The sequence below is a fragment of the Erythranthe guttata genome, chromosome 6 (assembly GCF_056151865.1).
Source record: "Erythranthe guttata isolate IM_541 chromosome 6, IM_541, whole genome shotgun sequence".
NCBI classification, from domain to species: Eukaryota; Viridiplantae; Streptophyta; class Magnoliopsida; order Lamiales; family Phrymaceae; genus Erythranthe; species Erythranthe guttata.
In genome coordinates, this window is record NC_142538.1 from 16212057 (window position 1) to 16322251 (window position 110195).

At 34.8% G+C, this 110195-nt stretch overlaps 16 protein-coding genes, 2 long non-coding RNA genes and 1 other non-coding gene across 30 annotated transcripts in view; 9 read left to right on the forward strand and 10 right to left on the reverse strand.

Annotated features, from left to right (window-relative positions):
• LOC105963475 (anaerobic nitrite reductase HB2) overlaps positions 1-601 on the forward strand; it is a 2621-nt gene extending 2020 nt beyond the window's left edge. The window contains exon 4 of the mRNA XM_012987881.2: positions 303-601. Within this exon, the coding sequence (XP_012843335.1) occupies positions 303-434 (132 nt within the window). The 3' untranslated portion in view covers positions 435-601. The remainder of the gene's footprint in view (positions 1-302) is intronic.
• A 610-nt stretch (positions 602-1211) lies between these two features.
• Positions 1212-1316, reverse strand: LOC148770296 (small nucleolar RNA Z279/snoR105/snoR108). Its single transcript, XR_016031957.1, has one exon. It is a non-coding gene; the product is annotated as a small nucleolar RNA Z279/snoR105/snoR108 (small nucleolar RNA).
• Positions 1317-3606: 2290 nt separating this feature from the next.
• Positions 3607-8234, forward strand: LOC105963472 (uncharacterized). The gene is made up of 8 exons (XM_012987878.2): positions 3607-3921; positions 4893-5102; positions 5197-5322; positions 5470-5507; positions 5613-5739; positions 5819-7627; positions 7724-7860; positions 7972-8234. Exons 1-8 carry the CDS (start codon positions 3787-3789, stop codon positions 8096-8098), a joined length of 2709 nt encoding a protein of 902 aa, XP_012843332.2. The 5' UTR covers positions 3607-3786; the 3' UTR covers positions 8099-8234.
• Positions 8235-8428: 194 nt separating this feature from the next.
• On the reverse strand, positions 8429-15536 carry LOC105963474 (RING/U-box superfamily protein). Of its 2 annotated transcripts, none has more exons than XM_012987880.2 (8): positions 15199-15536; positions 13558-15007; positions 12798-12916; positions 10333-10899; positions 9950-10256; positions 9556-9721; positions 9346-9445; positions 8429-8819 (listed from the first exon to the last, which is right to left on the reverse strand). In XM_012987880.2, the coding sequence occupies exons 2-8, from the start codon at positions 14728-14730 to the stop codon at positions 8702-8704; spliced, it is 2550 nt and encodes an 849-aa protein (XP_012843334.1). In that variant the 5' UTR covers positions 14731-15007; positions 15199-15536; the 3' UTR covers positions 8429-8701. The 2 variants fall into 2 exon arrangements, with proteins under 2 accessions (XP_012843334.1, XP_012843333.1); XM_012987879.2 differs by having other exon boundaries at positions 9556-9724; positions 15199-15504.
• Positions 15537-22598: 7062 nt separating this feature from the next.
• Positions 22599-26317, reverse strand: LOC105963471 (RAP release 2, galactose-binding-like domain protein, putative (DUF1997)). The gene is made up of 6 exons (XM_012987877.2): positions 25851-26317; positions 25556-25746; positions 25317-25362; positions 23411-23493; positions 23193-23309; positions 22599-22804 (listed from the first exon to the last, which is right to left on the reverse strand). Exons 1-6 carry the CDS (start codon positions 26077-26079, stop codon positions 22733-22735), a joined length of 738 nt encoding a protein of 245 aa, XP_012843331.2. The 5' UTR covers positions 26080-26317; the 3' UTR covers positions 22599-22732.
• A 4690-nt stretch (positions 26318-31007) lies between these two features.
• On the forward strand, positions 31008-34633 carry LOC105963470 (uncharacterized). 3 transcript variants are annotated; one of them, XR_016031880.1, is made up of 4 exons: positions 31008-31184; positions 31281-31387; positions 31795-31895; positions 33064-33203. It is a non-coding gene; the product is annotated as an uncharacterized LOC105963470 (long non-coding RNA). The 3 variants fall into 3 exon arrangements; XR_001173279.2 differs by having other exon boundaries at positions 31031-31184; positions 31806-31895; XR_016031881.1 differs by lacking the exons at positions 31008-31184; positions 31281-31387; positions 31795-31895 and adding exons at positions 31922-32515; positions 33924-33999; positions 34370-34633 and having other exon boundaries at positions 33064-33839.
• A 2815-nt stretch (positions 34634-37448) lies between these two features.
• Positions 37449-38102, forward strand: LOC148770297 (putative histone H2B.3). The gene has a single exon (XM_088819962.1). The coding sequence runs from the start codon at positions 37503-37505 to the stop codon at positions 37923-37925; it is 423 nt and encodes a 140-aa protein (XP_088676088.1). The 5' UTR covers positions 37449-37502; the 3' UTR covers positions 37926-38102.
• Positions 38103-41665: 3563 nt separating this feature from the next.
• Positions 41666-42357, forward strand: LOC105963469 (histone H2B). Its single transcript, XM_088819961.1, has one exon. The coding sequence runs from the start codon at positions 41762-41764 to the stop codon at positions 42206-42208; it is 447 nt and encodes a 148-aa protein (XP_088676087.1). The 5' UTR covers positions 41666-41761; the 3' UTR covers positions 42209-42357.
• A 458-nt stretch (positions 42358-42815) lies between these two features.
• Positions 42816-47462, forward strand: LOC105963468 (prohibitin-1, mitochondrial). Of its 2 annotated transcripts, XM_088819963.1 has the most exons (7): positions 42816-43153; positions 43888-43917; positions 44428-44615; positions 45557-45673; positions 45954-46124; positions 46675-46887; positions 47005-47462. In XM_088819963.1, exons 3-7 carry the CDS (start codon positions 44439-44441, stop codon positions 47194-47196), a joined length of 870 nt encoding a protein of 289 aa, XP_088676089.1. In that variant the 5' UTR covers positions 42816-43153; positions 43888-43917; positions 44428-44438; the 3' UTR covers positions 47197-47462. The 2 variants fall into 2 exon arrangements, with proteins under 2 accessions (XP_088676089.1, XP_012843329.2); XM_012987875.2 differs by lacking the exon at positions 42816-43153 and having other exon boundaries at positions 43762-43917.
• Positions 47463-47868: 406 nt separating this feature from the next.
• Positions 47869-51133, reverse strand: LOC105961616 (uncharacterized). 2 transcript variants are annotated; one of them, XR_016031882.1, is made up of 5 exons: positions 49671-51133; positions 48839-49535; positions 48440-48615; positions 48276-48351; positions 47869-48125 (listed from the first exon to the last, which is right to left on the reverse strand). XR_016031882.1 is itself a non-coding variant. In XM_088819964.1 (5 exons), exons 2-5 carry the CDS (start codon positions 48894-48896, stop codon positions 48040-48042), a joined length of 303 nt encoding a protein of 100 aa, XP_088676090.1. In that variant the 5' UTR covers positions 48897-49535; positions 49671-51132; the 3' UTR covers positions 47869-48039. The 2 variants fall into 2 exon arrangements, 1 of the variants encoding a protein (XP_088676090.1); XM_088819964.1 differs by having other exon boundaries at positions 48440-48522; positions 49671-51132.
• Positions 51134-57217: 6084 nt separating this feature from the next.
• On the reverse strand, positions 57218-60357 carry LOC148770298 (uncharacterized). 6 transcript variants are annotated; one of them, XM_088819970.1, is made up of 4 exons: positions 60215-60346; positions 59440-59619; positions 58248-58392; positions 58025-58164 (listed from the first exon to the last, which is right to left on the reverse strand). In XM_088819970.1, exons 1-4 carry the CDS (start codon positions 60218-60220, stop codon positions 58145-58147), a joined length of 351 nt encoding a protein of 116 aa, XP_088676096.1. In that variant the 5' UTR covers positions 60221-60346; the 3' UTR covers positions 58025-58144. The 6 variants fall into 6 exon arrangements, with proteins under 6 accessions (XP_088676091.1, XP_088676092.1, XP_088676093.1 ...); XM_088819965.1 differs by having other exon boundaries at positions 57218-58164; positions 58248-59619; positions 60219-60357; XM_088819966.1 differs by having other exon boundaries at positions 57218-58164; positions 58248-59619; positions 60215-60352.
• A 3-nt stretch (positions 60358-60360) lies between these two features.
• On the reverse strand, positions 60361-61040 carry LOC105963491 (histone H2B.3-like). The gene has a single exon (XM_012987898.2). It carries the CDS (start codon positions 60958-60960, stop codon positions 60538-60540), a length of 423 nt encoding a protein of 140 aa, XP_012843352.2. The 5' UTR covers positions 60961-61040; the 3' UTR covers positions 60361-60537.
• Positions 61041-65763: 4723 nt separating this feature from the next.
• On the forward strand, positions 65764-67349 carry LOC148770299 (uncharacterized). The gene is made up of 3 exons (XR_016031883.1): positions 65764-66082; positions 66539-66943; positions 67058-67349. It is a non-coding gene; the product is annotated as an uncharacterized LOC148770299 (long non-coding RNA).
• A 62-nt stretch (positions 67350-67411) lies between these two features.
• LOC148770300 (uncharacterized) lies at positions 67412-68482 on the reverse strand. The gene has a single exon (XM_088819971.1). The coding sequence runs from the start codon at positions 68205-68207 to the stop codon at positions 67575-67577; it is 633 nt and encodes a 210-aa protein (XP_088676097.1). The 5' UTR covers positions 68208-68482; the 3' UTR covers positions 67412-67574.
• A 3971-nt stretch (positions 68483-72453) lies between these two features.
• On the forward strand, positions 72454-79631 carry LOC105963465 (Galactose oxidase/kelch repeat superfamily protein). Of its 2 annotated transcripts, none has more exons than XM_012987873.2 (14): positions 72454-72642; positions 74035-74147; positions 74380-74457; positions 74536-74655; positions 74823-74889; positions 75039-75100; positions 75282-75421; positions 75502-75628; positions 76361-76475; positions 76590-76678; positions 77248-77331; positions 78468-78788; positions 78868-78927; positions 79017-79631. In XM_012987873.2, the coding sequence occupies exons 2-14, from the start codon at positions 74052-74054 to the stop codon at positions 79179-79181; spliced, it is 1524 nt and encodes a 507-aa protein (XP_012843327.2). In that variant the 5' UTR covers positions 72454-72642; positions 74035-74051; the 3' UTR covers positions 79182-79631. The 2 variants fall into 2 exon arrangements, with proteins under 2 accessions (XP_012843327.2, XP_012843325.2); XM_012987871.2 differs by having other exon boundaries at positions 74040-74147.
• Positions 79632-79700: 69 nt separating this feature from the next.
• LOC105963466 (beta-phenylalanine coenzyme A ligase) lies at positions 79701-82691 on the reverse strand. The gene is made up of 4 exons (XM_012987874.2): positions 81166-82691; positions 81022-81089; positions 80164-80266; positions 79701-80068 (listed from the first exon to the last, which is right to left on the reverse strand). The coding sequence occupies exons 1-4, from the start codon at positions 82558-82560 to the stop codon at positions 79943-79945; spliced, it is 1692 nt and encodes a 563-aa protein (XP_012843328.2). The 5' UTR covers positions 82561-82691; the 3' UTR covers positions 79701-79942.
• A 4544-nt stretch (positions 82692-87235) lies between these two features.
• On the forward strand, positions 87236-91161 carry LOC105963464 (lactate/malate dehydrogenase family protein). The gene is made up of 14 exons (XM_012987870.2): positions 87236-87767; positions 88354-88447; positions 88546-88632; positions 88922-89006; positions 89143-89324; positions 89406-89476; positions 89573-89663; positions 89767-89841; positions 89948-90049; positions 90136-90258; positions 90379-90447; positions 90554-90622; positions 90710-90763; positions 90856-91161. Exons 1-14 carry the CDS (start codon positions 87601-87603, stop codon positions 90907-90909), a joined length of 1323 nt encoding a protein of 440 aa, XP_012843324.2. The 5' UTR covers positions 87236-87600; the 3' UTR covers positions 90910-91161.
• A 420-nt stretch (positions 91162-91581) lies between these two features.
• Positions 91582-95834, reverse strand: LOC105963463 (NAC domain-containing protein 53). Its single transcript, XM_012987869.2, has 6 exons — positions 95440-95834; positions 94499-94776; positions 93722-93910; positions 92415-92897; positions 92215-92329; positions 91582-92106 (listed from the first exon to the last, which is right to left on the reverse strand). The coding sequence occupies exons 1-6, from the start codon at positions 95618-95620 to the stop codon at positions 91790-91792; spliced, it is 1563 nt and encodes a 520-aa protein (XP_012843323.2). The 5' UTR covers positions 95621-95834; the 3' UTR covers positions 91582-91789.
• Positions 95835-102835: 7001 nt separating this feature from the next.
• On the reverse strand, positions 102836-106302 carry LOC105963462 (NAC domain containing protein 50). The gene is made up of 4 exons (XM_012987868.2): positions 105657-106302; positions 104498-104775; positions 104214-104399; positions 102836-103519 (listed from the first exon to the last, which is right to left on the reverse strand). Exons 1-4 carry the CDS (start codon positions 105880-105882, stop codon positions 103034-103036), a joined length of 1176 nt encoding a protein of 391 aa, XP_012843322.2. The 5' UTR covers positions 105883-106302; the 3' UTR covers positions 102836-103033.
• Positions 106303-110195: the final 3893 nt, after the last annotated feature.

Below are 110195 nucleotides of genomic sequence, written 5' to 3' on the forward strand. Positions count from 1 at the left end.
AGTAGAATCTTATAATAGTAACTGAACGAGCACCGAAAGAAAAAATAAAGCTCGTTAATTGTAAATATCATTAATCGAGCTCTTTTTAGGGGTTGGGCGTAAGAAATTTACAAACTACAGGGGTTGGATGTAATTTCTCAAAATAAGGGGTTCTTTTTTTCGTAATTACATTTATACCTCAGGGAGGTTGTTGTAGTTTACCCTATTAACAGTTAGACAAAAACAGGGTTGTCTTTTGCAATAAACCTAAATAAATACACATGATGTATGAGTTTATGAATGTATATATATATATATAATAGGTGGTGAAAGAAGCATTGTTGAGAACAGTACAGGAGGGAACTGGAGACAAGTGGAGTGAGGAGATGAATGGTGCTTGGGCAGAAGCATATGATCACTTAGCAACAGCCATCAAGAATGAGATGAAAATATAGTCTGCTCTTTCATTATTTATTTATTTTATCTCCCTTTATTTTTTAGTTTTTTGCTATAACTAAATAAATAAACTTGCCTCTCTCAAATAATTCGAACCGGTGTGTTGATGGATTATACTATGCTACATCAGGTTAAATACATTGGGTAGATCTTTATCATTCATTAATCATAAGCACACAAACACACGCATACCTATTGAATTTCTTTCTCAAAAAAAAAAACATACTCTATTAAATTTTTTGCCATATTAAAATTCGAGGACTTTCGACTAATAAAAAAAATGGGAAAATTACCACCACCCGTGAAGTAAGGTCTAATTAAAAAAAAAAAAAAAACTCTTATGTTTGGGTAATTACAACTATTCATCAACTATAAATCTTCTTACACGTCCACCCCTTACGGATTACGGTGTCAAATTCAACATAATCTTCTAGATTATGTGGAATGTTCTCTAATTTGTACTCGTTTTATGAAAAAATACAGTTTCTGATGCACCACAATTTAATATATGCAAAAGCCAAAAAATACATCTTATAACTATTCATATAATCCAGAAGATTCCACTAAATTTGATACCACAAGGATGGATATGTTACAAGTTTCATACTGAGAGTTAATTGTAATTACCGAAATAGGAAGGAATTTTTCGTAATTTAACTTCACCTCAGTTCTGAAGTGATCTTAATTTACCATAAAAAAATATAATAAAAAATTAGACAAAATATAAAACTTCGTACTATTATCAACCCTATTGGACAATAATGGTTGGAATTTAAAGGATCAGATAGGTAAAGAAGGGGAGTGCCCAGTTGTCGTAACAGGCTAGGCAGGCACCCATCTCGCATTTTTTAATTGCGAGCATTTACCACTCATCACTTCCCGTTAAAACTTGCCTGAAGGATCATACTTTTTAACTGCAGATACACACCCTTTTTTTATTCTACCTCCCATCACCGCATATCTCCTTAAACATTCGATGTGGGATACTTACTACTTGGCTGCATTTCGAATTTCATATCCTATACCATATCAACTTGTACCAAAATTAATGGCTATGCATAAATTATTTTGGCTATGATGTCAATTTTCTCTTTCCTCGTTTGACTAGGTCTAATTTGTCTTAATGAAAATGATTCTTTTTCGAAAAGGTTGTTTCCATTCGTCCGATTTTCATCCACTATTTGGTAGATATTGTATTGTACCGATTTCTTTGTCGTTCCAACCTAAGCCCCATGAGTTTTGTACGATGTCGTAAACGAAATCGTAGAAAACTCTTGGGGTCGGGTTGGCTCGACAAAGGGTTTAGGAAAGTATCATCCCACACCTGAAGATTATTTCGTTTTCGAGATAGGTTTTGTGGATGGAATTTTGTATTCGATACTGTTAAAAATAAAATTTATATTTGAGAGAATTTATATTCGTTTTATAGTGTGTTTTAGGAATGAAATAATTGAATTTTGAGGATTTTTCTAGGCTTTTCTATAAGGGAAAATTAGCACGAATACCCCCATCTAGGAAATGTAGTTAAGGAAAATCTCCCTCCCAAAAGTAATTAGAGAAAACTCCTTCCCCTTTAAAATAACCCTCCTAATAAATTGAAATTGTCTTATATACCCTTGAAGAACCCTAATTTCATTTATCATTTCTCTATTCTTCTTTTCACACATCTTCTCTCTATTCTTCTCTACTATTTTTTTCTCTTTCAATTTTCCACCCAAATCTCTGTTTTTTTTCTCTCTCGATCCGGAGGCGAAAAACAAGAGTCGTCGATTAAGGTTACTCGATTTCAATTTTTAATTTATTTTTGGATTTTTGTGTATTGATTCTGATTTGTATATACATCAATTACAATTGATGTATATTATTTATTTTGTAAAAAAAATGTTGACTTTTATTTTTACGTAGTTGTGTTTTTTTTAGTATTCAGTTCATCAATCGAGTATACTTCACCATTGTCTATTAATATGCTTCATTGTCGATTAAAAAAAAAAAAAAAACTGATACTCATAGCAGATGATAGTGCTGATGATGAAGTGATAGAAGCATAATTTAAGAAATGGCTAACTGAAATTAGGAATGTGTTTTCTCAAATAATACAAAATAGTTTGGACATCTCCTTATTAAAGAAGTTGGGTATTGTATCAAAGAACCCCTTTCCATAATTCTTCTTATTGACAAAATTTCATAATTTTTAGGGCATGATTTGGATATTTTTCTCACTTAACCACCAAATACGTTAAATGATTTTTTTTTTTTTTTGTTTTGATAAGCTGCATTAAATGATGTGACTATGATATCTCAATTCTTTTCATTTGACTATGACTAATTCAGTCATTTGTCTTAATGAAGATGAAATTTTACTTCAAAGTCCAATAAAAGGGGGCCGTGACCTCTTCAACCGACTACCATTTCTATCTTTTTATTTATAATGAATAAATCAAAATATTTAAAATTTTATACTTCTTCAAATATATATATATATATATATATATATATATATATATATATATATATATATATATATATATATATATATATATTAATTAGACCCACTGAAACCACATTCGAATTATATATAAAATCTTAAAATTTGATAAATACTCAACAAATACTCACACATTTAATAAAATATTCAATTCATACAAATTTGATCAACTAATTCTCAAAACCAAAAGCAAACCGAAACAATAAAGAAATAACAGGATAAATTACACCTACACCCCTGAAGTATGTTAAAATAACTTTAAGGTCCCTGTAGTATTGATAATTTACAGTCATACCCCTGAAACAATCACCGGAGCCAAGATTTCATGTTTTGGGGACCGATATTCACTATATTTGTTTCTTGCGGTGTCGTTAATGCTACCATAGACGAATTTTTTTAAATCTTATATAAAATAATCAGGATATAAGAAATATTAGAAGAGTCATGTCACCCACTAGCTTTATGTTGTCTCGACCACTGCACGAAACTAACAGTCCGTTAGAATCTAACGGAATAACTTATCCGTTGCATTATTACGTTAGGGTCTCTTACAATGTTTCAGGAGGGTGATTGTAATTACCGATACTATATGGACCTTAAAATTATTTTAACAGACCTCAGGGGTGTGAGTGTAATTTACCCTAAATAATAAATAAAGTTGACAAATTCAAAAAAAAAAAAAACCCAACTGTAATAACTCCAACACAGACCCCACCCCACCAGCTATACTACTGTATTATGCATCATACCCTCTCCTCCATTCTTCTTCTTCTTCTTCTACTTAATGTATTGTTTGCCCACATTTTCTCTCTGTGTTTTTTTCTTTACAGAAGTTATACACACACATATAGATACAGAATTTGGAGATGATGAAAGAAAAGATTTTCAAACTACATAGGCACAAGTCATCATCATCATCATCATCATCATCGTTTACAGCTGGGAGTGATTTATCTGGACAGAAATTTGATTTCACTTTCTCCAATATTCAGGCTCTCCAGGTATATATGTGTGTAATAGTGTGTGTGTGTGTGTGTGTGTGTGTGTATGTATATATCTGTATCTATATTTTCTTGAAATTAAATATATATTATGATTGGGCAAGTTAATTTAATTTGTGTGTGTCATATTGGAAATTATGTTCACATGTCATATTATCAAGAACTGCTGCTAGCTCTGTAGTAACATGGGTTTGGTTTGATTTTTTCCGAGTTGTCTTTTTTTTTGTATTTATGTGGGGCTATTATTATATTTTATTCTATTATTTCTTGACAACAAAATCAAAATAGTGGGTGAAGAAGGGTTCAACCAAATTGTGAAAAGTAACAAGAAAATTGACTCTTAATAATCATAAAAAAGGGTAAATTACGGCCACTCTTGATGTGAGGTCAAATTACGAAAAAAAACCTGTATGTTTGGATAACTACAATTAGCTCCTAATTATGAATCTTCAATTTTTATACGTCCACCATTGTGGTGTCAAATTCAATAGAATCTTCTAAATTATGTGAAATGTTTTCTAGTTTGTATTCGTTTTGTGCAAAAATGCAGTTTATGATGCACCACAATCTGATATTTACAAGCCAAAGAAAACATCTTGTTTCAAAATGTGGAGCTCGAATGGGGGTAAAACAGTTACAAACTGGAGAATATTTCACGTCATCTAGAAAATTTCACTAAATCTGACACCGCAAGGGTGAACGTGTAAGAAGATTCATAGTTGAGGGGGGGCTGATTGTAATTACACAAACGTGAGAGATTTTTTCGTAATTTCACCTCACCTCATGGGGTGACAGTAAACGAAAATGATTTCAATAGTGTTAGTTGAATGTAGAAAAAGGAAATGTTAATTATAGCCAAGAAATAATATTTTAATTTCTTGTTACTGCATTTGATGATCATGAGATGAGCCTAATTTCTATGTAATAAATCATTAAGCATAGCAAACATATATATTATACCCCTTTTGCAGGTACCTAAAGGATGGGACAAAATCTTTCTATCTCTCGTTTCTTACGAATCGGGAAAAACGGTTCGTAAATCGCAAAAAATGCCGGTGAAAAACGGAACTTGTCGATGGACAGAAACTCTTTCCGAATCAATATGGATTTCAGATCACAATAATAATATTGATAGCTCTAAAGATGTAGAAGAATTTCTTCTCAAATTTCTCGTCTCGACGGTGAGACAATATTTTGTATTTGTAATGTATGATTTATTCGAATTTCTTTTTTTATGCAAAAACATCAACTCGAAATTATTTGAATTTATTACAGGGGTCTTCGAGAAATGGCTCTACACTTGGAGAGACTACATTAAATCTTTCGGCCTTTCTAAGTTCGGAATCTCCGATTTTAGTTTCGTTACCTCTTCAAAAGTGCAATTATGGGACAATTCTACAGGTTTAAATTATTTATGTTAACAAGATTCTCCGCAACGTCGATTATTGCAAATTTGCCGTTTTCTTACATTATCGGAACTTGATATTAGTCTATTCCACTTGTTCGAAGATAACTTCATTTTTCCGATTTTCTTTGTTACTTTCGTAGGTTGAAGTTAGAAGCCTCACGCCGAAGAAGAATCTCAGGCTAGTCTCTATATAATAAATATCGATTGTGTTCGTATTCGTAAATAAATTATTTGCCTCCGTTTCGTATCTTGTTACACTCTGCTTATGAATATTTTTAAACAGGGACGAAAAATGGAACAACATGCATGCACGTAAAGACGAGCATGCAGAATTCATCGAAGATCGATCCGAAATATCCGATAGTAACAACTTCGACAATCCATCTCGTCCCGTCGAACTTAGTAGCAGGGTAAGATTACTCTCTCGTTTTTCGAAATTGTTCAAAATTAAATATATGAAGGTACTTACGAATCTCGTTTTTTCATCAGGAAACGAGTTTCTCGGCCTCGATTTCGCGTTACAGCTTCGACTCCGTTGAATCATCGAACGACACCGCATCTTATAGCTCGTATTCTTCTCCGCACCGTCCAATCAAATCATACCATTCGCTTCAAAACGGAAAACCGTTACATCAAAACGGTTATTCCCCCAAAGCGTTTAAAGAAGCCAACGAGGCGGAAGCAAGAATGTGGGAACAAAACGCGAGAAAATTATCCGTTGATTTGGAGATTTTAAGGAAAGAGTTGTCTGATCAAAAGGAGACGAACGAAAACTTGTCTTCGCAACTGAATAAAACTCAAGAATCGAATATCGAGTTGATTTCACTTCTTCAAGAAATGGAGAACAACTGCACAAGTGTAGAGCTCGAGGGTGAAATCTCGGTTCTCGAAAGTAAACTCGACGAAAAAATCATCGAGGCAGAAATCGAAAACGATGTAAGGAATCGGATTCTAAAGGAGTTTGTACTTGAATGTAACGCTTACGTGTTAGCTGCAAAATCGGATTCGAAACGAGTTGATCAGTTGCAGGAAAAAGTTACGGAACTCGAGAAAGATTGTGAAGAGCTCACGCAGGAAAATCTAGAGCTCGTATTCGAGCTCAAAGAATTGCGTAACAGTAATAATGCGTCGGAAGATAGCAACGTAGCATCTCGTGAAAAGCTAGAGCTTCTTCAGTCGCAAAGCTTTTCGTTTATCGATTTCAATCTCGATTTTCATGTCGAGAAAAGTCGTGAAAAATCAGAAATCGTCGGATTTCGGGATGAGAAAATGGATAGTGATGAAAAGGCAGAGATCGCGTTGTCTGATTGTTCGAGTACTTCAGTAAGCGATATGATTCGTCGAAGTGGAAGCATCGATTCGCATGTTTCGGACGATAATAATAATTATAATAATAAACACGGTGTAATGAAATTGACGGAGGCGGAAAGTAACGAAACCGAGCTAGCGGAGCACTTACGCGACATGCAGGAAGAGAATATCTACTTGTCGGAAAGAGTGTCCGGTTTGGAAGCTCAATTAAGATATCTAACCGACAAAACGGAGTCGAATCGAACGGAGCTGCAGAATTCGGGATATCAAGTGAAGTTTCTCCATAGTCAAATCGAAAAATTGGAAGGAGAAATCGAGTCCCGAACGATCGACACGAAGAATAAATTGGAGGAGGTTGAGAAAAGGTTGTTTGAAGCTCAAGAAGAGTGTATATCTCTGAGCAAAATAAATACGAGGCTCGAGTCCACAACCGAACGCCTTATCGAAGAATACAACTCGATGCACAAGTTCAACGAAGAATTAAGGGAGCGAAAATCGAAGCTGCAAGACAGAGAATGCAGTGGTGAAGAAAACTCTATCCTACACATGCAAGTGCAGAAAGTAGTGGAGCTGCAAAACGAGGTTTTGGATTTACGGACGTCGGTTAAAGAAACGAACTTTCGGAATCAGTTTCTGAAAGCTTCGTTCGAGTCCGTGTCGAGAGAGAATGAAGAGCTTAAACGCGGAAGGGTTTCTATTCTCGGAAAGGTTTCTAGATTGGAGAAAGAATTATTACAAGCGCAGATTTGCGTGAGTAAGAAAAACGCAGTGGAAGAGAAGCTTCTAAGGCTAGAGGGAGATATGTTCGCGAGAGACGCCTTATCTGTCGATTACGCCGAGACGAAAAACGAGCTTAATCGGATTAAAATAGCGAATAGTCAATTCTTGATGAGAGTGAAAAGTCTCGAGAATGTGAGAGAAGATTTACAGAGGAGGATACAAATATTGGAAGAGGAAAACGAAAGCCTTGTTATGCAGCAAGTTCAGGTTAGTTTCGTCTTTTTCTTTCGCCTATGTGAAAAGCAATGTGTATTTATTCGATTTTTCGACAATTTTTTATTAACCTTCTTTTCTTTTTTTAAGGTTTGTAATGAAAACGATTGTTGCAACAGAAGATCTCTTGTGGCTGCAATTGATTACGGGTCGAGAATTCAAGTTCTTGAGAATGAACTCGTCGAAGCTTTGCAGGCTAACGACATGTATAAAGCACAGCTTGAGAGGTAATGTATAAAATGACACATATTTTCTTTTTCCGCTCGTATTTAAACGACCAAGTTTAATTATCCGCCTACGTATATAATGTTGATAAGTTTGATTTAATTGTCTGGCAGCTGCGCAAAAAACGAAGGTGAGCTACAGGAAATTCGGGAGCGGTACCTAGAAATAAGCATGAAATACGCAGAGGTGGAGTCTCAAAGAGAACAGCTTGTGATGAAACTGAAAGCTCTCAATTGTTAGAATCTTGCTCAAAAACAGCTTCTGATATCAGCTTTTTTTTTTTTTACGACATTTTTTTAGTAACTCGGAAAGTTTAAGGAAGAAGCAAAAAGCTCAAAGTTGATGTTTGTAATACAAAGGATTAATCTTTGCCAAAGTGTGTGTGTATATATATATATATGTGTGATGTGATTCTTTATAATCTAATGTAAAGAGATTTTTTTTTAAGAGCAGTACTAACCATTAAACACGCGACTTTTGTAACTAAAACACCGTTCGAACTATGAGAAACACTGTGAATATCGGACAGCAACATACAATCGATACAAAGAAGGGCGATCTTTTGCTATATTTCCTCTTGAAAAGAATTGATGTATATATATCGGAAGCAATTAGTGATGAATCGTTGTCCGATTAATACAATGCAATGTGTCCCCATATATATATTATATTTAATATATAACCATGAAAATAACGATAGACTAAACAAATCTACAGATAAGACGGAGGGAGATTCAGACGAGACAGAAAGTCGACAGCTCCACCCTATCTTACCTCGACAGTAGTTTTAAACTGCGTTTACTTATTTTTATCTTCTTCTTCTTCTCTACATATCTTCTTTTTTCACAGTATGGAATATGCTCTAATCACCTCAACAATGGGCGCCCGGCACAATGGACACTTTCCCCCTCCACGTACCAACTCATTTGCACATTTTGAACATGTGCACATATGCCCACATCTAGAGAGAGAAAGGCAGATAGAGAGAGAGAGAGAGAGATCAGAACAAACGAAATTAAAAAAGATAAACCACACTTGCAAATAGGGTGGACATCAGACGGATTCGATTCGAAGTAGCCATTTCGGAAAAAAAAAACGATTTTTTTCAGAAGTAGAAAACTAATTCCAATTATGTTCTAAAATAAACTCAGGAAAATCGGAAATCAGAATATCGAAAATTGGAACGAAAAACTTGTTCCGAAAATTGGAAATTCTCGGATCGGAATTAGCGGAATTCGGAAAATTCCATTTTTTTAGTCACCTTAAAATATAAAATACATCATAATATTTCATATTATAAGTTTTAACTTTCGGAAATCGGAATCTCATATATCTTCCCATTCCAATCCAAAAAATTCGTAAAATTCAGAAATCGGATTTTCAAAATTCGGAATGGTAAATATTGTTCCAAAAACGGATCGGAGTCGGTGGAAATCGGAAATTCCATTCCAATTTCCACCCCTACTCGCAAAAATTAGCAATCGTACCTGTACAAAAGGGCATCAATTTGATTATCACAACAAACACAGCAGGTTCCTTTTCTAACATGACCCCATTTAGACCCATCTTCCGATGTCTCAGCTACAACTGCATGTACAAATATGAATATTATCGAAGGCCAGAGGTATAACAACGGTATACTTATCTGCCAAAAAGCTCAAATAAGATTTTTGCACGAGTGCCAAAAAAATAAATACCTTGTCCACCAGTTGATCGATTGAGAGCAGCAGAAACTTCCTGTCTAACAGATCGTTGGAGTTCGAGTTGCATGTCCATGCAGGCTTCTAGCATTCTCTGCATGTGATTCATACCTTGCTGAAGTTTCGCCACATCTGCTCGGAGATCGCTAACCATCTCCCAATCCTGCTGATTATCATTATCAATAAACCATTCAGTTAAATACATAATTGTACCACAATTCACGCACACTTCTAGAAGAGACGAAAATACCCTCAAAGAATCTAAGTGAAGAATATCTATAACGAAATAAAACAAGCAGTGCCATGTCATAGCTATATCAAAGTAGTAATATAAAAGTGTTTTTTAACACACACACACACACATGGAGAGAGGGAGAGAGAGTTGACTTACAAGTTCCGAGCGATGTCCACTGTGACGTGACCACCCAGAGTGGTGCAGATCCTGATGCCAAAGGGGTTGTGGTGGAGGTACTGGAGGAGTAGGCAACACTAACGAAGGTCTACCATTAGCATTACGTTGTTCCTCATTCTGCTCATCGTTCTGTTGGTCCTGTTCCCTCCCAGGTGACGGTGGAATAGGCAAGTTCCTGTGGAGATCCCAATCAATAGAATCCCTCCCTCGCCTCTCCACATACGATTGAATCAAGTGATCCAGGCTTTCACGGAAACCACTACGAAGAAGATTCGAAACGCTCCTCCTATAATAAATAATACAATATGTCTAAGTAAGTCGATAAAAAAAAAATATAATACAAACACAGTGAGACGACTAACCTGCTCAATAGCTCCCTGAGTTCCATGCTGTACACATTATCGTCATCTGGTGGGTGGAATCGGGTGGCTCTCCTATGAGGAACTGATCGACGCATTCTTGGAGGGTCTGAAGGCCCTTCAGACCAATTGTCAACAGCTTCTCGTGAGCCATCCTCGTGCCAAACCTCATGGGCTTGTTGTTGTAGACGATGTTGCGGTGCATCCTCGATAACCACTGTTTCTGAGGGCCAAGCAGGTGCTACATTTTCCTGCCAAGTCTGTTCTGTGCCATCTGGTGACTGTTGTAGGTCTGCTCTCTCATCTTCAGTAACTTGTCCCTGCCAATTGCTTTCTTGATCAGGTGCAACGTATTGATTTGAACTTTGGGTAGCCATGGTTTCGTCTATATTCGCCGTGCGATCTGGTAATTGAACACCGATTTCATGATTCCCATGTTGCACCTCTTGCGAAGCATTTGTATTACTCTGATCATTGCTAGGACCACTGTTGCCACTGTTGGATGAGTTCTCAGGGTGGCTGCTTACCTGGCCACGAACGATAGTTTCCAATCTGAAGCGGAAGCCTTCCCTGAATGGAAGTAAACGGACACGCTTCATAATAAAATCACATAATATTTCCATAGATACTATATGGACACCAACCAAAAAGTCATTGTTGGTCGCTGTATTACTTGTTAAGGGGCAAACGCGAGGGGAACATTCAAAATGCAAGACTGAAATTCTTGTCATGGCATCCCTTTTTCCAAATTTATAGTTCTTATTTTCTCTACGTCATGCATGTTCCGAAATATAATCTTTCCTAAAATGGAAACTTTATTTCTTCAAAAGCACACCTTAAAGCAGTTCTGTAACACCAATTACTTCCAACCAGAATTTTCAGAGGCACAATTGTAAAGAAATTCATGCCGAGTCGACGAAAATATACAATTTTGAAATGAAGAGGGTATTTGAATGGGGCAACAAGTATGAGATTGTTCCTAGATAAAAGTCTCACATAATTTCAATGTCAAATAGTAATAATACCAGGATATTCTAAAGAAGAGAGAAGCAGAAAACCAAATATGCAACTTTTTATCTATGAACATCCCCTCCAGTATTTAAAAATTCTAATCAACTATTTCAGAGGGAACTTCAATTTGGATTCCAAAGAAACAAAACAGAATTAAATAGAGAACAATAGGTTTGACAGATTTATCTGACTTTTTTTTTTAAAACACTTTTCTGGAAGGATGATAAGATGATTCTTTTTTAATCATCCAGGGTTCCAAGGTTCGTTTGACTGATCTTAAGAGAGGACGGTCATCTCCCCTAGTGCATCCTCCAAGAAAATCCAAATGAGATCACAAGCACACTTGAAAGACATTTGGGCTTTTATAGGTTAAAAAATGTGAAATACAATAATAATAGAAACCATTCTGCAACATAACTCTAAGCGTATTTAGTCTAAAAGGTAACAAGATTAACTGTAGCTGGAACAGAAAGTTTATCAATCCTTAAAATGGGTATATTCTTAAATGTTAAACCTATTTGGTCATTTAAACAAATCAGCTCGGTAGTAAAAAAAAAATCTATTTTGGCAGGGAGATCATGGTAAGAGTGTGAAAAACATCTTGGCTTAATAGTGGTATGGTTACTTTCTTGTAGTGCCAGAGTGCAATGCAATTGGTGTACCATTGTTTGTATGCCACAAGTGCAAACTAAACATCAGTTCTTCTATTTGAGAGTAAAGTAACTAATACGTGTAAGAGGATACTCCATATGCAAGGAGTTTGAGTGACAGAGAAATTGGAAATCAAACATGCAGTGGGATCAAGTAACACGCATATATTCATAAAAGATTGATAAACCTCATTCTGCACAAAACTAGGTTACGGGTAGAAATTATGTATTGACAATATAAAAATTTATTGCAGTACATCATGTAAAACTAGAGCAGTGAATCTTGTGCATTTAGCAAAAAACCAAGTACATACTTTCATAAATGATGGTCAATACATTCGCCAGCTTAAACATAACCATGAGTTATCCTGTTATATTTCTGATTTTCATCCCACTAACCTTTAAATTGTGCCAAACTTTCGAGGAATGAAGAGGACAAAAATAGTTTGTGCACTCAACTGTAAGCCATATACTATAAATTTCATATTGTCATAAACGTAAGTATACCTTACACCGGCAGGCAACAACTTATTGAATTCCAATCATATAAACTAGGAGTTTTCCTCGTATTTATTTGCTTGGCTCTTTAAGATGAATATCTCAAATCAATTAATTATCCTTATACGAATAAAGAAATGCGACTCGCATAAATAATCTCATTCCATCACTAGAATGGCTCATTAAAGCAAAAGACACTAGAACTGCGACGCGGAAAGACAAAAAATGAGAGAAAGGCAAATGGAAAAATGAAAGATAAAGTCTGCAGTAAAATACAGTTGCCATGTAGGACTGGGGAAATAGGCGTACCTCAAACCAGAGACCGTGTGACGCTGTCTTAACTGATTTAACTCACCAGCTGCCACTGATGGTGGTCTCTCTTCCTCAACAGGCCTCTCATTTCTTAGGAACCGGCCTCTAAGTAGTGACTGAAATATCAAAGATAAGTAAAATACCAATCTTCAGCAACAACAACAAATTAGAAGGCATTAGAATACAAAGAACCTACTAAATCATGTACCACGACTAAAAGTTCAATCTAACAAAATTAGCATAGCAATGAAGTATTTATTGAAAATTAAGATACAAGTCAACAAAGAAGAATATAATGAAATTTATTGACATCAAAACAAATTTAATGATAGTCAAAATGCATTACGTGGATATATCAAATATCAAGTTCCAAAATAAAATGGAAATGTGGAAAAACAAGAACCAAAAAGGTAACCTTTTTCATAAAACGAGAAAATTAATCTACACAGGTGAGTCGAACCTTCTCCTAATATAACCTATGGCTGGGGACTAAGAACTGTTTAGCATTATATGAACCATAATACCACAACCTTCGCTGAAATTTATCCAACAAAAACCATCAGTACCTTCCCATCTTCAAATTGTGAGCAACACACATTATATCTTGGTATTTGTAACTCTCAGATATGATCCATAACAATTTAAATATTATGTTCAGATACTTTACAAACCAGATTGAAGTTCAAGCATTCAAAAAATTTAGCACTCCTTAATGAATGATGGTATATGTTAAGATAAATAAACTTAAAAAAATTACCTGAATGCGGTTGCGATGTGCAAAATCAGAAACGGCACGGTGTTCCAGCAAACCCTGAAGTTCTCCTTGCCTTTCCCTTTCAGCCCTTACGAGCAAGTCAAGCAGAGCTTGTCGTCCTCGTAACCTCAACATGTCCCTGCGTATATGCTCTGGCTGAGCTTCATCATGGTCAGTGGGCGACCCTTCACGAGCACGGTCAACTTGAACCTCAGGTTCATTATTCTGCTCTCCCCTCCGTGCAGCACGAGACCCTCTTTGCTGACTTGTCATTTGCATCCACTCCCTCACAATCCTTACCCTCTCACGCTCAGTTTCCCCAAGCCATTCAGCTCTAGGACTCTCATTCCTCTGCATAACATTAGATGAAGTATCACTAATACCACTCTCCATCCACCCACGAACAATCTGCCTCACCCTTTCCCTTTCAACATCTCCAAGGTCAGGTGATTGCTCCCGACTGGAATTTTCATGGTCTCTATTCTCATTTTGTGGGCTCAACCGATCATGGGACCAAGTAGCATAGTCATTCTCACTCTCGGCATCACCCAAGCTACCATGATTCTCGCCCTCCCTGCCTTCGGACATATTTACTGACGCGTTTGTATTAGAATCCACGCTTCTCCGATGCCTCAATCTCACCCTTACCCTCTCACGAGCACGGTTCAGTGCATGGTCATCCTCCAGCTCCCGCCACATCTGCAAAATGGATGAGGCCCTGGTGCTGGGCCTCTCGACATTCCCTTGATGCCTCGAAGTTGGGGACTGTGACGACTCCCTCAAGAAGGATGAATCGAGCATCGAAACAGTGTGCAAGCCAGCAAGTGCCATCAACTCCGACTCGCGGTTCCTTCTCTCGATCGTGGTAATCATCTCCTGTGCCTGACGGGCGGCCCACCTGCTCAGAATACGCGAGTGGCGCCTCCTAGCAGCAGAGGACTCCGCCAGGTCATCACCGTCGAGATCCGACCTCCTCCTCCTTCTGATGAGCTGTTCCCCTTCGTCCTCCTCTTCCTCGGTAGTAGTTGTTCTTGGCGAACTGCAGGAAGCAAAGGACATGTACTCGTCATAATGCCCGTGCATCAACTCTTCTAAGCCCCTCTCAAACTCCGAATGGGTGTCGTTGTTCTCCGTGCTCTCGGGTTTCTGCTGCAACTGTTGACGAACATCATCCATGTCTTACTGACCCCTAGAAAACCTATCACTTCCACGAACAAACTCAGTCCCCACGACAAAAAGTCCTAAAAATTCGAACTTTGTCCAAAAAGAGACACACAATCCATTTTCCCCCAAAATTATCAACAGCGCAAAACAATAACACGCGAAATCCAAATTCTACACTCGGAAAAGAAATCAAACCCTAGGGAAAAACACCAGAGTTTGGGATCGAAATATCTCAAAGAATAGTACTCTTCTAATCGATTGAAACCACCTGGTCGATGCATAATATCACCTGATTAAAAAAAAAAAAAAAGTGATTTTACCACAATTTCAGGGAAACACCACGCCGGATGAAGAAATACTGGAATGAAATTAAGATCCGAGAAACATAATTATACGAAATGAGGAAGGATCGTAGAAAGATAACGGCGATGTAAGACGGAATTCACAAAAATTGACTGGAGAAAAAAAAGGGAAACGTACCTCTGAAGCTGTATGCTCCTCGATTGCAGAGTGGGAATTGAGAACATAAAAGAAAACCTAACTTTTGACGTTATGATTATACATATGCATATGTATGTGTGTGTGTGTGTGTGTGTGTATTTATAGTGTACAAATATCTGTGTTGTGTGTGTGTTGTTAATGTATTGAGAATTGAGATAGAGAGAGAGAGAGAGAGAGAGAGAAATGAAAACTAAAACTGTTAGAAAAATGAATTCAGGAGAGAGGAGAGAGAAGGGATGAAGAAGAAAAGGGAGGATGCATCAAAAGGTTAAAATATCATGCTCCATCATTTTTTCGTCATTTTTCTTATTTTTTTTTATTTTTTTATCTTTATTTTTTTATATTTTTTATTTATTTCAGAAAAAGAGGGAGCGTGCGTGAGGAGCGCCAAATGTCATATTCTTTAATAATTTGGGTAAAATAGCACTTAAGCCCCGTATTGTTACAAGCTTTTGCAGATTACTCCATTGTGCTCGTAATGTAATATCCTCGTGGTTAAGAGGGGTAGTGTCTGTTACTTTTTCTGTCAAAAGTAACTGCATTTTTGCAAATGACCCATTGTGCTTACATTTTTCCTTTAATTTTTGCAGATGATCGACCTCCTTGAAGTTTGACTGTGCAGCTATGTTTGACAAAAACACTAACGGATGATATCTCCATTAACCACAAGAGGGTTATGAACTGATATTACAAATACAAGGAGGTCATCTGCAAGCTTGTAACCACATGGGGAGTTAAGTGCTATTTACTCAAAATCAGAAAGTCATCTGCAAAATCTTGTAATAACAAAGGGGTGAAGTGCTATTTACCGTAATAGTTTTACTATAAGGGTAAATTACAATCACCTCTGAGATATTATCAATTTACGAAAAAAAAACCCTTTGTTTGGATAATTATATCTACCCATTAACTATATTTTTCTTACACCTCCACCCTTATGGTGTCAAATACAACATAATCATCTAGATTTCATGGAATGTGCTCTAGTTTGTACTCGTTTTGTTTAAAAATACAATTTCTGATGCACCACAATCTGATATATACAAACCAAAAAAAACATATTATGATCATCTTGCCTCAAAATGTGGAGTTTGAATGGGATAAAAAGAGTATAAAAGTGATAATATGCCATATAATCTCGAAAATTCCGTTAAATTTACTCTTACTATAATTATATCAATCTGAACGTACAAAATATGAAAATATTCATATAAACAATTGAAACTTGAGAATTGAGATTAATTTGGAGATCATACTTTCTTACTTTAAGGCAAATTTATTTACCATTTTAGTCAATCGTTAAAAAAATTATTAATATAGTTTACGTATTATATTTTTCAATTTAAATTATTTTATCTTGTCCTCAAATTTAATAAGAGATTGATTGTATAATGGTATTTCTTTAGAGTACAACATAAAATTTGATATGCAATATTTATCATTATATCTACATGTATTTGATTAGAAATGTTTTCACATAAATAAATGCAAACATTCGATCTACAATATATATTATATCATAATAATCATCAGTGTTTATATAATTGTTGGGAAATTACAAGAAACCGTTTGGTGTTAGTTGTTGACATTGGAATGCCACGTGTCATTTTACATAATTTTATCTATAAGAAATAAAAAATGATTGGTCGAACGAAAATGAAATAAAATAATATTGTAGTACTTTTCAACAACCACATCAATAAAAATACTTCGATTTAATTATGGTATATTATATGTGATTATTTGATGGTTGTTAGTCACAAGAATAGAAAGTGAAACCCCAAAATATCGATTATTACTTGGCTATAAAATAGGTAGAGTTATTTATGTCAGTAGTGAATAGTAATTAAACAAAAAATATTGTATTACAGTTAAATAAATTTCTATAAATTAGTACAGTTGGGATCAACAAAATTATATTAATTTAGCAAAATATTAAATTATTGATAAATTAATAATTATTTATTTATATATTCATATATTTATTAATAATTTATTAGTACTTTATGAAATTATTATTGATATTATTATTTTTAATAAACTCAATAGAACTCCTAAAGATAATGAAATTGAACATGATAGTTTACTACATCGTTTCTCTGACTGAAGCTCTTAAAACAACAATAATATTTAATATTCTTTTTGTTGAGTTCTGACAAAACAAAAGCGGAAGTTCTTAATATTAAGAAAAGTGAAGAATGAAATTCAAGACGATGTCAACTTCAACGAAAAAAAAGAAAAAAAACATATTTTGTTGTCTATTATAGAATTCAGAAATATATATTATCTTATAAATTTAGCGAATTGTTAATTTAGTACATTGTACCTGAGTCGGGACCGAATTAATTAATTATTTAAGCAATGTTATTGATTTATCGATGTTCTAATGTATTTGTTAATAGTTCAAAATAATTATCCATTGCATGCTCCAATCATCATTTCTTTTCATGGTTATAAATTATCTAGTATCATTTAGCTGGTAAAGACAAGTATGCTAAATTAAATAAATAGACAAGTTTGGTTATTCCATTAATTTTGCAGACCAGTTGTTATTTTTACTTTTTACTCGAATCAGATTTTATCTTGATGTATCAACGAATTGTGTATTTAATCCCCTCCAATTGTACAATTAAAGTATCATAAAATTGTATAATATTATCTTGATTAATCTTATAATTTTAAAAATCGAACAATGGTATTTTAGTCCAACAATATTTATTCTCCTAAAATCAAAACATACTTATTGAATTTCTCAAGATTTGTGTAATAGTGAAAAACGACAACTATTTAAGAACGGAGGGAATATTACATTTGGTTATAATCATAATTAAAAATAAAAGAGAATTATAGTTCCTAGAAGAGAATGAATATTTGAATATTGTTTACTCTTACACAAAAATGGGAGTTGCACTATAATCAAACATGGTGTTATGCCCTTTTCTGATTTTGATATATGCCCCCCATAAAATATATATATTCTTTTTTTAGCCCACCACCAATCTCCACATAAATATCATGATATTAGAGCAACTTCATAGAGAAATCAAATGTGGAGTATTAAAATTTTATCAAACAAAAAGAAATTATTAAATAATAATAAAACTAATCATTTTAATCTAAAAAACACAAAATTCCTCGTTTTATTCGTTACATTACATAACAATAATATATCAATAGGAATTAGATACAACACTTGGTTATTTACACATAGTGAATTTCACTCGTAGATCTATATATAATCACACACTTATGTGTATGTTTATTTAATTAGCAAGTAGTGTTTTAAACAGATTTATAACGATGTAAATAACAAAGGTGTAGCATCGATTAATATAAATGGTCGTTAATAAATGTTTCATAAATAATAAAAAAAGAGGTTCACATTATCCACAACATCATCATATATACATTTAACTGAATGTACGATAAATAAATTTGTCAGAAAACTCGTGTGTAGTCATACTCTGCCATCTCTATTATATACCTAATCAATTAACTGTCATCTTTGATATGTCTTTAACCTCAAATTCATTAATGCCCATGAATTATCAGCTCAAGGTTCATGGTTATTAATTCTAGCTCAAATACCTACTTTACTTTATATTATAATACTTTCATTAATAATAATAATAGTAATTATTATTATTATTATTAGACAGCATATATATATATATATATATATATATATATATATATATATAATTATATATAGCACTTCACGCCTATGGGTACAAACATTTTTGTGCTCGTAATATCAACACATGCATAACCCCTTGTGGTTTATTGGGTAGCTTCCGTTAGTTTTTCCGTCAAACTTAACCGCGTATGTCAAACTTCAAAGGGGGGTCATCTGCGAAAAAACGAAAGCACAAGGAGATCGATCATCTGTAAAAAAATTGCTTTGACGTTTGAGATTGATGGTTAAGTTTGATGGGAAAACTAACGGAAGCTACCCCTTCAATCACGAGGGGGTTGTGTGCTGATATTAAAAGTATAAGAGATTATCTGCAAAAGCTTGTAACCACAAGGGGTTAAGTGATATTTACCCTATTTATAATTAGGCATGAACAATCTATCGACATGTCATATGCAAAAAAGCTTACAATTATATATTTATATGCATGTCCATGAGCATGAAGACAAAGGCTTAGGGTGTACAATAAAAAAATTAAAAAAATAAAATAAAAATAAAAATAAAAAGATTAGGTTAAGTTATATATAGTATAGAACTTTCATTATTCACCTGCATGCATGCATATGCCTTAAATCCAATGATATATAACTCACATGCATTTGCTTTGCAAGAAACTAATTAGCAAAACTCCATCTCTAAAGAATACAAGAAACATCTACTCACTTAAGTCAGAAGAAAAATTATATGGTAGCTTCTTTCTGAAACACAAATCACTTTTCCATGAATTAAGATTTTAGGGTTTCTACGAGATGGGTAATAAGATTGTATTCGAATCCTAAGTTGTTGATATGGTTTGTTCTTTCGAAGATAGGGCTCGAAAACGAGCGATGCTCGAATATTATACGATTGGTGGGGTCGGGTTATATATTAATGTTTAACGAACGATGTATTTTAGCCACATCTATATGTATGATTTTGTGTTTTCCCTTTTGAATATTTGTTGTGATGTTCTTGTTGTTTTGTATTTGAACCAATCCATAGACTAAATGACATTTATTTTATCTTTATTTTATTTTATTTTATTTTTTGACTAAATGACATTTACTTCATTAAATTACTCAAATTATGGCTTTTTTTTTTAAAAAAATTACTACTTTATAAATTTCTAGCAAAAAAAAAGAGACAATTTTAACCTTGATTTGGTAGGAATGACTAGAAAAGAAAAGATAATTTTAACCTTGATTTTGTAGGAATGACTAGAAAAGAAAAGATAATTTTAACCTTAATTTTGTCGAATATATTATCCGCTACACCTAGGGATAAAAGTCGGAACGAAGTTTTCAATTTTCGCAGGTTTGGATACGAGAAGTTCCAATTTTGGAACAATTTTTTTCACTCCAATTTCTGAATATTCTGTATTTTTTCGGATTGGAATTATATAAGAAAAAATAGAGAAAAATTGTTGGATTCAGTTTCTGAAAATTCCGATGTTTTCTTTCAAACTATACACATCACTTAATATATGTTAGCATATAATTTATTTTACTTAGGTGGTGTTTGTAAAAACTTATTTGAAAGAAGAAATTATGGATTGTAAGTTAAGTTGTTCTTAAGTGCTTATTTTTAAAAGTTGTGAGTGTTTGCAAATTTAATAGGATCATGGGTGCTTAACAAATTATAGCTTAAAGTTGCTTATTCTAAGAGAACTTAAAGTTGCTTATTCTAAGAGAAGCAAAAGCTAAAGTTCATTTTATAAACACTTAAAAATAGATTATGAGTTAAAAAAAAACTTATAATCTATTTACAAAAGCTTTTAAAAACACCACCTTAACGCAAAATAAATTAAATATTTAATTATATATTTACTTTATGGGCCATGTTCGCGAGTCAATCTTTCATTTGCTAGCACAATCGAAAAACTAACCGACGTCGATGCTAAACATGTGGAGGCCTCAAACCAAAATTACAATATCTTTGACCGAAATCCAAACTTCCAATTGTGGTAATCTTTCGTTAGTCAAAATTCGCGCAACCATATCTGCAATTGTGGTAATCTTTCGTAATATTCTCGAATCAAAATAATGAATTAACGACGTACTCTTTGTGAATCAATTCCATTACCCGAAATCTAAATCTAACTATCTTATAAGAACCCTATAAAAACGATCATTTGTGCATAAAAGTGACGTAACCGCAAGAACAAGGAAAAGAAAGAGAGAGAAAAGGATGAGTCTTGTTGTAGCTAAAAACTGCATTTCGTTTATTATATTATCGTGTGTATTCTTTCTCCAAGCTACGGCCATAGAAGAACAGAATTGTTTCCTTACCACAAAATACGAGGTCCGCATCACGAATTATCTTCCCATATGGTCAAATATCCCGATGAAAGTGCATTGTGCATCTGGGGATGACGATCTCGGTTACCATAAGCTGTATGTATCTAACGGTTTCAGTTGGAACTTCTGCGATAATATTTGGGGGACTACTCTCTACTTTTGCCATTTCTGGTGGAACTCGAGACTCGGTCCGAAGGAGAAAAAGTTTGATGCTTTCACGGAAAAAATGTCTTCGAGATGCACAAATGGCGTGTGCAATTGGGAGGCAAGGCAAAACGGTATATACTTTAGTGGTTCCGGTAATCCAACGAGCTGGCAAAAAATGTATGATTGGGACAATATAACTAGAGTTTAGTTTATAAAGGAACACTGTTCGGGGGAAGAACATAATCCTTCTCAAAGACCTTGTAACGAAATAAAAATCTAGTAATGTGAATTTTACTCCAAAATAAATTCTCGTTCTTAACTTCGAACATATACAAATAGCAGTAATAAAAGTCGTATGTTTGAATATTTATATAACTTACCACAAGTTCCATGAATTTCGAAGTTAGGTGAACTTATCTGATTTAATGCAGTGTGTCCAAAATCAGTTCTAAATACACTTAAACCTTTATAAATTAATACAATTGGGACTGACAAAATCCTATTAGTTTAACGAAATATTAAATTATCGAGCTAATAATTTAGTATTTTTTCACGAGTCCGGACCCTAAGAAATTATTATTTAAACGAGGTTATTAATTTATGGATGTTTTACTGAGTTGTTTCTCTTGCCTCGTACCAAAGAAGACAATGGCTTTGCTACCAACTTTTTCAACACTCAAACAATTGTATTCCAGATTCCAAAAGATTTGGTTTTATTCCATATTATTTTCTTTATTTTGCTTTTTCTAAAGTCAACTCTCTCTATTTCATTGGTCAAAAGTTTATGTAATCATATATGCAAACCTGAGTCAACACCTATTGCATAAATTTAATTTATTACCCTAAATAAAACATAATTCTTTTTTTGTAGTACCCTTCATATTAATAATCAATTTCACTAGTTTTTAAGGAATACAATATTCTCAAAACAATGTGTCCTATTCATTATACATGTGCTTCAGTTTTGTGTATGGCCAAGCACAATACTAAGTACTAAGCAGCTCGACACAACGATACAGTAAAGGCCGTTTTTCGTTCTCAAATTTTTAACAAATATTTCAGTGAACGTACAATTTCTGAGAAGCACTAAAATAGCAATTCTAGTTCATATTTAACGTTTTTACGTACCTATATCCCAAATTCAACTAACATATCTCCGCAGCTTTCAGAGCCGCAACACGTGCCAGAAGGAGTTCTAAAAACTTACCAACAGAGCAAATTCTTAATCGTAATTTTATTTTCGAAATAGCAAAAAAGCGAAATAAAATAAAATAAATACTTACAAGATGATGTCGCCTTACATTTGTTGGTTTTCCCAGTTTAACTAAAAGTTGCGTTACACATAATCCAACAGATAATATTACAAACGACTAGCTTTAAAGTAGATCGTTATATCTTAGATCTCACCTGTCCCAAGAGGCTGCCTAGAGGTGTCGCCAGAAGCCCAAGCTTCGTAATCTTTCATTAACTGAAAAATAGCATTTAAATTAGACGATTATAAAAATGTTACAGGATCCCAAAAAGACACAAATAGAAAAACTCATTCCGTTATTCCTACTTCCTAGCCATGCAAGTTCGTAAATGCACAAATCTTCAACGAGAAAAAAATATTGTTATATACCCGACTGGTTTCAAATATCTACGTTCACAAGTGCCTAAAGCTTTTAAGAACACATTCATTCACTTCATACGAAACACAACGACGGAAATGTACTCAGTATGTTGAGAGGATTTATTGCAAATTATTTATTAAAATAAGAATCAAAAGTCTAGAAAATGGCAAAGATGGTAGGACTGGAGAATGTAAATAAAGAATTTATTACAAACAGATGACGAGCTGCCAATACTTTACAGACCTGAGACATAAACCGCGGAAGCATGGCCTTCAGTATCTGTTCTAGCACTTGGGAGCCAGTTGATTCAATGGCCTGTGTTGGAATAGCACGAAATGCGAATGGAATTTCAATGTTGACCTGAACATGACATAGTAACAGTATTAAGTGATTTGAGTCGAATTATATGAATGTATGTCACTACTAAAGAACTGAATAAGAGGTATTAATAAATGAACTACCTCAATGACAGCATCTGAAGTCAACTTCTGAACCAACGAGTCACCTCTCGTGCTATCGCAGGATATCTTATTCTCCATCGAAGCTGCATGCCCATACCAAATCAGTGTCAAAGGACTCCTGAAAAGAATTATATAGTAAAATTCAGAAACAAACGGCGCTAACTAGATGAACAGATCATGTTCTACGAACAAGAAAGAAACACATATCCATTACGTAGTAAAGGAATAACTGAAAGCATATGTCATTATTTATGCCACCTAACGTAATCATAAGTGTCGAGTTCTGTCATTAAAGAGCAAAAACCATTAAATCGGTCCGCGTGAATCTATGCGGGAGAGTTAACTGATCATAGTGCACGAATCATATTAGACAAGTGTGCATTTGGTTCCACACACCTTAATATCTGAAAATGTTCATTACTGGAGAATCAAAGTATTACTTAAAAAAAAATCCACAGTCCTCCTAACACGTGTGTATAGATCGAGCGTATCAATTGAGTGAGAATTCAGTTACCAAACTGGTAAAGAGCACACATGTGCACTAGTAGTGCAACAGCAATGCTAGAGAAGCTATAGATTTGGTGTGAGGATTCTGATAGCAAGTAGCTTTCCCGGACGTGTACTTGGTGAAGGAGAAACAAAGGAATCATGCACGAGACCGAGAAGAAAAAAGAAGATAGCAGGAGGATTGCATGTTAGGCGAACTCAGTAGGATGAGAGAGGAGGTTTGGGAAGGCAGATGACAACATGAGTTTTCATATATCAAAGTTTCTTGTAAGAAGCATCTTAATAACATAGTCCTTTCAGGGTAAAGAATTAACATTTCAGTTACAGTATAAATATAATTCTGTAAAACATAGGCACTCAGGTGTGTAAAATAGGGGTGTAAATTGTAATCGAGCTAGAAATCAAGACGAGCTCACTCTAGCTCAAGTATATAGATGAGCATGAGCTCGATCTTGATTGTTAAATTACCACACACATATACATCGTATTCATCATTCTATACTGCTTATATTGTATGTATAAAAAGAAAATTTAAAACGCTCACTAGCTAGCTTGTGAGCTTTGAACAATTGGAAATTAGCTCGAGCTCATGAGCACGAGTTCGAGCTTTTGTTGAGGGCTTACGAGGCCCATGAGTCAGCTCAACTCATTACACCCCTAGTGGAAAATGACTAGATAAGAGAAAAATCAAGAACCCCTGGAGCAACTTGCATGGAAAGTATAACCTATAAGACTCCCGTATAAGTTATTTAAAGCCAAGAATATTTGCCTTGCATTCAATTTTGACAAGACCATACAAAGTTCTAACCAAGGACAGTAAAATTTGCACTTTAAACTCATAAATTCAAAGGGCTTAATGAAATCAGGCAGTATATTGAGTGGTGAAAATTGATGCTATAGACGAATCAAGTGATAAAATTGAGAAATCATATGTAATACTCAACAGTACAAAAAGTCAAGGAACCAAATAGAGGGGTCTCCGTAGCCGAATGAGAATAAATTTAAAGGCTAGAGTAATCTTAAAAAATATCAATCAACATGTGAGGTTAGGAAGTAAAATTATCTTTAGAAAAAGACCATGGTTATTCTATTGCGTCTCTGAAAACAAGCTTTATCTTTTGTTATTGTTGCAGTTGTTGTGAGCACATGTGTTTTGTTTTATTTCATTTCTTTATTCTTTTACTATTTTTTGAAGCAATAGTTCTATATAGAGCTATAAGATTCTAGAATCTGGAAAATTGGCATATAGGAACCTTGTTTAAGCTATTCTGATGAAAACCTAAATAACTTACAATATAACATCATAGAATATGCAATTAAAAACTAAAACGTTCTTAGCAAAGATCATAAAGTAAATTCACTAGAAGTTACGAAATACAATACAAGGGAAGATGCTAACCATCAAATTTGTCATTCTGAGCAACGACAATCGGGGAGCCCTCGAGCTGCAATTAGAAAAAAACATAATAATCTTCATTTTAGCATCGTCTATTTGTTTATCCGTTTACAGTGCATTGGGAAAAAAAACGATTGCTTCTATGCTACTCTACAATCACAGTTCGCATAATTCAATACCGCGTACGGACAAACAAGGTCTCTAAATAAGCAGCGCAAAAACGAGGCGAGAGTGATCCATACCTTACAAGACAAGAGCTTAATGCAGCAACCATTCGGCTGCTCCTCGACTCTCACCAACAAAACCGGACAAACTTCAAAAGCGAAAAACTTGAACCTATACACATAACACCTGAACGTGCTGTCATCAATTCGTTCTATCCTCTCCGCATCCAACACCGAGTACTGACTCGCCGGCAAACTCATATACTCAACTGAAACCAAAAAAACAAAAAACAAAAAAAAAGACGAATCAATACCACCAGAAAAAAGTTCACACACCAAAATAAAATTCGGTTACAATGAAACAATATATTACTCAGGGGGCGTTGGAGCTGACGGACGGAGACGGATTCAGTTCGCCGGGCAACGAATCGGGCTTTGGGGGAGGAATCGGCGGAGATGCGGCGGGCGGACTTGGCGGAGTCGTCTGAGGAGGAGGCTAAGTTCGACAATAAAACGATGTAGGGAGACCTCCTCGAATTTCTGAACGGTGTTCTAGGGTTTCTGAAGTGGAGTGTAGTTGGATTGGAGCTCAACGACGCCATTGTTGCTCTGTATAATTAAAAATAATAAAAATAAAAATAAAAAACTGTTGTAATTATATTTATTTTAATTGAATAAATTGGAAATTGTGTGCGGGAGGAGGTTGTGGTGTATGATAAGTCCACGAGTGCGGGATGCGACGTTCAGGCGCAGGTTAGTGGAAACTCCATAAAGGTGGCTAAAAGGCGCTGGGATGATGAGGGTTTGTTTTGAGTTTTGGGTAATGAGAATTTTGTGGGCAACCTAAAAAAAATCAAGATTATCACCTAGATAATATATATAGGCCAGGTATTTTATTTATGTGGTTGAAAATGGAACTCTTTAACATTACATTTTATGGGAGGTTCTTGCAAAAACCACCCCTGCGTTATCTCTAATTGCCGGAAAACCACATGTGATAAAATTATTAGCAAATACCCCCTATGAAATTTAGTCAAGGTCACAAAAACCCCTAAGAGCTTTTCGTGTAGTACACGCGCAAATTATGCGAATGGTTGTGTATTTGCGTCAAAAAATACCCTTAAATTCATCAAAGAACTGAACGACGTCGTTTTATATCATCTTTACCATATAATGGGGTTTTGCTGGTCTTCTTCCCCCAATTTCTTCTGTTCATATTCTGCAATCCCCAGCAAATTAGAGAAATAATGTCTTCTCACACCTCAAGCAACGCAACGAAGAGAAAAAAATGCAAGCCATATATGGATCTGAGGTACCCATTTAATTTAACCTATTTTGTTTCTGCAATTTGAAATCTTGTATAAGGGTGGTCGAAACTGCAACAAAACCATGAAAAGGAAGATTGTATTATTCTTGTCAGTTTCGTCAATGCCAATTTTTCTGTTGGTGTGACCCGTATCGAGCAACTTGGGAACCCATTGGGGTGACTGTACAATAACCAGGTTGGGAATATGCTGAGCAAGCTGTGCCAGATGATATCGAAAAGTTAGATGAACTTATTTCAAAAGCTAGCGTAGAAGAGAAAAAAGAAAACCATCGGCATGATCGAATCTTGTTGAAAATTTCATGGGTTATATGCATAGCATTGTTCGCCATTGTTCTGGTGTTGTTAATGAAGATTTGAAACCTTTAATCAATTTAATATGTTTTATTCAATGCAAGATATAATGCAGTTCAGTTGTTTATCAATGTAATATTGACAATGTTATTTATTCAAGTATTATTGAGTATTTGAGATGTTATTTGTTCATAATTTGTTCAACTTTACAATGGTAGAATTCTGTAAAATTATTTAATTTCCCAGTATTTGGTTACCAAATTAGCAAACAACTCCATATATAAACAAATATCAGCAACCACCCCCCTATGATTTGAAATTAATTAGCAAATATCCCCTTATGTTAATGAAAATTGACAAGTATCTCCACTGTATTTTCAATTTTCCTGTATTTGCCAGCAACAGCCAATTCATATATCAACAATAACCAACAAGCAACATCTAAAAATAAACAATAACATAAAATTCAACTGCAAATAACCAATCCATAAAAAAACATCAAAATATCTCAAACAAACAACAGTATTTTTCAGAAACAACCAACAAAAAAAATAATGTTCAATAGACATTACAGGCTGTTACAATTGCATAAAAAATAATGTACAATAGACAACCAACATTTCATCAAGAAACTATCACAGGCTGTTACAATTGCATCAAAAACCCAAAAAAACCAACGAAAGCCATCAAAAAACATGCTCAACTTTCAACACATGTAAGTCAAACTTTCCAAATGCGCTTATTCTTGGAAGTCTCCCTAATATTATGAAGGACTTCGGGTATTTGAGGCTTCCTTTTGCGCACTGGAGGGTTGCTGGAATTTGGAACATTTGGAGGAACATTAGTTGTTGCCATTGGAGAAACAGTTGCTTGTGAAGTTGGAGGAACCGTTGGTACAACATCAGACACTTTTTGTGTTTGATTTGTTGCCTGCGGTTTTTTCATTTTCTTACTTCTTCCTAGTAAACCCTCATTTCTTCTTTCCACATATACCTACAAGTAGTCCAAGCAAATCTTTCCAGCCACTACCTTTCTCCCTCCAACATAACACAATTCAGGATTATATACGAAAACCCCATCCAACCATATAGATACTTTGCACAACAGGTTCATCTGCATAAATAATAAAGCTTTAAGTTAAAAAACTCTGAAATGGTTAAAAAAAAAAAAAAAAAACAAACAAACAAACAAACAGAAAACAAAAAACAAAAAACAAAAAACCCTAAAAATCTGAACAGTAAAAAAAGAAATGCGGACAATGTCTGGACAAAATTCATAAACAAAAATTTGAATAAAAAATTTAAAAAACAGAAAACCTAAAAAAATAAGACCCCACATGTCCCTTGAAGATATAGACAAGATATACCCTACATAAAACAATAATATCAAAAAATGGACCACAATTCCACAATCCCCAAAAGATCTAGACAATGTCTGGACAACAACCCACATTCTCGAAAAAATACATAAGGTTTGGACTCAACCTACAACTCCCCCCAAAAAATGAAAACCTCAAAAACATAAATCCTATTATCTTAATACAAATGTTCGGACTACAACCCACAACTCCCCAAGAACTTCCTACCTCTTTAATCGAACTTTCACAGTCGTCTTCATGTCTTTCTTCGAGAATCTTTAAATAGAAGGCATTTGGGAGAGTATTTCGATCGAAATTGAGTTTGGAGTTTAGGGGTTTTTTTTCTCTTCGATTTGGGATTGAATTTGGGAGAGGAGCATACATATATTTTTTTTTGGGAACACGTAGCAAGGGTTTTAAGTTTTGGGGTATTTTTATTTTTTTATATTAGGGGTAATATAGTCATTTTACTTTAGTCAACATCCAAATGATGAATAGGTGGCGGTGTGCAATGCCAAACACAATACAGAGGGCTCTGTGCTAATATTTATAACATAGGGGGGTTTTCGCCAATTATAAATAACACATCGAGGTCATTGCTATTAGCTCCATTTTATAGTTGAGAATCACTTTTAATATAGCCTTTATTTACTAAGGCCTCGTTTCTCTACCTATATCGGATTATATTGTATTAGGCGAGATTGGATTAATATCTCACTCACTAATTAATTGTTTAGGGCTCGTTCGGTTACCTATATTGGATTAGATTGGATTACATGAGATTGGATTAACTCCCTACTGATTAATTAATTATTTAGTAAATAGCATGTACGGTTTCTTATATTAGATTTTCTATTAAATTTGTTAAAATCAGTTATTACATATGAATACTCTATAAAACCACTTAGCTTACAATAATAAAATATAATTTTAAGGATAAAATTGTATTTTTCCTTTTTAGTCACCCCCTATTAAATTAATCTCAGTGAGAGGGATGCTACTAATTTAATGAAATAGTAGCATTTAATAGCGGGCTTTGAATTTAGTAGCGGGTTTGAAAAAGTGTGAATTTGACCAACCGGACATGCTATTAGCCCTACTATTTAGTCAGTAGAACATTATAGTGGTAACCGAACGAGCCCTTAGTCAGTAAAATTTTTGATTCGTAAGATTAAATCTTGTATTAAATTTGTTATTTTTTTGTATTAAATGTGAATTGTCCTAAAAAAATTAATTAACAAAATTATATATTGTTTTAAGAATGAGATTGTATTTTCCTCTTTTAATCACCCTTATAAAATTAATCGCGGGAGAGATGCTACTAATTTAACCAAATAATAGCATTTAATTGAGGACTTTAAGACCTCGTTTGCTTAGTGATATTAAGCTCTATTAACTAAATAGTAGGAGTTAGTAGGATGTTTGGTTGATAAGATTCGTATTTAGTCAACTCCACTACTACACTTAAAGCCCGCAATTAAATGTTATTATTTGGTTAAATTAGTAGCACCCCTTCCCCATGCGATTAATTTTGTATGATATAATAAAAAAGAGTAAAATACAATTTTGTCCTTAAACAATATCTTAGTTTTGTTAATTAAAAGACTTTATAGACAATTCACATTTAATACCAAAATTTAATAAATTTAATATAAAATTTAATCTAACGAATCAAACATCTTACTGACTAAATAATTAATTAGTCAGTGGGATATTAATCCAATCTCACCTAATTCAATGTGATCCGATATAAGTAAGCAAACGAGGCCCAAGAGTAGTAGCATACTTGACTAAATACGAATTTCATTAACCAAACATTTTACTAACCCCTATTGTTTAGTTAATAGAGCTTAATAGCACTAAGCAAATGAGACCGTAACAAAAATTAAATGTAAATAATTATATAAAAAATCCAGTTGAACAAGTCCAACCATGACACAATAGGTTATCCGGATCAATAGCCTGTCCAATTTTCAAAACATTACAAAAAAATTCATAATCATATCCTAAAAATATCCTCCTAATTTGACTTGTCACAAGTCCATTTAAAAGAGTACAAAAGAAAATATATTAAAAAAGACTATATAAGAATCATCTGCGCAACAACAACCATAAAAGTTCAGTCAACTGATCGGAATCGACGTAAAAAAAGAGTCAACTAATCTGAGGCGCCACAACTTTTAAAAGTTTATCAATTAAATCAAGTCAACTAATTAGAATTCCGATGAATCATCAACTAAATCAAATCATAATCGAAGTTCCGATGACTAGTCACTTACAGCTAGTGGCAAAAGGCCATTGGTTGCACATAACATTTTATTAACTAAATCAAGTCAATTAATCAAAAGTTACTGATGGGAGTCAATTAGTCATCTAAATTCTAACCGTATTTGGAATTAAAAGGGTAAAAGAAAAAAGAAAAAAGGAGGTGGAATTTCCCCATATACAGTGAGGGGCTAATATGCAATAATCTCTTTCTTTAAGAGCGTATTCACCAAATATAATATTTTCAGGGTCTAAAATGCTATTTATCCCGTTTTAGTTTTTGAATAAATATAAGTTGAGAATTTATTACTATGTCCAACGCGCAGAAGTCAGATGACGGAGCCCTAATGTGATATTATACAGTGCGCCGCCCCAATTCATGGTGCGCCGACGGCGGCGGCGGCGGCCACGAAATGAGCTTTTATTCCCGATCTAGCCGTTAGCTCATTCAATCGATTCACCTATAGGTTTTTTTCTTTTTGACTATATTTCATCCTCGGTTTCAATTTCTGCCCTTTATATGCAAAATTAGTAATGAAGATTCTTTTTTCCTCCGTCGATAGATCGGAGGTCCAAGCGGCGCGTGACGATTGAAGATTGAGTGCCGTTTCCGCTGACATTCTTCGTTTCTTTTTCCCACACATCATCCAGGACAAAGCATAATCTTTTGGTATAGTTTTTTGTTTGACTATGGATCTAGGTTATGAGTTCTTCTTAATTTAGTTTCGGTAGTATTTTTTTCAAAAAAAAATTCTATGTGTTTATCAGTTTACCCTTTCATCGTCTTCAGAAAAAAAAAAGTGAATAATTGTAGTGAGATAGTTGAGAAAATGAGGTTATAATAGCTGTGGCCTATCTATCGAATCGGATTATTTGTTGTTTCTATTGCAAATGAATACGCCGCACTTAAACATTGCCGATTTAATGGTATCCGTACTTCAAATATCGAGTAGTATTTCACAGTTAACAAACTGTTAATAGAAAAGATAGGTTCTTTGTTAGAAATTTCGGAATCTTTAATTTCTCGTGCTATTTTGAATATTTGACTGTGCAAATTTCACGTTGGACTTACGAAAGCTGACCGAAAGGTGTATGCTAATATGTCCTTGGTGGTGTGTGGAAGAAGACGCGAAGAAGATGGACGATTGGGTTGAAGTCAAGATGGCAGTGGATATCAGGTTAATTTTGTCCCGACTTTTTTGGTAATTAAAAGGGAAAGTGCGTAGTTAAACTTCTTATTTCAGCGTGGAACATTCTAGATTAATTCACAACGGTTTCTTGGTTAAAATCATATTGATATCTTAGTTAATTATATCCCGATTGGCTAAGCTTATTTTGGACATATGATAAACTGAGCTGATAAGTTGTTACGTCTTATTTTTTAAATTAATTTCTGAAGTGTATGGACAATAAGCTTATAAGCTATTTTTAATATTTTAAAGATCTTAAATAAAAATGTGGGGTATAGGTACTTTAAAAAGAAAAAGACTCTAGCAGCTCGTTCTTTGAATTTTTAAGATCGTTTTAACTTTTTTTACCAAATACTTATGAAGAACTTATAAGCTTAGCCAAATACCCTCTTAATCTTGTTTTCAAGACATTCATTTGCGTTATCTTGGTCTTTTTCATTTGTGACGTATCTCTCTGGATGCGTGTTGTGTACATCATCAAATACTTCATGAGGAAAACAGTATGGCGGATCCTTTTGCCCGTTTGGACTGCCCAGCTTTATAGCTGCTGGTGGTCCAAATTTACGGCTCGGACATGAATTTTGCCTTGCTCATCTGAAGCTAATAACGTAAGCAATACATATGATGTATTTTTTTCGATTTGTTAAATCTTTTTCGTATAGTGAGTTCAATCAAATGAAGGAAAAACGGATTTCAAGTGATGGAACTTTAGTACACTAAATTCGTTAAGTAGTGTAATGTACAGACGGGGGAAAGGAAAATGATGAATTTCGACAGGTACTGATGATGGGCTTGAAACGTCGTCTTAGGTGTTTCTCTAGGTGCTGCCGATTTTTTTTTTGAAATTGTGCTTGTGCCGAACATCTAAGATATGAATAGTCAGTCCCTTGATTGCAATACGGATTGTTGGCTGATTCCTCTCCACCCAAATTTTAGATTGATGTATTAACTTACTTTTTAAAGATTTTTGTAACTTTTAATTGCTACTTAATAGCTTCCGAAATTTTTGTCACTGCTGTTACTTATTCGAACTTGCTTTGACGAAAAAAAAATAAAATTAAAAACCCTTCCGTTCTGTTTCCATATGATACTTTTGCTTGTGATCGACTGATCGTATTTGTATTGATTTGTTTATGGATATGAACATGTGGAGCAGGTTGTGAAAAATTATTTTGTTTCACATTTAAAGCAACGAGGTAAGTGCAGCTGCATGAAGGAATTTGTAAGAACTTAACTCTCTAATGAAGACGACTGTAAATCGTAGGGCAAATTGCGGCCACCCCTGGTAACCCCAAATTACGGAAAGTGAGTAGTTAAACTTCTTATTTCAGGTTGAAATATTCTAGTTTAAATTTGTAACGATTTCTTGGTAGAATCACACTGACGTCATAGTTCACCGAGTTTTGGATTGTAATTAGAGCCTGTTTGGCTAAGCTTGTTTTAAACAGATGATAAACGGATAAGTTATTTTAAGAGATGATAAGTTGTTAGGTCTTATTTTTAGAATTAATTTCTGAAGTTTTTGGGTAATAAGCTTATAAGCTATTTTTAATGTTTTTAAGATCTTAAATAAAAATGTGGGGTATTTTTTCTTTAAAAAAGAAAAAGACTCTAGCAACTTGTTTTTTGAATTTTTAAGATCATGTTGATTTTTTTATTTACCAAATTCTTATGAAGAACTTATAAGTTATAAGCTTAGCCAAACACCCTCTTAATCTTGTTTTCTAGACATTCATTTGTGTTATCTTGGTCCTTTTCATTTGTGACGTATCTCACTGGATGCGTGTTGTGTACATGAAATACTTCATGAGGAAAACAGTATGGCGGATCCTTTTGCCCATTTGGACTGCCCAGCTTTATATAGCTGCTGGTGGTCCAAATTTATGGCTCGGACATGAATTTTGCCTTGCTCATCTGAAGCTAAATCATCATGTAAGCAATACACATGATGTATTTTTTTTCGATTTGTTAAAACTTTTTCGTATAGTGAGTTCAATCGAATGGCAGAAAAAACAGATTTCAAGTGATGGAACTTTAGTACACTAAATTCGTTAACTAAGACGGGAGAAAGGAAAATGATGAATTTCGACAGGTACTGATGATGGGCTTGAAACGTTGTCTTAGGTGTTTCTGTAGGTGCTGCCAATTTTTTTATTATTATTGTGCTTGTGCCGAACATCTAAGATATGAATAGTCAGTCCCTTGATTGCAATACGGATTGTTGGCTGATTCCTCTCCACCCAAATTTTAGATTGATGTATTAATTTACGATTTTGTAACTTTTAATTGCTGCTTAATAGGTTCTGAAATTTTGGTCACTGCTGTTATTCGAACTTGCTTTGAAAAAAAATAAAAAATAATTATTTTTACCATATTAGCTTTTTTCTCTGTTTTCCATAGGCTACTTTTGCGTGCGATCTTATTCTTAATAATTTGTTTATGGATTTGCACATGTGGAGCAGGTTGTGATAACTTATTTTGTTGCACGTTTAAAGCAAGGAGGCAAAGTGCAGCTGCATGAACGAATTCGGAGATGACAGTAGAATTGTGGGGGTATCGAGAGTTGTAAATTGTAATAGGGTGGTATTTATATAATGACAATGATGCCCTTTGCAATTTTACACTCCTTCTGTCCCATTTTATATGTCGTTGGAAAAAAGAAAATATATTCGACTAAATTGTAATACAAAACTTATCTTGTTTTTAGCAATTATATTTTATGTTCATATTTTTTTTGCATTTTTTTGAAGTACTTGCCATATCTTTGTTTTCATGGTAGTTGCACATTTCAATAAGCATTTTTTTCTGCATATAGTATATTATTAAGGGTTAACTGCAAAAAACCCCCTAAACTTTGGACGTTTTTGCGCTTTACCCCCTGAATGGAAAAAAGTTGCACGGGCATACCTGAACTTGTCAAATTGTTGCACCGACGAATAAAAAGTCTATTTATAGCCAAATTTCTGCATGAATTGTGCACGTGCAACTCACACGTGAAAATAGGGGGGCAATTTCGCCAACTCACACAATTTTTATTAAAAAAAATGGAAAAGAATGAAGAAATTGGCACCCATCATCTTCTTCCTCTTTTCCTCTTGCTTCACCACGGGAGAAAAAAAAAACTACCCAAGAAAAGACAATCTACAGCTAATCTGTGACTGAGTAAATCCAATTTCAATTCAACACAATTGACACTTGGCTAATTATATCCTCATCGCTCTCTGATTTCATCATCAACAAAATCGGTTCTTGATAAGTGGGTGGCCTAATTCTCAGTTCAAGATTCAAATCGGGGCACCGTTCTTTAATCATAATATTAACCGGGATGCTAATCATTTTCTCTTCTTTTCCGACAGCCGCTCATATATTTCCGATCTTCTTCCTTAGAACTTACAGTACCGGAAAATGAAATATTATGATTAATAATTGCGGGATTATGATTGATTGGTCTGTGAGTAGTGGGGTCAATACCCCAGCTCAAAAGCTTTCTTCTGATAATGAGTTCGTCTTCTTCTTCGGTGAAGCTGCCACGTTTGAGGTCCGGCCTGAGGCAGCAACTCTTACCGCAGCGGAGGAGTCCGGCGGATTTGGGCAGCGACCGCCAGCATCCCTCGCTAGTCCACGCGCCTTTGTTTGTGTAAGCTTTCTCACAGCAAGGAAATCTTCCCATTCTCGAACGATTGAACGATGCGGCGGCTGAGGGAGGCGGGCTCGGTGATTTTAAAGAGGCGGACGTCAGCGAAGGCGTAGAGGTGGTGGTGGTGCGGCGGAGCAGAGGAGGTGTTGGTGGTGCTGTACAAAATCCCCCCTGATCTGTTCCGCAGTAACAGCACGAGAGGAGGAAGAAGGTGGGTTAGCAGTCCAGTTTTTCTATTTTTTCTGTTTTTTTTTTCTTTTCTTTTTTCTTTTTCTTTGTTCTTTTATTATTTTTTTTTTCCTAAAAATATTGTGAATCGACAAAATAGCCCTTCCACTATCACGTGTGAGTTGCACGTGTGCAATTCAGGCAAAAATTTGGCTATAAATGGACATTTTATTCGTCGGTGCAACAATTTGACAAGTTCAGGTATGCCCGTGCAACTTTTTTCCGTTCAGAGGATAAAGCGCAAAAACGTCCAAAGTTTAGGGGATTTTTTGCAGTTAACTCTATTATTAACGAATAGCACCAAACATATTAATGAAAAAGGATTAATAACACATTGATCATTATCAGATAATATTTCCTCCTCTTTTCCTGTTTTACCCATATGTATTCAAGTATTCAACTCTAATATTAATTCTTTTTATCCCACCATTAGTTGATCAAATGTTATTCGAGTGTTTGTAAGGCACTTTTCCTAAAATTTAGAAACATTTATTGAAATTATTAATATTTGTGTAAAACTGAAAAACGACTATTATTTAGGAACAATGAGAGCTTTTAAGGCCGCGGCTACTCAAAATACTCGTTCCACTAAGTGTAAGACCAATTAAAAGGAAGACAACAAAACACACACCATAAAATGGCTAATATACCCATCACTTATTTTCCCTTTTTTCCTTTCAAGACCAAAAAACAAGATTTAAATTTGCAAAACACACCAAAAAAGAAAACGGAATAAGAAAACAGATTAGAGCAAAACGTGCAGATCAAACACCTTCAACACCACCACCACCACCACCACCGCTTGAGTCCGCTGCCGCCACCACCCAATCCTTCACCGTAGGACGATGAGTGCTCCAACACAAACGCAATCCAACACCAAAGACCAAGCCCAAGCGCCTTTAAAAGGGCGAAAAATTGAATGGGTTTTGTGAGAATCAAAACTTTTTCATTGTTTTTTTTTTTTTTTGTGTTAAAATTATTTAGAATTCTTCATGAGCACGTAGTTGTGAGATCATACTTAATAGTCATGATTTTGGGTTATATTTGATTTTCTTTTAACATTGTAGATCTACTACGGAACTCGACCTGCAAATGTCATTTTGTGTATATTTGCTCGACATTTACAGGTCGACTAATGTTAATGTTTTTCGACATCAACCAGACGTCAATTTTTGTACAGAGGACACGACATTCAAGCGTCAAATTTTGTGCGAAACGATCGACTAATTGGAGAAATATGTTCCTCCAACATTTTAAAATCATTTTGTAGACATTAAATTCAAAATATGGCATATTTATACACACAATTTGATTACAATTTTTCCCCCAAAAAACTATTACATTTTTTTTTTTTTTTTTGAAAATCCCAAAAAACTATTACATAATGAAACCAAAAATATTCTCAACAAGTTTATTTACAATTTTACCCCCAAAATAATCGTATTGGGCCCATTGGCGCGTAGGGTCCAAAACTATAACTGCCCGCCGAAAGTGGGGGACAAAGAAGAAATCCTCAAAATTTAAAATCAAACGTCACGTGCCGTGTATCAATCTGAACCGTACATCCTCATCCATCCAACGGCTGAAAATTTCAATCCACGTCATTCCAAATTGACCAATCACAAGCCACCTCAAATCTATATAAACGCTGCCCCAGTAGAAAATTTCTCCATTCTCTCAAAATTCCCCACCCTTCACTCTCACATCACAACCGATTACAGAGAAAAAAAATGGCACCCACGAAAGGAGAGAAGAAGCCAGCGGAGAAGAAGCCGGCCTCGCCGACGGAGACGAAGCCCAAGGCCGGGAAGAAGCTCCCCAAGGACGGCGGCTCCGCCGTCGCCGGAGACAAGAAGAAGAAGCGCGTGAAGAAGAGCGTGGAGACGTACAAGATCTACATCTTCAAAGTGCTGAAGCAGGTCCACCCAGACATCGGGATCTCGAGCAAAGCCATGGGAATAATGAACAGCTTCATCAACGATATATTCGAGAAGCTGGCGCAGGAATCGGCTCGGCTGGCTCGGTACAACAAGAAGCCGACCATCACTTCTCGCGAGATCCAGACCGCCGTGAGGCTGGTGTTGCCCGGCGAGTTGGCCAAACACGCCGTCTCTGAAGGAACAAAGGCCGTCACCAAATTCACCAGCTCCTAATTTTTTTCCCCCATTCCTAGGGTTTCGTTTCGTTTCATTTCATTTCATTTTATTTCCATTTAAATGACGATTTTGCCATCGCGTTTTTTAATTGGTTGAAATTTTTGCTTGATTTTCTGATTGTATAAAAAAAATTGGTTTTATAAGATTCTTCCTGATTGGAGATTTTGAAGTTAATCGGTATCGAATATATCTGCATTTCGTTTCATATATGTTTATGAAATTTATTTATTTTTCTATAAATTTATACGTCGAACGTACGATCTCGCATGCATTTGACTTGTCGACATCGATGCTTCCCTTACAATGTCATAGCTTATCGAAAAAGTCTCGGTTTTTATAATTAGTCTGAACATTTTGTAGGATATTTTTATTGCCTGCATGTTAAATATGTCGAATTATTTGATGCAAAATCGAAAAAAAAAAGGCACGATAAGGTTTTCGGTTTCTCGTGATTCGAGTTTTCGGGTTGTCTGTATGCATAGTGCATTTCTGAACTTCCTCTGCCAATACTTTGCTTGTATAGTATTCGAATGTTAAAACATTATTGACAGTACAAGTTCGACTCTGCGATTCGATTTGAAGTTGTTGTGTCGTGTCGTTTTTGTTTTGGTCCACTACTGAAATGCCTATTTACACGGAAGCATATTATATATTCGTTATTTTCGATAGCATTACCGGTTTTTGCTGGAAGCATGTAAGAATTTTTTGGTTTGTGTTACTTCGATTTGTAATCCTTTGAAATTTTATTGTCGAGACAACTCTTTTTATGTGTGTTTCGACGGAGTAATAGAGTTTAAGAACTCAGTTTAATGTAAATATGCTCCTACATGATTTCAATTGTACTATTGGGAACTTTTCTTTTTTCCAACGACTCGAATATTACACAAGTAAACGAATGATGGGTTTATTTCGTTGTTATGCAGTCTTTTGTTTGATACTATTTTTGTTTCTTTTTGTGGTTAATGATTACTAGACTGATTCTTTTCTTTTCCTCGAAGATTGGCAAGTTCATCGTCTCTGTTTTGAGCCGGCTTTCGTTGATTTAGGCCCTCGTTATCAAACACATATCCGTGCATAATGTTCGAATTTGTTTGACTTTTACATAACTTTTTACAAGTGTGTTCAAGTTTGATTTGATTATTGGTTGAGTCGAGCTGGGAGGAGTTTTGATCAGAATGAACACGAACTGAGTTATACGCACACAGACTGATATGGAGCTAAGTTTTATATCTTTTCGAATAAAAATGTAGGTGACGAAACCCTTTCATGCATTTTTTCAAAAGCTACGGTTTTTTTTTTTTTTTTAAGTTAATTTTATCAGCATAAACTCCTATGTATTTCATCGTTTAGTTCACTGTTGTAGAACTCATTCTGTGCATTGACCAAATAAAAATGGAGGTTAAATAAAACTTACATCCATGAACTATTTGCTCCGTGCATCAAGTATCCAATGGATGGGCTCCGTTCGGCGACAATGGACCGGACCCTCCTCTACCTAAAATTATTGGGCCATGGCCCAATGACCGATTAGAATTAAGCATGTTAGTGATGGATAGCAAATATCGAGATGGGTTAAAGGATTCGCCATAAGAACACTTAAAACATAAAAGAGGTCGCCGGCAAACACCTGGCAGGTAAAGCCCATCAAACGTTCATCGGATCGTACTAAAGGAGGAATAACAGGTGGTCGATTTCGAGTTCGTAGATAGTCGTTGGAGAAGAAGATATTGGGATAATTTCAATAAAATAAATAAGGAAAGTGTATAAGGATTGTTGATTAGCTAATTGATGTAAGTCCTGGACAAATGAATAGGTTACAAAATCGGAAAGTCTTATATAACTCTCCATAATATAGGGTAAATTACAAACACCTCCCTGAGGTATGGTCAAATTACAAAAACCCCCCTCTTATTTGGATAATTACATCTACCCCCCTCAACTATGATTTTTTCTTACACCTCCACCCTTATGGTGCCAAATTCAACATAATCATCTAGATTCCGTGAAATTTGCTCTAGTTTGTACTCGTTTTGTGTAAAAATACAGTTTCCTATACACCAAAAACTGATATATACAAACTAAAAATCACATATTATGATCATCTTGCTTCATAATGTAGAGTTTGAATGAGATAAAACGGGTACAAAAGTGATAATATTCCATATAATCTCGAAGATTTCACTAAATTTGAGGAGTTGAGGGGGTGGTTGTAATTTTCCAAACAAGAGGGGTGTTTTTGTAATTTGACCATACATCAGGGGGTGTTTGTAATTTACCCCCATAATATATAAACAAGTATGTAAAACCCGACTAGGATTACGAATCATTATCAGTATAACACACTTTTTGCACTCTCTTCTCACATTCTCTCTTCTATTATTATTTTCCATCCTACGTCGCCGTCGGCCCTAGGTCCGGCGTTCGGTTAAATTCTTCAACGGTCAAAGGGAGTAGAGTTTGAAAGGGAGGTCTTGAGGGTACAAAATTAGTACCATCGAATGGCACCGTTAGAGGGAAGAAGGATCGAGTTAAGGCGAAAGGCCGATTTCCTGAAGCAATCGAGAGAAGCGTCCTATTACTCATTTTCTAATTCCTATGTTTTTATCTCATATCCACTATATTTAAATTCAATACCCGAGAGAAGCGTCAATTGACCCAAGTTCGAATCCCCTTGCCAACGGTCGCTAGGTCGAGCTTGTCACACATGGTTAGCCTAGTGTGGTTTACATCTCTCGTATGGTTTGCAAGCTATTATACGAGAGTGTAGGTTTACCCAGTGCACCTATATGGTTGGCTGCGGGTTCCTGCATTACCAAAAAAAATAAATAAAAAAATACCCGTAATAGTATTAAAGTTTCGCGAATAGGTTAAATCAGGTGGGATGGGAATCGAGGAGATCAAATGAAAGTTGGAATCAGAACTGGGAACGAAAACTCCCTCGAAAGATCCGAAGGAAGTCATGAACCCGAACTTAGAGGAATCGTCCGAAGTAGGTTCCAAAACAACCTCAATTTTTTCCACCAGACTCCACCACTTCGTTCGACCAATTCGACCTTGCGCTTATGCGGAATTTCTACAGTTCGCGCAAATAACAAAAAACTAATACGACACTTATTTTCAAATCTCCGGGGAAGCGTAGAGCGTCCAGTTTGATAAATCACTTCTTATTTTCAAAAGCATCTCCAATTTCCTAATTTTTTGTTTTTTGAACGGGGTATCAATGATAAATTTTATCATACTCAAAGTTAGATAATAATAATAATAATAATAATAATAATAATAATAATAATAATAATAATAATAATAATAATAATAATAATAATAATAATAATAATAATAATAATAAATTTAGCTATATCAATACAAATTTACTGATACAAGCTATATATGAATATTTTTTTGGTATTGATATAGCACATATAATTGATTTTACTGAATTAAAAATAAATATTTTAGAGCAAGAATAGTAATTAATAAATGAAATGCACATATTAAATTGAAAAAAAAAGCTATTTTAATTAATTAAAATATGAACTAGATTTGTTTCCGCGGGCGCCAAAATGAAATTATTGAAACAGTTTCAAAACCCGGAACTCAAATCCATATCGTCTAAAAGGGCAAAATGAGATCCAATCTCCACCGCTCAATCAAAAAACCCTAATCAACGGACGAAATCCTTTATCCGCGCACTCAAACTTAAACCAATCACCTCTTATTCCAAACTCAATATAAACTCCACCTCCCTCACCGCCTAAAATCAACCAATTCATCACTCATCCAAAATTCCCCCAATTTCCTCAATCTAAAGCAACCTTTACTTTCTCTCTCTAGAAATGGCACCAAAGGCAGATAAGAAGCCAGCGGAGAAGAAGCCCGCGGCCGAGAAAGCGCCGGCGGCGGAGAAGTCTCCGGCGGAGAAGAAGCCCAAGGCCGGGAAGAAGCTACCGAAGGACGCCGGCGGCGCCGCCGCCGGAGAGAAGAAGAAGAAGCGGACGAAGAAGAGCGTGGAGACGTACAAGATCTACATATTCAAGGTGCTGAAGCAGGTCCACCCAGACATCGGCGTTTCCAGCAAGGCCATGGGAATAATGAATAGCTTCATCAACGATATTTTCGAGAAATTGGCGCAGGAGGCGGCGCGTCTGGCGAGGTACAACAAGAAGCCGACCATCACTTCCCGTGAAATTCAGACCGCCGTGAGGCTGGTGCTCCCCGGCGAGTTGGCCAAGCACGCCGTCTCTGAAGGAACCAAGGCCGTCACCAAATTCACCAGTTCTTAAATTGCTTTTTTTTTTTTTTTTTTTTGTAGATCTGAAATTAGGGTTTATGATTTTATTTTATTTTTGGTACTTTTTTGATTTACCCGTGGATGTAAAAAAATTATGCTGATTTACTTGTTTTGAATCAAATCATTGGTAGTTTTTCTTAATTTTCTGAAATTTTGGTATCTGCAGTGTAAATCTCATATTTAATCATTCGAAAATTATAAAAAAATTAAAAATTACTGTGAATGCGTCATTAGCTAGGGGTGGAAAAAATTCCGATTTCCGCCGAATCTGATCCGAAATATTTTGATTTTGGAACGACTTTTTCAATTCCGAATTCCGAAATTCCGATTTTTGAAAATTCCGAAAAAAATCGGATCGGAATTGGAAATATATAATAGAATTTTGGAATTTCCGATTTCCGATCCGAAATTATTCCGATTTTCCGATTTATTCCCATTTTTCCAATTATTATTAATATTTATTACGATATATAATATATACTATACGTTTGTATCTATCCCCAGTCTGTACTAATTACTAGTAATATATATTAGTATATTACTAATATTTTTTTTCCAATTATTTTTTATATATATATTTGGACATATTATTATTTTTTAATTTTCTAAAACATACAAAAGTCAAAACTCAAAATTTATTAGAATTACTTCCAAACCCCTAATTTCCCGACTATCTCTCTCAGCAATCTGCGTCCTTTCTTTCTCCCCACCACCACCAGCGCCTTCTCCGACGACCACCACCGCTAGCACATCTCGGCTCTCCGACGACCACCACCACCACCAGCGCCTCCCAATTCTCCGACGACCACCACCACTTGCGCCTCCCGATTCTCCAACCACCACCATCGCCACCAGGTCTCCCGGCTCTCCGAAGACCACCACCACCAGCGCCTCCCGGCTCTCCGACGACCACCACCAAAGCCACTCTCACTATCGGGTATTTTTTTTTCTTTTTTGGGAAAATTCCGAAAATTTCCGAAAATTCCGAAAATGAAGAGTTCCGAAAAATCCCGATTTTCCAAAAAAATCGGAATCGGAATCAATTTTTGAATTCCGAAAAAATCGGAATTGGATCGGAAGGCGTTTTGGACTTCCGAAAAGAATATTTGCCTACAAATAAAAAATAATTTTCAGTTAAATTCTTAAATATATTCTCGCTATTTTTTGTGGACCAAAGATTTTTTTTCCATACAAATGAAAAATAAAAAACTTTTAAAAAATCCCCCAACATCTTCAAAATTATAAATGTGGTAAAATTTCTGAAAATTTATAAAGAATTTGTGGTTTTTCGAATTACAAAAATAATTCTTGATATCAAAACATTTATAATCGAAATTGGAAGGCATTTTTCGAGGTCCCCAATTTTGATCCGTTTTATCCGATTTTCTCCGAACATACAATAATTAAAAAAATTATAAAGAAAGTCTTAATACAATTAATTTCTTATATTTTGAAATTTATAAAATGGATTCATCATAGAATAGTATTTTTCTAATTTCTTTCTTTCTTTAATCTTAATTTTAATTTCATTTTATTTTGAATTAGGTTTTGAATTTACCCAAATCCGAAACTGAGGAAAGAAAAACCCCTTCTCCAAGACACTCACCTCACTAAAAACCCTTCTCATTTCTCTCTCTTAGGTTCCATTTTCATTTTCATTTTCTTTTGCAGACTCAGTGTCAAGCATTTTCTCTCTCTAAGGTATGGGAATAAACTTCTCTCTCTTCTTCAATTGTTCTCATTTCCTTTTTTTCCCTTCCGATTGTGTTTTTTGTTGATTTTTTTTTTCTGATTTCACGTTTATAGATAGAGTAGCATCTCTGCCATTTGCGATTGTCCTACGATTTTTCAGAGCTTTCATTTTTAGTTGAGATGATCTTCTTAAACACGAATTATTCTCTGATGATTTCCGTTTTTTTATAATTTTTTTTTGATTTTTTTTCATGGTATAATTGCTGAAAATACTATTTCATTATTTCTTCTTCTTCTCCTTATATGTGTTAGATGTATTTGTTGATTCGGTGAAGTATTTTGTTCAATCGTTGAAGATTTTGAGATGTGTCGGTTAACGCGCTTTAAATTTCATGACAATGTTTATATATTTTACTGTGTATAGAAGCATGAAAGATGTGTTGCAGTCGCTATTATCTTGTTTCGTATTTTTTCTTTTTTTTTTACCTAATTATTAAATTGTGATTTCATTGTGTGCAGTGTTGTAGAAGATGAATCTGAACAAGGTGAAGATGCCAAATATGCCCGGTGGGGGTGCAGCTTCTGCCTTAATCAAGCTGGGAGTTGTTGCAGGGCTTGGCATTTATGGAGTTGCTAACAGTCTCTACAATGTTGAAGGAGGCCACCGCGCCATTGTTTTCAACCGAATTGGGGGAATTAAGGATGAGGTTTCGTCTTCGTCTTGTACTTTATATTGTGATTCATTTTTCGAATATATTTTGCTTTCTTTATGATTTTATAATTATCCTAGTGTATCCAACTAACTCCAAATAGTGTTTGTTGTTTCTGGAATAATTGGCATATGTGTTGGTAAAATCCGAGGGGGTTTTAAATCTCGGAATGTAGATGTGTTGTATTTTCATTTTCTGTTTGTGAAAGCCGTAAATTAAATATAAAATGCTGCACGATTACCGACTGATGAGAAAAATTACTTTGCGTATTGTTTTTTGTTCTTGCCCTAGTTGACCTGATATTTTAATTGATTTTCTGATGTGTTTGTTGCTCTGGCGACTCGTGTATTAGTTTCCGCAATTCAATTCTGAATATTGGTAATTAGTTGAATTTGAGGAAGAGTTAAAGCTCAATATATGTAGATCGGCAATTCAATTCTGAAGATTGGTAATTAGTTAAATTTGAGGAAGAGTTAAAGCTCTATATATGTAGATCGCTGTATTCTCGTTTTTTTCTTGTGTAACAACTAATCCTAAATTAAGTGTGAAGTGCCGCACAATTTCTTGCTGTTGAGGTAGTTGCTTGCTATTTGTTACGGTTGTTGCTTAATAAAAATTCAGGTACTTCATTTCATTTAGGAGGATTTATATGCTGTTATGCGGTGTACTGTGTACGTCTTGCTAATGCACTAAGGCAGCAGCTTTGGTAGAAAATTCTCAAGGGCTGAAAATTGTTTTGACCTGCTCGATTTTTTCTACGATTTCCAGTTGATAGTTCGTAAACAACTTGACTGACTATTTATTACATGGTTGAATGACATGTATAGAAACTGTAGTGTCACTTTCACTGGTATACACACTACACTTGTGCTCAAGTATGTACGTCTTTTCGAGATACGTTGACACAGTTTTTTTGTTCGTATATGCTGAATATGCAGGTGTATCCCGAAGGAACGCATTTTATGATCCCATGGTTTGAAAGGCCAGTCATTTATGATGTTCGTGCACGACCCCATTTGGTCGAGAGTACTTCAGGAAGTCGTGACCTTCAGATGGTAAATCTTACATCCCTCTCACTTTCTTGTAAGGGGCCTGTGTTAGCTAACGCCGAATGATGTCAACTCATAAAGAGTTCGATATCTTCTGGTTTTTTTCTTTGAATTTTTTTACGATATTTTCTCGTAAGGGGTCTTTTTTTTTTTTAATACGCCTTCTTTTTGTCCTTTGTATCTGATTCCAGACATGTTTGCCATTTTTGCTAAAAATAATTTTGTTTGTCTTCATGCTCTGCTGTAAGCTTGACAACGAAATTTTCTAATTAATTGATTTTTGCAGGTAAAAATTGGTCTTCGGGTTCTCACTCGTCCTATTCCGGACCAGTTGCCAACTGTTTATAGAACTCTTGGTGAAAATTACAACGAGAGAGTACTGCCTTCTATTATTCACGAGACTCTCAAAGCTGTGGTCGCCCAGTTCAACGCTAGCCAACTTCTCACCCAGAGAGAGGTACGTTTGGAACGCATTGAAACGTTTTTTTTGGAAGCATTTATCTGTACATGTATGCATTGTTTATGCAGTTGTTACATTTCCAACATGTTACATACATTTTTGCTCGAGTAATTTATTTTTATTTGAGGTGGATCTTGAATTTCACCATACTTGAGCATACATGAATGTTTGGTTTGGATATATGTTGATCGTTATAGAATGAGGACCTGACAAATGATTTCACCTTGTAACTAAATAAAGTTTGGTCTAAAGAATGTCGAGTAAGAAATTATGTGTCAACTGCACAAGAATACATACACGCAAAGTTCATATGTGACAAGTGCTGATTAAAGAAGTGCACTTACGGGTCATATGACATTGATTTGGACTTATTGAATGATTAGTCAAATGCATCAGTTAGGACAACGGCACTAGCTTTCTTGAAGTCAGGTTGAATGAAAATTAAATGTTTAATATACTTCACCGTGATAATTCACATATTGTTCAAAGGAGTTTAATAGTTTATTTAGGTTGAAATATCATTGACCACTATTTTTTCTTGATACAGAATGTGAGTAGGGAAATACGGAAAATACTCACAGAAAGAGCTGCCTCCTTCAACATTGCATTGGATGACGTGTCAATCACCAGCTTGACCTTCGGTAGGGAATTCACCGCTGCAATTGAAGCCAAACAGGTGGCGGCACAAGAAGCTGAGAGGGCCAAGTTTGTGGTCGAAAAGGCTGAGCAAGACAAACAAAGTGCCATAATTCGAGCACAGGTACAATAACTAATGCTTATTGTTCTTTTTTTTTTCGATATATCATTTTTCATCTTTATAAACTTATGGTCGATTTTACTCGACTAAATTCAATAAATTTTTTTTTTTTGCCACTAGGGAGAGGCTAAGAGTGCACAGCTGATCGGAGAAGCAATTGCGAACAATCCAGCATTTATCACACTTAGGAAAATCGAAGCATCGAAGGACATTGCACACATTCTTGCATCTTCAACCAACAAGGTGTATCTCAAGTCCGACGAGTTGCTGCTGAACCTTCACGATCTCACCTCCTTGGCAGCTCAGAAGTAGTAAATGGCTAAATTGCCCTCCATATTGGATCGTTGACTTTTCCTTATTGAAATCTTAATTTTGACTTTGGCCGTTTGAGTAATTAGTGACATAAAAAACGGTATTTCTCTGTTTCTCCCCCCCACCTCGGAAATAGAGGAATTCGACATTGCATCGGAGACTAAATTTAGTATTTGTTTTCTGATGATGTTTTTTTGTTTGGTCGAACAAAAGTTAACTGCTTGTTCTTGGGTTCAACTTTATGCCTTATTATGATTTGATGCCAATTCTTTCTTTTTGTTCTCATGATATTTTCATATACAATCTATAATGTATTATTTAAGCCAGGTTATTAATTAATTGAGTATTAATTTATCGAGGGTTTACTGTATGGCGTATGTCAATTGGCTTAACTATAACCACTCCCGCTTTTTTTTTTTTTTTTTTTTTTTTTTACTGTTCAATTGTTTTCTTAAAATTACGAAATTAGACTAAAAATAATTGTCGCTTAAAATTTCGGTACACGTATTAAGAAAACTATTTATATGTATTGATTACATGAAAAAATGTATTAACAATACTAAATTACTATTGCAACTAATTCTCTTTTTATTGATTACTAGTATATTGTACCCGTGCGATGCACGGGACAACAAATTGCATGTTTTGATGTTGTAAGTATATACACAAACATTTGATGTATTCGTATGATGAATTTTTTTATTAGAATCATTCATTGATAATTCATCAGTGGAACATAGTAAACTAAGTATACTTACTACACAAAACAAAAAATAGAAAATAAGCAAATTTTATCGACGAACATATCTTCAGAAAATGCTATCTCTGCATCGTGCATCGTAACTAAGCCCTTCTCCTAACCTTCCATATATTTGTGTCAAGATCAACTTCATGCTTCCCCGACATATCGATTGCATCGACGCTTAGAACTGAAAAGATTCACACATAGTAATATAAGACGTGGAAAATGTGACTACACTAAGAATATAAGAGTTTCACGGAAGCACATAAAACCAATGATTTGACATAAGGAGTGGTATAGGAGAAGATAATGAAAAACAGAGGTTAAAAAGACTAACCATCACAAGGCAAAGAGGGGAATGTAATATTTATATGGATTGGAAGCGTTTCTCCACGTTTTGAATCAACTGACATCTGCCAAGTTTTTATATCCCGTATTAAGAACCATAATGACAAGCTAAGGTAAGAATAAAGAAAAACTATGTAAACGAACAAAACGAACCTGATGTACAGTGTATGTCGAAATATAATATGTCAGCTCGTGCAGGAACAAAAATGCCATGATTGCAAGTCCAACGATAGAAACTATTATGAAACACGAAAAAGTTTTGAAGTCAGTACTGCATCCCTTCCACCAATTGATTACCATCACATGTATTGCATTGAGTGTTCATACAACTGCATACATGATATACATAGTAATACACTTAGATACTTAATAACCACAATCAAGAGACATTATAGTTCTTACCAAACTTATGATTAATACCACAGCACAAATAATTTGAAATACTAAAGCACATACATTATGTTCACGTCAGATAAAGTCAAGATAGCAAGTTTTATATCTAATTGCAAGGAAACTGAAGATTAACAACAATAAAGTTAAAAACTATTATACCTTGCTTGATAATAGCAGTGGATTTCCATGATAGGGTCGTCAACAACTGGTTTCCCATTTGCCACAGTAAATAGAAAGCAATACATTATTCATATATTTTTTTATATTAATTATTGAAGAAACTCCTGCCAGTTTACGAAAGTTCCGAAAATTGTATCATAGCCACAATGGATGTCAAACTGTAATTATTGATTAAACACTTCCCTGCTAAAATTTCTAATATGAAAATATCTAAATAGTCTATGGGTTTCAACCCCATCTTTCTCTCACTTAGCAGAAAAACCCTCTAAACGGGGGTCAATATGTAATTATTGAAAAAACTCCTACCTGACTGAGAAACTTCCGGAAATTGCATCATAGCCACAACGGGGTCAATCTGTAATTATTGAAAAAAACTCCTACCTGACTGAGAAACTTCCGGAAATTGCATTATAGCCAAAACGGGGGTCAAGCTGTAATTATTGAAAAAACTCTTCCCTGCTGTTAGAACTTTCGTAAATTGCAGCAACACCCACAATCTTTATCTATCTTCACATCCGACCGCCTGCAGCTTAAAATTCTTAATTTTACGAAGCTTCTTACCTTGTTTCATTTATTATTTGTGAATCCACCAATTGAAGCATTATGAAAAGGAAAGCCTGTGCTAAATTGGGTATTAAGTCTTTCGATATCGACCTTCCAGAGGACGTCTCCGAACCTGACTTGATTACCAAAGTCCACGAATTGATAAAAAAAAATGAAAGGGTGCAATACAAACACATGAGAGAAAAATACAAATGCAAATAAAATGTACAGAGGGAGTGAAAAAAAAGGTGAAAGGGAGAATCCTTACCCTATCTTCTGGTTTCACTTTGCAAAATAGCTAAATATGAATGGGTTGAGAAGTTGAGAGGTCGGATATAAATATGAAGAGAAAATATAAACGTGTTGAAGTGGGAGAGAGAAGTTGAAAGTGTTGGAAGTCTTTGGGAATCTGGAAAATCGGACCAAAAAAATTGAGATGGAAAATAAATAAAAAATTACAAAAATTATGTTGGAGATAAAATAATATTAAAAATGTGATAAAAATCGAAAACAAATAAAAAATAAAAAAATATGCTGGAGATAAAATAATACAAAAAATATATTGGAGATAAAATAAAAAAATTACAAAAAAACAAAAAACGAGATTTTAATATTCAGAAGATTTAATTAGTTGTGCATTAGAGATTTTATGGCTGAAAATTAGGAGCGAAAGTTACAAAAAAAAAACGAAAAAGAGATTTTAATAATTAGAAGATTTAATTAGTTGTGCATTTGAAATTTTAGGGCTGAAAATTAGGAGCGATGGAAATTAAAAAACAAAATTACAAATAATATGGAGGATAATTAGGAGTGAAAGTTTAAAAAAAAAAGAAAAAGAGATTTTAATAATTAGAAGATTTAATTAATAATGTACTGATGACCTAATCTACCAGCATGAATCAAGTATGACCAATCATTGTCGCGCATCTGAACTTTGTAGCAATAATATATGTACCCTGATCTTCCAGTCGAAGTAATTCACCAGCAGATTGTACGGTATCTGCCGCAGCTCTGTCATGGCCACGACATACTGGCCGATGTGTAGTTGCAGACATCTTTTGCACACGTGTCAATTTCTCAATGCCAGCATGCTACCCGGGCTCGCTGTTAAGTGTATATTTTTACACTTTATCATATCTTTTTATTTGAGTTTTTGGTGTGATTTAATGATAATTGGTGCTTAAAAAGTTGATTTATTGCATTTTAGGTATAAATTGAAGAATTGGAAAAGTTTGGGGTCAAAACTGCAAATTTGGAGAAAATATGGGCCAAAAGTGAAATAATCAAAAATATGCTGAAAATTGGCTGAAAACAGGCCCGCACGGCCGTGCCAAATGCTGAATTTGGGCAGAAGGTTTGGCGATTCTCGCGCGGCCGTGCGAGAATTGCACTGATTTTCGCGCGGCCGTGCCAAATCACGCTGGAGACAATTTTGGACTTTTAAACACACAAGGAAACCTAAAATCATCTACCAAGTTGGGACATCTATTTAAGCCCAAACCAAGCACGAATCAAAGGACTTTCGACACAACCTTGGAGCGAGAGGAGCGAGAGAACGAAGAATCGAAAACGGAGAATTGACAACTCTTCATCATAATTCTTCTTTCACATATCTTTTCTTAATCTATGACTTTTATTACTTTTATTATGTTTTTCATTATGCGTAGCTAAATTTTTAATCTAGGATTTTGTTGGAACCCTATGTAGGGATTGCGAACCCTTTTTCTTGAGATTATGCAATTATGATTTTATGATTATTTCTTCTACTTGTTATGATTGTTAGTGCATGAACTTGATCAATTTATGTGCTTTATCTGTGATTATTGAGATTGACTCGACAGAGCTATTTTGATAATTAGACGGTAATTAGAAGAACCTTCGAGTAGTTTTCACCGGATGAGTGTGTCAATTGCATGTGGTGTCGTAGACATATAGATATCACCTTAGGTAGCCATTTACGAGACTTGTTAGTTAATGCTTTATTCATAATTTGTTTGCATAGACATATAGTGAACCGTTTATGAATAATAGGCTCATAATACACGCGACAGCGGGTTATGAGTAAATTAGTGTCTCGGGTTAATAATCATGAATCATATATTTCATAATTGAGGGGTTTTGGGTGAGCAATTCTTGCATAGGGGGAAGATAAAATCCTAGGTCCGTTTATTTTGATATCTTCTCGTGTTTATTTGCTTTCGTAATTAGTTTAATTATTTAGTTGATTAAATTTGACAACTTTGCGTAGGCTGGATAAAAATCATAATTGTTAGAATTTGGTACTTATGATTAAATAATTTGCGTATTCCCTGTGGGATCGACATCCGACTCTCACGAGTCTACTTTACTACTTGTTTGCGATACGTGCACTTGCGTGTGGGTATTTAGCACCCAACAAGTTTTTGGCGCCGTTGCCGGGGAATACGGCTAAATTATCTATTTATCCTAATATTAAATTTGAGCAATTTTTCTTACTTCAGCCGTTTTATTTATTTTATTTAATTATTTTCTTTGCTTATTTTATTTTTATTATTTTTGTTTAGGTACTTTTTATGCGAATGGAAGAAGAGAATAATCGTAGGGGAGAGGACCAATGGCGCCTACCGAATGCGGCAGGAAATATCGTCAACGAGCAAGAGCAACAACAACTCATTAATCCACCACCTCGTCAACGAGCATTACATGAGTACACCGTTCCAACACTCAATGGGTTTCAATCAAGCATCCAGCAGCCCCCCATTGAAGCCAACAATTTCGAAATTCGAGCGGGACTCCTTACTATGCTCCAAAATAATGGGTTGTTCAGCGGATTAGCTCACGAAGATCCACATCTCCACTTGGTCAATTTTCTCGAGACGTGCGACTTGCACAAGATGAACGGAGTATCGCCCGAAGCACTGCAACTCCGCCTGTTCAAGCACTCTTTACAAGGAGCAGCCCGAGAATGGTTACAAACTCGCGCACCGCACTCCATCTCGTCTTGGCCCCAATTAGCACAAATCTTCATGAACACCTACAACTCCCCAACAAAAACTGAGAGAATCCGGAGAGAAATACAAAATTTCATGCAAGAAGCCGGTGAAGCGCTATTCGAGACGTGGGAGCGGTTCAAACAATTAATTCGGAGGTGCCCGAATCACGGACTTCAAGAGTGGCGGCAACTTCAAATATTTTATGATGGATTGCAAGATAATTCGAGAACGGTGCTCGATTCAGCAGCTGGCGGTATGTACATGAGCTTGACGTATGACGAAGCTTACGAACTTTTGGAGCGGATCGCAAGGAACAAATACATGCGGGCATCGGACCGGTCAAATAGCGGAGCCAATAAGACGGGAGGAATTTTAGAGTTAGACGGGGTCACCGCAATCACCGCCCAGTTAGAAAAGCTATCAAAGCAAGTAGCAGCTTTGCAGACTCAGCAAGTCCACGCAATCAACGGTCCTAAGCAGTGCTTAGAAAAAACGGAGTCTCTAAATTACGTGAATGACACCAACCGACAACAGAGGAACCCGTACTCCAACACTTATAATCCGGGATGGAAAGATCACCCCAACTTTGGATGGGGAGGAAATCAGCAAGGACAAAGGCCAGCTCCCGGATTCCAAAATCCGCCTCAAGCTCAACCTCAAGGTGGAGATCTCGCAAATATCTTGGCGCAATTTATGACAACCACTCAAGCCGCCATCCGAAATTTGGAAACACAGATGGGTCAACTTGCAACCCAACTAAACGCGAGACCATTGGGAGCACTGCCGTCGAATACGGAAGATCCTCGAAAGAGCAACATCGAGCAGTGCAATGCAGTAAGTTTGCGAAATGGGAGGCAATTAGAGGAAGGTCATAAAAAGTCCGTAGCATCACCGTCTATTGCAGAGGAGCCCAAGTAAAAAACCGAGGTCGGGCCAAGCCACACAAAGATCACAGTAAGTGAACCTACTCCCGAGGTACCCTTCCCTCAACGTCTTAAAAACTCTAAGCTTGATATGCAATTTCAGTTATTTTTGGATTATCTTAAAAAGTTGTATGTTAATATTCCTTTTGTTGAGGCACTTAAGAATATGCCAAATTGGGTTAAGTTTATAAAAGAACTTGTATCGAAGAAGATGAGGCTTCCGGAGTGTGCAACAATAATAGACTTAAATGAGCAAAGTAGTGCTATCCTTGCAAATAAAATTCCACCGAAACTTAGAGATCCGGGGAGTTGTACCATTCCATGCACAATAGGTACTAGGTATTTTGGGCGGGCATTGTGTGATCAAGGGGCGAGCGTAAATTTAATGCCTTTATCAATTTATGAGAAATTGAATTTAGGAGAAATTAAGCCCACTTCCGTGACCTTGCAGCTAGCCGATAGATCTTTTACTCACCCTTTAGGTATAGTGGAGGATGTATTGGTCAAGGTAGATAAGTTTATACTCCCGGCCGATTTTCTAGTACTAGACATAGAGGAAGATGAAAATATTCCCCTTATCTTAGGACGCCCCTTCTTAGCAACCGGTAGGTCAATTATTGATGTAGGAAAGAGAGAGCTAAGAATGAGTGTGGGGGAAGAAACAGTGATCTTCAAGGTGTACCGGGTGGATGAAAAGCCTATTACGGCTAATGGATGTTATCTTCTTGATGAGGTAAGTGATTCTAAACTTTTTCCTGTTAAATTACATGATTTAAATTGTTTTGTGGATACTAATGTGCATGTAGGAGAACAAAAGAAAAAGGTTGAGTTGGTTACAACACCTACTCAAAACAACGTGATAAAAGACGATGATGGCACGCCTCATGACATCAAGAAGAATAAATTAAAGGGAATTCCTAAGCGAACCAGTCGAAAGAGGAATCGAATCAACCCATTTATTCAAGACTTTCTCCAAAAGGAAGTAAGGAGATGGGTTCAAAAGCTAAGGAATTGAAGAGCATGAACAAAGTCTGGCTGAAGACTATAAACTTAGCGCTTCTCGGGAGGCAACCCGAGATTTTCGTTTTTTTTATTATTTATTTTTCTTGTTTTATTTTGTTTATTTATTTTATAAGCATGCAAGCTAATAAATTAAACATGTTTTTAATTTTTAGGACCAAAAATCGCAAATTTGCAGCGCATACGGCCGTCCCAAAACAAGGCTTAATTTCACACGGCCGTGTGAAAAATCTGGAAGCTACTGCCCAATTTTAGCAAATCGCACGGCCGTGCGGAAAATAGTTCAAAATCTCATACGGCCGTGTGAAACTCAACAGAAGCGTAATAAAGGCGAGGGTGGAGAGAAAACCGGAGACGGCCAAGACGACTTATTCAGGTGTATTCTATCCTTAAACTTCGTGTTAATTACATTGAGGGCAATGTAAATTTTAAGTTTGGGGGTGGAAAATTACTTGTTTTTATGTGCTTTAATTTTTTAGTTTGCATGCCTTAAGTTTGTCTTATTTGAGTTATTTTATTTTTGTTATTTCTTTCGAAAAAAAAAAAAAAATTGCTTGAGATAAATGCTTCGATGAATCATGATGATGAAAGATGGTCGATGTTTAATGATGAAATTGCTTGTTTTATCTTGATTTTCATCGAATTTTGGTGAGCTTTTGATTCAAAGTGTCGTAAGAAGGAGTCATTGTTAGGAATCTCGAATTATGCGTTGCTTTGGTTGAAAGTTTTGTGTTTTAAAATTTGAGTTAATTTATGTTGTATCATATGCTATTCGGTTTTAGAACTTGTCTTATGAATTTACAAAGTGAAATATTAAATTGTTGAGCAATTTGGGAAGTGATTTGGGCCATCTTTGAACCGTTTGAGCCTTTCAAGCCTACCTTTAAATATTTATCATTCGAACCTTGATTGAGCCTTGGAGAAACGGTGTTCTTTCTTTTAGCCAATGTGTATAAGGTAGAATAAGTGGAGATTTTTGAAAAATTAACCCTTGGAGTTCGGTCGAATTTTTTTTAAGGTCCTTCTTCTTCTTCGAAAAAAAAAAAAAAAAAGAAATATAAAAAAAAATAATAATAATAAAAAAAAAAAAAAAAGAGAAAGAAGAAGGAGGGACTAGAAGGGGAAGTAAGGACTAGTTGTTGAATTGTTTTGAAAGCTCGATCCATTGTCTTAAGAGCAAAAGTGGAGACTTTTGAACTCTTAAGAGTCGAGTTTATTAAAGTCCTTAGAGGTGAATTCATTGTTTCAAACGCCTATCTATCAAAATTTGGCGTAATCATCTCAATTCAAGAAGCATAGCCACCTATACCCATATCTCCTACCTCGAACCAAAAAGCCCAACATTTGAAAGCCAAAAAGTCCCAATAATCCCAATAGCTCAATTATTTGATAATAGCCGAGTAAAGAAATTTGGTGAGTATTTGGAGTTGAATATTAATATGTAAGTATAAATTTTCTCAATTTTTAATGTACAAATATGGGATACTTGAAGCGATAGCATGGTTTGTGGTTTTTAGCAATGGTGAGTGAATACGCATCTTTGAATTACGAGCTTGTAAATTTTTGAGAATTTTCATGATAATTGCAAGTTCTGAAAAAAATGAAAGTTGACCATTAATCTATGTGATGAGAGGCATTTGTTGAGAGTGTTGCTGTGAAAGTTGCTAGTTTTTGCTTGAGGACAACCAAAAGATCAAGTTTGGGGGTGTGTTAAGTGTATATTTTTACACTTTATCATATCTTTTTATTTGAGTTTTTGGTGTGATTTAATGATAATTGGTGCTTAAAAAGTTGATTTATTGCATTTTAGGTATAAATTGAAGAATTGGAAAAGTTTGGGGTCAAAACTGCAAATTTGGAGAAAATATGGGCCAAAAGTGAAATAATCAAAAATATGCTGAAAATTGGCTGAAAACAGGCCCGCACGGCCGTGCCAAAATTAGCCTATTTTTGGCACGGCCGTGCCAAATGCTGAATTTGGGCAGAAGGTTTGGCGATTCTCGCGCGACCGTGCGAGAATTGCACTGATTTTCGCGCGGCCGTGCCAAATCACGCTGGAGACAATTTTGGACTTTTAAACACACAAGGAAACCTAAAATCATCTACCAAGTTGGGACATCTATTTAAGCCCAAACCAAGCACGAATCAAAGGACTTTCGACACAACCTTGGAGCGAGAGGAGCGAGAGAACGAAGAATCGAAGACGGAGAATTGACAACTCTTCATCATAATTCTTCTTTCACATATCTTTTCTTAATCTATGACTTTTATTACTTTTATTATGTTTTTCATTATGCGTAGCTAAGTTTTTAATCTAGGATTTTGTTGGAACCCTATGTAGGGATTGCGAACCCTTTTTCTTGAGATTATGCAATTATGATTTTATGATTATTTCTTCTACTTGTTATGATTGTTAGTGCATGAACTTGATCAATTTATGTGCTTTATCTGTGATTATTGGGATTGACTCGACAGAGCTATTTTGATAATTAGACGGTAATTAGAAGAACCTTCGAGTAGTTTTCACCGGATGAGTGTGTCAATTGCATGTGGTGTCGTAGACATATAGATATCACCTTAGGTAGCCATTTACGAGACTTGTTAGTTAATGCTTTATTCATAATTTGTTTGCATAGACATATAGTGAACCGTTTATGAATAATAGGCTCATAATACACGCGACAGCGGGTTATGAGTAAATTAGTGTCTCGGGTTAATAATCATGAATCATATATTTCATAATTGAGGGGTTTTGGGTGAGCAATTCTTGCATAGGGGGAAGATAAAATCCTAGGTCCGTTTATTTTGATATCTTCTCGTGTTTATTTGCTTTCGTAATTAGTTTAATTATTTAGTTGATTAAATTTGACAACTTTGCGTAGGCTGGATAAAAATCATAATTGTTAGAATTTGGTACTTAGGATTAAATAATTTGCGTATTCCCTGTGGGATCGACATCCGACTCTCACGAGTCTACTTTACTACTTGTTTGCGATACGTGCACTTGCGTGTGGGTATTTAGCACCCAACACTCGCCATGAGTAAACAAAAGGGGATATTGCAATGGATCGTACAAACCGTAATAGTAGCTAATTTTACGACTCTGACCTGCATGTGTAAAAACCCGAATATCCCGCTCCAACCCAGTGGAATCGCCTCCATCCTTCCACACAGCAGCAACCTGATCAGCAGTAGGAATATTGCAATTTATTTGATCTAAAACGGAGTTGGATCTTAAAACAATATAAGCATCCGAAATATCTTCCCAAGAGCCAAGTCGCTTAAAAAAGGTTGCGTATGGATTATTCGCTAGAACCTCAATAATTAGTGCCATTATATCACGACGAAAATCCTTCTTCTTCAGCATGTCAATAGATAAATTTTCTGCTGTATCTAGGAAAAACAGCTGTAGCATATCCGTTAGATTCGCAGAACCGTCAATTGCATTAAGAATATGTGAGACCTGACCATGAACCTTGAAGGCATATATTCCAGCCCTTGCCAACCAAGAACCTTCGTCAACCTTCATGCCAGCGGATGTAAAAGCAAAAGCATTATTGTACGATCTAACCCTCCGCCTGAACTCTATCGCAATGTCATCATGCACATCAGTGAATAAGAACCACATCAAAGGACAATGTAACGTCCTGGGGAGAGAAATTTGACCACTGGCACAACAAAAACCAGCCACCTCTCGATAGAAACGAAAGGCACCACAAAACTCACACACCTGCTGCCTAGGCAAATACCAAGGGGAATGAGAAAGTGATTGAAGTGAACGAAACTGGTCAACAACAACATGAACAGTGGAGGTTGTTGAGCAACCATCAACCAAAGACACAGACAGCTGCAAAAAATCAAATAAATAACACAAGTAAGCGAACATTATATGTAAAAAACTTTTTGTCAGAGACATACAAATGAAAGCACCTGGGGAAACAGAAGAACTCGAGTATGATGTCTCCCCCACAGTAGCAGTACAATATTGTGAACGAAGAACAGCATGGGTGTCTGAATTCCTAGCGACAATACCAGCCTTTTTGCGCATATCCATAGTTGCATATCGTGCACGAGCCTTTTTGCGCATATCCATAGTAAACCCCATATGGCAACAGATAAAGAATGTAATGGTTGTTGCAGCAGGATGCAGGTACGAAAGCCACGTATGTATAGGTTAAAGAAGATGCTCACAGCAAGGAAACTATAACACATGTAAAAAAAATTAACACGAAAATATAGCGTGAAATATTTATTGTGAGATCTACCTAATTCATTGTATATGACAAATATCTATAGTAATATAGGGTATAAATAAGTAATCAGTTGGAAAGAAAAACCATCTATTTGTTGAAAAATTTGTAAAAATATGAAAAATATTGGAAAATAAATTTACTCTGTCAAATATGAAATAATAAAATAAATCATTTCGTATTATTAATTTATCAAGAATTTGCTGTATATTTGTGCCGAAGAAGCCCTTTTACTGGATTTTCGAAAAGAACTTTATTATGGAGTAGATAGCTGTCGACTCGTTTGGCAAGGATTTACTGAAATACCTAATGCCCATTGATGATTTTTTGGTGATGACGAATTATCTTTATGTAATTCAAGTGCAATGGAGACATAGTAAATGAAAATTGGTTCGAGCAAACAAAGAGAAAGATGCAGAGCAGCACGCAAAAATAGAACAATACAAAAGGTAACTAAAAAATAAGCAAAATATGTATACACATATATATAAACAATATATAGATAAATCAGGAAAAAGTATCCAAAAAAAAATATTGAACGAGCAGACATGAGGAAACATATATAGCACGACATCTAATAAAGCACCACGACTCTCCGAAAGAAGAATAAAATAACGAAGTCATAATGAACGGAACCGTACAAGCACCGACACATGAAAAGAAGAGGCAAAAAAAAAAACCACAGACAAAGCGGGGCAGAAATTCCAACAACGAAACCAACGACCAAGGAATAGAATAGTAATGGACAAACAAACAACACAGATCATTACAAAAAATAAAGAATCGGCAACGAAAAAAAGAAAAAAAGTCAAGAACCTTTTTTTAGTGTGCCAGAATAATAAAGCAGGAATGCACAACGATGGTAAATGTACCGGGAAAAGCAGCAGGACGAGTGAAACCAACAGATGACTCTGAAAGGTCTGCAGATGATGGAGACAACCTCTTTTTACCAACTTTGGAGGCATAGCGAGCACGTGCGCTTGCATTTCTAAGCAACCTTTTGTTTTCCACGGAATCCATACCGCTTTTTGCCCACGTATTGAGAACGGCACCTACTTAAGAAGAATACAAGTGAATCAATAACAACACAAAGGCGGACATAAAGAGAAAATGCACCAACGACGACAAACAACAACATTAATAATTAATACACATCGAATACAAAGACATTCAACCAAAAAATTCAAAATCTTAAGCAATTTTCAAAAGAATGGATGGAGAAAAAAAAGGCTAATGAAAAGTGACGCAAAAAAAAAAAAAAAGCAACAAGGGGACCGACAGCCCATGCAATGCAACTTACTGATCGGCAACCACTCAAACTCTGCTCCAACACAACAAAATAATTAGAAGTGGGAAATGAAAGACAAAGCCTGAATGAGCCGAGATTCGAAATAATGTTGCAAACCCCACGACAGAAACAGCCATCTCAAAGAGAATGAATGATGTTGCAAAACAATATTCATAATAGAGCATGCCTAAGTAAGTGAATAATAGGTAAAAATAAATATCCAAGGAGAGCTGAAATTCAAAAACACACATAAAAGAGTATTAAATTTTAGAAATTCAACAACCAATCGTGAAATTTTATTTTCTAATAAAGAGCAATAGCGTGAAATTAGTTGAATAAATAGCACCCGTTTGGCTTACACACATTACTTTTCCATCCCCAAGTTCTAAACAAAAAGAAGAGAATGGCCGCTGTGGATTGGAGGGGAGTAAAGGAACGTCGCCGTTCGGACAATAAATGGGCTGGAAGAAAAGGAGAAAGAAAATAAAATGAATTTTGAAACAGATTAAAATGAATGAAAAGCAATTTTAAGGTTGATAATTGTCTAGCAAACAGAGTTCTTTACATTCAAAAGGTAAACAAAATAAGAAACTAAATTTCAGATCAAAAAGAAAAAAACAAAAAACAATAACCTTCCCTCTAAACAAAAACCCTAATTTCAGATCTAAAGACATCAGCAATTTCAAGAGCTGGTGAATTTGGTGACGGCCTTTGTTCCTTCAGAGACGGCGTGCTTCGCCAACTCGCCGGGCAACACCAGCCTCACGGCGGTCTGGATCTCGCGAGAAGTGATGGTCGGCTTCTTGTTGTACCTAGCCAGCCGAGCCGACTCCTGCGCCAGCTTCTCGAATATATCGTTGATGAAACTGTTCATTATCCCCATGGCTTTGCTCGAGACGCCGATGTCTGGGTGGACCTGCTTCAGCACCTTGAATATATAGATCTTGTATGTCTCAACGCTCTTCTTCGTCCGCTTCTTCTTCTTCTCTCCGGCGGCGGCGCCGCCGGCTTCCTTCGGTAGCTTCTTCCCGGCCTTGGGCTTCTCCGCCGGCGCTTTCTCGGCCGCGGGCTTCTTCTCCGCTGGCTTTTTATCTGCCTTCACCATTGAATCTGATAAATTTAGAAAGGTATTTGGATTTTTGATTTTTGATTTTTGGAATTGAGTTTTCAGCGAGGAAGAGGAATAAATTGTGTGAGAGGAAGAGTGTGTTTATATAGCAAATTAGGGGTGATTTCTGATTGGTCAGTTTCTCGTGTCTCGGATCGTGCTTTATGACCGTTGATATGAATTAAAAGTTTTGACGGTCGGGATTTGTTTATACTGTATTTGAATTTGATTGGTGGATTTTTCTGGCGCTGGGATTATGGACTTGGATAAAGATTTTAGATGGATAATCAAGGGTGCAGATTCAACATTGTGAAAAGCATACTAATTAAGTATTCTCTTATTATTTGTGAAATTAAATTAAAATACTAATTAAGACCAAATAAATTAGGGCATATTACAAATAAGCCCATCAATGGGTACTTATTCATAAAGAGATCCAGACAATAATCTCTTTTACCAATAAGTCCACACATGATCTAGATTTTTGTAAAGGATTTAAATAACCCCTCTTACTTTAATATGCTCCAATTTCATCATTAACTTAATTTAACTTCAATTTGACCCCAAATTTCACAAATTATTCAATTTTGACCCAAAACTTTTTTTTTTTCACAAAATTTTTTTTTTTCAAAAACTTTTTTTTTCCCGCCGGTCTCCGGCGTTGACTTTTTAATTTTTTTTTATTTCTTCCGGATTCCGGCGTTGACTTTTTTAATTTTTTTAATTTTTTTTCTTTCTTCCGGATTTTTTTTCCGGATTCCGGCGTTGACCGGCGGTCAACGCCGGTCTCCGGCGTTGACTTTTTAAATTTTTTTTTTTTCTGTAACTTTTTTTTCCGTTTAAACAGCAGTGATATTGATATATTAATCTATAGCACATTAATATTAACACAACAAAACTCATTATTATTGTATAATAAAGTAATATTACTATGTTGTCCGTTCAACAAATGTAAACATAATAAAAAAAACCAAAAGAATTAATATTACTGTGAGTGACAGTAATATTACTATAGCAACAGTAATATTACAATAGTAGACAGTAATATTATTACGTTACTCCGTGAATAACTCAAACAAACAAAAAATCCAAACAAAATAATAATATTGAGGTGGTTGACAGGATATTACTATAACAACAGTAATATTACCGTCAACCACAATAATATTATTGTGTTTACAATAATATTACAATAATAGACAGTAATATTAATACGTTACTCCGTGAATAACTCAAACAAAACAAAAACCCCAAAAAAATAATAATATTGATGTTGTTGACAGTAATATTATTGTGTTTACAGTTATTTTACTGTCAACGACAGTAATATAATTACGTTGACTTGTCAACAAATCAAAAAAAATAAAAAAAAATAATAATAAATAAAAAATAATAATATTGCATTAATTTACTGTCAACGGCAGCACAATTACATAAATGTAATGTCAACGGCAGTACAATTACGTTAATTAACTATCATTGACAGTATAATTACGTTAATTTACTGTCAGTGACAGTACAATTACGGTCAACGTTTAGCGGCGGACGTGGAAAAACAAAACAAACCAAAAAAAAAAAAAAAAACTTAAAAAAACACTAAAAAAAGTCAACGCCGGAAACCGGCGAAAAAATCCGGAAGAAAAGAAAAGAAAAAAAAAAGTCAACGCTGGAAACCAGCGAAAAAATCCGGAAGAAAGAAAAAAAAAAAAAAAAAAAAAAAAAAAAAAAAAAAAAAAAAAGTCAACGACGGAATCCGGCGACAAAACAAATATTTTTGGGTCAAAATTTAATAATTTGTGAAATTTGGGGTCAAATTGAGATTAAACTAAGTTAAGGATGAAATTGGAGCATATTAAATTATACTCCAAAGAAAAGTCAAAATTGAATTTTTGTGGTCAAAATTGGACTTTATGGACAAAATTGATAAATTGGGGTTACAATTAAGAATTTGGTATAAATGGTTGAGGGTAATATTGGGATATACATGAATGTTTCTTTTAGTTATAATAAATATTAAAGGGATGGGCTTATTGGTGAAAGAGATATGTCCCCTAAACCTAGAATAATACACATGCTTGGTTGGGGACTTTTGCATAAAAATCCCAATAAATTATGAGACTTGCTATTTCCACTCTTAAAATATCTTATTTCTCCACCAAATTAAATATATTTTCCACTTTACTCCTTTATTATTTTTTCACCTATACTTTTTACAAATTTATAAACCGTCCACAGCTAAACTAATTAAAATATTTATAAAAAAAAGTCCCACCATTTTCACTGGAATCTTTACCGCAAAATGTCACCCTCTCCACCTTAAGCGAATAATACTTTCGTGGGAGAAAAACATTTCCCAAAGTTAACAGAAGAAGAATTTATGTTCTTGGAGAAATAGATTAAGAGTGTTAGTATGGAAGGTTCTGAACTTTCTCCAGAATTGGCCAATTTGACTTAATATTATTTCGTGTCCTATTAAAAAATTACATAATCTGTAGGTTATATGGAAGTTTAAATATATTGTAATAAATATTTCATTGCAAAAAAAAAATAAAAAAAAAAATTAAAAAATAAAAATATTAATAAAATTAAAAAATAAAATAGAAATAGAAATAACTTAGACCACATGATGATTAAGCGAATGGTAGATTATAAATTTGAGGAGTATTTAAGACATTTTATATATATTTGGTGGTGAATTGAGATATCTTTGAGGTGGAAATAGCACCACTCTAAATTATTTGGATCAATCCAAGCTAAAAGTGGGTAAAATTGGATCAAGCTCATATTAAAATGGATTCAAATTATATCAACAATTGTTATTTAAAAAAAAAAAAAAAACTAACTGTCCAAACTTCGTCCGACTAAGTCTGAGAGCATAAGAAATTTCGTTTGGTTCGTTTACGAAGTAAATATGATGCAGTCACAATCTATACATACTATGAGCAAACTTTTGTGGCTAAAACAACTAGGACGATTTGTCATACATGATAAATCATATATTCCAGAATGCCGAGTAGGTTCGAACATACGATACTCCACTTTGCACAATTGTAATTATTGTTAAGGTTTCCTAATTTGCTATGTCGGAGTTCTCTTTGACATTAACTTTTCTTTCTTTCGTAATTATGCGTGTTTGACATTTTTTTAATAAGAAAAATGATGAAGACCATTAAACGAAAGAAACGGAACAAGAGTCAACGAGTGGGTAACCACCGTCACAAAAACAAGCAATAAATATTAAATTGGATGTGTTTGTTGTTTCCTATTCTTGGTAATGTTAGAAATTATAAGAATTCGTAGCACGAAAATCGAATTTCAGTTCCGCCCATCAGATTGTACTACACTGTGTCCTTAAATCAACTAATCATTTTTAGTGAGACTCGTTAATTTAATTACTACTCTTGTACTACATCCGTCCCATATTATATGATGTTTTTGTTGTTGCTTACATATTAAAGAACTCAATAAATATTCATAGATTGTATTGGGAAATTACTAATTTACCCTTTTCATTAATCATTGATCACCTAACTAATTAAGGAATTAGTAATTGATACATGGCAAAATTGAAATTAATACTTCATTGAAATATAAAACGACAAATAATTTGGGGAAAAAAAAACTCATTAAAAAGCTCAACTCGGGGCATGCGATGCTACACTCGGTGATTTTCACAGGGTAGCCTCTTTTCCTGACATGTGTCTTTAATTCATTCTATAATTATATTTCTAAAATCCCATGGACTATAACTGAATCCGAAGTGAGAATCTTATCAATTAGGGTGTCTGGTTATAGTAAACCCGGTGTAGCATCGTCATTTCCAGCTCTCAACTGCTCAAGCCTTCCCAAACAGCTTAGCACTCTTCAAACCACCTCCTCCATTTTCAGTTATGCGTAGCCTCTCTCTACATATACATACACTGGAATGTATCTATTTTGCCAATGCATGTTGGAATTTTTGAGTGTTAGATTCAATTTTGGTTGATTATTTAAGTGGATTAAATTTAGTTTACCAAAATTAATTTTAATGAATGAGAAATTAATAAAATCACTTACTCCCTCTGTTCCATAATAACTGTCTCTTTTTAAAAAATATTTTGTTTCATATTATCTGTCACTTTAGATTTTCAATACTGCATTAATTACTTAATTTTCAGTTTATGCCCTTATTAACTCTTTCTAATACCCTTTTTTAATTCATTTATCTCTCTTATTAATTATAAAATAAGGTGATATTAGTCTATACGTATATATTTTTCATAAAATCAAGACACATTTAATGGAATCCTTAATCCATGTGCAAAGCTAAAAACGACTATTGGGAACGGAGGGAGTAATATAATATATGGAAAATGAATAAGTGAAATGACACTATTGAAAAAAATGAGGGTGTTTGAGCACCTATCAAATGAATAGATGTTTAATTAATGAAAAAAAGTGCAATACATTTTCATGAAATTATTTTCCTCAGTTGTGACTTATGGTCAAACCTTTGAAGATCTATAAATAGATTTCAAAATCCACCATTTGAATAAATCATTAATTCATTTTATCACGTTAAATTCAATACATAAATTGAATTCACTTTTCATAGCATCTCATTGCATATTGTTACAACTATCAAGTCCAATTCTTTGTGTCCAGAAAATCCAAAGTTCTCATTTAGTTCGGCTGTACTTCGAGCCTTGTTGTGCTACAAACTCGAATACCCACAAGTCATTGTATCTTTGGGACAATTGAGCTAGAACCATTAGCACTTATAGGCACCAATAATATCTACCAGAAAAATAATCTAACTCTTGCCTCGACTTCTTTTTCCATTCATAAAACTTATCCAAATTGCATTTCGCAATATACCTCACATATAACAATACATACATAAAAATCACACCAAATTTTCTTCTACTTCAACTTCAGTCTCTCTCCCTCTAAAATTTTCAAATGCTCCGACATTCTCTCTCTCTCTCTCTGACATTCTCTAGATTTGTATATGTAAGCTAAAAATACAAACGTACACTAAACATGGCAGCGGAAGGAAGTGAATCTGTGCCCCGCACACCGCCACCGCCTGAGGTTCAGCGCAACCAATCGTTGCCTCGCAAATCTGCTTTGCCGCCAGGTATTTCCGTTTTTTTCTCGACGCATTTGTGGAACCGTGGGTATGTTTTGGCGCTGGATTCTGCTTTGTTGGCAAACAAAGTTCAAATGTGACATTACAACTTTTTTCCGTGGTTAAACCCTGTTGATTCTTATACTTGTGATAGAGAGAGAGAATTTTGTTGTGCGTTTTCACTATTATCGCTGTTTGTTTTTTGTGTAAAATCGAGAGCTTGTCTGTCCTAATCTTGATTATGACACTTGTGAAGTCGATACGAGAAAATTTGGAACAGGAATTGGAATTCCTTGAGTTTTTGTTCTCGTAAATTATATGTCGAATATCATGTCGATTCGAAACTTGTTTGAGTGGCAATTGAGTATACATGAAAAAAACTGTCCACTCCTTTGATACCTTGTGTGTGTGTATATATATGTATATTTCTTTCTATTTGTAAAAGTTTCTCTTTGTTTTCGATAGGCGATGAAGAGAAAGACACTCGCCTCAGATTCCTTTTACCAAGGAATGAAGCCCGTTTTATAATAGGAAAAAAAACGGCTCAACAATAAACAAAATCAAGTCACAATGAGGAGCGCACGTTCTGTTGTCTTGCCCCTCTAAGTATTTTCCCGGCACGGAAGATAGGATTGTATTGGTCGGAGGAACAATCGATCAAATAATAGATGCAGCTGATTCTATTCTCTCCCTACATTGCTGGATGAGCTAACTAAAAATGTTTTTTTTTTTTTTTTAATAATCTTTTTCGAGATAATTTGAAACCATTAATTAAGACGACCTGCTGTTTATCCGTTATTATTAGTTTTATCGAGGTCAATACTATTCCGGTTGTGGTTCAATACTTGGCAAGGGTGGAGTCGTCGTTAGGTACGTACGCCTACTTATCTATACTAGAAATCTACAATAAGATTTTTCGTTTTGTGATCATATAGGGAAAAACCATTTTATTTAATTTCCTTAACACACTGCATCTTATTGTAGGATATCGCGTAAAGTTTCTATAGTTAGTAGTCCCCGTACTTGTTACAATCGTTCGATCGGCATAATTGGTAACTGCTCTTGAAAATTAGTCCACTTCTTTTTTTTTTTTTTTTTGGTTTTACGACTTACGGTGGAACTATTATATGCCAGATTTGAGTTTCGCTGAATGTATAGTAGTTTTGATTGTGTAAAGTTTAGGCATGAAAAAACGTAGAGATCGATATAGGATCGATACGCAAGTGTTTTCGACAACTCAATGTTTGTGACAAAAAAAAATCATTGATGTATACAATAGCAATCTATTTTACACACGTGTGAAATAATTCTCATGATCTCATCATACAAAACAGGGAATAACTAATATTTATTATTTCATATAATATGTGGAAAATGATACATGTAAAAGTTACATGGGTGAATTCATTATGTAATTTTATTGCAAGTATATATATATGTGCAAACAAAATTCAAAAGTTTCATGTCCATATATATATATATATATATCTCCATCACCTCATCATGGATTGTCCCACCCCCCATATCCACCACCATATCCTGACCCATACCCGGATCCACTTCCATAACCGGACCCATTTCCCGAACCACCTCCTCCTCCACCTCCACCACCACCACCACCACCGCCGCCACCACCACCACCTCCACCCTTTCCACCTCCACTTCCGTATCCGGACCCACTACCACTTCCATATCCCGAACCGCTTCCCGACCCATTTGCCGTGCCACCGCCACCACCTCCTCCTCTACCACCTCCACCCTGTCCTCCACCTCCACCGGAACCGTACCCCGACCCATATCCCGACCCATATCCGGACCCGTATCCTGACCCAGAACCACTAGCAGAACCTCCTCCACCACCACCACCTCCCCCACTCCCTCCCCCTCCACCACCATTCTCATAATAACCCCCCTCATCAGAAGCTCCATACCCGGACCCACTCCCAGACCCATAACCCGACCCTGAACCCGAACCAAGCGCCGAACCTCCACCGCCACCGCCACCGCCACCACCACCACCACCACCTCCTCCTCCTTTAGCAACCTTGTTACCGGCGAGCAGCCTAGCACCCAAGGCAAGGTCCACAAACAACATAATTACCAAGAATAATGTTGCACCCACAACCTTCGCCATTTTCGAAATCTCCGAAAACAACAAATTAAAATAAAATTATTATGATCAAAACACACCTAATTGTTTTTGATATTAATATATAAAGTGTTACTTATTATAAGTCATGAAGAACATCACTAAACTATGAGCCCTATTTATAGGAGTGGAAAACCTTTAATTTGCCAAAAGTTGCATGGCTTTCTAGATGCTTCTTGATTGAAAGTACAATACAATTATACAATTATACAATTATATTATTAATCATTATAAATTGTGCAAATTTGTGAACGTGTCTAATGGGATAGAATTATTAGATAGTGGTTTTGTAGGTGGTGGTGCTGCTGCTATAATTGCCTAATTCGTATATATCATATATATATATTATGACTTTGGTGTTTTTATTAAAAAAAAATTTCATGCAAGAAAAAAAAAATAAAAAAAATAAAGTTTTTCTCCCACTTAATAGTTTTGACTTGAGGCTGTCAGCAACTCAGGGCCAAATGGACCAATCAATGCTTCTACATCAGCATCATCTCCCCACTCACTTTCTTTTCACATTTGATTTTGACTAATTGTAGGATAGGAAAAATAAAATAAAATATTATAATGGCTTTATAAATAATTACCAAATATATATATATATATATATATATATATATATATATATATATATATATATATATATATATATATATATTTTGAGTAAATTCAAGTTGGAGAAGGGAACTCAAACCCTAGACCATTATCTTATTGGTAAATGCTAGGTACCGACTCTCCTAATGAGGGTTGACAAAATATATATATTATATATGATATATGTAATTTTAATTCGCGGTGTACACTTCAATTCTTTTCTTGCTAGCACATGTATGGGGAAGTTGGTGAAATTGCCTCAACATAGAAATATATTGCTATAAATATGTTTTTTTTTAATTGCAAAAAGTCCTTGTAAAACACGGGGTTGCAGTTTCTGCTAACTAAACCCTCAAAATCGGAGCTTAGTTTGAGAGGTCCGCTATCTAAGCTCTCAAAATGGAAGCTCCATTAGTTATATAATTAAATTTGAGAGCTTAGTTGGGGAGTTAGATGCTACACCTGGTTATATACGCTGAATGTATTTCAACCGTAGATTAGATTAAATAATTATCCATTAAGTACACATACAATATTAGTGTATGTGATTATATGTAGATCTACTGTTGAAATTCACCCAATGTTACATCTAATTACTCGAGTTTAGTTTGCTTTGTGATGCGGTCATTGCTCTTTTTTGCACATATTGAGACTAATAAGTGCATACCGTGTCGCGAAAATTGCATGAAATGAAAAAAAAAGTATATAAGTATCCTTATATGTACAAATTTTAGTGTTGAGAAACTTCTCAAAAATTACCCATATTATGCCAATTCAATTAATGTAATTTGTTAGTACCAATGAATGTGAAATTACCATAATAGAATAGGATGTCTAAAAAGGTAGAAACCCACAAGTTTGATTAAAGGAAGTAGAGATTAAATTCTGAGGGATCAGCCGATATTTAATATAAATCGGGTTTCACTTATTTTTGACATGTGGTACTTTTAGGTCTCAACTCTTAATAAATCACGCTAATTATAATTAGAGTAAGAGGGGTTATGGACTATGCTGGTTTTTTTTTTTGTTTTTTTTTTCAATTATTAGAATCTTAATTATATTTTTATTTAAATTATCCACGTATCAATCATCATATGACATCCGATTTTCCTATTAAAACATGCCATCCAGTCTAAATTTGCCCACAAAAAAGTAATATAACATTTTGGTATACTAACGAGTCTAAAATGCTTGCATTAATAAAAGGTAATAATTATACTACATGATCATTACATAGACTCAACCAATTAACAAAGTAATAAAAACAACTAATAAACTTATTTATTTATTTTCACACCGAAATTATGTTGGAATTTCCCAAAATAACCCCATAGGAGTGCGTGGTCTTTTCAATGTATTGAATGGGGGGCAAATTGTACTAGTTCATACATTCCACCACTAATTGATCACCAACCTAAAAGACAAAGTCCACGGTCCAAATCTAACTAGGTTAGTGGGTTTTCATTTGTATTCTCTTTTGATGTAAAGTTAATAATATTTGATGAATGAGTGACAAATGTCCTCTTCAATTTCAATTTTGTTTTGTGGCCACTTTTAAACCCCTTATTTGTGTGTTTTTTTTTTTTTTTTTTTTTTTTAATAATTTAAAATGTAATGCTTTATAATATTTGAAATTAAAAGTTTGGTTTTGTAAAGTATTAGTAAATCACAACACTTTTTACTTTGTTTATACAACGAAAAAATTAAGTTTGTACGGTTCGTCTACTTTTAAACAAACATAATGAGAATTTTCGTAATTCGAGTATACCTTAATTACGGGTGATTATAAACAAAAAGGGTAATTTTGTAATTCATACACACTTTCGGGATTATCTATAATTTATAATATTTTTTTAATTTAAGGATAATTTAGACATTTTACGATTTCGATTGGGATTTCCCGACGAACAATTAGTTTGAGGGGAAAGTGTAATTTTTCATTAAGATTTTAATTTGTAATACATTACAAGAAAAAAAAAATGTTCATCAAAATTTATATTTATTTTGGTCACTTGAGTTGACGGACTTTTGAAATCTAAGATTAGTTCATAAGACATATTCTTCTTAGTGATGCTATAATGGATTCCTTCATCGCCATTGAAGTCCTTATTGGAGAAAACAATGTCAAAATCGACAATAATTAGTACTTTACTCCTGCGATGCATGAAGATATTTATCGTAAATATAATATTTGATTAGAAAAAAATTCTCGAATTAGTAAGATCAGAAGTTGATGTGCAATACAAAGTAGTTGAAAGTATACAAATAAAAAAAAATGATTCCGTTTGGCGGAAGTAATTAATTAAGCCAAAATAAGTGAAAAAAGATAAATATCGAAGAATAAAATTTTGTATATGATGATGCTCTAGATAGATCATCTTAGATAGTTGAGATATGATGAGCTGGAAGAGCAGAGTGGATCACTGGCTCACGAGCTTGATGACCTTGAGATACCAGCGATCATAGAACACGTGAACTAGGCCGGGGTTGATTCGGCGGAAACCCCTCTGACGCTCAAGTCAGATGTGCTAATAGTGGAAATAGTCCAGAGAATACATTTGATAGTATTACTCTGTTAATATGACGTATGACTTGAGCGTCGGAGGGGTTTCCGCCGGATCAACCCCCGGTCTAGTTCACGTGTTATATGATCGCAGGTATCTCAAGGTCATCAAGCTCGTGAGCCAGTGATCCACTTTGTTCTTCCAGCTCATCCTATCTCAACTGTCTAAGATGATCTATCTAGAGCATCATTAGTATACAAAAAGAGAGTACATATGTGGAGTCCTGAGTCCTGACGTGTACAACTATAATTAGGGTTGTGACTTAGTTGGATCGGTCGATTACCGACTTAAAAACGACCTATCCGAAGAACCAGTTTTGGTCAAATTTGAAAACCATTGTCAATCCAACCTTTGTGGGCCGTCCATAGTTCAGAACTGATTATTTAGTTCCGAAATGAGTTGGTTGAAGGGTATACCCACCACCTAGTTCACTTAAAAAAATTCAAATTTTGAACTAAAAATATGCACATTACATCTAGTGCCACTGTGCTATCATTGTTAATCAGTTCAAAATAACTAATAGCAATTCCAAAAAAAAAAAAAAAAACTACTACTACTACTACTACTAACAACAACAACAACAACAACAAAACAAGAAGGGTAAATTACGCCTACAACCCTGATGTATGCTAAAATATATAATGTTAAGACCACTGTGGTATTTGGTAATTACAGCCACACCCTTGGAACAATTACCGGAGTTTCATATCCTAGGCACATATATGCTCTATATTTGTTTCCAGCGAGGTCGTTAATGCTACCATAGAAAAAAAAATTATAAATCTTATATAAAATAATAAGAACTTAAGAAATGTAGGAGAGCCATGTCACCCCTAAGCTGTATCTTGTCTCCACCACTACCTGAAACTAATAGTTCGTTAGAACCCTGACAAAATAACTTATCCAATGTGTTATTCCGTTTAGGGCTTCTAATAATGTTTCAGGGGTGTAATTGTAACTATTGATACTACAGGGACCTTAAAGTTATTTTAGTATACCTCAGAGGTGTAGGTGTAATTTACACAAAGAGTAATGAGGCAAAAGACCATTATACCCCTTTGACTTGCTTCAAGTTTCAACTGAGCAACTGCTAAAACCCCACATCCGTTGGGACGAGAAAGCAACGGCCTCGTGCTTTCCGGTTTCTCTGTTGTCGGTGCACCGCACGGATCTGCTCCGTTTCCCCCCATCACGAGATCGGGCGTTCTCCACCGTCCGATCTCCCGCCATTGCTCCGATCCGATTTTCTCAATTCTCCTGTAAGATCCATCCGCGTTATTCAATTTTGTCAATTTCTCGATTGCGAATCAAAATTGTTGTTTCCGATGACTCGTATCATTTCATTGTTTTTTTTTTTTTTCTTTTTCCGATTTCATCTTCTTAGTTTCTGTCGGCATTGATGATTAGGTGAGTTCTGCATTTGTGATTTTGGTGAAAAATAGAGCAGATCATGAGAATTTTGAGTCGTGGCTCTTGATTAGCATTGTGAAGTCATCTGTTTAATCCATTAATCGCACGTTTAAGTCTAATTTAGAGCGTGAAACCGCGTAATACGTTTGAATCATCTCGGCTGCGATTGGGTTGAGTTCGGCTGAACGGGGTCTGGACTGGAATTTCCTGATTAAGATTTAGTATATCGATTTATGTTTACAATTCTGTGGTTGGGTCGATAAATAGAATCATGTTGAGAATTTTGGGGTTGTGATGTAGAGTGAAGTTGGTTCAATTTGAATTTAGAACTTATTTAACTTTGGACTGTGTTAAAGTTTGAATTTTTTTTCATCCATTTTACCATTTAAATCTTATTATCTACATCTGTGAGCTGGTTTTAAGATTGAGTTTGTAATTTTGCACTGTTCGATGTTGCTGCATGAATTGGTGATCTTCATAATTTGGACTATCCTGTGGATTTTCAATAATATTATTATAGAATCACAAAATTGTGCTTCTCTATTGCCAAAAAACTTCTGTTGAAGATTTTGGAGATTTCACTTTTCTAATTGTCTTCTTCAAATGTGAAACAGCAAGGTTAAATTCTCAGTCATTAGTTTGTTCTGCAAAAGTGAATTAAATAACTAAGTCTTCTTCAAATTATAAAACTTAGTTATTTAATTCTCAGTCATTAGTTTGTTCTGCATTAGTTGGCGCTTCATTTCTTTCTAGGAATAACTAGCTATAAGTCCCTAACAATGAGCTTTAATTAGTTTAAAAGAAAGGTTAAATGTTTTCGTTAGCTACAAGTCTCTAGGTTTATCATTTTTATTTATATAACTATCTTATTGACTGTTTTACTCTTGAGACAATACAAGCAGATTCGAACCACAGTAAAATAGACTATTTTTACCATACGATTTAATTGCATTGAAAAGCTCATGAATAGAGCTAAAACTTTCATTTTTTGCAATATGCGAGAGTCGAATTGCATCACGGTAACAATCGTAGTAAAAGTCAGCACAATAAAGTAAGACACATACACTGGTTTTATGTGGAATGGGCACTCCTCTCCTTGATCTAGAGCTAGCTTTTGGAGATGAGTTCTACCCAAACCTGTTTAACAAGCTGCTTTTAATTCCCTAAACTACGTGTCTCGACATACGTTTGCAACAGATTTTTGTTGTATCCTGGAATTGATAAAGTTTAGTGTATGGTAGGATAGCTGATAGCTCCAATGGGAACAGACAGTCAAAGTTGGTATAAGGAATTAAACTATGACGAGTGGGTAGCACTCCCCGTGTCCGGTCAGCGCCCTGCCGCTCGGTACAAGGTATTCTTTAATTAAATGAAAAATTGTTTAAATTATATATGTCCCCATCTGTTTTTTAATTTCTTTCTGACTTTGTTTTCGTTAGCGAGCATAAGCATGCTAGGAGTATATATTTCCTTTTTATTTCTTTTCCTATTTTGATAAAAATATTGCCCGTAACTTGAGATTGACTATTTGCTATATTTTTGGGAAACTTGTTCCCACCCCCGGTGCATTTTCTCGTGCCGTACAGCATGCTGCCACAGTACTTGATGAGAACTTATATGTTACGGGTGGAAGTCGCAACGGGAGATACTTATCTGATTTTCAGGTATTGCTAGTTCTTCTTTGTTGTTACTCATGAAAATTTGCGTTTACACAAATTTTTATTTTCTTGCAATGCATTTAGGTATTTGATCTGAAAAATTTGACATGGTCTACTATAAAAGTAAACATGGAGGCCGATGATGTGGAAAGTAAAGGTGGTAGCCGATTGGAAGTTTTTCCTGCAATTTCTGGTCACAGTATGGTGAGATAGTCTAGAAGATTCTTTTTCTTGCTTTTGTGAATTAGTATTTCTATGTAGCAGGCGTTGTCTGTGGTTCATTTTTTACGCTTCACAGTAGCGCTAGTTTGTTCTGGAGTTATAACCTTCTTTCGTTTACTTAGTCGATAAACCTAAGCTTTTATCTCCAGATCAAGTGGGGAAAGAGACTTCTCCTTCTTGCTGGCCTCTCGAAAAATATGTCTGACAGGGTGACAGGTTCGTTTCTACTGGATCCAACCTAGGACTGCATAACCTTTCAATTTACTGTTCCTACCAGAATAATGTATTGATCTTTATTTATTGTGTTTTTGGTGCCAAATGTTGATTCTCTCTTAATTCTATACTTTTTTGTGTATGTTCTGTAGTACGGTTCATTGATCCTGAATCGCACAATTGCATTGTTGTAGAGACCTTTGGAAATGTTCCGGTAATAACTGATCTTTTGACTCACTATAATTTCTATCTTCTCGTTACCACTTGTGTTTCCAATTTTATTTTATTTTATTATATATATAAATATATCCTTGTTCTGTAACTTGATGAGTCATGGATGCTTCTCTTTTCCTTAATGATGTAATTCTAAGTGTTCTTGTGGCATTTTTCATTAGGTAGCTCGCAGTGGACAATCTGTCACACTGTTTGGTTCTAAACTTATCATGTTTGGTGGAGAGGACTGGAATAGACGACTATTAAATGATGTTCACGTTCTTGATTTGGAGACAATGACATGGAGTGCTATTGAGACTACGTATGTCATCTACCCAAATTTACGTATACTAAAATACATGTTCATGGAATAGTTCTTATTTTTTTGTTGTATTTTCACAGGCAGACACCTCCAGCCCCCAGATTTGATCACATAGCTGCACTGCATGCTGAACGATACCTTTTTATCTTTGGTGGATGCTCTCATTCTGTCTTTTTCAATGACATCCATGTGCTGGATTTGGAAACGGCAAGATTTCCCTCTTTTATTAATACAATGAGTGAAGCATCTTAACTTTGTTCTGGTTTAGATTATTTCCATGTGTGCAGTAGCCTATCAAGATGAAATTTAGACAAGGTCATTCAACATTTCTCATAGATTTTTTTAAGAAGAATTAGCTGAGTGAACAGAAATCAATATGCAAAGTGAATCTCTAGTGAGCACATGCAGATTCTTCATACACTTTTTCTTTTAAATCTTGTCCTTCATATTTACCAGTGACGACAAAATCTGCTCTTATACTATATGGAAACAAAATTGTATTTTTCTCGAGGTGTTTCTCTATTCTCTGCATCTCAGGAGTTTCTTTTCATAATGTTTGATATCACAGCATGTTATTTGTCCCTGTTGAAGGCTGACATTCTTTGGCATAAAAACTTCTGAATTTATTGTTGTAGATCTGCCAGAAAGTTCTCTTTATATATATATATATATATATATATATATATATATATATATATATATATATATATATATATATATACACATATATATTGCTGTTTCTTGACCAAAACTGCTGGAAGTTTCATACGTTTTTATCTATCCTCAGAAAATACGTATAATTTTATTGGGTTACGATTCAAACTGCTACTAGCGGAAGAGAGTTCGTTTAGGGGTTTTATTTGGCATAATAGTCTGTCGACTTCTTTACATTGCTTTAGTTCTTATAAACCAGATTCCAATATTGTTATTATTGTGCAGATGGAATGGTCCCAACCACAAATGCAGGGTGATCTGGTGAATGCCAGGGCGGGTCATGCTGGTGTTGTAGTTGATGGAAACTGGTTTGTAGTTGGCGGTGGAGATAATAAAAGTGGTATGTGAATATGATCTCCAGTTTCCCCACAACATTTCTATTCATTTCCTAAATTAGCTTATGCTTTTTTTAATTGCTGTGAATGTGTGACATGTAAGATCATTTTCCTTGCAGGTGCCCTTGAAACCGTTGTTATAAACATGTCTAAGCTTGTTGTATCAGTGCTGACTAGTGTAAAAGGAAGAGACCCACTAGCTAGTGAGGTAATGCACTATTTCACATCCTCCTATTCTATGAAGTATCTGAGCTAAAGAATGTTAACCAGAAGGGTACTGATACGTGTTAACTGTAAGCAGGATGGCAGAATATATATGGCTACACTGTCTATTTTGCACTTGAATACTACAGATTTTCTTGCCCTGATTTTTTCTTGTATTTGAATTTTCAATTTGTCTTATAATCTCTGATTTATTTCGTTTTATGCCATTATATTATATTGTAATTGGGGGTAAGGCTGGTCAAATTGAATCATGGGTAAATGATTATATCAGTTGTGGTCAAATGAAATGAAATGAAATTGATTTAAGTTTTATCTTGACCTTGTGGTCAAATTGAGTCATCAGCTGTGTCTTGATTATTTTTAATGACTTTAGTATTGACACTTCATTCTGATGATTAAATAAATAAAAATAATTTGTAGAATAATTTTATTAATAATATAATTGTTGTGCATTTTTACATTCTAGATTGTGCATTGAGTCGCAATAACTGCAGTTTCCCTCATATCCAAAATATTTTTCTGCACAAAATTCTGATATGAAGCTGCAAACAGGGAATCAGCATTTCATCTGCTTCACTAGGTGGTGAGAGTTTCCTGGTTACTTTCGGTGGCTACAATGGGAAGTACTACAACGAGGTATGTTTTGTGTTGAAGTTTATCTACCTTCATAACACAAAGGATTATAGGTTTCAAAACGTGCTTAATAATATTGTCAGATGTATATATTTGTTTGTCTTACAAATGAGATGTTGAGTAGTTGTATCTTATGGGTCTGGTAAATTTACTAGGAGGAGACAGAGATGATGTATCGTTATAACTTATATATAGTCAGTATGCAAATTTATGACATATGAATGGAACTTCCTATTCTCACATGAAATGCAATATCTCTAGTATAATATTTCTAATTAAACGCTTTGGATTTTTGGTGGCTGTAGGGAAGCTTTTGCATGTGGGAGTAAATTCTCGATATCAAATATATCTAGTTTGCTAATAATTTTAGGTGATAATCATTTTTACTAGGTCAAAGTGTTAAAGAACTGCGTTCTCATGAATTTGAGTGCGGATAGTTTCCGAAGTCTCTTGGCGTTAAACATATAAATTTTTGAAAAAAGGATGTGAAATTCTATAGAATTTATATGAAGGATGAAATTTGTTATTCCTGTCGGTTTTTGAAAAATTCCATATTTTCAGAAAAAAAGGAATTGGGCTCTAAAATTTCGGCCTTGGTGTAATCATTTAGGCATAACTTTAGCATTTTCTACTCATAAAAGCTACTTAATGCTGACCTCACCAACCGATATTTTCAATATCCAGCTTCTGTGCTGGTGTATGTTCAGTAATGGATTCCTGTATATGGAATTCGTTAAGTCAGAGTTCACAATATTGAATAACATGCTTAAAGCATTCCGAAAATGCTTCATGTTTCTTATGGTTTACTTTACTTACATTCACTTGAGATTCCCTCGTATTTTCTTCATTGTTTTCAGTTTCATGAATGTATGAGTTTCTTTCAACTTTAAAGCTTTCTATGTCAGATATTTTATACCTTGATACAAGTTTGAGGGCCATGCAGCAGAAATATAAACTTTTCATGTTGTCTTTGTTTTGGGATACCACTTGTTCGCTACCTTTCTGTTAAAGTTTTTCTTTGCTTCGGATTACATTTTCACTAACAACGACCTTTGTCAATTTTCAACTTCTCGACTTTCTTGTTTTGCCTTTGGCTTGTTCAACCAACCAATAAGGTCTCTATATTTATTTATCTACAGGTGTTTGTTATGAGGGTCAAACCAAGGGACTCTTTACATCCTAAGATACTGCAATCACCAGCAGCTGCTGCTGCTGCAGCTTCTGTTACTGCTGCATTTGCCATAGCAAATCCTGAAACGGTTGATTTCGCTGATAAAGAAGATTCAAACTCTAAGGTAATCCCAGTGGATACCCATCAGCAAAATCTTTCGGCAGAAATTAATTCAATCAGAGAAGAAAAGAAGGCTTTGGAATTATCACTCAGTGAGTTCACAGCCGAGACCTCCGCTCTCAGGACTAAGCTCGAAGAAGCAAATGGAAATTATGCTGAGTTGTCCAAGGTCTGGTTTCCAGATCAAATTGTTGAAGTTTTTCCGAATATTTTATTTGTCAGATATTTGATCTTATTCATACTTGCAGGAGTTACATTCAGTGCAAGGACAGCTTGCTGCTGAGAGATCAAGATGCACCAAACTTGAGGTCTTACTTATATCTTTCATTTCCCTTTTCTTTACTTAGATTTTCTTGATTTTTTTATTTTAACTGATATGCATTATGTATTTTCTCAGGCACAAATAGGTGAGTTAAGGAAGATGCTTGAATCGATGCCATCATTAGAACAAGAGGTTCAAGCTCTTAGGACAGAAAAATCTGCATTTGAACGTGATATCGAGATTTCTACACAAGTCCAGAGGCAGCGGTCTGGTGGCATTTGGAAGTGGGCTACTGGGTAAAACGTGAAGTTATACAAAGGTCAGTGGCCAGCATTCTCTCCTAGAACTGGAATACAATGTGTTGATCCCACCGGAATATTCCCTGGAAACGGCATAACCTTTACTTGGGTCGATATACTTGCTACTGTGAATTTTAAAGTGCTTTCTGCTCTTGTACAATTTTGGGGCGTAGAAAGCTAGATAAAAAACAAAAAAAAAAGGAAAAGAAAAAACCAAATTTGTCTATTTAAGCGTTGTTCTTCACCTCATCGGTTTGACATTTTTTTTTTCTTGAATTAGTTTTTAAGAATAAATTACTTTGCTGTTTCATGTAATCATAGGGCATATGTATTTTGGTTTATTCCTTAATTATTTATTTATGTGATACTTCCATTCACTAGAGCTAAAGAATGCTATTCTACTTGTATCAAAACTGGATTGAGTACGTTCTTACAGATTTGTTTCGGACCAGAGTAAGTGTCTGTTTCTTAGGTTATTTGACATAGTGAACCTTATTTGAAATTTAGAACCACACCAGTCACCTAAACATTCATATCTGCATATTTTCACAACTTTATTCGACAATTATTTTTTGAACATCCATACCTATTGAATGCAAGGCTTGAACCACTTTTATTGACGAAAAAACACATCACAAAATTCATATTATTTTACTCACACAGCCATTCCACTTGAAAATTTACATCAACTTTCCTCCATCACCTCTTCATAAGGCTTCGTAGATTCTTTTTCTTTTCGACAAAATGTGAAGGGAACTTACTTCATAATTTGGAGAACATTTGATGTTTGCTCTGTGATATCAAATCCCTCCTCAATATTTTGCCTGCAGCAGACCTTGGTATGGCACTAATGAAACTTACTCTTCTTATTTTCTTGTATGGTGCTACCTAGAAATTTTTTGTTATTATTACGTCTTAGAATAGTAACTCATGTCACGAAAAAGGTGCAGAAAGAAGCAGGACAATATTAATCTTGATAGTACCTGGTTGTTCACAAATTGGATGACTTGATCTTCTGTTAGCTTAGCATCATCTGCTCTAACAACATACGCTACAGGTATTTGTCCTGCTGCTTCATCTTCCATTCTGCTAGATTTTCTTACCGTGTTAGAGCTTTCATATTAAGACACAGAGAAAGTTTTCGTATGCATTTCCGTGTTATTCATACCTGAGTGTGTGTGTGCGTGTGTGTTTGAGAGCGTGTTTGTTCGTGTACGTATGAATCTAGTAGACCCAAACGCTCATCCGTTGACTTTTATCGAACTTGAATCAAACTCGTACGAGCTTTGACCCAGCTGAACACAAATCTAGCTCGAGCAGCTTGAATATATATATATATATATATATATATATATATATATATATATATATATATATATATACATATATATATATATATATACATATATATATATATATATATACATATATACATATATATACATACATATATATATATATATACATACATATATATGTATATATATATATATATATATATATGTATATATATATATATATATGTATATATATATATATATATATATGTATATATATATATATATATATATATATATATATATATATATATATATATATATATATATATATATATATATATATATATATATACTTTCATTTTTATTCTAATTGTGTCTAGCTCTGGCCGAATTTGATATTCTATGTGTTGAAGATGTGTTGAAGCTTGGTTCACTATCATAATGAACTAAGCTCAAACGAGCTTTTAACGATTGATTACGAATCGAGTAGTTCGATTTGATTCCCAATCCTATTCGTGTATGTGTAGGGGAGTGAAATAATAGATGTAAAAGGCAACTTACGGTATAACTGCTGCATCAAGTATATGAGGATGTCCTAATAGTATTGCTTCTAACTCTGCAGGAGCCACCTACATTTGCAAAACAATTTAGTCCCAAGTAACTCATAATCTCTTTTACCGTCACATAGTCCTACCAAAAACAAACCTGATAACCGTTGTGCTTGATCAACTCCTTTATCCGATCCACTATATAAACATACCCTTCATCGTCAAAATAACAAAGATCGCCTGTTTTCAACCACCCTTCCGAATCAAACGATGCAGCAGTCGCCTCCTCATTCCCCAAATACCCTTTCATCACCGTTGGACTTTTCAGCCACAACTCCCCTTCCTTATACGGCGGCAAAGCCAATCCAGTCTCGAAATCAACCACCTTAGCCGTAAAACACGGGAGCAACCTTGCTGACGAGGCGGGGCGAGCCTCTGCTTCCTCGTCAGAAGAAAATAAAGTAGTTGCTCCGCAACTCTCGGTCAAACCGTAGCCCGACCTAAGCTCGACCCACGGGAACTTCATCCGGAACTTTCCGATCACCTCTTTGCTAAGGGGGGCCGCCCCCGACCCCACTCGTCTCAGAGAAGACAAGTCGTAGTGTCTTCCTCCTCCGTTGTACTTGACTAGGCCGAGTATAACCGAAGGAACCGCGGGTATGTTACTCACCTTGTGCTTCTCGATGGCTTCGAGCATTTCTTGGAAATCGTACTTTTTCATTAGTACGATTGTGTTGCCCGTGCAAACTAACCCTAGCCCGAAAAACGCTAGCCCGTATATGTGGAAGATAGGTATGAAGCATAGGAAGATATCTTTGCGGGCGTTTGTTACGTCCACGGACCACTTGAGTAGTGTGACGACAGAGATGAAGTTGGAGTGCGTTAGCACTACTCCCTTGCTAGTTCCGGTGGTCCCCGAAGAGTAGAGTATTGCCGCCACGTCGGATTGAGTTGGCTTTGCTTCCGGAATCTCTATATATTCGCAATTTTCGATTAGCTCTTCGACTGAAAGTTGACCGTCTTTTTTAGTGGTTAGTAGAATAGGCACTCGAGTGGGGAGTAGCTTGTGTGTCTCCTCTGGGGCCGAAATGACTAGTGTTGCGCGCGAATCGCGCACTTGTTTGACGATTTCTCGTTCGGTGTTGAGTGGATTGGCGGTTGTGATAATTGCCCCGATGTGGAGCGCGGCTAGGCATATGATAGGGTAGAGTAGGGAGTTTGGGGATAGGATAAAGACGATATCGCCCTTTCTGAGGCCGAGGCCGTGGTACAAACCGGAGGCGAGGTAGGTGATCGAGCGGTGGAGTTGGGCGTAGGTGAGGCGGCGGCCGGTGGTGGAGTCGATGTACGCTACTTGATTTTCGGCTTTGTCCGGTGGTGGGAAGTGGGAGAGGACGTAAGTGGCGATGTCGAGGTTAGGGTGAGAAGGGATCTTTTGATGCTCGTTGAGTTGGACTAGCGAGTGGTAGATTCCGGTTTGTGGGTTGAAGCCGTTTTTGTTGTCGAAAGAGTTGGGGATTGATGATTCTTTCTCACTAGTAGTCATGGCCATTGTTATTCTACCTACCTATCTTTGGCTCAGATAAACAACATTTTTTTGTTGCATGTTTAGATGAACATGTAAGAAAGTATGTGAGTTTTCCTATGGTGTTTGTTTGTCAAATGTTTGGAGGGTTTAGTTTTTTGTTGTGCTATGGTTTTTGTCCTTATAGTTGGAGTTGTTAGTTTGCTTAGTTTGCCGGCTGTAGAGAGAGGTGCCAACTCATTTTTATTCCTTTGGGAATTTGTCTTAGAGTCAGGATTATGACATTTGGGGCATCCTTTTCTATTTGGACATTTCCAAGATAGATTCATATTTTGGCCGCCCAAGTTTGAATTGTTGGATTTTCTTTCTGGTGTGTGTGTGTGTGTGTGTGTGTGTGTGTGTGTGTGTATGTATGTGTGATGGTGATGGTAACCTCCCGGGTCGATTATCACTAAGGCTCACCTAAGGCGTTATGAGTTAAGTTCGTTTTAAGTGATTATTTTTTGAAGTTAGGGGTATTTGCAAATTTGCTGGAAAATCAACTTAATCAGATCTGTGATGCTTTATAAATTATAGCCTAAAGTTGCTTATATTAAGAGAAACAAAAATAAAAGTTCAGTTTGCAACGTATGTAAACACTTTTGCAAGCACAACCTAAGTAGTATTAATGATGGTTTTGGTAGGACAACGTACCAAATTCCTTGAATCGCTACTATTACCGAAATTATGGTGTTATGATTTACTTTTTGTATCAAAATTGAATATCATTTTTTCAAAGCAATTTAAGCCATATACTTGTTCAAAATGCTCAAAACTAGTAGTTTACATATAAGTATTCTAAAGGGAAAAATACAGTTTTCGTCCCTCACGTTTTCACTGATTTTACATTTGGTCCTCTATATTAACAAAAAATACATTTGATCCCCCATGTTTCAAAAATTCAACACTTTCACTCCTTTCCCTCATGTTTCTAAATATATGTTCTTAATTTACCTATTATAAAAGAGATAATTACAGTTTTGGTCCTCCATGTACTGTCGTCAACAAAATACACACTAATGTTGTCACATTTTAACACATTGAGTCCCTCTGTCTGTTTGATCGTCAAGAAGTAACGGTCAACGGTTGAATTTTGGGTTTTTATTTGAGAAAATTGCAATAAGACCCATGTATTCCTCCAAGATATTCAAAAAACCCCTAAAATTTTATCCAACCATAATTTAACCCCAATTTCATCAATTAACCAATTTTAACCAATGACCCCGATTTTTTCAAAATTGGTTATAACATTACTTTGCTAGACAATAATAGTTCATATTATTGTCAACCACAGTAATATTATTGTTTGTGCCGGGCGAAAAAGTCAATGTTGGAGATCGGGGGTCAACGACGGCGCCAATCAAAATTGGATAATTGAGATTAAAGGGATGAAATTAGAGTATATTAAGATTTCATAGGGTATTTTAGTCTTTTCTACATCTCTGAGCCTTGTCTGAATTTTTCTATAAAAATTTTTTGGATGGATTTAATTATGAATAACATAATAAGTAGCCCACACCATGTGTTTATTGGTAATAACCCCATAATTAAATGAGAAATCTCTTTTCTTTTTTATAAAAAAAATTATAGATGGAAGTTGCTAAATAATGTTTTAATTTACTTTTACCTAAATACAAATATACAACAATTCCTTTTTCTTATAGCCTTTTGATCTCATTTTTCGTAAAAAAAACAAAGAAAAAAAAGAAGAAGAAAAGAGCTCTAAACAAGTTGAATCAATTTATTTTCCCCTTTTGTCAATAACATTTTAATAAACATATTTTTTATTTGATTATGAAAGAATTGTACGTAATTTTTTTTTTCCGAACAAAATAATTGCTGGTCATGTTCAAAATGAGCATCATGATGAACCGATTTTAAATGTTATGTTAACTCTCTTACAATCTGAATTTGACAACACTCAAAATATCAAAGTTTAGTCATTTGAGTTGACTTTCTAATCTTACTTTAATCAGCTAATCTGAATATCATGTAAAAGAGTTATACATAATTGAACTATGACTTTCCCAATCCACAATAAGTCGATCTCAAACGTGAATTTGGCCATTTTAAAAATTTGATGTTTGAGTTTCGCAAATCGGTCAAAATCATGTTTGTAATCGTCTCATCATGCATGTTCATTGGTATTCGGCAACAATTGTTCGTTCGAAAAAAAACAAACATTTCTTGACCTACAGTTCATCATAATCGGATAAAAACATAGTTCTATTGAAATTTATATTGATAAAGAGAAAATAATTACTTTATTTAAATTAACAGTATTACGACTACCCTTTGAGGTAAGGTCAAATTACAATAAAAACTCCTCACGTTTGGGTAATTACAACTAGGGGTGTGAACGAGCCGAGCTCGAGCTCATTTGTTTTTTTTTTTTAATTATTAAATTATTTATAGTAAAATTATAAAATAGATAATGAACTATAGTTATTTTTTTTAATTTTTATATTATTATTATTATTATTATTATTATTATTATTATTATTATTATTATTATTATTATTATTATTATTATTATTATTATTATTATTATTATTATTATTATTATTATTATTATTATTATTATTATTATTATTATTATTATTATTATTATTATTATTATTATTATTATTATTATTATTATTATTATTATTATTATTATTATTATTATTATTATTATTATTATTATTATTATTATTATTATTATTATTATTATTATTATTATTATTATTATTATTATTATTATTATTATTATTATTAAATATTTTATATTATTATGAATTATATAAGTAATATAGATTTGTTTCTATTTAAATACTATAAATATTTATTATTATAGACTATTTACTATAATAATAATAATAATAATAATAATAATAATAATAATAATAATAATAATAATAATAATAATAATAATAATAATAATAATAATAATAATAATAATAATAATAATAATAATAATAATAACAATTAACAATAATATATATAATATATAAAACTAATAATAAAATAAAATAAAAGCAGCTCGCGAGTCGGCTCGCGAGCTGTCGAACAATTAAAATTGGGTTCGAGCTCGAGCTCGAGTTCGAGCCGGCTCAACTCGTTTACCACCCTTAATTACAACCACTCCTCAAATATGAATATTCTTATATGTCCACCATTATGTTGTCAAATTTACTGGAATCTTCTAGATTATATAGAATATTCTCCAATTTGTACTTGTTTTATCCTATTTGAGCTCCACATGTTGAAACAAGATGACCATAAGATGTGTCTCTTGGCTTGTAAATATCAGGTCATGATGCATTAAAAACTGTATTTTTGCACAAAACGACTACAAAGTAGATAACATTCCACTAAATCTAGAAGATTATGTTGGATTTGACAACATCAAGGGTGGACGTATAAGAAGATTCAAAGTTGAGGGATGATTGTAATTACCCAAACATAAATGATTTTTCGTAATTTGATTTTACCTCAAGGGGTGACCGTAACTTTTCCATTAAATCAACTCGATTAGCGCTCCTGAATTGATTTTGTAAAATAAATATTATGAAGGATACCAATAAAACTGAAAGGCGGCGGCTATATGCAATCGCAAAAATTACTTAGGGAAGACCAAATCTAAATTTTCATCAAATAAATTATTACAAGACTATTATACCCTTACCAAAATACAAAATCCATAATTACAAAATTCCACAACTTCATGTGTGCAAGACCACACAAGCAAAACCCATTTCATCTTCCTCACAAACCCATTTCACACAAATTCTTCAAAAAAAAATTCTTCATCTTCTCCAAAAATTCTCAACACCCAAAACCATCAAATGTTATTAAAACATGCAAATGATAACATTATGGAGTTACGAGACATCAATATGGAGAATTCTATAGAAAAAGTAGAAAACAAACTATAAATGAATGTATTTTTATAGTTAGGTGATCGATTTTTAAGTTTTCAAAAAGAAAATTCGCGCAGTCAAAATTCGACATATGCATGTCGAATTTTTGTCACAAAATTCGACATTTAGATTTTGATTTTTTAGCAAAAAATCAACATCTAGATTTTTTTTGGCAAAAAAACGACATCTAAATGTCGATTTTTCACCAAAAAATCAACATGTACATGTCGAATTTTCTTCTTTTTCTTTTTCTTCTTCCTTTTCTTCTTGTTTCATCTTCTTCTTCTTCTTCTTCTTCTTCTTCTTCTTCTTTATGCTCTTCTTCTCCTTCTCCTCCTTCTCCTTCTTCCTCCTTCCTCCTTCCTCCATCTTCTTCTTCTCTTACTTTTCAAGCTCCCGCGGTTGGGCGGCGGCAATTCTTTTCGCCTTGTGTTCTTCTCTTCTTCCGCTAGAGCATTCCCTCTCGTTTTTTAATTTCTCTTTTTTTTTTTTTTTGGTCTTGCAATAGTAATTAGGTCTAATTTGAATGAATAATATCAAAATCAATATCGGGGTTATATTTGTAATTTTCAGTCTTGTTTTTAGTAAATTTATTTATATTTTGGTCCAACATCAAGTAAGATCTTATACTTAGAAATTTTGAGATTGCAAATAGATGCAGCCAAAGTGAAATAATAGTTAAGATTCAAATAAGGCGATGAACAAACAAATGGAAGATCTTGGAATGTATGGTTCATGGTTGTATTTCCAATCAGTTTTTCTGATATTCACAATTTTAAGAGGAAACTTCACCAAAACTTGCTCTAATTTGTTTTATTCCTCGTTTGTGGGAAACAATTGAAAACTACAGTTACCACTTAGCAGCATTATGTCTTTCTTTGTGAATCAAATATACTACGTACTAATTCACACACACACACATACTTCCAAAGCAGTTTTTAGAGATGAGATTATATATCCTCTTACACACATCGACACGTGTCGTTCGCTAAGCCTCATAAACTCACAACTTATTTATCAACTTCCTTCCTTTTTCTTTCCACCTCTTCTCTCCCTCCCAAATTTTGTGCTCTCACTTCTCCACTTTTAAACACACACACACACACCTCTGCTACCGGCAGTTTCAATGGCGGCGGCGGCGGAGTTAACCCCGGCTTCTTCATCGTACACGAAGACAACCCTTCACTCGCGATTCTCTTACGTGTCAACCCGGCTCGCGTGTCACCGCCGCGTCAACCTCAGACCGGTCCCGGTTTCCCAGAATTCAAGAATCACTTGTTCCGTGACATCCAAGTAAGAGTAGTTCCCCCCTTTAATTTGCCCTGTTCTTCCACAAAGTTTGAATCTTTAAATGGAATTAATTTATTTGTGTTTATTGTCTCAAAACTGTACTTGGGGTTGATGAAGAGCTGATGTTATATATATATACATGTACTGTTCAAACTATGTGAGAAGGTATTTTTACCTTTTCAATCCACCAATATACAAAGACTTGTTATTTTTCTGGAAATCTATAAATAGACTTCATTAATCCATCATTTTTCAAAATTCAAATCATCCCATCCCAAGATTATAATTTGGACTTGTTCTTTCTTTCTAAGCCCGATCGAAATAATCGGTATTGTTTTTTCGAGAGTCGAAAACAGTTGTTGTTCTTGAAATTTGAATTGCGAAAAATCGTAGTCTGTATTGTCTTATGGACAAAGAGTGCTCTTGCCTAAACCATTTGGCTAAAATCGCTATCCGTTATCATGCAACGGCGACAGCGCTTGTACCTGTACGAATTTTCGATTTTCTTGACATGTTATTTTATAATTTATTTTTTAATGCTCGAAACATGTTTGATGAAATTTCCGATAAATGCCGTTCTTTTTAACAGTGAAGTGCAAGCGCCGGTGGCTCTGAATATAGAGGACGCCAAGAAGAAACCGGAATGTTTCGGTGTCTTCTGTCTCACTTATGATCTCAAAGCTGTATGTATTTTTCTCGATAAATGCCGTTTGTATCAAGTAATTTCCCGTTTTTTAGGTCGATTCTTGTATTTTTGTTATTCAGAAATTTATGTTCGCAGGAAGAGGAAACGAAATCATGGAAGAAATTGATTAACATTGCCGTTTCGGGTGCTGCCGGGATGATTTCCAATCATCTTCTCTTCAAAGTAGGAATCTTTTTTTGTTCGTCTAGCTATTGTATTGGATTTATTGTTCAAAAATAAGAAGAAGAAAAAAAAATTAGAAAAGAAAATACGAGTTTTATTCGATGTGTGAACAACAAAAATTTCTTTAAAAGTTTTCTGTTTTTCCAAGAAAACGCACCGCGTTTTCTTGGAAAAAAACGGCGATCGTGTGTCGCAAATAGTAGTTTTTGTATCTTTCGCCGGAGTCGAAGAATACCCACTTTAAAAATTATATCGAAGTTATTTAAGCAATATTTCTCTCGTGTATTAGCTTGCGAGTGGATCGGTTTTCGGCCCCGATCAACCAATTGCATTAAAGCTATTAGGCTCCGAAAGATCCATCACAGCACTTGAAGGTACCCGATTTTCCGTATTTTCTATAAAATTATATATATATATATATATATATATATATATATATATATATATATATATATATATATATATATATATATATATATATATTAATTAATTAATTTAATATCCTTTTAGGAGTTGCAATGGAACTGGAGGACTCTTTGTTTCCTTTACTGAGGGAAGTGAGTATCGGAATCGATCCTTACGATGTATTCAGAGATGCAGAGTGGGCCCTTCTGATCGGAGCTAAGCCACGTGGGCCCGGAATGGAACGAGCTGCCTTGTTAGATATTAACGGCCAGATTTTCGCTGATCAGGTTTCTTGATCTTCGTATTTATGCATTTTTTTTGGCTTATGTACGTTTTCATTTTTGTATTAATGAAAAAAATCGGTGTAGGGGAAAGCGCTCAATGCCGTTGCGTCTCGTAATGTGAAAGTGATAGTTGTCGGCAACCCTTGCAACACCAAGTAAATTTCTATGATATTCGTTTTTTGGTGATGTTTTGTCTTACTAATCTATTTATTTATTTATTTTAATTTTTATTTTTTTTTTCCGTTTTGAAGTGCGTTGATCTGTTTGAAAAATGCTCCGAATATTCCCGCGAAGAATTTTCATGCTCTGACTAGGTTAGACGAAAACAGAGCAAAATGTCAGGTTTGTTGACTCAATCTACCTACTCTATACTTGAATATACGATTTTTTTTTTCCGACAAAGATGGAAAAAAAAAAACTTATATTTTATTGATGGTGTGTACAGCTGGCTCTGAAGGCGGGAGTATTTTACGACAAAGTATCGAACGTGACCATTTGGGGAAACCACTCAACCACTCAGGTCATTCATCAGCTACAAAAAACATTTTCTAGCTTCCGATTTTTTTTTTCTCTCGATATTTTCTTGGTAGTGTTTTCAGTTTTTTTTTTTTTTTTTTTAATTTCAGGTCCCCGACTTCTTAAATGCTAAAATCGACGGTGCACCAGTGAAAGAAGTTATAAAAGACACGAAGTGGTTAGAAGAGGAGTTCACGGAGAAAGTTCAGACGGTAAGTTTACGAAGTTTAATGTTTATTATTTTTTTTGGGTCCGACGGAACGTAATCGAAAAGTTTGTTTGAAAATCGAATTTTCAGAGAGGTGGCGTCCTTATTAAGAAATGGGGACGATCCTCTGCCGCATCGACTGCTGTCTCGATTGTTGATGCAATCAGGTCACTCGTGAATCCGACACCCGACGGAGATTGGTTTTCAACCGGAGTAAGTTTGTCGATAAATTGATTTTTTTTTTAACTTATCTTAAGCTATTTCCGATTTATTTTGGATTTAGAAACTCACTTTATATGGTTTTATTTAATCTGAATTTTCGACGAAATTTAGGTATATACGGCTGGAAATCCGTACGGTATATCAGATGACATTGTCTTCAGTATGCCGTGCAGATCTAAAGTAAGTGCATTGCTATATCGACTTTTGAACTTCGTTCGGCACGCGGTTACAGTTGCACTGAATAACGAATTTCCGACGTCTAATTATTATTCGATTTAATTCTTAGGGAGATGGTGATTATGAACTTGTCAAGGATGTAGTGTTTGACGACTACCTTTGGAATCGAATCAAGAAGGTATATTCCTTTTTTCTCCTTATCCACTAATTAAATATCTGATAACCGATAAATATATGATTTTTGATATTTATTCGGTTTTTGCAGACAGAAGCAGAGCTACTTGCTGAGAAGAAATGTGTAGCCCATCTCACTGGAGAGGTGAATTTTTTTTTACTGTTCGATTATAACACGACGAACTTATGCAAAATGAATCACTTGTATTTTTATTGCGATTTCTTATTTTATTTCAGGGTATCGCTGTGTGTGATCTTCCTGGAGATACAATGCTTCCAGGAGAAATGTAAAGCGTCTTTTAGCAGAGAAACCGCACCGAAGTAATCGAACAAAAGAACATATGTGATTATTATGTAAGAATCGACCGAAACATTTGTGCCTAATAAATGGCAGGATTTTGAATCCCACCATTTGATAACAAAATTGAACTTATTTGCAACCTCCCTCTCAATTTTATAGCATGTTACTGCCCTTTGTAAGCCACAGTGGCCACTCGGTTATTATTTTTACGCTATGCGGCGCAATATAAATTACTCTTTGTATTTATTTACGTGCACCGAAAAAAGTACCTGCATTCATAGTTATAGGCAGTCGCTATTATTATTCTACAAACCGCACTAGTATATAGTACAGGACCTCGTTTTGTTGTCTAGATAAGATTAATCTAAGATAAAGATTAAATAATCTAACGAGAAACCCAACTATTTTATTGGATCCTAACGTTTAAAAAGAAACATGCATACAAGGCAAGATTATCCATGATAACTTAATATTTGCGGGTCAATCCGACAAGTTATTAGAAATACCAAACATCAAACAAAGTTTAATTATTTAGTTAACTCATCTTCCCAACCAAACGAGGCCCAAGTGTAAATTGAGATATAACCTATTTACAAGTATATCCAACCATAAATCATAATCTATTTTACATCAACTGAGAAGCATTCATAAGACTCAAAGAGAAAAAAAACAATGGAGTTTATTGGCAGTATAATCAATCAGTCAAACCAGACAGTGCCCCAATCCTACTTAAACACTAACTAAACAATAAAATTCTTATATGTAATGTTTAAATAAAAAATAAAAAATACATCGGCAGGTTCAGAAAAAGTTTTCGGGGATGCGATAAATTGTACTAGGGCATTGGAGGACCGTTCACAGAGACATCATTCAATTGGCACATAAATAGGTGCCATATTTGAAGGTCATGGAGAAAAATATGAAGAAAACGAAAACGAAGAAGAGCCAACCCCTAGACATAGCAGAAGCTGCCTTCCCTGTTTGTATGCGAACACTCGATTCCAAATTCGAAGAGCCATCATTACCTCGTGAATATCCAAAAGAAACAATAACGTTGAAGTTCTCGTCCTTTGCCCCATTCAGACGAAGAATTGCATTTTTCGAAGGAAACTCTGCAGCAAATGCAGGTGGAGCAGGTAGATTTCCTAATATTTTACTTGCCTGTTTGATAAATGGATAATCCAAGCCTGCATACACATGAAAACCAAGTTAGTTTGCCTGAGAAAAAAAGATGTAAAAATGTCGATACAACACTTCATTATTCTCTCGATAACTGTTAGAAAGACTTGCAGTACCTGAGTATTGTTTTGCCGGCTCTTGCTTATCAGATGGCAATACTTCATTATTGTTGTTATTTCCAATATGTTGTCCGCTTGGCAAAATAGCTTGCGTAGTTTCTTCGGTCATTTCCTGGCACGGAAAAAAAAAGGGTGCCGAATTGAATACAAGTGAATAGTGAGTGGAAAGAAATGTAAGGCTTAGCAGCAATTATTACCTTATGAGGAAGCAACGGTTGTTCAGAAACAAGACCATCGGTTCCAAAGATCGATGCAGAATCATTAGCAAAGTACAGTGAGTTATCATCGCTGGCATCAAACGAAAGGTACTCATTTAGCATGTCAAAGGCAGAATTGTCATTTTCAACGGGGCTTAAGAAATCGTTAGCTTCAATGAACCCTTCATTGCCGTATAGAAGGTTATCTGAAGAATCAAAGAATGGCTCATCGAGTAAGAAATCGAGTTCCTCGGAGTTGCCAGATTTGCTGCATTCGCCGTAGGACTCCTGCTTGACCAGTTCCATATCACACGAAGCAGGCAAATTATACATGCTGCCATCATTATACTGATTGCCTGCACACACGGAGAGGTTTTCGGTATGATTAAAAGAGGATGTGTTTTCTTCACCATAGCTGCCATCTGAAAATATGAGGTTCCCCGAAAGAGGAGCAGTGATTGGTGGAACATCTGACTGAAGAATCTGGCACAAAAACGGATATTACAACAAGGCTTCTTATATTAAATAAATTATATTCAAAAGCGCGAGCGTCCATTCAAAAGCGTCACGGGACAAGGCATTGCACCGCATATAACTTTATGATTTCAAAAGCAAAAAAATCATTCTTAGAGTTGTTTTAAGGGGATAAGAAATTCCAACTTAGACCCTCAATTCCCAAAAAAAAAAAAATGGAGATTGGATGAGTGACAGAGGGTGACGATGTGATCGATAAATGTCATTAAACAACTTAATATTCGATAAGAACATCCATTAAGTAAAACAGCAATTTACACTACATACATCATGATTTGTTAAATGAGATCATATTCGACAAAAAAGAAAAACTTCAAGCAAGGAGAGGATGAAATTGGAAACGTGAAGCGCCCCAAAACAGGTTTAGGACAACAACATAACTAAAAAAAACCCCTTCTAACATGGGGTTGATCCTACCAAATAAATTGTGGATTACGAACATGAAGTTTTTGCTAAAAGCAAAATTCCTGCAACAGTTTTATTCTCTAATTCTCATGTAAGTTATTTCCCCTAGCTCCAAATGTCCCAGAAAAAGCTAATGTGTTCAAAACTTTGTAATTGTCCTAACTACAAATGTAAAAGCGTAACTGAATCATATGATGTATGTACCTTTAACTATTGCCCATTTAGCTATTTAGTTTTTAGATTAAGAAATTCCATTGCAACATTCATTGTTGAGGGATTTCGATCCTCTCGGCTATAATAAATTTCTTAAGCAGTAGGCGAAGGAGGGGAAATAGAAGGATTGAAACAGAAGTGGTAAGAGTGCAAACCTGCTGTAAATCATGGGCGTCCAAAAAGGCATCACCACCAAAGTCAACTTCATCTTTAGCCTCATCTTCCGGAAGGGACTCCAACTCATCATTGTCCCATTCTTCTTCCACAAATGGCGCCCCATACTGTTCACCATTCTTTGGCCCCGAACCACTCTTCTGAAAGATTCGGCACAGCACAAATGCATCCTTCTCCATGAAAAGTTATATCAATAACAAAAAATTAGATCAAAAATTGTAACGATAATGCATTCTTCAAATATGATATTTCATGACGATAATCATTAACCACTCAGTCTCACTTTCACGGGGCTTTTTTGACATCTCAGAAGTTTCAGATGAAAGTTGAAAAGGTGTAAATTACGTCTTTGAACAATTACCCAAAAATTTGCCAGAAAATTACTCGAAGGTAGTTTACGGGAAAAAAAAAGTTGGGGGTCTATACATCATATTAGAAAACGAGGCCTTATTTGAGATAAATAGAGTAAGTTATTATTGCCATATAATGATTACAGCAATAATAGGACAGAACTAGAAGATATTATCTCAAGTTAGATTCTGAGATAATAATTTACTGTCCTTCATCAACAGAGGAATCCCGTTTTCCTCTTATATTCTTTCCTTTAGACCTACCCCGTGGTAATGTATAAAATCTTTGGCCATCCATCATCCATGCTAATTGCTCCCAGCTAAAAGCATGTCTTCTTTACGGATGGTTGAGTTGAGAAGCAAAAAAATAACTCACGAGACATGATTGAAGCAGCCAACACAACCCACCTGGGTAATTCCAGTAGTATTGAAATCCACGTCGGTGAGTCTGTACTCGTGCATGACCCAGTTAGTCCGCTGCCCCTTTGGGGCTCGCCCACTGTGGTAAACGAGAGTTTTCTTCATCCCTGAAACCTTTGTCTTGTGATAGACAGCCCTGTCTTTTCCTGTCGTCTTCCAGTACCCTTTTTCGGTTGCGCGGTTTGTCCTTGCTCCGTTACCATACTTCTTGTCCAGCACACTGAAGAAATACCACTCCAAATCTCTGGTCTTCAGCTTCGACTTGTCTAGGATGAACCAAAAATCAAAACTCGTTTAAAAACTTGGAGATAATAAAATGTACAATCAATAAAGATATGTGAAGCAACGTGAATTGGGGAGAGTGATTTTTATGCATTAGTTTGATATTATATATATAATTATACATTACTGCAATCCTAAGAATCTGACATCCACCACCATACAACTGCAAACAGAAACTCGATAAAAGTTGTACTGAATTTCTCTTGTTCGTTATTCGTTTCATGAACCTACCAACCTCACAACCACCAATGGTGACGTTCAAAAAAGTTCGTCGAAAACAATACTTGTAAAACCATGTAAATTACATTCTTAAGAACTACTAATCAAATGATAGTGGAAAAAAAAAATATTACACCAATCATGCATTCGGAGGTACGTAAACTATTGATCCATCAAGTCAAATATACACAACGATAAAATCGAATTCCTCGAATTTCATACGGTTTTCATAATAACGATGACCGAAAGACTGCTATCATGACCGCAATTCCGAATTGTCAGACTAAAACCCTAGCTAGTCACAGACACAAAACCCTAACTTCGGCAGTCAACCAATCTCTCAATAAACACACACATACACACAATTAATAATTAATAACTAAAAAAAAAAAGAAAAAAAAAAAAGAGGGGTTTGACGAGGTGCATACAGGGAAGATCCCAAGGCTCAGACTTGTAAACATCAACCTCAGAAATAGCATCGAATCGAAAAGATTTGCCGAAGATTTTTCGCCTCAAATAGTATCGCACCAATTCCTCGTCGGTCGGATGGAAACGGAAACCCGGCGCCAACAAACTCGTTGACTTTTTCTTTCCGATTATTGACTCCATTAACGTACACAAATTAGAAAACTGAAGATTTTTTTTCGAATTATGAAGAACAATTGAGGGAAAAGGGGGGCGCGTGGGGTGAGGGTTAATGTACTTGGTTGAAAAGTGTTGCCATTGTTGTTGAGATTTGGTGTCCGGTTCTCCCCTATAACCCCACCCCCAATTGTGGACCCCACGTGCAACCTACATATTTTTCCTCGGCTGCCCAAATATTATATTTTAATCAAATATTTATTACGAAATTAATTTTTTTTTTTATTTAATTAGTAAAATATATAATCATCGTTAATTTCTATTAATTTTTTAATGACACTATTTTACCTAATTATTATTTTTAATTTATTTATTTGTGTCTAGTTCTATACTAACAAAGATGGGATGTGGTTGCATTCATAAAATGGAGTACTAATTGAGAGATGAAGGAAAGTAATATACTGTGTATTGCGTTTACTTCATAATATTGATGAAGTTGTTTTTATCAAAGTTCACGTTTACTTCAATGTACTGATGAATATTTCTATGAGATGTGACCAAACTGTCCTCTTTTAACTTCTATCACCTACAACTTAAAAAATCTACGTATTAGGGCTTATGCACATTTGTGTGGGATTTAAATAGGTATATCAAAATCAAATGTTTAATTAGCCACTCCCCTGCAGCAAATGTGAGTTAATAAAAATGCCTAAAAATATTCACTACATTACATAATACAAACTATTCAACTTACTAAAATTCTATCAATTGTTCGTACAAATTAAAATTAACAGATTCAATTGTTCTTACAATATTAAACCAATTGTAGTTACAAAATATTTCGCAGCAGATTTCGAAATATATAGCAAAAAATACCGAAATAAGTCGCAAGGCATAAAATAAGTCGAAGGGGATAAAGAGAACCAACTCCCTTAGGGAGCTTGTCTTGTTATCATTAGCCTAATCATCTCAGCCCTTCCCTCATCGGGAATACTAAAAAACAAGTCCAAAATTTCTTTGTCTTTTGTTAGTTGCATCGACACATATGTCCTTTCAGTAAGATCCAAACCCGGAATCTTGCACAAAGCTTCATATACCTTTGTTCGTTTCTCGGAAGCATCAAACTCAAACCCAATACGTTTTGCAATCTCCCCAAGCTTTGAATCAGTTTGTGAACAAAACATTTGAACTGCATCTACGAATTTAACATTATCAGGGTTTGCTACCTTTCTTTCTTTTGATGGATTTTGTTTTTCAGATGCAGTCCCTTGCATTTGACAGGCGGACATAAATTCATTATCGTATCCATTTTCATTTGCGTTGTCAAATCCATTTCCATTCGCATCGTCATCGAATACCGGCAAGTAATCATTATCTGCATTCTTACAATCTTCGGCATGCTCCCTAGTGGCTCTATCCTTTTCAAAATTTTCAATCCACGCCGAATAAAATGGAAAAAAAAAAATTAAACCTCATTGTACGTGCATTAAGATTAGTCTGCATATTATAACCAAATTAAATTTCAGTTATATCAAACATAAATTTTAATTAAATTTTAGATGGAAATTACCTTTACATTTTTTTCCAAACATCGTCATCTACTGATATCATTTGAGATGTATCATTCCAACCAAATTCGCTACTAGATATCATAGTTTGCAAAGTCTCATGAGTCATTTTCCAAACATGAATCTTTGAATTGATAAATGGGTCGGCACGTAAGTCGGATCCAGGAAATGTTTGTAACATAGATTTTTCTAAAATATCCAAATAGCCGGTACGAAATCTGTTTGGGCATTTCCACCCATCAGAATGATATCCTTTAAAGCATCTATCAATGCTTATTCCTCACGCATTGACCAAATGCGACGACTTTTGTCAGATTTTTTTCCAGCTCTACACCCACTCTTGCTACTTCCTTGAGTATCAATTGATCCCTATAATGACAACATAAACAAAAAGATATGCCTGATGTTGAGTAAAATTAAAATTTATAACAAATATGCAAGACAACACAAACGCTTGCTAATACAAAATAATTGTTTGAAGAATTTCAAATACAAACACGATGTCTGAATAATGTCTAATACAACAGATACAATCACATATATTTTTGACCCAACCATCTTCACTATATAAAATAGTTGTTACAAAATCTATTATCGCCTCCATTGATTGTACATAGATGTAGCTAGATTGTCTCTCCAACCACTTGATAAGTGTTCGTTTTGCACAACTTTTACTTATCTAATCTTCGTGTTTTGGTCTTCATTCGTCAGAGTTTTCGGCTTTATTTGTATATATTATGTTGTTTTTGTTTTATTTATATTTTAGGTAAAGATAAGCTATTTTTGCCGATTCGAGACGATTTTGGAAGCGAAGCCGAGAACCAAACCAAACACGTGCAAAAATGCATTCTCGCGGATTGTGGCAGTGTTTGTTATTTAAAGCATAACTTTCTCATGCGACCTCCGATTGAGCTGATTCAAGTGGATTTAGAAATCTAACTTCAAGGGCTACAACTTTTGTGAAATGCACAATTGTCGAATTCGGGCCGAAATAGGGTGAAACAAGTGTTTCAAGTTGATGCAGAGGCCAGATCGCGATCCAGAATCACCAGATCGCGATCTGGTGGCAAATTCCAGAAGCAGCGAAAAGTTGGGGCAGATCGCGATCCGCACTTCCTGGATCGCGATCTGGGAAGGCGGTGGGCAGTTTTCGAGGTTGCCAGATCGCGATCCAAGAAGCCCAGATCGCGATCTGGGCACATAAATCGAGACTAGATATTTTTCTTTGATATCTCACTATAAATAGAAGGTCTCCTTTTCATTTTTATAACTCTCGATTATCTTTCGACTTTTTACGGTTCTCTCTTCGGTTTTCGCCAGTTCTTCGAGGGAAGCTTCGACGAGGGTTTCGACTCGGGTTTTTCATAAGCTTTTCTTTACGTTTAGTTTATAATTTCTCGTGTTCTTCATTTTGATGCTATGTTTGTAATGAACTAAGCATTTTCTTTTAGGGAAATGAAACCTTGTATATATTGATTTTGATTTCCAGATCTGTGATCTATTTGTCGTTCTTTGATTCTGTTTATGTTTTCCTGTATTAAATGCTTTCGATTGTTTGGCCAACAGTTGAATTGATTCTAAATGGGAATGAACTCGAGAGAGGATTTCTCGTTTGATTTTAGGAAAACATAGCTCGGGTTGTGGAAACGGAGACGTGATACACCTCGGGTAGCCCTTAAGGACTTGACCTAAATGCTCTCTTAATATCAGGTTCTGAACGGAGACGTCGGACCTGTGGGTAGACTCTAACTACGCTGGAGACGGGGGTTAGGGTACTTTAGTGTCTGGGTTAGCGAACATAGAATTGACATTAGATTCGGATTTGTAGATCTTTATCGATAGTACACTGGTGGATTTTACCCTAAAAGCCATCACACGTCGGAATTCCTCGATTATACTGGCGGACCGTTGTTTTTATTTTTATTTTCTTTTTGCTTCATTTCATCCCCCATTATTTCCTTCGTCTAGATAGAGTTTAGGATAGTATAATTACGGTACTTGGTAGATTTAGGAACTTAATTCCCTGTGGATCGATATCTGGAATTCACTATTCTACAAAACGCGATACTGTACACTTGCGGTTATTCATACGTAGGTTTTACGCGTATCACCACTCCATTGTGGAGTAGACTCAACAATGCCAATGTAGTCAATCGGGTCAATAGGTTCTTGTTCGAGATCTGGAACTTCATGTTCAATTCAATAGGGTCTATTGGCATTTCAGTTCGAATATAATTGTGAAGTAATGCACAAGCCATAATGATATGATTATGAGTTTTGATGGGATAATGAGATGAAGTTCGCAATATTCCCCACCGTGACTTTAATAAGCCAAATGAACGCTCTATCACATTACGGGCTCTTGAATGCTTTATGTTAAAAAATTCTTCCAAGGGTCTAGACTTTTCTTCACCCCACTCATCCAAGGGGTATCTAACGGATCTATAAGGGCTTAAGAATCCTTCTCCATTTGTGTATCCATTATTAACCAAATAGTAACTACATGTAATATATATAACATCTATATATTAGTTTTTATTGTTTATGAAGAGATATTTTTTAAATTTTAGAATTATCAGGAATTAGCAAACAAATAACTTACCCTTCGGAATATGCCAACCATTTTTCTTTAGTAATTGCATCTCGCAAAACTCTACTATCTGCAGCACTTCCCTCCCACCCACTTAAGATGTAAATAAACTTTATGTTTGAATCACAAACGCCTAAAATATTTACGGTAATATCTCCTTTCCTATTACGGTAGCTACCTTTATCTGTTACCGAGACCCTCACCTTGATGTACGTACCATCTAGAGCACCTAAACAACCCTATAAAAATCCATTAATGAAACATAAAATTGTTAGATATAATGTATATTTCATGCATTGTATGATTACATAGCACAAACTACCAAATATGCGTTACCTTAAATAGCTTCCATCTTTCATTTATGCAATGCTCATCTAGGGCTCCGGGCGGCCAAGAAATAGGGGGTGTAGTTTAATGACGGCATTCAAACATTGTTGAAATATTTGTTAACCGTAAGGCCTGACCTTTCATACTCATGACCAACAATACGGTTCTTCGTATGATAAGCAAAAATATGAAGAAACATAGCAACTTGTTCACTAATGCTGATATTTTTATTACAATGGAGGTCCCCTGTATTTTCTAGAATATGGCACATACGGCCAAATGCATCTCTACTCATTCTTAAGTTATTGATACAAGATATATCATTAATATCAATAATACGACTCAATTTTCTAACTTAATCCGGAACTCTTGACACTTTATTGTATCTAGTGCGCTCATATTGAGATGATTCACAGGTTTCTTTTTCACTTATATATTCAAAATAAATGGTAAAGAATATGACACACTCAAAAATAATTTCTTGCAAACAAAGTAGAACCTCATCCTCGGAACTCGAGACATCCATCCTAAATACGAAACATTGGTCAATTATTCACATTTTTTTGTATAAAAAATATGATGGGTTTCGAGCATTTCAAATATTTCAACAATACTTATTCATGGCAGATTTACAATATTAAATTGAGAAATTTGCCCATACAAATCATAAAATCCACAAACAAAACAAAATATATGGTGGGCAAAGAAGATCTTTAAAATTTCTGGAAAAAAATCATATTCTTTTTTTATAGCAAGTGTAACTAGCGATTTACGTAAAAAGAAATTATATCATACCTGCTTGACTTGAAGAACGGTGACGCTTTTTTGCCTCAAAAGCCAGTTTTTTTGTTCTTTTTACTTTTCAATGCCTGATAATGTATTTTTTTTTAGCTCCTCTGTCTTTTTTCTTTTGGGAGATATGTGTTGAACAAAATATTTGGTTTCTCTCTCTGTACTTCCCTCCCATTTGTTTCCTTTTTGACAGGTGAAAAATTTAGGTTTTGCTGAAAAGTGAGGGTATAACAGTAAAATGACATTAATACTAAGGAGGAGTACTACACATCCCACCCCTAAGCTGGTATGGGAGATCCTTGGATGAGAGTCAAATACTGCCGAGCTGGGCTGCTCATCAATATTGGACCTCTAGTATTAGAATAATGTAAAGTAAACATGTTACTGGGCTGTACTAAAATAGATATGTATATATGTTAATATATTGAAGTAAACGAGGCCATATAGTATTTATGAATTTAAAATATTTATAAATAACGTAAATTAACATAAAAGATTACAAATGAGTTGAATAAAATTGTTGGAAGACCTCCGCATAAACATAAATAAAAATTTAAGAGAAAGCTAGTAAATTAATTATTAGAATCTGCAAATGTTGACTTATTTTTTCGTGCACGACTTATTGTTTCTCTATGTTGTTCCATAATCGAAGCATGTTGTTCAATAATTCCATTTGTACCCTCAACTGTAGAAGCAGGGTGGGGAGTCATCTTCATTATTAATTTCTCAGATAGATTTTGTTTTTTGTTCTCGCATTGCTGCAACTCTTATATGTTCAATTTCTTTTTGGGTTAGTAGTCTCATCTTTTTGCTTCCATTTTGGCTTATAACGTTTGTCTTTCTATTGTACTTTTTAAAATGACTTCTTCACCAAACCGACTTGATGTTTCGTTTTTCATATTAGAGAACTTCCCTGCAAATAAGTCAGGTCGGGAGTGGATTTTTTCTTCATTCTACGACCTTTTGAAGTTCTACGATCATAAGGATGCGTTAATCCATTTGAACCATCGTTAGATTCTCCATCCTCATCATCCAAGTTAATTGATGTAGGAGTCACGGTGGGGATGGATTGATCGGTTGCCGAAGTATGGGCATTGGAGGAATCTCCGACTTCATCATTAGTTGTTTTCTGCTTATCTCGTTGCTCGTTGATATGATTATTTCACTTAGAAGAGTTTTTCAAAATTAGCCAACAAGCTCCCACTTAAAATTTTATTTTTCTTTTTTGAAATAATTATTTTTTTACTGCGCCCAGCCGCCCATCGTTGACATGATTTTTTGTTATTTACTTCCAGTATCTTTTGCATTATTTCCACTAGGATGACTTTTGTTCTATCACACCAACATAGCCGGAAAATTGATTAATACTTAACTAAATAATTTATTATCGATGCATAAGTGCATTGGAATTTCTGCTAGAATTATCATCTAATTTTTTTATAAACATCAACCTAATTTCGCTCCGCGTACCCGCGTCCTTGGATACTCTTGGTGTTTGATGTCCTTGTAGTATGCATTTTCTTAACCGGGTTATTATATTTGAATACTCGTTGAGTCTTTAAATGATGTTCGTACAGGTGTTGCATGTCGTAGCTACCCCAGATCCCAGCCAACAAGTACTATTGAGTCCCGAGCCCCAGACAATGTGCGCGATTTTTTTAGGCCTAATTAGTTATGTGATTTTTATGTGTATATTACCTTAGCTAAGATGTTCGAAACTTTAATGCACATTTATTATCGTACTATATCTCCGATGGGTGCACGTAAAAAAGGTTATCGACTTTCACCACCAAAGAATGTTTGCATAATTTACCCATTAACTTAAGTCTAAAAAAGCACATTCAAACATTCAGAGAAAACGAACTCTCGTAAGGAGAGTTGGTACCAACCTCAAATAAAGATCTCTTTACGATGCTAAAAACAAAAATCGAAACCTGGGGTCACGGTTAAGTACCACAATCAATATTCAAAAAGTCAGCTTTTATTCATAATAAAAAAGAGAGAAAGCATAGTCGGCAGATTTCACGGTTCCGATAATTAAAAAGAAAAACTAAGCGAAATAAATAGAAAGTACGAGCCGCCTAAAATCTCTTTAAAAAAAGGCCAATAACTCATCTTTAAAAAAAAAAAAAAAAAAAACGGGACAGTCTTACCCCTCCCTCCCTAGTTAAAACGTCTTTTAAAGGACTCGTTCTCTTCGGTCAAAGTTTCGATGCGGGATTGGAAGTGACTGATCATTGCTTGAGCTCTCATCACTTCGATTTTGAGAAGATCTTTCTCCATCGAGACATTCAGTATCTCGTTTTCCAAGTTGTTGATGAATTTAAGGTAGCCAGGCGGAACCGATTTCTCGAGGTTGGAAGAGTCAAATGTGGTCTCTTTTGAGGAGCAACGAGGCTGTAACAAGGGGAATTCCAAGAGTGTACCTGAAGAAGTATTTTTCGTCATCATCATTGAAGGTTCCGGAAGACTCGTAGTGGTGGAATCTTCGGACCCGTTTGGTTTGGTCGAGTTGGGATCTTCGTGCTTCGATCTTTTATTGCTTTTAGATAAAGAGAGCGGCGTGGGGTCCACTAGCTCCCTCTTGCACGTAAATGGCAGAATCTCAGACTCGATCTGCGGAAGAGCAATGCTCAGAGGCGGAGTCTCCTGTAGAAATTTCAACATTAAAAAAATAAAAAAATAAAGTATTGTTTTCGACAATGGAGTTGCAATGTTGCATGATAATTAATTAAAAAAAATTCTGTTAAGTGTATCATTTCATTTCGAAATCGCGACTCACGATTCTTTTTAGAAGATATTGAATCGGACTAGTTTACCATGTAACGCAAAATCTGAAAATTCGTTTTGCAGAATCAAGTCACCAAAAAAGTTCAAGTTATCTCGACTTATGGCAATTTATTTATTTAACAAAGAAACACCATGTACTTCACACCGTTAAACCTTCGGTAGAAAGAAAATAAAATAAAATAAATATAGAAAAAGAAACTATCTCAAGACAAGAAACTATTTTTCAGACAACTCAAACGAGAAATTGCGGAGGCATTAGTCCCCATAAGTAAAGTGATGTATCTTGATCAAGAGACGAAGATTCTGAAAATTGCTTCGTACTACACTAGTAGCAAATAGCAAAACAAATTCAATTAAAGCTCACCGCACGTAATTTTGAACCCGTGGCATGCACAAGTACATTTGTCCTAGATTTAATTGATTTAGGATTCAATAAATATTTCAATAAAGCTTCTGTACAAAATCCCATGTCGATTTCCATTAAATACAAAGTTGCAAGAACGGAAAACGAACCGCATTTATTATTTTAAAAGAACACGATCAGATAACAAACCTGATCAAGATCAGTGCACTCAACACGTGCTTCATCCCCATTCGCCACGTCATCCTCAGCCTCCTCACCTGAAATAACGAGCGCAGCATCTTCACCCCATTCCTCTTCCACAAAGGGGGCATATCGGTCCCCGTTCGGTGGGCCCAGACCACTCTTCTGGAAGATCCTACACAGCACAAACGCATCCTATTTTTTTTTTCCCCGAAAAGAACAACACAAGAATTACTCTTCAAGATTCCAATTAAAAAAAAAAAGATCGAAAAAATGTAAAATAAAATCCACACCTGAGGAATGCCAGCACTTTCCAACTCGGCATCGCAAAGCCTATACTCATGCATGACCCAATTAGTTCTCTTTCCATCGGGGGCCCGCCCGCTGTGGAAAACTAGGGTTTTCTTCATTCCTATGGTTTCGTTTTTATGACGAACGGAGCGGTCTTTCCCGGTTGCTTTCCAGTACCCTTTGCCGGTGGCTCGATTCAGGCGGGACCCATTTCCGTACTTTCTGTCCACAGGGCTAAAGAAGTACCACTCGAGATCTCTCGTGTTCACAGACGAGTAATCTTTTTTTCCCAAGGCAAGTTGCACGTAAGAAGATTGTTATCAAGATTCGAAAGGAAAAACTAGACTTCGCAGATTACATACATTAGTTTGAGGAAAAAAAGGCAACCAAAGATCACATTTATATCGTATAAATGACATAAAAATCACATCTTTAACCGTTTTTACATAAAAAAAAAAACATATATGTTTCTTTATACATCCGCTTCGCGGCATTTTCCACCTTTGAAAAACTTAAATCCCTTGTCGCTAATTTGAAAACTAACATGCACGTCCAATGAGTCTTTCCTATCTTTCGTCTGATCTCTCATCCTGCTTATAAAAATCTAATCTTTAAAAATGGTTAAAATAAAACCAGAAAACGGTTGCAAAAACAGATAACTTGGTCTTATAAAGATCTAATCTTTAATGCAAAAAATGGTTAAAGATTCGAAAACGAAACCACATAATCAGTTCTTGACTATAGTCTTTCCTCGATTTCGCATCTCACCAAATCGGGGTTGCAAAAATCTCATCTTTGACATTAATTCTTTTTTAAATACTTCAAAATTAAACAACCCTAATTCTGATAGTTCTCTTCTCCACTGGGGATTAAAAAATCATGCTTCATTGCACAAAAGTCAGAAACCAAATCACCATCAACAAATTCATAAAACAAATACCCGAAACTCGAAAAAAAAAAAATCAAACTTGCATACACAAAAGGCTTATTTATAAGTGCAATTGCTCATTTATTTATTAAATTAAAAAAAAACAAATAATAAATCAAAAAAAGAAAAAAAGAAAAAAAAAAACTGGAAAATGAACACAAAAATTAAATCTTTGCCAATTCAATTTTCATAAATTAAAAAAAAAAACAAATAAAAATTAAATCTTTATATACCAGCAAGTTCCCAAGGTTCAGATTTGTAGACATCAATTTCTGTAACAGCTTCAAACCGAAACGGCTTCCCACAAACCTTCCTCCTCAAATAGTACCTAACTAACTCCTCATCCGTCGGATGAAACCTGAATCCCGGCGCCAACGAAGTCGGCGGCGGAGCACCCTTCACCGCCGCCGTCGCCGCCGGAGCCGCCGGAGCCACCACCAACTCCTGTCCCATCTCCATTTTCCAAGATTTCTAATTTACAACAAAACCCACAAAAAATAAAATTCCGGGTCTTGTCTTTATCTTTATGCTAAACAAGAAACCCAAAAAAAAATGAAAAAAAGCCCTGATGAAAGAAAAAATAAAGTACACCGGAGAAATAAATAAATTAGGTTCGGAATAGAAATGGGAGAAAATTGGAAGGCAAGCAAAGATTTTTATTGATTAAGGAGTAGAAAAAAATTAAATTAAATTAAAAGTAGAAAAAAAAATTAAAAGGTAAGAGAATTAATTTAGTTTGCTGGGGTTTGGATTTTGCCGTTGGGTCAAGAAATGGGGGAGTGTGGTGGTGGTGTGTGTGTGTGGTGTGGATGCTTGCTTGACACGGAAATCGAAAATCTAAGAGGAGAGAGAGAGAGAAGAAATGAAACGCTGCTGCTTAGCTGTTTTCTTATTGTTTTTGTTGTTTTTGGTAATTTTGTAATTTTATTTTATTTGAATTTTTTGTGCTATTTAGTATTTACTCTCTCTCTCTAGGCTAGGGGATAAGGATTGGCAATTTAAGTAATTTTTTTAATTTTTTTATAGCAATTTAAGTAAGTTTATATATTTTTATTATTTGAATATGATGTCATATATATGCACATTTTAGGGAAGTATGTTAGAAATATCGTATATTTTAGTTTAATCGAACTATAGCGTACTTTTTTTTAACTAGTTTCGTGCTCGTTCGTTTTACAATCAGTATTTTAGTAGCTAAAAGTCGTTGGAAACAATGTTGGCGCGACGCGCATTTGTGAAGAGGGGCTAGGCCTCCCAAGGTTTAAGATTAATTTTCAGATTTTCGATATCAATTTTCAGCTAATTACAAAAAAGAAAAAAAAATTGTATCCAATTTTCAGAATTTTATTGTCATATTTTGTTAATTACTCAATTTACAGGGTTTGACTATTATATTTTGTTAAAGTACTTACTCATTTTACAGATGTTCACTATCAAATTTCATTAATTTTCAAATATTTATTGAAGAATTTTCAGCTAGTTGACTTATTTACTATTGGTTTTCAAAATACACCTAAATCAGGGATGTTACGCTCGAACCACCGTAAAATATTTAATTCATCCACGGCCCTCCAATAACAAGTTATTGGATCCGCTCCTAGGTTCGATCAAAGTGAATTTATATAACCGTGATTTCTTTAATACAAAAAATGTAATTTTAAAAAAATTATTATAGTTTTTTATAGTAAGATTTTAGTTCCTTTTCTTTTCTTCTTTTTTCTTAAGTTGTTTCCAGTTGCCGAGCTCGAGTTCAGTTAAGCCCGTCCTAGAACCGCATTGTCATCCCTCGATAATCAGTCGAATATTCGTAAAAAATATCTAATGCGCGCAAATGATTTTTTCCAATATATATAACTGATTATATTGAATATATATATAAACAGATTGTAATATTCATAAAAATATTAAAAAAATTCCTGGCCGTTGATGTTGGACTCAGTATCATCCATATTGTTAATTGAATTACGGCCCCATTTTTAATTACAAACTTTAAACCTAAATCACAAGTATGTATTTGATACACTTTGATTATAAAAATAAATAATCCAATGAAAACCCAATTATTTTATTGAATCCCGAGACGTTTAAAAAAAACATGTTTAGAAAGCATGATAATATAATATTTCCGGGTCGACCTGACAAGTTATTGGGAGATTAAACATGTTCAATTATTTAGTTAATAATGACTAATCTCCCCAACCAAACGGGAGCTAATTTATTAAAATTGTTCCCAGACGATGTCTAGTAAGTTTTATTTTGAAAATGAATCGCAAACTTCTAATAATCTATGTTTCAGACACGTTTCGTTTCTGACACTTGAGGACACAATGTCGGACACCTTATGGGTCATTTTTACAATTTCAAAAAAGTTAGAAACATATTTGAATTGCAAATTTTCAATTTTTTGTTGTTTCCCTAATTATTTACACATGATCGAATGATCAATTGCCAATTGATAGTTGGTACTAAAATTTATTTTGAATAAGTTTGTACGAAAATACATAAAAAGAATTTAAATAAAAAAACTTATATATATTGATATTACATATATATTTATAAATATACCCCTGTTATTTAGTATTTACACGTTTTTCCCAAGTTTTCGCATGATTGTATCTCTATTTTTTGGAACATTCGTTTTTTCGTGTCCGTTTCCATGTATCGTTGTTTCCGTATCCGTTGCTACATAGATAGACAAAAAAAAAAAAAAAAAAAAAAAGCACACTTGAAAAAGATGAAGTCGGTAAGCCACAATAGGATGTACCATCCAAACACGACTTTACAGTTTTGAGGGTCCAAATAAATATCACTTCAGTTCAATCCATGTGACTCTGCTCAATACCCGCCAAAATTGATTTTAGTCAACAATGGTTTTCCTCTTAATTACTTTTTTCCTTGTTTAATTTGTTTTCCTCTTCTTATTTTATGCAAATTCTCATTTACAATGAAGAAAAAGTTTATATACATCCTTGCAATTTATTGTATGCTTGATGAACAATATTTATGCAAAATTGACAAGAGAATGGTGAGAGTTGTCGACCGACGAACTTTGGGGCGACGAATGGGAGGAGAATGTTAATTCACAACGTAAGTCATGAAAACGTGTCAAATAAATTGTCGGAATCGACCCAACAATTACTTGTTGAATCTCAAATCATTATCGCAAGTTGAGAGCAATTTATAGGCTTTGTTGTAGAAAATTGATGATACGTATTAATCACCTATAATAAATACATTCGAATTGATGAATCGGGTCACTGATCACGTGCTAGATATGTACGGCTGAGTGGTTAGCAAATGAGGCCTCGACCTCAAAAAATATTTTAATTTTAGGGGTTTCCGGTTTCTATACTTTAGGGGCCTAATATTGTAATTTTCGACTAGGACCTCTCGGACGTTGCAACAATCCTGGAAATAAATAATGTTTCTTAATTAGAATAATTAGACGTTTTACAATGTTTCGGACTAGAGAGTTCACATGGACTTATATTATTATTTTCGCGGTGTGATTGTTTGTAATTCGGTGATGGTAAGATGTTACGTAACGTATTTCAGTCAGTGCAGTATTTACGAAAATCTTAATGAACCAATTCATTAATTAATTAATTAAGAAGAAGATCTTGAAATAAAGAAGAAGATGGTGCAATAAAGACTAAAGTGAAGAGTGCACGTAAAGCAAAATGAATTGCCCATCCCTTAAGAAACCTCTAAAAGCCACTTCTCTCTTTGATTATTACAACATTTTGTTGCCCTTTTTTTTTTTTTTTTTTTTTTTGCCGTCCTTCATTATCTAATTCCCAATTATTAATTAATTAACTAATTAACCACAAAACTAAACAACTATTATTTGTCCCACTCCATATTACATCAATTCCCGGGTTCCTTAACACGATGTGCAATTTGACTTTTATAATCACATCATTTAATTTGCTTAAATTATTTTCAATCTCTCTCTCTCTCTCTCTCTCTCTCTCTCTCTCTCTCTCTCTCTCAAGTGATTATGATCACTAATTGTTGTTAGGGGTAATATCATAATTAATGGAACAAGAGAGTGTGAAATCAAATTGTTCGAGTTTGAATTACGTGTCAACACTTTCTAGGTCGAGCTTTGTCTGGCTTATGTAAGATGCAGTTCAAATCTCTTATATGGTTTGTAAGTTATTACATGAAAGCAGGGGCATATCTAAATTTTCTGAAATGGGAGGCATTTTTTTTTATTAAGAAACTCAGCCTAAGTTGAGCTAAAAAAATTCGTGGGTTCAGACGCAGCACTCCCGTTTTTTTAATAGAATTATTGATATAATCTTGTTAAAATATGTAACTATTTATATTTTATATTGTAGTAACGAATAGGATAAGAAAATATAAATTTAAATAAGAACATAAAGAAGAAGAAAACTTTGAGGGGCAAAAAGCACATACATAAAATTATACCAAAAAAATATTAAAAAATAATCATTTTTTTTTTTCATTTAGATTATGTTAATATAAATTTTTTATTTTATAGTTCTTATTTAGTTCCTTTTGTTCATGATTTGTGGAATTCGGCCAACTGGGCTTAGTATCCAATTTTGGGCCTTTTTCAATTAGTACCTTCAGATGGACCTTAATATTATTTAATGTTTCTGGCATTTTTTTAATAATAAATAAGTAATCAATTTTTATTTTAAAACGGGTATAAACTAAAATATGTTATGATTCAAACTTTTTAAATTAAAAAAAAAAAAAATCTGATTGATGCAATTCTTTTTGTTGGGTGAAACTATAATGTA

Coding starts and splice junctions, on each gene's coding strand:
- LOC105961616 (XM_088819964.1), bottom strand. CDS start 48,896: ATGGGAAACCAGTTGTTGACGACCCTATCATGGAAATCCACTGCTATT. Junction 48,523..48,838: donor CACTGCTATTATCAAGCAAG/GTATAATAGTTT, acceptor GTTTCATAATAG/TTTCTATCGTTGGACTTGCA. Junction 48,352..48,439: donor CGACATACACTGTACATCAG/GTTCGTTTTGTT, acceptor AAAACTTGGCAG/ATGTCAGTTGATTCAAAACG.
- LOC105963471 (XM_012987877.2), bottom strand. CDS start 26,079: ATGGCGTCGTTGAGCTCCAATCCAACTACACTCCACTTCAGAAACCCT. Junction 25,747..25,850: donor TCAGCTCCAACGCCCCCTGA/GTAATATATTGT, acceptor TTTTGGTTTCAG/TTGAGTATATGAGTTTGCCG. Junction 25,363..25,555: donor TTAAGCTCTTGTCTTGTAAG/GTATGGATCACT, acceptor TTCTAATTGCAG/CTCGAGGGCTCCCCGATTGT.
- LOC105963472 (XM_012987878.2), top strand. CDS start 3,787: ATGATGAAAGAAAAGATTTTCAAACTACATAGGCACAAGTCATCATCA. Junction 5,103..5,196: donor TCAAATTTCTCGTCTCGACG/GTGAGACAATAT, acceptor AATTTATTACAG/GGGTCTTCGAGAAATGGCTC. Junction 5,740..5,818: donor CCGTCGAACTTAGTAGCAGG/GTAAGATTACTC, acceptor TTTTTTCATCAG/GAAACGAGTTTCTCGGCCTC.
- LOC105963491 (XM_012987898.2), bottom strand. CDS start 60,960: ATGGTGAAGGCAGATAAAAAGCCAGCGGAGAAGAAGCCCGCGGCCGAG.
- LOC105963463 (XM_012987869.2), bottom strand. CDS start 95,620: ATGGAGTCAATAATCGGAAAGAAAAAGTCAACGAGTTTGTTGGCGCCG. Junction 94,777..95,439: donor TGAGCCTTGGGATCTTCCCT/GTATGCACCTCG, acceptor GGTTCATCCTAG/ACAAGTCGAAGCTGAAGACC. Junction 93,911..94,498: donor ATACTACTGGAATTACCCAG/GTGGGTTGTGTT, acceptor TTCATGGAGAAG/GATGCATTTGTGCTGTGCCG.
- LOC105963469 (XM_088819961.1), top strand. CDS start 41,762: ATGGCACCAAAGGCAGATAAGAAGCCAGCGGAGAAGAAGCCCGCGGCC.
- LOC105963466 (XM_012987874.2), bottom strand. CDS start 82,560: ATGGCCATGACTACTAGTGAGAAAGAATCATCAATCCCCAACTCTTTC. Junction 81,090..81,165: donor TCAAGCACAACGGTTATCAG/GTTTGTTTTTGG, acceptor TTGCAAATGTAG/GTGGCTCCTGCAGAGTTAGA. Junction 80,267..81,021: donor CTTGATGCAGCAGTTATACC/GTAAGTTGCCTT, acceptor AAAATCTAGCAG/AATGGAAGATGAAGCAGCAG.
- LOC148770297 (XM_088819962.1), top strand. CDS start 37,503: ATGGCACCCACGAAAGGAGAGAAGAAGCCAGCGGAGAAGAAGCCGGCC.
- LOC105963468 (XM_088819963.1), top strand. CDS start 44,439: ATGAATCTGAACAAGGTGAAGATGCCAAATATGCCCGGTGGGGGTGCA. Junction 46,125..46,674: donor AACTTCTCACCCAGAGAGAG/GTACGTTTGGAA, acceptor TTCTTGATACAG/AATGTGAGTAGGGAAATACG. Junction 46,888..47,004: donor GTGCCATAATTCGAGCACAG/GTACAATAACTA, acceptor TTTTGCCACTAG/GGAGAGGCTAAGAGTGCACA.
- LOC148770298 (XM_088819965.1), bottom strand. CDS start 58,529: ATGTGTTATAGTTTCCTTGCTGTGAGCATCTTCTTTAACCTATACATA. Junction 58,165..58,247: donor GAGTTCTTCTGTTTCCCCAG/GTGCTTTCATTT, acceptor GATTTTTTGCAG/CTGTCTGTGTCTTTGGTTGA.
- LOC105963464 (XM_012987870.2), top strand. CDS start 87,601: ATGGCGGCGGCGGCGGAGTTAACCCCGGCTTCTTCATCGTACACGAAG. Junction 88,448..88,545: donor TCACTTATGATCTCAAAGCT/GTATGTATTTTT, acceptor TTATGTTCGCAG/GAAGAGGAAACGAAATCATG. Junction 89,664..89,766: donor AAAACAGAGCAAAATGTCAG/GTTTGTTGACTC, acceptor TGGTGTGTACAG/CTGGCTCTGAAGGCGGGAGT.
- LOC105963462 (XM_012987868.2), bottom strand. CDS start 105,882: ATGGAGATGGGACAGGAGTTGGTGGTGGCTCCGGCGGCTCCGGCGGCG. Junction 104,400..104,497: donor AAAGTGCTGGCATTCCTCAG/GTGTGGATTTTA, acceptor AAAAAAAAATAG/GATGCGTTTGTGCTGTGTAG. Junction 103,520..104,213: donor AGTGCACTGATCTTGATCAG/GTTTGTTATCTG, acceptor AAATTTCTACAG/GAGACTCCGCCTCTGAGCAT.
- LOC105963474 (XM_012987879.2), bottom strand. CDS start 14,730: ATGGATGATGTTCGTCAACAGTTGCAGCAGAAACCCGAGAGCACGGAG. Junction 12,917..13,557: donor CACATCGCAACCGCATTCAG/GTAATTTTTTTA, acceptor TTGATATTTCAG/TCACTACTTAGAGGCCGGTT. Junction 8,820..9,345: donor ATTGATGCCCTTTTGTACAG/GTACGATTGCTA, acceptor TTCTCTCTCTAG/ATGTGGGCATATGTGCACAT.
- LOC105963465 (XM_012987873.2), top strand. CDS start 74,052: ATGGGAACAGACAGTCAAAGTTGGTATAAGGAATTAAACTATGACGAG. Junction 74,890..75,038: donor TATGTCTGACAGGGTGACAG/GTTCGTTTCTAC, acceptor TATGTTCTGTAG/TACGGTTCATTGATCCTGAA. Junction 76,679..77,247: donor GAGACCCACTAGCTAGTGAG/GTAATGCACTAT, acceptor AGCTGCAAACAG/GGAATCAGCATTTCATCTGC.
- LOC148770300 (XM_088819971.1), bottom strand. CDS start 68,207: ATGGCGAAGGTTGTGGGTGCAACATTATTCTTGGTAATTATGTTGTTT.